This window comes from Ochotona princeps, chromosome 27 (genome assembly GCF_030435755.1).
Source record: "Ochotona princeps isolate mOchPri1 chromosome 27, mOchPri1.hap1, whole genome shotgun sequence".
NCBI lineage: Eukaryota > Metazoa > Chordata > Mammalia > Lagomorpha > Ochotonidae > Ochotona > Ochotona princeps.
Window position 1 is genome coordinate 12,966,670 of NC_080858.1, and position 131,816 is coordinate 13,098,485.

General features: G+C 43.8%; 1 protein-coding gene across 2 annotated transcripts; it reads right to left on the reverse strand.

The window, feature by feature from the left end:
• Positions 1–62,807: 62,807 nt before the first annotated feature.
• AEBP2 (AE binding protein 2) lies at positions 62,808–120,224 on the reverse strand. 2 transcript variants are annotated; one of them, XM_058655662.1, is made up of 9 exons: positions 120,086–120,224; positions 98,782–98,989; positions 87,747–87,854; positions 79,014–79,200; positions 74,998–75,122; positions 69,735–69,802; positions 67,091–67,204; positions 64,886–64,912; positions 62,808–64,336 (listed from the first exon to the last, which is right to left on the reverse strand). In XM_058655662.1, the coding sequence occupies exons 1-9, from the start codon at positions 120,139–120,141 to the stop codon at positions 64,291–64,293; spliced, it is 939 nt and encodes a 312-aa protein (XP_058511645.1). In that variant the 5' UTR covers positions 120,142–120,224; the 3' UTR covers positions 62,808–64,290. The 2 variants fall into 2 exon arrangements, with proteins under 2 accessions (XP_058511645.1, XP_036353226.2); XM_036497333.2 differs by lacking the exon at positions 120,086–120,224 and adding an exon at positions 118,893–119,867.
• Between the last annotated feature and the right edge of the window lie 11,592 nt (positions 120,225–131,816).

The window sequence follows — 131,816 nt, forward strand, 5'->3', positions numbered from 1 at the left end:
GATTGATCCTACTGGTGCAAACTACAATTAGAGTGGATGAGGGTTGTTTGGGCTTAGCCACAGAATCAGCTGGCAGAAGCTGGCACTGGAGGCTAATTCTGTCAAGTCAAACCGCAGAACCACCTGGAGAGTGCATAATCCAGGAGTGTGAGAGGCCTGGGAGGGAAATAGTGGATTCCTCCCTCTTGGTTTACCACTCCCACGAGAGGGCACAAAAACTAGAGGACAGGGGCTGGGGTGCCTAAACAAAGAGGCACCCAACAGCCTCTATGTGGGCAATTGGCATGTACGAGAGCCAAACGGGACGTGGGGCAGACTGGACTACTCTGCTACACATACTGGCAAACCAGGGTAGGGGGCAGGATTGGTGGGGGTTATTGTGGGTCGCCCCAACTAGGCTGCAGCTCCCACTGGTTTATGTGAGGGTCGAACATGTGCTGGACAGAACCAGGCTGGACTGCAACACCCATTGGTTCCAGTGCAACTCGGGACTGAAAACAGAACCAACCCAGCAATTACAACCACCAGTTGATCAGGGCGATGGACTGTGCCGGGCCCTGTACTTGCTAGTACATACAAGAATCTGGTCTGGGAACACCTCAGACGAAGTTTCTTTGGGGATCTCCCCAACTGAAATGTCAGACTCAGAACCCTAGCCAAGAAAAGACAGAAAACAGAACAAGTCAATCAACCACCTCAGCTATATGTTAACAATGAAATACCGGGCAAATGGAGACTCCATGATGGACTATGTCAATCAGTGGGTTCTTCAACGACCTCATTGTGCTTGGAGTGGCGAGATTGGCAGCGATTCATAACTGGTGAACTATCAAAACCACTTGAGCAAGAACCTCGGAGTATGCCCCATATCCGGGACCTGGGGTGGGTGGGAAAGTGGGTGGGGCTTCTCCCTTAATATTCCCCTTTACCTCAGATACATGAAGAAAACAATATGGAAATAATAGTCTTACCCACTTTCCTATAGCCCTTGAACCTTTTTACCCTAATTAACTATGTAAAGAGTGTCAAAATATAATAAAATAATCTAAAAAAAATAAAGTCTATGAAGCGTGGAAGCCGTGAGAACCAGCAGCTGAAGGACATCAGCGAGCCAAAGAAGGGACAGTTCGCAAACAGGACCTGCCACAGACAACATGTAGGAAATCAGAGATCACCAGAGTGCCACATGGGTTGGGAGTGAAACCGTCTAGTTCTAGAAAACCCTCATGCTCTAATGGAAAGAAAACGGCACCTGCAAGTGGGCAAAGCTGGGAAGCAACAGAAGAACCTGGCCTCAGGCTCTGGGATGGCAGGTCTCCTCCCACCTGCTGCAGACGAGGCTAGGGTGCAGACAGAAACTCTGAAGGACCAGCGCTGTTACTCAGAGGAGGTGGATTCTCATCTTGGGATGAAGATGTGAGTATTGATTAATACACTGAGCAAGAGAATTTTAATACTCTATTGGGACAGTGTGTATGCAACCTAAAACAGAACAGTCAGTTTACCAAGAACAAGCAAAAAAGTCGTGGGGCTGTGGGAGTTTTCATCCCAAGGCAAAGGGATTTTTTGCCATGGACTAAATGAGGCCCGGTCAGTAGGGGACAAGAATATCTTTGTGTACATACTTGGCCAATCGGTGTGCAAGATTGGTTCACTTCCTGTATGCCTTCAGCTTTAGAAACATTGTGCCAGAATCCTAACTCTGCACCCAAGCCCTCAGCATCATCGCCACAGCATCTAAATCCCACTCCGCCAACAGATCCCCACTCACCTGAAACCACTTCCACATCAATTTGTAGCCACCCAAACCTCCCTGCTGCCCAACATAGGTCACACATACGTACCTTGTCCTCCTCAACTTATCCATCCCTCTGCAAGTCTTTTCCTCTCCTCTATACCCAACTAAGAATGGCATCGCTTCCCCCCTCCAGTGGTATGCTGGTTATAGTACCATTTTTCCTGCCCTGGATACTGCTGATGTGGCCTAAATAAGCTGTAAGCCACTGTAAGCCAGTTTCGGTGAGTTGGAACTCTCACACCCCTGCAATGTAACAATATATCCTTAACTGCTGCTCTGACATGACTGCCATGCTAGGATGCACCTGTTGCTTCCTACACCAGGGTGTATGTTAAGACTTCACTCTGTTTGTGTATCTAACTGGGTCCTTGCACTATGTGGGAAACCTGGAAGAAGACCAACTAGCTTCAGACTGGCTCAGCTCTAGACACCTAACCAGCAGATGACACACACACACATTCTCATTCTCTTTCTCTCTCTCTTCCTTTCTCTCTCTCTTTCAATGTAACTCTTTCAAGTAAAATAAATAAATATGTTTTTAAAAAATCAATATTCAAGGGGCAGTATTCAGCCTACCAGTTAAGGCACTGGTTAAGACACCCATGTTCCATATCACAGGACCTGGGTTGGATTCCTGGTTCCAGCTCCTAACTTCCTGTGACTGCAGACCCTGGAGGTAATGGTGGTATCCCCGGCTCCTGGATTTGTGTTCGCTTGTAGAATGAGCCAGTGGATGCAGGCTCTCTATTTCTCTTTCTACCTCTCAAATAAAAAATGAAATAGTAAGATTCATATCTGTTATCAACCCAATAATCACGAAGTACAAATTCATCCAGTTGATTGTGTGTGTGTGTAATAGAAAACAAAATTTCCCCAAAAGGAAGATGTTAGAGAAGGGAAATTTAAGAGTAAAGGATCACAGCTCAGAAGACCATGCTAGTGGTTTTTCCCTCGTGGCTGGGGTGGGAGGAACAGAGGTGGCCTTCAGGACAAGAATGGTCCTTTCTACCTATCTGGACTGCAGCACATGCTTCTCCTCCCACTCACAGCCTTGTCCAGAAGTAACAGAGCAGATTGCCTTTGGATGCGGGAAAATGGTTCTGGCTTGCACAGGGGCGCCCAGCACTGCCTTCCCTTTCATCTACCTTCAGAGCATTGTCTTGCCTGCCCCTAAAAATTCCAGGAGATACTTCATAAGACTCAACAGACGGAGACCAGATTGGCACGTTACAAATAGATCGTAGGGAGAGAACACATGATATGCACATTTTTTTTTAGGACCACATGTACCTTTTTCTCTGCAGAAGGGTGACTGATGAGGGGAAGCCAAACCCTTCCATCAACAGAGGATCTCCATGAAGTCTGCTCGCTGTCACCTAATTAACTCCTGCTTGGAAGGGAACTCCAGACACTGCTTCCCACATGACACTGACATTCATCTTGTCGTTGTGGGCAAAACTAATAACCACCAAATACAGCTGTATTGCTGAAATGAATATCATTTCAAAAGGATATTCAATACAACTAAGCAATTTCCATACTCCGAGCATGACTTAACAATGGCTTATGTTTCCAATCTGGTTCTATCAGTTCCATATGAGGCAAATTCTCTCTGCGGCTCATAGTTCAGTCACTAAGTTCACTTGTTTCCCATCTCCAGCATCTTATCATGTTCACTGCTTTCCCATCTGGTCCCAGAGGCAGAGACTTGGGGTTGGGGAGGGGACAAAGACAGACGTTGGAACAAGGAAAAATGACAGTGACAGCTGTTGCTGGTTCTTCATCACATGGTGAGCACTCTGAGGTTTTTGGAATCTATGTTCTGCCTACAGATTCAAGGATATGATAGAGAGTGACATTGATTGTTGCAGAAAACCAAAGTCCAGAAGTTTTATTGCTATTAAACACATCAAAATACCAAGTTACTAGGACTTACTGGTTAGCTCACAAGCCAACCTGAAGGACCAGAGCCAAGGCTCATGAGTCCCCTGGGTAGGTATCTGTCACAGCAGGTAAGATCCTGCTTGCAATGCCCATACCCCATATTGGAGTGCCTGGCACAAGGCCCAAATCCAGCTCATGGCTCCAACTTAAAGCACATCCTGGGAAACAGCAGTTATGTCTCACATACTTGGGTTCCTGCCACCTGTGTAAGAGACCCAGGTTGTATTCCAGGCTCCTGACTTCGGCCTCACCCAGCCTCAGCTTGTACCATTTGGGGAATTAGCTAGCCAACAGAAGATCTCTTCCCTTCAAGTAAGTAAAACTTAAAAAATAAAAATTATTTTTTTTCCAAGAGTACTTATGGATGTCAGCACCATGGCTCAACAGGCTAATCCTCTACCTTGAAGTACCAGCACCAGTTCATCTCCAGGCTGCTCCACTTCTGAACCACTTCCCTACTAATGTGCTGAGAAACGCAGCAGAGGATGGGCCAGGTCCTTGGGACCCTGCATATGCATGGGGGTTTTGGAAGAAGCTCCTGGCTCCTGGTTTCACACTGACCCAACTCCAGCCATTGTAGCCATTTGGGGAGTAAATCAGCAGATGGAAGATCTTTCTCTGTAAATATCCTTCTAAATATGTCTTTTAGATAAAAATAAGTAAATCTAATATATATATATTAGATTATATATCACATTATGTATATTATATATTACATTATATATTATATATTATGTTATTTATTATATATTATATATAATTTGAGACCCTGATTACACAGTCAAAACTGCTACCAGGCGCAGGATCACTGAATGGTGGGACCCCATTTGCTGGTTATCAAAAGAAGACATGACTATAGTCTCCTGAATCAAACTACTGCTCAAAAATCTTTATTTTTTGTTCTGCTTCCCAAGATTCCATAGTGTAACAGGAAGGAGGGTGAAGCAAACTTGTGTGCTGACAGGGTCGCGCAGAGGGACAGTAACCTGAAAGGACCCTGTTGCAGTAAGAAGAGGTTCTCCGTGTATTGTGTGACAGGAGCAGAAGTGACACAACAGGAGGGCAGGTGTGCTCACGATGCCCACTCCCAGCCCCCAGCCAGTTTTTCAAAAGAAGCTCACTTACTGTGCCCTATCCAGAGTTTCCACAAAAGCTCCAGCAACCAAAGAATAAAGATGAAATTAATTTTTTCCTTCTCTCCCTAAAAGGCAGAAAATATGTCATGTAAGTCAGTAATTCTGTAGAGACAAGCACTGCCTGTGTTTCATCTCTGGTCCAAGTCCTTGACAACATGATTTCCACCACAAATTCCATGGGGCAGCTCACTTGCCTGGCACCCAGCTACCTCCACCTTTTCTCCTCATCTTCTGTCTGCCCCGTCAGGAGGCCCTGAGTATCCCCTAGCCTCCCATCTCCAGGGTAGAGCCTCTCCCTCCTTTTGCTAGGGGAATGCCCTCCCGAACAGATGCTTAGCACAGGCAAGGACAAACACGGCACGGAAAGATCTCTGAGATGCTCCCTCAACGTGGTGTTACTGATCTGTGCTAAGGGAGCATACAGAAATCCATGAGAAATACTGGGATTGTATATACTACAGAAAGCACCCAAGAGAGGCTGGAAGGAAAGAGAGGGAAGAAGAGGGGTGATGAGACTAAGACAAGGACCAGAGAGGCAGAGAGCAGGAAGACAGAACACACAGCGGAAGGTGAACTCCACGGCCACAGAGCACCTCACAAAAGCTGAAGGCTTGCTTAGCAAAGGAATAGATATTTAGAAGACGTTCTTCTTTCAATTTTTTTCAAAGATTTATTTATTTTTATTGAAAAGACAGATTTGTAGAGAGAAGAAGAGACAGAAAGATCTTTCACCCACTGGTTCACTCCCCAGATGGCAGCAACAGAAGGAGCTGAGCGGATCCGAAACCAGGAGCCAGGAGCTTCTTCCAGGTCTCTCACAAAGGTGAAGGGTCCCAAAGCTTTGGGCCATTCTCCTCTGCCTTCCCAGACTACAAGCGGGGAGCTGGAAGGGAAGTGGATCAGCCAGATCACACACCAGTGTCCAGATGGGATGGCAGTGCTTGCAGGTGAAGGGTTAGCCAATTAAGCCATCACCTGAAGACTCTTAATAGAACTAAGCAGTAAAGGTTATCTTTGGCATTAACCTATCTTGGCATGGCTTACTCATCTGTGTGACTCTTTGATCTGGGTATTGCTGGTGAGACGCTTTGATTTTCTGAGCCAACTGACAATGCCTCTGTTCAAAGTGGGGTAAGGACACCTATCTATGGTTGCACTGTAGGAGTCCCTTGTTGACAGGTACATATTATCTACTGCTACAATCACTGGTCCTCCAAGCTCTGTGACAGTATCCAGATTATTCTACTTCTGGATATTTCCAGCAAAAGCCTTATTTTTGTTCACCTTCCAAGTTTGCAAGGATCATTTTATATGTTTTTATATACATTCTATTTCTAGGAATGGTTTCTTGCCATTATGTAGCTTGATGGGCAAAGGAGCCTGCAGCAAGTAACCTTCTTCAGTAAATTATTTTTTAAAAATCTCTTTCATTAGCAACCTTGAGATAAATTCCTTATATTACTAAAAGCAGGTACTGTAGAGTTGGGCATCTGGCCTAGCAGTTAAACTTGCCACATCCCACCCTGGAGTGCCTGAATCCAATTCCTGGCTCTATTCCTGATTCTGGCTGCCTGATCATGCAGACACAGGGAAACGTAGCTGGGTCCTTGCCAACCATATGGGAAACCTAGACTGAGCTCTGGACTCACAGCTTTAGCCTGGTCCATTTTTGTACATGGAAAGTATGTGGAGAGTAGGCCACCAGTTGGTGTGTGTATTTGTGTCTCCCTCTGTATCTTAAATACAAAAATTAAACTTAAGAAATGAAGATTTTTGGAATGAAATTGTTCAGTCTAGCACATACTTTTATAAGTTTCTGCAGCACCTTATTTGCAGCTTATGTTGTATATTTAACACAAAAAAAGTTACTCCTATGTTTCTTCTCATGAATTGACATTATGAATTGTACATTTAATCAAATTTCTTTCTTTGCACTGTGACTTGATAAAAAGTATAAACTATTAACACAACACAAGGAATAGACTGGGATAATATACTCACTAAAGATAGATCTGATAATAGTGGGCCTGGTTGGCTTGAACTAGGCTTCAATGCCCATTGACATGTATGAGAGCTGAATGGGATGTGGGACAGAGTGGATAGTCTGCTGTACATATTGGCAAACATGGGAACCAGGGCAGGGGGCAGGTCTGGTGGGGGTTATTGGGAATCACCCCAACTAGGCTGCAGCTCCCACTGGTTTGCAAGAGGGCCAAGTGTGACGTGGGCAGAATCAGACTGGACTGCAACACCCATTGGTTTGTGTGGAAGATAGGGCTGGAAGCAGAATTGACCCAGTAATTGTAACCACCAACATATGCATACGCTGATTGGGGGAACAGGCTGTGCCAGACCCTGTACTGGTATGCTCACACAAGAATCTGGTCTGGGATCACCTCAAACGCAGTTTCCTTGGGGATTCCTCCAACCAAGCTGTTGATCATAGAACCCCAACCACGAAGAGAAGTGCAGGTTCCATGGTCTGACCATGGAGTGCATGTGTCAAGGCTGAGCCTCCTCAGAGGCAAGAGGTAGACAACAAATCCAAGTGTACATGGAGAATACAGCAGTCCACTGGAACATGCAGAGGACACCTGGTACCACAGCAGGGGACGGAGGACAGAACAAATCAATCAACTACCCAGCCACGTGTTGGCAGTGGAAATTTGGACAAACGGAGACTCTAGGGTGGACTATGTCAGCCAGTAAATTCTGGAGAGATTTCATCATGCTTGGAATGGTGAGATTGGCAATAATTCAGAACTGCTGAACTATCAAAACCACGTGAGCAGTGCTCTTAGAGCATGCCTTATGTCTTGGATCCTGGGATGGGGTGGGAGGCTGGGTGGGGCTTCTCCCTTTATCTCCTCCTTTATCTCAGATCTAGAAAAAAAATAATGTGGAAACAATGGTCTTACCCACTTTCCTGTAACCCTTGACCCTTTCTTTCCTAATCAGCAATGTAAAGATTATCAAAATAAAATACTAAATAATTAAAAAAAGATACATCTAATAAGGAACCACCATCCAAAATGTGCAAAGAACTCTTAGAATTCAGCAATAATATGATCCAATCTTTTAACTACATAGTACACCAAACCCTCACCAAAAACAGTATCTAGATGGCAGATACACGTGTAAATATCAGGTAATATAAAGCAAAACCTGTCTGCACCCAACAGAATGGCTGAACTCCAAAAGAGTGACCACACAGACACTGACCGAGGAAGCAACAGGGCCACAGGCACTCCTGTTCTAAAACAGTGACCACACAGACACTGACTGAGGAAGCAACAGGGCCACAGGCACTCTTGTTCTATGGCTGGAAGAAATGCAGAGCTATATAATTAAACATACTTTCACATGATACAATCCCAAAATCATACTCCTTGGCATTTACCAAAGTGGGAGAGAAGTCAGACAACACAAAAGCCTGCATGTGTGTTTATAGTAAGCTTAATCCATTCACAGTCAAACTCATAAGTTACCAAGATGTCATTCAGCAGGTGGACAGCTAAACTGTGCTACTTCCAGAAATGAAATATTCATTTCTTAAAAAATTAGTTATTGGGCCTGGCACGGTAACCTAGTGGATAAAGTCCTTGCCTTGAACGCGCTGGAATCCCATATGGGTACTGGAATACCATATGGGTCCCGGCTGGCCCGCTTCCCATCCAGCTCCCTGCTGTGGCCAGGGAAAGCAGTGGAGAACAGCCCTGAAGCTTGGGACTCTGCACCCACGTGGAAGATCTGGAAGATACTCCTGGCTCCTGGCTTCGGATTGGCTCAGCTTCGGCCATTGCAGCTGCTTGGGGACTGAATCATCGGTCAGAAGATCTTCCTCTCTGTCACTCCTCCTTTTTCTATATCTGACTTTGCAATAAAAACAAGTTTTTTTAAAAAATTATTAAACCGTGAAAAGGCACAGAGGAACCTTAAGTACTTACTAGTAAGTGAAACAAGCTCATCTATAGTGTTACAACTCTACTTTCTAAAAAAGGAAAAACTAGGGAGACAGTAAAAAGATCAGCGGTTGAAAGGAGTTATGAGGATAGAGGAACAACACAAAACTTATTAAACTTAATGATTTATTCATTAAACAAATTATTTTGTTAAGTCAACATGCATTCCCTTTATTATGAAAAGAAAAGGAAGTAACAAAACACATCAAATATCAGCCCTGACCTGGATTCCAAGCAATCAGTTCAAGAATCAGTTGAAAATCAGATGAGAAATAATGCCTCTTTACTCTAGAGTAATTCAAGATGTGCAATATTTACTAATAACAAAGATTCGTGGATCCAACACTGCGGTGCAGTGAGTGAAGCCACCCCTTGCAGCACCAGCATAACATATGAGCAAGCCCCAGCAGCTCTACTTCCGATCCAGCTGCCTGCTACTGTGTCTGGGAAAGCAACAGAGACAACACTAGTGCTTGGGCCTCTGCAACCACGTGGGAGACCCAGAAGAAGCTTCTGGATCCTAGCTTTGATCTGTCAGCCCTGGCTGCTGTGCCTATTTAGGAAATAAACCAGTGAATCAAAGTACTTAATCTCTCTGTGTGTCTTTCTTCTTTCTCTCCAACTCTATCTTTCCAATAAACAAGATTTAAAAAATTTTTTCAAAACCTCACTACAATCATCAAAATTAGGATTTTAATCCTCACAATACTCATATATAGAATTCATATACAAAGAATATTCAGAAAGTTTTCAGAATGGACATTCACTCTGGTGGTAAAGATACCCACATCACACATCAGAGTGCCTACATTCAATATTCATCTATATCTTCCAACTCCAGCTTCCTGTTAATGCAAGCTGTGTAAAGCAGGAGTGATGACTCAAATAACTTGGTTTCAGCTACACACATGGGAAACCTGGATTGAATTTCTGGCTCTCAGCTTTGGTTTTAGTTCAAACCCAACCACTGACAACATTTAAAGAATACAGCCATGTGGGAGACCTGGAAGAGACTCTGGGCTCCTGGCTTCGGATCGAGGCAGCTCCAGCCATTGTGGATGCTTGGGGAGTGAATCAACAGATGGAAGATCTTCTTCTCTATCTCTCCTCCTCTATATATATCTGACTCTTGCTCCCTTGAAACCCATCCCACATGTTTCAAATAATCATCTAGCATAATTCATGGGAAATGGGCATTAATGAAAATCTATACAAGGCTTTCCACTGTTTTTACGATTAAATAAACTTGGGTTTTAATTCTTTTCCAAAAAAATGTTTAACGTACTCTCGTGTTTCTTTGACACAGAGAGAAGAAGCTGGACCAAGGTATACGACAGCCTGCTGGTGAAAGCCAAGGTAAGGTGAGCAATGCCAGCCTGGGCCACAGTACCCAAGAGCATACAGAACACCCAGGATGGGCGCAAATACAGCAGTGGAGCTGCAAGGGTTTCCCTGCTGAGCCACTGCTCCCAGGGGTGAGTGTGAGAGCTGGGATTGGAAACAGACCAGCTGGGCATGGCCACAAAACCTGCTGGCCTGCATGTGAACTGGGTTAGCGGAGACAGCCAGGTTGCACTAAGCAACCATATCCACCGGTGCATGCATGAGCCAGAAAAAGTGCGGACTGCTTGGGTTTTGCCACAGCACTGACTAGCAGATGGCAGGATTGGAGGTGAGTCCTGTTATGACAGACCATAGAGTCACTTGGAAAATGTAACATCTAGGGCTGGGAGTGGGCCTAGTAGGGAAACTGTGGGCACCCCTCTGATGGGTTGCAGGCTCCCACTAGTGAGCATGAGAACAAGAGCTGGAGGTGGGCTTGACTGGACAGGCAGTGGCACCCACCAGTATGAGTATGGTCTGGATAGTAGGACCATGGGCTCAGCTAGACTCTAATGCTCACTGATGTGTACAAGAGCCAAATAGGATAGAGGGCAAACTGGAGTAGTCTGTTGCACAAACCAGCATGTGTAGGAATTGGGCCTGGGCGAGGTCACTGGGAGTCACTCTAATTAGGCTGTAGTTCCACTGCTGCATGTGAGGGGCTAGTGTATGGTGGGCAGGGTTAGGCTGGACCACAGCATCAACTGGGTTGCATATGAGATGATGCTGGGGACAGAACTGACCAGGTAACTGCAGCCACTACTGTGTGTGTAAGCTGATGTGGGTGATAGACTGAGCCGAACTCCACACTGCCTGGCACACACAAGAGCCAAGTTGGGATCACCTCTTACAAAGGTTTCTTTGGGGACCCCCAGCTGGACTCAGAACTCCTACCATGGTGAAAATCACAGGATCTGTGATCTGATCGTGGAATACATGCTGGGTTTCCACAGTGGCTAGCCCTGTACAGTGGACGGTATTCCCAGATGTTTATGGAGGATATGACAACCAGTTCACTGAGGCCTTCAGAGGACATCTTCTGCCATGAAGAGCAGAACAAATTCAACAGCTCTCTCAACCAAGCTTTGACAGCAAGTCTGGGTGAACTAAAACTCTAAGGTGGACTATGTCAGGAAGTACATTCTTAACCTTGACGAAACAAAACTGACAGCATCTCAGCACTATCCAAACCACAATATCCTCAGATCCTACGAAGACATAAGATGGCCATTCCCAATTCCCAGTTACTAAGGCGGTTGGATTGCTGGGAGTGGCCCTCTCTCCTTCTCTCCCCTACTTTCCCTAGATACAGGAAGAAAAAAGGAGATTGGAAACAGTGTTCTCATCCACTTTCCCTCATTCCTTGATCCTCCCCACTCTAATCAATAATCCACATGGGCATGCATCCCTCTCAACTATATAAACATCACCAAAAGTAAAATAAACTACTATTTAAAAAAAAAGTATAGGATCATAACAGTTGTGAACTCCTGTGAGTTTCAAAAATTATTTAATCTGTAATAGTTTTACCATCTTTCCTTATCTTTTGGGACCTTCATATTTTTTGAGGAACAGATGTCACTTATTATGTGGACTGTTTGTCAATTTGTCTGATACTGGGTTGAACATGATGCTTTCTTGTGATCAGAGTTGAGTATTTCTTTCACAAAATCACTAACATCACAGAAATGAGGTTGGTCCATCTAAGAACCTCACAGCTGGAGGCACCTGACCGTTTGTCCCAATATTCATCCATAACCCTGCCTTTCAAATGCATATCTTTAAGAAAAGAAAAAGAACATACTGCATGACTAAGTAAACAGCCAATGCCTCATCAACCCTCCATCATTACATCTAGACTGTCTTACTTGTTATTTTTTAAGATTTATTTATTTTCATTACAAAGTCAGATATACAGAGAGGAAGAGAGACAGAGAGGAAGATCTTTCGTCCAATGACTCACTCCCCAAGTGAGCCGCAGCGGCCGGTGTGCGCCAATCCGAAGCCAGGAACCAGGAACCTCTTCCAGGTCTCCCACACGGGTGCAGGAACCCAAAGCACTGGGCCGTCCTCAACTGCTTTCCCAGGCCACAAGCAGGGAGCTGGATGGGAAGTGGAGCTGCCAGGATTAGAACCGGCGTCCATGTGGGATCCCAGTGCGTTCAAGGCGAGGAATTTAGCCGCTAGGCCACGCCGCTGGGCCCAGCTTTAGTTCTAACATTTGTGTTGCTTTTCACTTCGTTACTATTACAAATCTAAACTATCATTAGGCACAGCAGGCATTTGGTACACTGGTTAAGATACCACTTGGGATGTACATATGCCATACTGAAGTGTCTGTGCCAGAAACCCAGTTCTGATCCCGATTCCAGCTACATACTGATGTGTACGCTGGGGATTTCAGGTGATGGCTCTAGTAGCTAGGTCTCTGTCATCCACATACAAGATCCAGACTGAGTTCCCAGCGCCCTGCTTCATCCAGGCCCAGACCTAGCCCTTACAGGCATTCTGAAAGCACACCAGATGATAGAAGATAATTCATACTCTCTCTCTTGCTTGCTCATTCTTTTTCTCTTTGAGATAAATAAATTAAAATTTAAATATTTATTTTTATTGGAAAAGCAGATTTAAAGAGAGAAAGAGGGATAGAAAGATCTTGCATCTTTTGGTTTACTCCCCAGGTGGCTGCAATGGCTGGTGCTGAGCCAATCTAAGACCAGGAACCAGGAACTTTTTCCAGGTCTCCCACATGGGTGTAGGGTCCCAAGGCTTTGGGCCAACCTCCACTGCTTTCCCAGGCCACAAGCAGGGAGCTGGATGGGAAGTGGAGCAGCTGGGACACGAACCAGCACCCATGTGGGATTCCAGAGCCTGCAAGGCAAGGATTTAGCCACTGAGCTGTTATGCCAGGCCCAAAAATTATTTTAAAAACAAAATAAACCAGTCCTGACAGTCACATTTAGAAATCAAAGCAAAACAGAAATAGAGACTGCTTTCTTCTTTATGCCATGTTTGCTAAGCACTTACATGAAAGTTTAATTCTTTGGGTCTTAAGTTCTAAAAGTAAAACAACCAGCCTATTTGTAAACCAGTGTCACAGTCTTTGTGCCAGACTTGGAGTTTCACCCATATTGGAAATGAAATGGGGAATTTAATTCCTTCCTAGCAGCATCTTCTAGTTTCCACATTCCTCACATCAAAACCGAAAGCTTTCTTTGTGCCCCAGACAGGCTTTGAAATCAGAAAGTTTTCCTCAGTTTTTCCTTGTTTGCCTCCTAAAATATCCTGAAGCATTAACCAACCTGATAATAAGCCAAGGAAGCAAACAGAGAAGTGCCATCCAAACGCGTCCTTCCAGCTATGCAATCAGTACCTTCATTCCACCACATGATGTGCTCACAAATACTGCACCAGATAGTTTGCACATAAACTGGGCATTAAGACCAATGAATTCTCCTTCTATAGAACTTATTGCTTAACAGAAAATCATCATGACAGAATTGGCAAATACACCTTGCTGGCCAGCAAGACCTGCATGGTTCATGTTTTTTTGTTTTGTTTTGTTTTGTTGTTGCTTTGTTTGTTTGTTTTGCTATGTACTAAATCAGAGCCTAAAAAAGCAATAGGTGTGTTGCTCAATTTACCATTCTTATCACTGAAGACAAAGGGTAAAACAGGTGCTGGAACAGAGAATAACACCAGGACTTTGTCACTCTGATTCTCCTAGGATTTAACATTGGGATCACAGTGACCTTAAAATATATCCATGAAAAAGCAGTGGGGAAAAAAAGGAAAGAAAGAAAGGGCTTGCCAATGTTCCTGGAATTCAGGCTTCAGCCATGGAGAGGGGACAAGTATGGGACTCAATCAAATCAGAGAGTGTGAAGATTAATCTTTTCATACAAAATTAACATGTGACTCCAGCACTCTGATGCTTTCTGTTTCTCAAATGGAAACTGTTTTTGCAAGTAAGGTTTTTTTTTGTTTTTTTGTTTTTTGTTTTTAAGGCTGGCTGAACCATCAGCTGGATGGCAAGCCATTATTCGCATCATATACCTGACCAATTTTTTTAAATGCACATTTTGATAGTAGGAGCCAAGAGCAGCTATTCATGAAACAGACCGACAAAACCTTCAGATTCTATTTCACTGTGAAATTCCACTGTGGAATGTAGGCAGAGATCCATTTCCAAAAAGACACTAACCAGTGTGATCCCAGCCTCAGCTTAAAGATTCAACAAGGGTAAAGAAAAGGCCATGGAAAAGAAAGCGGCACTGAATAGGAGAAGGCAGAGAGGCAAAATAAAATAAAATAATTAAAACTTAAATTAGGGCCTGGCAGCGTGACCTAGCAGCTAAAGTCCTCGCCTTGAACGCACTGGGATCCCATATGGGCACCGGTTTTAATTCCAGCAGTTCCACTTTCCATCCAGCTCCCTGCTTGTGGCCTGGAAAAGCAGTCGAGCACAGACCAAAGCCTTGGGACCCTGCACCCGTGTGGGAGACCCGGAAGAGGTTCCTGGCTCCTGGCTTCAGATCGGCATAGCACCAGCTGTTGCACTCACTTGGGGAGTGAATCATTGGACGGAAGATCTTCCTCTCTGTCTCTGCTCACATATGTATATCTGACTTTCCAACAAAAATAAATAAATCTTGAAAAAACAAAAAAATAAATTTAAAAAAAACAGTGACTTGGGGGTCCACTAAATCACTGCTGTGAAATGAACCGAGTTCCATTCTGGTGGAAAGAGCAGAAATACAATAACTGCAACCCGTACAAGCCCCCATCCCCACAGTGATCACTACAAACGTACTGCGTGTGGTATTCAAGTGCAGTTTTCCCTAAATAAGGGAAATAACAAGGGTTTACAAAAATGAACTGATAGCAAATGAAACAAAGAAATCACTTGAGAGTTCAGTCTTCCAGACCATAAAAGTCAAACAGAACACAAGGGAAAACTGAGGCCTGGCATCCCAAGGCTCTCACTTCCAAGGGGCTTCTCTTCCATGGCCTCAGCCAACAGAGTAATGCTCCCTCAAAAGACTAAGCTGGACAAGAATGTTCCAGTCTTCTGACAAAATGCTGGCTGACTCTACCGGCCAGGACCAGCTCAGGGATTCCAAGAAACAGGCCTTAAAGCAACTGGACCGCTGCCCCCGAGTTCCAGGGCAGATGAGAGATGAGGTTATCCAGAAGGAAATCAGGATTTCATTTTCATGACACACTTGGCAGCTGGCTAAGATGAATTATAGAAGAGGAAGAGCTTACCTTCTCGGCCCTGATCCTTTCCTTCCTTTTAACAAAATAAATAGACGCTTGGGTGAGGAAGTGAGTGCTGGATTTAGACAAAGAAATATTCAACTCTGCCACTTTCTTTACTGACTTACTGCATCTCCTTAGTGTGTTATTAATGGGGCTGTAATCTCCTTGCAACAAAACTCATATTTCGAAGTGGAATCTGTGACCAGCAATTTACTAGACACTGAGGTTTAAGAGAAAAATCTTGACTCCTACAGTAGTGATCAGATTTGGGGTAGAGTGTCTATGTGCTTGCCTGAAACAAAAACATGCTTTGCGACAGAGCGAGGAGCAATTCCACAGCACTACAGAAACTAATGTGCACAGCCAACAATATATTCTACAGCAAAATTTAAAGAAATGTAGAGTCCATGAGAGACATGAAGGGTAAGGCTTAGAGCTCCAAGCTTGAAAGTGGGCCCCCCTCCCAACCCAGAAAGCCTTGCAGCCTCAAGACACTGATTTCAAACAGGTTGGACAACAGCAAATGTCTGGGTGAGTGGATGAACTAGGACGCACTCTCTCAGCCAATGAACACTGGAAAGATTTCTTCAAACCTGGAACAGCGAAACCAATAGCATCTAGGAACTCTCAAAACCACTCAAGCAATATCCTCAGAACATTCTTCTCCACATCAGGGTTTCTAAGATGAAGTTTCAAGTGGATTTCCATCCTCAGGTACTGATGTAGTTTGGCAGCTGGGAGCAGCCCTCTCTCCTTCTGTGATCCAGTCCCCAACTCCCCTCTGCCAACTCCTCATACAGGAGAAAAGGGAAGAAAAGGAAAACTGGAAGCATTTGCCCCAGCCACCTTCCCCCACACTTTTTCCCTCCCCACCATATTTGATGGTCCTCATGGCCTTCATTCTTGTCAACTATGTAAACAACATCAAAAATAAAATTTAAAAAGAGATACGTACACTGCTCTCCTCAAATCTTCATCTGTTAAGGATCCTTTAAGAAGTCCCTTCCTTGGTATTCACATGGATGCAGTTAGAATCTTGAATTGCAATAGACAACTCAAGTTCAAAAAGCAATGGCAAGGGTGAGTGTCTGGCTCACCCTTAACCCTGGTTAAGATGCTGCTTGGGACACCTGTATTGATTCACACGTGTACTTCCAACCCGGCTATGCAGTAACAAGAATCATTCAGAACTATCTGTGCAGGGCAATACTTCTGCAGGTTTCCTTGCAACCTACTATGCAACATCAGTATTTGCTGAGCTTGCGACTCTGTCAACACAAAACCATCACATGCACAATATCCACATGGTCTGCTTCAATCACCTCTTAGGGACCTCACGAGGAACTAAGTAAATACAAAACTCATACTGCATGTTGTAACATGATTAATAAAGTCCTTTGTCCATTTTTCTACCAGAACCTGTGAACTACAGTAAGCTGCAAGGAAGGCAAAATATAAGTTTTTCACACTTCTTGACACGGGTGGCTTTCCCATTTGTCATTTCTTCAGAAAAGACAAACTCCAAGACCACTGTTACTCCTCACAGAATGACAAAGCAAATGCAGTTAGGAAACCAAGTGGAATGTGTAACGTGTCCTGGGCTTCAGGTTCAAGATTCTCCCTTTGAAGCCCTGGTTAGTCACTCTAGAGCTCCTCGAGTCACAGTTGGATTGTTTTCTAGAAACTGCCCACAGAAGGGATCTGCTTTACCCAGAGCCATGTCCCTTTCCCAAGTACCACCAGCATCTGAAGATGAGAGCTCAAGGGTAACACAATGGCCTAACCCATGGTACAACTCAGGACATCTCCAACTGTTCACACTAACTCATTGAGGACACTATTAAGTCTGTCTAGTTGAATTCCTTCCTTGGCTCAGTCCTGCCCCAGCACTTCCTCACATGTGATATCTGTCAGATCATCTTCCAACAAGCCTCCTGCATAGAAATAAGTCACAAAGACTGCTCTCTGGAACTTGACCTCAAGTGGAGAAAGCCATTGGTCCTGTGTATCCCCAGGACTCTGAGCAACACTTAGTATCTCAGAATACATTGAGCAATGAGTATCCTCTCCCACTGACAGCTGTCTCCCTTACTTCATTCTCATGCATGATCAAATTCCAGGTTAAATCACTCATAATCAAACACTGACCATTAGGAATTTTTCATGGAAGTCATCAAAGGGCATATTAATAGTTACTTAAGATTAGTCCCTTGAGAGAATCCCAGGCTGAGACAAATCTCTCAGGATATTACACACGCAGTAGATTGAGTAAGGATTCTGTATGACTTTATTCTTCCCAAACTGTGGCATTTTATGAAACAGTGGTCTGTCTCTCTCTAAGGAGGGAAAACTGAAAGTTACCAGGGCATCAACAAAGTTATCAGAGAAATCTTATGTGAACAGCACAGCCAGAATAAACAGCCAAAATCATTAGGTCTTCTTCTCATGCTTATATCCTCTTCTATTAAAGGCTTGCTCTTTGGACAAAAGCAGTGTCTTAGCCTGAAAGATCTGAATGCTGAGACTGTGGTCACTTACCCTAAAATCACCAATTACCAGGGTATTTTTAAAAATTCCAAAAACCATATGCAGGACCCTAACGGCATTTTGAAAGGCGTATACAAAGGCCCGGCTTGGAAGTCTAACAGCTGAAGTCCTTGCCTTGAACACACCGGGATCCCATAGGGTGCTAGTTCTAATCTCGGCTGACCCGTTTACCATCCAGCTCCCTGCTTGTCGCCTGGGAAAGCAGTCGAGGATGGCCCAAAGCCTTGGAACCCTGCACCCACATGAGAGACTTGGAAGATGCTCCTGGCCCCTGGCTTCAGATCAGCTCAGCTCCAGCTGTTGCTGCCACCTGGGGAGTGAATCAACAGATGGAAAATCTTTCTCTTGACTCTCTTCCTCCCTGTATATCCGATTTAACAATAAGGATAAATAAATCTTACCAAAAAAAGGGGTATATAAAACAGTTCTCTGTCAGTGTTCATACACTGAAGAATTTGGCTTTAACGAAAGACACATTGGATTTCTACCTTTCTACTAACAGTTAACAGAACCACAGAATCAAAAGTTACTAGGTTGATAATTTTCATTAAAAATCAAAAATAAAAGCACCAACTCTTTCATCTCAGAGAGAAAAAAAAATTTGCTTACTACCAAAAGTACAAGTTCACCTAAAGTTAAATCAGAATCAGTGGTCGGTCTTTTAGGCCAAAGAAAGAACCAATGCCTCAAGGCACTGGCCCTGTTACAGAATACTGTTTATAAAACATTTAATTCAGTATTCTCTTGCCAATTAAAAGTGAATGTAGGATTTACCTTTCAGTTTTAATATCTTTGCCTGACTCTTGCACTAGTAACATGAGCCAAAGGGATTAAGGAAACCACTGGCTACATGGATCAGCAAACCTGTCTTGCTGCAAATTATCTTCAAGGTAAAAGGAAATGGTTTTAGGGCCCTGAAGGAGGGAAAGTCTGGATTTCCTTTACATATAATTGGTTTGTCTAAATTAAAGCATATCTGTTTTTAAAGACCCAAGTGTGATTAGCTGGCCATCACAGAGATTCTGTGAGCTGTCTAATACCGTTTAATAAAGTCCCTTCTGCTGTAACAATCCAGGGAGGATCCACAATAAGAACAGTAAGCCAATTGGTAACTGATGCCAAAGATTTTGTAGTCAACAGACCCACAAAGATAACAGGAACCTTTGACAGACTTCCTTTCTCAGCTGGATTTGCAGGCAGTGAAGAATTCCAACACCCACAATTCCACTATGAATGGGGCAAAAGTGTTACTCCCCTGATAATCTAAAAGGTATGTGAAATGAAGTGCCTATTTTGGGCAAGACTGAGTGATCCTTAGTCCCAGACAAGAAACCTGAAAGAAAGATAATGCTAAGGTGAATCAGGTTAAGCAACCAACTGTGACAAGAACATCCCATATAAGTTGGTTTGAGTCCTAATTATTACATTTGCAATCCAGCCCCCTCCCAGTGCACCTGGGAAAGCAGCAGAAATTGGCCCAAGGGCTTGGATCCCCGCTGCTGTCACGGGAGTCCCAGATAGAACAGATGGATCCTGGCTTCAACCTAGCACAGTCCCGGTCATTGCAGCAATTTGGGGTGTAAACCAATAGACTCTCTCTCTCGTCTGTTTTAATTTCCACTGGATTATTCATTTTATTTATACATTCTTGTGTACATCTGAAATAGTAAAAATAGCTCAAAAAAAGTTAAAGTATACAAATATTTAAATACAGATCAAAACACTTAAAAAAAAAATCAGGGCCCGGCAGCATGGCCTAGCGGCTAAAGTCCTCCCCTTGAACGCACTGGGATCCCACATGGGCGCCGGTTCTAATCCCAGCAGCTCCACTTCCCATCCAGCTCCCTGCTTATGGCCTGGGAAAGCAGTTGAGGACGGCCCAAAGATTTGGGTTCCTGCACCCTTGTGGGAGACCTGGAAGAGGTTCCTGGTTCCCGGCTTCGGATCGGCATAGCACCGGCCGTTGTGGCTCACTTGGGGAGTGAATCATCAGACAGAAGATCTTCCTCTCTGTCTCTCCCCTCTGTATATCTAACTTTGTAATAAAAATAAATAAATCTTAAAAAAAAAAACAAGGGCCCGGCAGCGTGGCCTAGCGGCTAAAGTCCTCACCTTGAAAGCCCCGGGATCCCATATGGGCGCCGGTTCTAATCCTGGCGGCTCCACTTCCCATCCAGCTCCCTGCTTGTGGCCTGGGAAGCAGTTGAGGACAGCCCAATGCATTGGGACCCTGCACCTGCGTGGGAGACCCAGAAGAGGTTCCTGGTTCCTGGCTTCGGATCGGCGTGCATTGGCCCGTTGCAGCTCACTTGGGGAGTGAATCATTGGACGCAAGATCTTCCTCTCTGTCTCTCCTCCTCTGTGTATATCTGGCTGTAATCAAATGAATAAATCTTTTTAAAAAAATCAAAGAAATTCTGGCAACTCGTGAATAGAGCAATTCATTATGATGGTATTTTGTTTTCTGGTTTGAGACACAGAGGGAAAGAGCTCGCATCTATGGCTCACTCCTCAAACACTCAACAGATGGACTGAGACTGGAACGAGAGCCGAGACAAAGGCAATGCAGTTCCCCTTTGTGGATGGCAGGAACCCGATTTCTTGTGCCATCACTACACCCTCTCATGATGTGAATTAGCAGGAAGCTGGAGTCAGGAGCTAGCATCCTATTAACCCAGGCACTCTAATATGGGAGCAGACATCTAGACCACTGGACCAGATGTCTATCTGATAGCCAAATTGTAACTGATGTTAGCAGAGCGCAGCAACATCAATGCATGTAAAGGAAGAAACAACTGTTCACTGTAACTTAAGACACTTCCAGAAGCTAGCTCATTTCTCTCTCTCCCTTTCTCACACACGCAGTAAATAACACATCCTAAAGAAACATTTGGTTTCTTCTCAACACCCTTTCCTGCTTTCTTTGTGATTGCGCACATTACTACTCACATCAGAGCCACTACAGAGTAAGCAGGACTATCCCAAAATACATTTCAACAGAGCTACCATGAGCATCTCAGAAAAGACTGGTCTACTTTATACAAGCCTGATTCCAGCACTGCAGGAGGTTTGGCATCTCTGGCTCAGCCATGAAATTCCAGAGCACTCCCAAGTCATTACCAACACCAACAAAACATTCAGTTCCAAATGGCCAGTGAGGTTGAGCCACTCTGGCTAAGCATCAGTACAACATACTTCAGATATAGAATCACCATGGTCTGACCATGGAGTGCATGTGTCAAGGCTGAGCCTCCTCACAGGCTCAGATGGAACAGTAGACAGTATATCCAAGTGCACATGGAGGAAATGGCAGTTCTTCGGAGCCTGCAGAGGACACCTGGTACCACAACAGAGGATGGAGGACAGAACAAATGCATCATCTGCCCCAGCCACATGTTGGCAGTGAAAATCTTGGCAAACGGAGACCCTAAGGTGGACTATGTCAGCCAGTAAATTCTGAAGAGATTTCATCATGCTTGGAATGGTGAGATTGGCAGCAATTCAGAACTGTTGAACTATTGAAACCATGTGAGCACTGCCCTTGGAGCGTGCCCCATGTCGGGGACCCTGGGATGTAGTGGCAGGCTGGGTGGGGCTTCTCCCTTTATCTCCCTCCTTACCCCAGATACACACAGATACAAAAAAAATGTGGGAACAATGGTCTTACCCATTTTCTGTAACCTTTGAACCTTTGTGCCCTAATCAACTATGTAAAGATTATCAAAATAAAAGAAAAAAATTTAAAAAAAATATAGAATCAACCGAGGTATCTGTCAACTGATGACTAGATAAAGAAAATGTAATATATATACAAAACAGAATATTACGCAGCCATCGGGAAGAATGAAATCCTATCAGCTGGTACAAAATAGAGCATTATTCTAAATGAAATAAGCCAAACCACAAAAAAAGGACAAACACCATGTTTTCTTTCATCTGTGGTAGTTAATTCAAAGAAAATATAAAAATTATGTGGCTTTTGGACCCAGCGGCGTGGCCTTGCAGCTAAAGTCCTCACCCTAAATGTGCCAGAATCCCATATGGGCGCCGGTTCTAATTCCGGCAGCTCCACTTTCCATCCAGCTCCCAGTGTGTGGCCTGGAAAAGCAGTCGAGCACAGACCAAAGCCTTGGGAGCCTGCACCCACGTGGGAGACCTGGAAGAAGTTCCTGGCTTCTGGCTTTGAATCGGTGCAGCACCAGCCGTTGTGCTCACTTGGGGAGTGGATCATTGGATGGAAGATCTTCCTCTCTGTCTCTCCTCCTCTCTGGATATCTGACTTTCCAATAAAAATAAAATAAATCTTCAAAAAATTATGTGGCTATCATATAATTTAGGAGATAGCTACAAATATTGCTTCACTAAATCATACCAGGTACTAGACAAAAAAAAGGCTTTTTCACACATACAAAACAAATGGGGGGTGGGGAGAATTGAGAATACTTTTGTGGTACAAGTAGTATTTTGTTCTTCATTTATGAGTTGGCTTTGAGTGTGATCAGAGGACAAAAAATAGATATTTATCTGTACACTTTCGTGCATCTTATGGTAAGTGTATATTTCAGTAAAATGTTTTCAGAAAGTATCACTGGGAAAAGTTCCACTGAGAGCTACCTTATACTTGTACCCCAGGAGTCACCTGGGACTCTATTCTCAAGATAACCTAAAACCACCTTGTCTCTTGCCCCTTCATCTTCATCTGCGCCTTACCAGGAACTACAGAGGGACACTCTTCATTTCAGTTCTCTTTGCCTTTCGCATCTGAATATTCTAGATCACCAGGATCCAGGAAAAATAAGTTACCCGGGAATGAGGTCATGTGCACTTCCATACAAAAAATACACAAGAAAGCCACAATGTCCATGTGGTACTTCTAAATAGCTAAGTCATTACTTGATTGTCACACAGTATTATTGGTGGCATGAATGTTACAACAACAGATCTTCCACAGAACCACAAATAACCATCTACCATTACTTGTCAGGTCAAAACATTCATCACACTAGGACCAGTGCTGTGATCTCATAGGTTAAGCTTCTGCTGCTGGCATCCCCTATGGACGCTGGTTCAAGTCCTGTCTGCTCCACCTCTGACCCAGCTGCCTGACAATGTGCCTGGGAAGGCAGCAAAACACTGTCCAAGTCCTTGGGCTTCTGCACTCATGTGGGAGACCAGGAAGAAGCTCCAGACTCCAGGAGTTGGACCAACCCAGCTCTGGCCCCTGGAGCCTTTTGGGAAGTAAACTGGCAGATGGAAGATCGATCGCTCCCCCTCTGTCTCTTCTCTGTAAAGCCACATTTTAAACAAAAATAAAATAAAAATTTTAAAAAATACTCATCACCACTGAAACTCTTTTTCTCCTTTAATGTTCAGTGGCAAACAGTGCAGCCCCGAAGGAAGACAGACATAACTCCACATTCTGCTCCATGCCTTTCTTCACTGTACCCTTGGGCAAGTTCATGAACTCCGCTGACTTTAGTTTTCCTCATAAATAAAAACAAAAGAAACAGTACCTACCTCATAGGATTATTGTGATAATTAAAGGAAATAATGTCTGCAAAATGCTTAGCACAGTGGCTAACATATGCTAGTGCCATGTCCAATATGTTAGCTGTCTTCGTGATGGCTCCAAACACCAACCCAGCATGTACCCCTACAGGCAGATTTTCAAATTAAGCTTTCATTCTATCCAGCTAACCCATTTTAAATGCTCCTTTCTGGGCCTGGCACAGTAGCCTAGCAGCTACAGTTCTGGCCTTGCATTCACTGGGATCCCATGCGGGTGCCAGTACTAATCCCAGCTGTTCCACTTCCTACCAAGCTCCCTGAGTGTGGCCTGCGAAAGCTGTGGAGGATGGCCCAAAGCCTTGGGACCCTGCACCCATGTGGAAGACCTGGAAGAAGCTCCTGGCTCCTGGCTTCAGATTGGCTCAGCTCCAGCCATTGTGGTTACATGGGGAGTGAATCATCAAACGGAAGATCTTCCTCTGTGTCTTTCCTCCTCTTTGTACATCTGACTTCTCAATAAAAACAATAAATAAATCTTTTTTTATAAAGGTTTCTTTCTATACTTTAAGGAACCTGATAACAGTATACTTCAGTAAACTAGATAAGAAATACAAATTAATCATAAATGACTTACAAATAACTAGGGTTCAATGGCTGTGGGTGTTGAGAAGGAACGCCACACTGAATCCAACACCCATTACTTCAGACATTCTATTGCTATTTATTCAATGCTGAACGTCTGAGAAAACGAAACCACCAAATCATTCAGTGCCATGGAAAGATACTCTGCTTGATGCTTTAAATAGAATATTTCTAATAGTTCCAACTACCTGTTGCTGTGGGCATTTGAAGAAAGAATCAACAAATGGGGGCATTCTTCCCAAACTGCCTTTCAAATGCAAAGATAAATAATTTTTTAAAGAGATGACAGTATAGGGAATCTAAAATATATCTTGTTTTAAACAAAACACAGAAAAATAGCATTGGAAATACTGTATATCTACATGCAAAAGAATGAAATTAGATTTCCAGCTCTCACTACACTATCTTACAAGTAAATCTCCCATAATTATTGCAACAATTTTATGAACTAGGTACCATTTTCTTCCTTTCACAGATAATGAAAACTAAGGTCAGAGGGTTAGTATAGCTGTTCAAGGGTATACAGAATAAACAGCAAAGAAGAATCTGGATTAATGTGCATCTTTCCCCAAAGCTGGTGCCACGAACCTTTGGTTATGAATAAAAATCAACTCTGAATGATTTGAAGACTTAAATTTAAGATTTGAAACTGAAACTACTAGAAGAAAAACATGGGAACACGTTCCATGGCACTGGTCTGGGCAACAGCTTTTGGATGTGACCCTAAGGGCAATGCTAATAAAAGCAAAAATAGACAAACAGGACTGCAACAAACTAAAAGCTTCTGTCCACCAAAGAAAATAATCAACTGAGTCAAAAGACAACCTACAGAAGGGGAGAAAATGCCTGTAAACTAGGCATCTGATACGCAGTTAATATTCAAAACACGTGAGGATTTCAAATAACATAACAGCAAGCAAACAACAGGCCAACAAGCTGAAAAAGACATTCCTCAAAAGAAGGCATTCAAATGTCCAACAGGTACATGAAGGAATGTTCAGCATCACTAATCATCAAAGGAAATTAAAACCGCCATGATATATGCCTTCCTTCCTCTTGGAATGGCTGCAATGAAAAAGACCAAACATAAAATGTGTTGCCAAGCATGTGAAAAAAAAGGGGGGGGGGAGACCCTCAGACACTGTTGACGACAATGCAAATTATTATAGTCAGTATGGAAAGCAGCGGGGAGGTCCCTCAAAAGAAAACAAAAGTTGAACGATGTATGATCCAGCAACCCCCCTATTGGCTATACAGCCAAAGGAAATGAAAACGGTGTCAGAGATAGCCACACAGCCACGTCTACCGCAGAACTGGATCCAATAACCAAGACACAAGATCCACACAAGTGTCTGTCAGCAAATGAACACGCACTGGCAGACACTACAGCCACACACACCGGCAAAATGACAGTGACGCTGGAGGAGAACCTGTTGATGGAACTGCACAGCCCCACACCGCACAATCTCACTCCACTGCAGGAGCGGAGCGGCTCTCACACCAGCTGGAGGGGAACGTGGCTGCCAGACACTGGGCCGCCAGGGGAAAACCAAGGGGCCATCAGGAAAGCAGATAACGTGACAGTAAAATAGGAGGGCTGAGGTCCAAACACTGACCGTACGGCCAGCCCGGAGATTAGAATCAGCGACAACACACTGTGTTCTTAGAAACATAAAGAGATTGAAAGTAAGTGTGACGGCCACAAACACAGAAAATTGTGAGGTAACACTCTCATGAATTTGCTAGATATAACCATCCTGCAATGAATATTTACCTCAAAACATTCTCCAAGACACACACACACATACAAATTTATCTGTCAATGTAAAATTAATTCACCAAAAAATGGGGCAGGCACGTGGCACACGCACTTGAGACGCCCCTTCCGGTATTCGAGGGCCTGGATTCAGGTCCTCACGCTGCTCCCGCTCCAGCTCTCTGCCAACACGCACTTGGGGCAAGCGGCTAAAGGGATTTCCTCCCCAGACCCCGGGGAGCCCGGCCAGGCTGAAGAAGGGGCGCCCCGGGGACACGTCTGGGGTCAGTCACGACGGGCCCAAGCCAAAGCAGGGTGCTCCCCCAGGCGCAACAGGGAAAGGGCTCCGAATGGGGGCTGAACAGGGATGGCGGCAAGGAACCCCGGCTGAGGGCTGGTCACTCACCGCGGACGCCCCGGCCTCTTCCAGGCCTCCCTGCCGGACGCTGACAGGAATACCGGAAGCCCTGAGGCGCCTCGACGCTGGGTCCGGTCCACTTCCGCCCCACCGGAACGCTTCCGCGGACCCTGCGGGGGCCGTTTACACAAGTCCCTTCCGCGGAAGCTCCATGAGGGTGAATAGCCACGGCCTAGTCCTTGCTTTCATTCTGTTTCTACCAGTGTTCTAAAAAAAAGCCTATACATAAAATAGGTGCGTAATAAATGTGTGCTTGGAGGTTGAGGAAGTAACGTTAATGGCAATTTAGGCTTTTTCTAGCACACACCTCAGAAACTCTTCCAGCCTCCGCCCCGCGCAGTAGCCTAGCGGCTAAAGTCCTCACCTTGCATTCACCCCGGGATCCCATATGCACACCAGTTCTAATCCCCGCTGACCCGCTTCCCATCCAGCTCCCTGCTTGTGGCCTGGGAAAGCGGTGGAGGACGGCCCTAAGCCTTGAGACCCTGCACCCGAGTGGGAGACCCGGAAAGGGCTCCTGGCTCCTGGCTTCAGCTCAGCTCCAACCGTTGCGGTCACCTGGGGAGTGAATCAACGTACTTAGGATCTTCCTGTCTCTCCTCCTCTGTGTATATCTGACTTTCCAATAAAAATAAATAAATACTTAAAAAAAAAATTCTTCCTGCCTCTCCCTACTCACGCTTTCCAAACCAGTTGTACTTACTGGTGACATCAGCAAACTCCCATTTTAGAATTTCTGTCCTAGCTCATTTGCAGTGCTGTGACACAATGTCATGCATGAAGTAGGAAATAGCTGATGAGTGTCATAGGTGGAGAAGAAAATCACAAAAACAGAGAGAACAGATTTGTTGGACATGCTGCAAGGAAGCATCAGGCAGGCACAACACCCAGACACAGACTGTAATCTAGAGTGTAGACTTGCAACTGCAGCATCATTTACTTAGGATAGACTTTCTCCCAGACCAACTAATTTTGGCCTCCAATCTCTGCCCATGGCTAGGAAGCGCAGACCACCCTTAGAAAGAGAACTTACCGGACCGCAAGGTGATGTAAGTGGGCTAGGCCACAGCATGCAGCACCAGCAACCCATATCGGCAATGGTTCATGTCCCAGCTGCTCTGCCTCCCATCCAGCTCTCTGCTTGGAAAGCAATCGAGGACGGCCCAAAGCCTTGGGCCCCCGCACCCAGGAAGGAGACAAGGAAAAAGCTCTAGGCTCCGGGCTCTGGGCTCCTGGCTTTGTTTTGGCCATTTGGGGAGTGAACAAGTGGATGGAAGCCCTTTCTGTCTTTCCTTCTCTCTGTAAGATCTGACTTTTCAATAAGTAAATCTTTAATAATAATAACAATAAAGCATACTAATCCCCTTCATAAGAGAACTGTTCTTGCAAGACCAAACCCCTCCAAAGACCATGATTCCTCATGTCATCACTTTGGGGATTAGGCTTCAATGTTGAACTTCTGGGAAACATTAGCATTCTGCAGTAATCAACAGTTGTTTAGTTGGTTGATTGCTTGGTTGGTGGGTTGGTTGGTTAGTTTGAAGGGCAGAGAGACGCAAAGAAAGATCTGTCATCGTCTGGTTCATTCCCCAACAACTGCAAGTCCAGGAGCTGGGAATCCAGAGGTACAACGTGGGTAGTGGGAACTCTACCACTTGAGCCATCATCATGGACTCTCAGGGCCCACATGCACAGGATGCTGGTATGGAGAGCAGAGCCAGGACCTGAGCCTAGACACTGCAGTGCACAAGGTGGACACCCCAAGCACTGCCTTAACCACTGCACCAACTGTCCATCTTCCATTGTCAACTGTTGATGTTCAGGCTTGTATGACAGGTTTTTGATACTGCATGTTGAAGCATTTCACAATTATTGGTAAACATCAATAATCATTAATCTTTTCAAGTTACTTCATTGTACCACTTCTCCCTTCAGAATGAAGTATGCCCAGACTCTAATTCTTAACATGTGTACTTGGAAATCAGTGTTTGATTTAGACCAAAGAAATTGAGTCACAAAAACACATGACAAGATTTCATATGTTCTTGATAAACACAAGCTGTTTGGGGTATTTTCTTCATATTTCAGAGCAGCAGTTTCTGATGTGGGTTGCACAGACTTCGTGAAGTAAATCGACTGGACCTGGGGAGACCACAAAGAAAATGGGAGAATTCCTTGGAATTTCTGCTTCTGTGGGGAACACCGGTGCAGTGTGTACTGATCGGGAAAGTTTAGAAACAGTTCATTCGCAAGTCCTACACTTTTGCCTCTTTAGTCATCACATAAAGCTGTCATAACAGTGAACTTACAGGATCAAAGGCATTCCAACTAAAGAACCATTCTACTCATTGGACAGCAACTGTTCTGTAGGACTGAATGCACGAAAGCTCCTGAACTTAAGCAACTCACAAAGCTCTTGCCTTTTAACTTTGGGGGTTAGGGCTGAACTTTAAGATCAAAGAATGACAGTGTAATCCTACAGAACTTGGAAAATGAGACACTGTATTTAAATATGCATACCCAGAGGTGTAGCCCTGGGTGAGGACAGATCCAATACAATGTAGTAAAAGCCAGGGACCCTCAACTCCTATTTTTGACAGCAGTTCTTGTTCTCCTGGCTACCAAGTACATGAGAGTGAACCCCTATTCAAATGAAGCTTGAGATGAATCCTGCCAAAGCATCTAAGAAGGATGTCAAGGAACAATGGATGCCTTTGCCCATTTCCAGTTACAGAAGATGAAATACTGTCTGCTCATAAAATAGGGATGAAAGGTGCTCATCCTCTTAGAGCGGTGGCTGTGTGTACAATTTAAGGACTAGTGTCCCCCTTCCAAAGCCCTCATCTTTTGAGAACATCATGCTGCTTCCTTCCAGCCGGACTCTGAGACTGTTCAGTCTTCTTTGTGGGTGGTTAAAGCAACAAAAACACTATTTAAGGGATATTAAGAGCCATTATTTTTCTTAGGATCATTTAATTCTATAATACACCTGTGGAATTTTTACTTTAATAGCCAGGCAGGGAATATTTAGTACTTTCACATTTTACCATGGCCACTTCTGCAACGTGCAGTTTACTACTCCGAAGAGTGACAAAAAATAGGACTGGCATGCTAGCGGTCACAAAAAAGCATCTTTCTCCATAATTTCTCTGTCACTCACTAGTTTCTGTTTATCTGGATTGGCCTGTAGGGGTTAAGGGCCATAGAATTCACTGGAAACATCTGTTTTGGTAGATAAGTTGCTACCATTGCTGTAGTCAGTGATTTGTTTTTTTACATCACTTGCAAAGCTAAACTGGCACCAGACAGTGAAACACTGTCTTGGGGGATCCCTCTTCAATATTCTTATAAATTAGCAGAAAGTTCAAAAGAGCATTGGGTGCCACTGTTCCATGATGTGGAGAAGGTAAATGATCCAAATGGGGCTCTTAGTGTTTCCACCAGCCCTGTTCAAGTCATTCCTTCCAAGCCTGAGACCACACACCAAGATGGATTCTTTAGTTTGCAGGCTAAAACAAATAATGAAGCAGCCAAGCAAAATAAGAAGAGGTGAACATGATTAGGTCAGCTCCAAGTGCAACAATCATAAAGTTGCTTACTGCTCCCCAGCACGGATCTGGCATTTCTTATGAGAGGAAAACCACTTCAGACTGACAATCACGAGGAAAAGCATATGAAGCCCAAGAAACCAATTGGCAGAAAGGGAAATTCAATGCCAATGGATATAATGACACAGGAAACCAATTAAATTAGAACCCAAATAGAGTGCTCTTTCAAAATGCTATCATTAAGTTCAGTGTGCCTTGAATTGATATGAGGGACACAAATTAAACATTCAGCAACAGTCAAATAAATAAGGTAGAAGTTTTAGCCAATCTGAAGAATTATACAGGGAGTCTTCAACTACAGTCTCCACCCCTTTACCAGGACATAATCAATCCCTCCCCAATCCCACTGCCTGTTAACCTCATTTATGTCCTCTTGAGTAACAATTTCTTTTTTTTTTTTTTAAAGATTTATTTTTACCACGAAGTCAGATATATAGAGAGAAGGAGGGACAGAGAGGAAGATCTTCCATCCGATGATTCACTTCCCAAGTGTGCGCAATGGCCGGTGCTGCAGCTATCCGAAGCCGGGAACCAGGAACCTTCTCCAGGTCTCCCACACGGGTGCACGGTCCCAAGGCTTTGGGCCGTCCTCAACTGCTTTCCCAGGCTACAAGCAGGGAGCTGGATGGGAAGTGGAGCCACCGGGATTAGAACCGGCGCCCATATGGGATTCTGCTGTGTTCAAGGCGAGGGCTTTAGCCGCTAGGCCACGCTGCCGGGCCCTTGAGTAATAACTTCTGACACTGCTTTTAAGGTATTAGATTAAATGAACCCCAGAAGCGTAAATTTTAAGGAAGCAGAATAATAATGTTCTGAGGTCTTTTCAAACACTAACTCATTCAATCCTCACAATCCAAGACATAAAGTAGATTCAGTCATTCACAATTTTACAGGTGATGGAATTAAGTCATAGAGGCAATTTGGAGAGTAAAGCAAGAAATCAAAGATGGCTGTCTCTCTCTTAAATATGTTTTAGAACATATCTAAGTTCAAAGCTGAGTAAGCTTTTGATGAATATATTAAGGTACTTAAAATACTTCTAGAAAAATGGGAATAAAAATAAGTTTACTTTGGTAAAATAAAAAATCCATGCCCAGGTGCTTTCATAATGTATATTTCCTGTGAATTTTTTCTAGAATCCTCATGAGGGGTCAAAACTTTTGGCAGCAAAATAAATGTTAGTTCTATTGTTCTTAAATGTGAAATATCTTTATACTCTCACTCATATTATAATGAAAGAGCTATTTTCTGCTAGCTACTTTCCTATTCTTCCTATTAGCTTCATCCTCAAGTGCTTTTAGTCCTGGGCAAGACAATTTCGAAGAGATTTACAGTCTCTTTCTCATGAACCTCCTGTCTACTTTAAATGATAAATTTTCCAACTCAGGAAACGAGGCTTTGATGTTGCTGGTTTGGTTGGCTCTCTAACAAGCTGATGGTTGTTCCTAACAAGGTGAGACGTAACACCACTGTCTTATATCACCTGTCAATTTCCATAATTAACTTACAGCATTTTTTAATTCTTTTCTCTCCAAAACAAGGAAGACTTCATCATTTGGAAGGCAAACTTAATTTATATTCTACACATTAAGCCTCCAGCCAGGTCTCCACGGTTCTTGGTCCAGAATCATTTTGCACACGTCATTAGCTGCTATGCAAGCTCATGAAAATGGGGCTGCCTCTCCTAATATTACATTCATGCACATGCATGGGCCCATGCGCACAAACAGAACAACTCTGCAAGATGCTTTGTAGCTCTCTGGTCTCCTCCTGAACTTCAAAAAGAACCATAACTTCATTCCCTGCTTGTACATTTTTTCCTTCCCCTTTACAATAGCAACTAGGATTTTTGTCTTCACATCTTTTTAAGGGATTATTATAGACATTTCTGGGATTTATAAAGAATAATTTCCTTCACATTAATGTAAAACTTCTGCTGCTTGCCAACTCGTTAGAAATCAAAGTTATGATTTTAATTTTGTTTTTCTCTCTTCTCTTTCCAACCTTCACCTCATGTTCCTTTTATCTCACCTCTTCAATTTCTAGGAGTCAAGATCAATCTTTTTCCTATACTGCTCCAGGCCACCTTTAACCCTTGCATTAAATGTCAGTTCAATGATATTAAACACATTCGTCAGTGGAGGCCTCCTTTCCTCCTGCGTCCATTCGTCACTGCTACTCACTGAACAACACGATCCCCATGACCCTGACCTGCTCAGGGTTTTACAAGTTTATCCGTCCAGTTATCAGAACAGATTGGGAAGACAAAGGATAAAACTGTGGTTGGGAGATGCATGAGAGGGTCATCACAGTGTCCTTGGAAAATGCGATCCAGGGCAAGCGCAGGCAACAGCAAAGGCAACTCACTGGCACGAGACCAAGTGTGGGACCAGCAGACTAGTCAGCGATTGTGACGCCATGTTGCGGGAGAAGCTGCTCTGGAGGCTAACTCCCAAGCTGAACTTTGGTGGCTGCGCAGTGCTGTCCTCCGTGGGGACAAGAAGAACCAGGACGATGATACGTCTGAATGAACACATGGGCCAGTATCTTTCCTCTGGAAAACAGCACCGCTTCTCTCCCTGCATCTCAAATTTACAAATAAAAATCTAGAGCTCACCCAGATAATCCAAGATCATCTCTCCAGATCACGATCCTTAACCGTATCTTTTGCTTCTATGGGAACATTAGCCCTTTTGCCATAGAAGACAAGTTTTATGAGTTTCAGGACCAAATAGTTGATACCTTTGGGTACCATTATTTTCTTTATAAAGATTTATTTTATTTTTGTTAGAAAGGCAGATTTACAGAGAGAAGGAAAAACAGGACAAAAGATCTTCCATCTGTTGGTTTCACACCCCAAGTGGCCCCAACAGCCAGAGCTGAGCCATTCTGAAGTAAGGAGCCAGAAACCTCTTCCAGGTCTCCCACGTGGGTGCAGGGTCCCAAGATTTGGGGTCATCCTCGACTGCTTTCCCAGACCACAAGCAGGCGGGGCATAAACCAGAGCCCATATGGAATCCTCCTGGCACATGTAAAAGCAAGGATTTAGCCACTGAGCCAGCATGCCAGGCCTGTGGGCATCATTACTTAGGCTACCATGGCGCTCAAAAGAAAGACTGAGAAATAAAGTTGAGAAACTCTTCCATAATAGTGGAAAACCAAGAGAAGAAAAAAAAATTGTGTGCAAAAAGAAAGAGACCCTGAAGGCCTATCCAGGACACTCAACATCCATTAATAACAGTTACAGGAATATAGAACAGAAGTCTGGAATTGTACCCTGCAAAAGGGCACAACAGATGGGAGAGTGAAAGCCAGTAATAAGGATTCTAAGTGATCTCAAACACAGGAGGAAGGGATAGACTCTCAAACCAACAAGTCAAGAAATAGCCACTAATCCATGGTTTGTGGTCTGGAACAATAGCAACAAATTGGTTTTCCCATGAATTTGCAATGTAGACAACAATCGCTGGCTCATCTAGAAGCAGCATCAACTCACAGAGATCAAGTGGGATTTGGAACATTTATTTTCAAAGCAACCAGGCACATTTGTGAAAAGTTGATGCTCATTGTCAGCTGGGAACTCTGCACTGGGGCTGAGGGCCAAGTATCTGAATGACCCTTCAACTGCCCAGCTGTATTTGCTGCTTGGACTTCTATATAGCAGAGTGGACTCTAGGTTCTAAGAGCAAGAATCTCAGAAAAGGAAGTCAGGGACTTGTGCTGTGGCATAGCACGTAAAACCACCACTGGTTGAGCCAGCATCCTTTCTGGATACACGTTGGAGTCCCAGTTGCTCCACTTTGGATCCAGCTCCTTGCTAGTGCACTGGGAAAGCAGTAGAAGATGGTCCAAGTGCCTGGACCCCTTCACCCATGTGGGAGACCCGGAGATTCTCCTGGCTCTGGGCTTTAATCAGGCCCAGGTCCAGCCACTGCTTTGAGGAGTGAACCAGTGGATGAAAGATTTCTATTTTTCCCTCTCTCTCCAGAACTCTGCCTTTCAAATAAATTTTAAAAAAATTTTAATGGAAAAGAAGCTATTCATTTAAAAGAGAGAGAGAAGGCAGGAGCTCATGACATTTTTAGGAGCCGGCCGGTGAGTCTGTAACGTCACTTGCACAATAATCTGCCGGGCAGTATGATCAAACCGGCTGCCTTCAAGACTCAAAGGGAGGAAACACACTCTGCCTTTTATGGGAAAATGGCAAATTTCCAGGGGATTGAAATGGCTCAGGAGATGGGCTCATGATCATCATTAGAAAATGTAATCTGCCACAGTGACCTCATATTGGGGGGTGATACAGCTAAACAGGGAGCCGGTTTAACACAGGGAAACTGTAAAGGATAGCACTGGGACTACAAAACAGCAGAATGAAGACTAAGACTTTTGGGCCCAGCACAATAGCCTAGTGGTTAAAATCCTTGCCTTGCATGCGCCAGGATCTCACATGGGCACTGGTTCATATCCCAGCTGCTCCACTTCCCTTCTAGTTCCCTGCTTGTAGCCTTGGAAAGCACTGGAGGATGGCCCAAGGCTTTGAGACTCTGCATTCATGTGAAAGATCCAGAAGAAGCTCCTGGCCTCTGGCTTCAGATCAGCTCAGCATCAGCCATTTGGCCACTTGGGGAGTGAACCAAAGGATGGAAGATCTTTCTCAATGTCTCTCCTTCCCTCTGTTAGTCTGCCTTTCAATGAAAACAAATAAGTCTTAAAAAAAAAAGGTCTCCATATAAAAAAATTCCCCAGTATACTTTGCATATTTTTATTTTCAGCACACAATTGTTGCCTCTGGCAACAGCTATGGAGAAATGTTTAGCCACTGACAGTATATTTTTTAAGACTTTCCTCAACTAGACCTGTATAGACAGATCAAACATTTACTCTCATGCGGTAGCCAGTTACATAAGCAAGAAGCAGTGTTCTCTAATTTCACAGACTAGACTTGTCTGCCACTAACCAGGCTTAGCCCCAGCTCGTGCCTCAAGCTCAGTTAGGTCAGACCCGTTCGTCCCCAGATGAGAAAGACCATGAGTTAGTTCATCAACATGGCAGCTCGCGCCAGGTGAACTTTGAAGAGGTGCAGGCTGGAGACACCATCAGCCATCTGCAGCCCAGACAAGTACAGGGAGAAAGCAAGGCTCGTAGGCACAGGGCACCTCGGGCCTATTTCTCACCAAGCCCCCAGGATCTGGGCTCTGTTGCCATTATTTCCAGATTTTTTATTTCTGTTTTCCACAAAGATATGTATGGATGTGACCCTGACACCAGTGATCTTAGGCTTACAACTATAAAATTCCTTTTCTCCATGGGGATAAAAATCAACATGCTAACCCACCACGTGTTCTGCATCAGGCTTGTTCCCATGTCTATCTTAGAGGACCTGGCTTGGGGCCTGGCCTCTTGGATCAGTGGCTGGGTACTCGCCTTGCAGGAACTGAAGTCCCATGTGAGTGCTGCTTCGTGTACCAGCTGTTCACTTCCTGTCTGGCTCCCAGCTTGTGGTCTGGGAGGGCAGTGGAGCACAGCCCCAAGCCTTGGGACCCTGAACCCACATGGGGGCCCCAGAAGAGGCTCCTGGCTTCAGATTGTCTCAGCTGTGGTTTTGGCAGCTGCTTGGGAAATAAGCCCACAAACAGAGGTCTTTCTGTCTCCCTTCTTTCCATAGGTCTGGTCTGCTTTTCCAATGAGAATAAATCAATCTTTAAAAAAGGGAGGTGGGGGGAGCTGGCTCTATCTCTGAAATGAGAGGAAAGGGAGGGTGAATTTTTTGTGAATCCGCCTGGACTTGTGACCCAGGGAGACAGACATGTTCCAGACATCCTGAGTTGGACACCGAGATCCTTTTCTCATAGGAATAATCACTGGCTTCCCAAGCAAGAACTAACAAAAAAATCCCCCTTTAACCCACATTCTCGAATATCCCAGAAGCTTCTATGTAAGTCGTCTATTCCATTCTCGTTTTTTCCCTAGCATGATTGTTCTCCTTTAACTCAACTAGCATAGAATATGATCCTGCTTGGCCACATTCTCCAACTCCCTCCACTCAGATTCACAAAGTCCCCTGAGTGCAATCTGCCAGACACTAAATCGTGCCAGGGCTCACCTGATGAGTTTCCCAGTCCCAGCACCACTGGGCCCAGCTCAAGCTGTTGACAGGGTATATGCTTTTAGCACGATCCCCTTTCTTCTCTGCCAACCAGACCATCACAGCTGTCTGGTAAGCTGTGGGAAAGTCCGAGGCCTTGTGTTATAAATGTTGATCTGCCAGAGATAGACCCATTCACATATGGAGATTCTACGTCTGCTATCAACTGATTAAGGGAAAGGGCTTTTTTATTAGACATAATTGAGAAAAATATTCACCATATGAAAGGTAAAAAAAAAAATTTTTTTTTTCTGGATCTCAAGATGGCTGCTGCTGCCTGCTTAGGAATGAATAAGGAAAGTCAAAAAGCCAAGCATGACAACTTCTGGAAATGAACAGACTTGGGAATTTTGATAGAATCTGTCGAGGTTCACACCTGCTCAAGGAACAGGGAAATGACCCTGTTTCCTGAGAAGAGAGGTCATTTTCTGCTATTGAGATGTGGGGCCACAGGAACCCCAGAGGGGCTACCTGGCTGTTAGGGAGGAAAATAACGTCAACAGATGGAGGAGAGAGAGGGAGGGAGAGAGAGGCGCTTGTTGCTCACAGCAACACTTCAGAAGCTGAATCCAGTTTCACCTGTGACCAGGCAAAAGGTGTGACAACAATGTGACTAGTATTCCTGTCAGTGGCGGTGGAAGAGTTGTCTGCGCTAGGAGGCTGGCCAAATGTGAGGCCCTGGAGGCAATGTGTGTGGGTTCATAGTGTCCTCTTCACATGACAGGTGCTGGCAAAGCAGGGAGGGTGCCTGGGGAAGCACCACAGCTCTCCACTGTTTCAGAGTGGTCCTTCCCATGTGCTTTGTGAGCAATTCTGAACCCTCGAAGCACATTTCTCTTCATCATCCTCAGGCTCTTTCTCAAACTTCTGCAAGAGATTACAGTCCACAGAAAATTATTGGCCTGTATATATCTTTCACATGTCAAAGAAGTTAGTTAAGTCACACCCAAAAGGGCCTCTATCCAAAGATTCTAGAGCAGAAACTCCTGCTGATGAGTGACTTATAATATCTGATATGCCTTGACTTTTGCATTTAATAACCACCACCAGACTTCTGAATCTTAAGATGAACATTTAAATAGCACAATTCAATACAGCGTACACTTGAAATAATACAGATTCTGACTATCTTCTTTCTAAAGAGTATACCTAAAAGAATGCATCATGGGTTTGCTGAAACATTTTGCAACTGAAAATACATATAATATGCATTCAGCTGTACACAACCTAAGGGCAAAGATACACATTTGATTTCTCATTAGCTCCTCATCACCCAGTCATCCGAAACGCACACAAACGCTGGCAGAGTAACACCATATGGGTATATTAAATTCTACAATGCCATTTTTATAGGATTTTAAGATGATTTCTAAAAGCTGTGTTTCATTTTCCATTGTCTAGACTGATAGCTAAAAAATTCTTCAACATGGCCCAGCAGGCTAGGCCACCTCCCAGGATGCCTATGTGTGTGTGAATAATGGTTTGTGTTCCAGCTGCTCCACTTTCAATTCATCTCCCTGCTAATGCGCCCCAGATAGCAGCAGCAGATGGTCCAAATACTTTTGTTTCCAAGCTCCTGGCTTTAGTCTGATCAGCCTTGGTCATCGAAGCTACCCGAGGGAGGAACCAGTGAGTACAGTGGATGCAGTGGATAAAAACGTATGTCTCTCCTTCTCTGTAATACATCTTTAACAATAAAAGACCATAAATCCATGAGTTTTGCTTTCAAGGAACAAGAGAGTTATCAAAGACACTAAAAAGGAACAGATGAAGGTCATATTTATAAACCTGTTTGAGAAGTAATCAAAAATCTGGGGGGACAAGAGTGCTTGGTATTTGGGGTGTGAACCAGCAGACGGAAAATCTCTGTCACTGTGCCCTTCAAATAAACAGAGAAATCTTCACTATGGTAACTACTGATGTAGTCGTTCCTCCCTAAAAGGAAAGCAAACTAAGAGTAACTTGGGCAAAAATGAAGCAGTTAACTCACCTTCGGAGAGGCTGGCATGAGCACCTTCTCACGGAGACACCAAAAACTGTATCCTAAAACAGAGATTTGGCAATAATTAGGCACAAACATTTCAGATATTTTCCCAAGGTCATCAGTTCTGAGAGCTTGGTCTGCAGATGTAATTCCAAAGAATAAATCATTAATGTTTGGATAGGTTATCTTAATATTCTACTTATTACAGAAATAAGCCTTTATCAAAAATGGGGGAAAATGAAGCAATTCCTGTTTTGCTAAATAATGAACTATTTTATAATCAGAACTGATTTTTTTAAAGTATACATATTTATTTATTTGTAAGGCAAAGTTGCAGAGTCAGAGGAAAAGACAGAGAGAGAAACAGATCTTATTCCTGTTGGTCTACTCCCTGCAGGGCTGCAAAGCTAGGACTGGGCCAGGCCAAAGTCAGAAGCTTCATTTGGCCCAAGTACTTGGGTCATTTTCTGCTGCCTTTTCAGGCATATTAACACTGAGCTAGATCAGAAGTGGAACAGTCAGGATTCAAACTGGTGCTCACGTGAAATGCTAGTGCCACAACACTAGCCCCAGAAATGACAGTTTTTTAAGAAGGTATCCATATAATGAAATAATTTGATGCAAAAAAAAAGTTTTAAAAAAATCTGTCTTTGGAAGACAGCATAAAAAATGGAAACACTAGGGCTTACAACTACTCAATAATTTCCTTAAGGACATTTTAACAAAATTTAACTGCCACTAAAACAGTTGTCTTGGAGGCCATCCTTGTGGCATAGCCGGCAACACTGTGAGGCAGCAGCTGGAGAGTGAATCAGTAAATATTTTGTGCAACTCTGACTTTCAAACAAATAATTTAAAAGGAAGAGGAAAGGAGAGAAGGAATGGGGGAGAGGAGGGGAGGAGAAGGATGAGGAAGGGAGGGAAAGAAAGTTGAAAAGGAACATAGACCAAAGGCTGCCAGAAAGAGAAGGGGGAAGAGTGACTATTTCACAAGAACAAAACACGGGCCAGTGCAGGGGTTCAGTAAGCTAACTCTCCCCTGTAGCATCAGCATCCCATACGGGCTAAGGTTGTGTCCTGGCTGTCTACTTCCAATCTAGCTTCCTGCTTATGGACTGAGAAAGCAGCAGAGGATGGCTCAAGTCCTTGGGCCCCACATGGGAGACCAGGAAGAAGTTCCTGATTGCTGGCTTTGGGTCAGCTTAGCTCTGGCTGTTGTGGCCATTTGATGGGTGAACCAGTGGATGGAAGCTCTCTCTCTCTCTCTCTCTCTCTCTCTCCTTTTCTTTATAAATCTGCCTTTCAAATAAAAAAATAAATAAAACAAGTTAAATTCTAATGAATACATTTATTTTATTTACTTGAGAGGCAGAGTTACAAAGAGAGAGCTTCCATCCACTGGTTTAGTTGCAATGGCTACAAAAGCCGGGGTTAAACCTGGCTGAAACCAGGAACTAAGAGAGTCTTCCTGGTCTCTCATATGGGTACGGGGCACCCACGGACTTAGTCATCATTCACTGCCTTTGCAGGCACATTAGCATGGACCTGGGTCAGAAATAGGACAGCCAGGATTCAAACCCAATAGTCATACAGGATACTGTCACAGGGAGTGGCTACAATACAATGCCTGCCCCACTAATGAGTACTTTTTTCTTTAGATTTATTTTTATTGGAAAGTCAGATACACAGAGAGACAGAAAGGAAGATACTCGACCTGTTGATTCATTCCCCAAGTGGCCAACAACAGCTGCAGCTGAGTTGATCTGAAGTCAGGAGCCTGGAGTTTCTTCCAGGTCTCCCACGTGGGTGGCAGGGTCCCAAGGCTTTGGGCCATCCTCGACTGCTTGCCCAGGCCACAAGCAGGGAGCTGGATGGGAAGCGGGGCCTCTAGAACAAGAACCAGTGCTCAGATAGGATCCTGGCACATGTAAGGCAAGGACTTAAGCTGCTAGGCTACTGCGCCAGGCCAAAAAACTGAATTCTTATTAAACATATTCCCTGTTTAACCCATTCATATTTCAGAGAAAAGACTATGCAAACATTGGCTTAATCTTCCAATTCATAAGAATGCTGATTTATAAGATATTCTGTGTCCAAATGCCTCATTTACTAGGCATTCAGTGTTCTCATGTTTCGCTGATAGAAAACAGAATTCAACTTCCCATGGTTACAGCCAGAAAAATCATGTCATCCTTTCACGGTGATAAACAATGCTGTGACACACTGTAAAATAACGTCCTACTTTCAGGCTTACAGCCTTTTTATGAAAAAAAAAAAAGAAAAGAGGGTTATATAAGTACATCTCACGTGAAAAAGTGTTTCTGAAACCCATAAACCAAGAAAAATAAAACTTCTGATATGTAACTCACAATGACAGCAAAAGCATCGAGCAGAAGGCCTTTTGGGAAAAAAAGTAATTGCTTCAGGGTGATTCAAATGATCACTAATTGGTTCTTCTGGAGACTTCCATTTTAGGTAGTTTAGGCTAGGCTGCCACGCACAGTAGCAGGATTTTAAGACTTCACCGTGCATGGCCCTTCCTGGACAGTGAACAACCTACACAAAGCCTCTCTGTACAAGGACCTTCAGGCCCTCTGTCACCTGAACGGTGCCTATGACAACAGCCACATCTTTCTCATCTCTAGCAAGTTTCGTAAAGGAACACTTTTGGCTCCTCCATCGGCAATTTTCAGTTCCCGGGTTTTATCTGATGAGCCATCCTTTGCATCATTGACCTTAACAGAGTTATCCAATGACTTTTCATACATACCGGACTCCTAGAAACGTCTTCTTATCAAGTCTCTATGGGCTTCCAAGAAATTAGTACTCTACACTTTTTCAAAAAGAAACATATGGGTTTTACTTACTTTATATGTGAAAATATTAAACTTATTTGAAGCTCAGAATACACTTTTCTTCCTCTTGAGAGCAATTTACGTTTGCATTGCACATAAAGCTATGGACAGTAGTAAGATCTAATCACACTGACTCAACTAGGAAGTGAGATGATGAGCACTTGGAACTTTATTCTTTGTAAGAACTGTTGTATTCTACTAAGTCTCAGTGCTAAGCCCTAATTCCCAACTGGAGGGGCACTCCCCTTAGGAAATCTGTACTCCAAAGTCTGTCCCACTAGCTTCACAAAATTGTCATCACAGCCCCGTCTGGAATCCATTCATGTTTTCATGGAAAAATATACCTTATTTAGGGCTCAACTTTCTCTATTTCCTTCATCTGATCTCCATTCATAACTCCTTGCTGCTTCATTAGCTGCCCACTGCTATCAAACACACCTCATATCCTGCCCAGCTTTTTCATCCCGTGCTCCTAAAAGTGGTACCACCACCTCCTATCCTTATTTCTTCAGTAAATTTTATGTCTGACTTCCTAGCAATTTTCACCCTACAATTTTATGCCCTTCTATTTCCAGGATTAGAGTCACAGGTGAATTTGAGGATTTTTACTAGAAAGGCAAATTGAGACAGATTGATCTCCCACCCACTGGTTCAATCCCCAAATGCCTACCACAGCCAGCTCTCAGACAGGAAGACATCAGGGGACAGAAACTCCATCTGGGTCTCACATGTGGCTGGAAAGGGTGCTTCCTTTGGAGGTGCACTGCCAGGGAGCTGGACAGAGAGCAGAGAAGCCAGGACTCAACCTTGCATTCTGGCAGCATATGTTAGTGTCCCAATCCAGGTCTTCACTCACAGCTCCACATCAACTCAGTAACTAAGAACTTTTCAATTTTTGGGGGGGGGGGGGGGGTCAAGATTCTGTGTTTTCTTCCTACTTCCTTTTGAATGGATTTGACAAGTTCTGTGATTTCAGTTCATAAAGCCACTCTACTTTTGGAGGAAGAGCCTGCCGTTCTAGAGCCTTCTGAGCTGTGAACACTTCTCTGATGAGACACTTGAGTTTGGCTATCCTTGCCTTGGGCTTATCTCCCTGACTCGCTGAGTCACTGTGAGTGGATGTGTTCTGTGATTTGAATCTTGTAAGACAGTTTAATCTTTCTTTCTATTTTTACTGACTCTGGGTTGCCTTTATCTGACTCTTCACTATTTCAGAAATAACATCTCTTGTTAATTCAGTCCTCAAAAAGAGACACAAAAGCCTTCAGTGTGTGCCATACATAATGAGTTTCTGCCCAAAGGTTCAAGACAGGAAAGCAAATAAGCAATGACCAGTGAACAAACCTGGCAGACACACCTCAGCCAGGAAATCAAGGTTAACTACAACCATGACAGGCAAGATTTAACGAGAACAGCACCTTAACCTCTGTGGTCATCCTCCCAAAAACACATATCCCAAACTATGGAAGAAAAAATACTGCCAGAAAACCATTTAAGGAATATTCTACAAAATCTCTGACCATTACTAAGACTGCCACAAAGCTGACAAGGAGGCCTTAGAAAGGCATCACAGGCTGACTACAGCACTCTAGCAGGAGCACAGGAAAGAAGGGAGGGGACTGTTACTTCCACACAGAATCTTCTGAACGCAGGAACATCCAAGGATGGTCCATCACCCAGCTGTTTTTCTGTATAGCTGGAACCAACGTGAATGTCAAGGTGCTGAAACCTAACAAGACAGCTCCTTGGTTCAGCTCCAGATGCTGCGGACATCTCAGGAGTGGACCAGTGGAGGCAAGTTTTCTCTATCACTTCGCCTTCCAAATACATAATAAGCAAGGAAAAAAAACAGAACTAGAATAAACTGTTTCACTGTAAAAGTTCAAGAAATTCTGAGCCCGGCGTGGCCTAGCGGCTAAAGTCCTCGCCTTGAAAGCCCCGGGATCCCATATGGGCGCCGGTTCTAATCCCAGCAGCTCCACTTCCCATCCAGCTCCCTGCTTGTGGCCTGGGAAAGCAGTTGAGGACGGCCCAATGCATTGGGACACTGCACCCGCGTGGGAGACCCGGAAGAGGTTCCAGGTTCCCGGCTTCGGATCGGCGCGCATCGGCCCGTTGCGGCTCACTTGGGGAGTGAATCATCGGACGGAAGATCTTCCTCTCTGTCTCTCCTCTGTATATATCTGGCTGTAATAAAATGAATAAATCTTTAAAAAAAAAAAGTTCAAGAAATTCTGAATCTAGTAAGACATTGCCCTTACACTGGGCATTTTTCAGAGTTACTTATAATAAGGGTGTCCAGTTCAAGAATGTGTATGTTTTTACACTGACATCTTTAACTGTCAAGACAAGGCTCCAATAGACATATTTCTAATGCAAGTATAAATAACTTTCACTTAAAAGAACTTCATTAATCAAACATCTCTCAAATGTAATTTAGTTGTAGCAGGTAGGGTTGATGCTGTTTTTAATTAACCGAATGAGCTTGTTTGAGCAGCATCAGGTCTCCTTATCACTGTGCATATCAGCTGAGGAGGTGTTGGCAATAAGACAGCAACCAAGTTCAGACTCAATATACAAATAACACTGGGTTTGCTCTTGAAATTGTAAAGGAATGTTTGACAGAACATGCTACTAACAAGAGGTTTACAAAGGGCACTCCTGAACAACTATGATACAACACAGCACCAACCAAAGGTAGTGATAATTCAACCTTTTTGGGACTCAAGACATTAGGGTTTTTTTGGGGGGGTGGTACTTATTTGAAGGGTACAAGTAGACACAGAGTAAGGTGAAGATCGGTCTTCCATCCATTAGGTCACACCCCAGATGGCAGTGAACTTTGGCAGAAGCAAGAGCCCAGGAACCTGGAGTAGCAGCCAAATTTCCCACACAGGTGCAGGGCCCCCAGCACTTGGGCCATCTGCTGCTGCTGCTGCTTTTCCAGGCCCACTAGCAGGGAGAAGTTAGATTGGAAATGGAGCAGCCAGGATTTAACTAGCATCAAATGGGATGGTGCCATCACCAACAGTGGCTTTACCCACAATGTCAGCCCCTGCAACCTCTTTTTTAAAAGTGAACACTGGGATTGGGGTTGAGCCAGGTTAAGCTGCCACCTGCAATGTCACCAGCATCCCATAAGGCATGGAGAGAGGTGCAAAGGACAGGGATTGACAATGACCACCACCTCCTTCAAGAACCAGTTACCTCTCCCATCCTGGGGTACAACTTATCAAAACAAGAAAGTAGGGGAAGTGATAACAGATCCTTCATTCCTATCACACTGTGTTGCAGAGAGGTAGATTTGAGGACACTTTTTAGTCCTTAATTCGGGTGGACAGACACCGCAATGTTATGTTTTGGACACTACTTGAAGTTTGATCCAGTCCGATTTCTTGGCAGAGTTCTGGCCTTTTTTTTTTCTTCAGAGGTTAAAGGGGCCTCACATCAATCAGCAGCCATGACTCCGAACCTGGGAAGAATTCAAAGTGGGTGAAGAACATGGACTCCAGTTGTTTCTATGACTCAAGGAGGATAAGGCAGAGATGGAAATGCTAAGTTTCTGTGTTCAATAAAAACACTCACGGGGCAAGAAAATCGACTTTTAACCACCAAGAAGGGTAGCTTTCATGAGGCTCAGGCAGCTGAAAAGGCTGAAAGCTTTGGTGCTCCCAGCAGTGTCAAGCGACTGTAAGAAAAACGCTACTTGTGATGGGGAACCATTGCTTGAGTGCTGTCTGTGTTTGGTCAGACCTAAAAGTTGCCCTAAATCTCAAAGTCATCAGCACCGTCTGGGAGCTGTCTCAGGGCCCCATTTGGCTGCAGGAAAAGAGGTGCTGCACAGCTTGTATGCCTTTTCAGACAGGTTTTGAGGCCAGCCACCATGAACATGGTGTTACAACATTTCCTTCTTCAATCAAATTTTCTGGAAAAGCTCGTGTTCTGGATAGAATGTGTTCTTCAAACTCCACATGTCAGAAGACGTCATCCCATGTTCACATGTTAATGGAATTCAGGGGAGAGGGGACTTCTGGAAGTCAACAGAGTCGGAGAAGGTCTTGAGGGTGTGTCCCCACAATAACATTAGTGGCATTTTAAGAGGAAAGAGATCCAAGCTCTCTCATCATGTGATGCTCTGCAGCATGTCCTGACGCAGTAGGAAGACCCCCTCCTGAGGCTAAGCAGATGCCAGCCTTGGGCCCTTCACCAACCCAGCCTCCAGAACCATGAACCCAATCAACTCCACTTCCTTCAAAATGACCCTGCCAGATGTGAGGGCGATCTGCGACATCTGTCACCCCATTCATCGCCAGGGTTGATTCGGCTGATCTGGCTGGCTAGGCGGGTGTCCCCTTTCTCCCTCACCACTCCACGTGCAACCTTCCCGGAGCTGCGCGCTCGGTCGAAGAGGACGACCATCCCCGCTAGAGGACCGGTCTTCGGTCAAGGGTATACGAGTAGCTGCGCTCCCCTGCTAGAACCTCCAAACAAGCTCTCAAAATGACCCTGCCTCAGGTAAGTTTGTGATAACAACAGAAAAGAAATGGGCACAGCTTGCTAAAAAAAAGATTTATTCACAGAAGGATTCCATCTCCTGTAAGCGACTTCTTGGCACCAGAACATTTTCTTTAATGTTATGTTACAGTGTGTGTGCGTCACGGTTCTTCGAAAGGCAAGTTTTCCTCCTGCAAACAGAAAACACGGAAGCTATGGCATTTGTACAAAGCAGCACGTGGATATCTGTTTCCTAGTCCGAAGACAGCTTGCGGGGCCCAGTCATGGTGAAGCACCGCCCGCGATGCCAGCATCACATATCACAGCACTAGTTCAAGTCCCAGCTGCTCCATTTGCAATCCAGCTCCGTACCCATGCACCTAAAAAAGCTTCTGTAGAAGATGGCCCAAATGCTTTTGCCCCTACCACTCATCCAGGAGACCTGGATGGAGACGGAGTTCCAGGCTCCTGTCTTCGGCACGGTAAGCCATGTGGCCATCGGGATGCGTCAGCAGATGCAACATCTGATTTCTCCGTCTCTTGCTTTCTGTCACTCAGCCTTTCAAATAAATATAATAAATACATTTTAAAAGGAATATAACTTGAACTCTTTTACTCCAGTTATCTTTCTTGCTCTGCTTGAATTGGCAAATATTTTGTAATGCTATTTTTCTCTCTGAGGCTGATATGGAACCAATCTCTTTTTCTTCTGTTAAAATCAGAAATGGTCTTTCTTGTATCTGCATCATTGGAAACTATGACTATGTTCCTGCAAACGATGGTCACTGCCCAGTAAACAGGCGTGCTGCAACACTCTTGAGTAGACATCAAAGGCATTGCACAGCATCAGTTGTCTGGAGCTGGACTCGTCCCTGGCAGGCAATCAAGGAGGTACAGACGTAGAAAACAGGACCCCAGGCAAAATACTGTTGACATGAAGCAGGTTGATTTGTGATGGGCAATAAAAAGCGTCATCTTGCCTCACTTCACAAGAAGCATCCAAAACTTTGTTCTCTAGCTACTCACCACCTACTCAATGATAAGCACGGGATCCAGAGAACTGGGGCCAGGCATCAACCGCACAATCCATCACTCCCTTTACTGCGTTTTACCCCAAATCACCAAGGAGCTTTGGACGTCCAACAACAGATCTGACTCAAAACATGGAAAAATGCAAGCTTCTCCAGGAACTTTTCAGACTTGGTGTTTTGAACTTACTCCTAGTCACTCACAAAAACATTGTGAGGCAAATGAGTATTTCATTCCGCTGAGTCAATCTGGACAGAGAAGTGCTAGAATTTTTGCATAGGAATTTCTGCTTTCTCCCCCCTCCATTTCTTTTCATTCTGGAGTACTCAGTCCATGTTTCACTTGCTCATATGTACACACCCAAATGAGCTTTGTGTTGGCCAGAGATTTCATCATTAAGATATCACATTCTCCATCCTTAGGACAAAATTGGAGACAGATAAATTGTCCATTGGGATCGGGCTCAAATCGTATGTCACAAGCGCTTGTTAGTTATCCAAGGCTCCCTACTTAATCTCCAGTTTCTTCAGAGCTAAAGGGAACCAACCCCACATCATCTTCCCCTCAAGGTTGTGAGAGTAAAAATAATTTGCTGTGTAAAATGCTCAACTCATTTTTCTTGTTACTATCATTACTATTGGGACCAACATTGTTATTGCCCAATGACACAGTTAAAAGGTATTCATGGGGTCAGCAGTGGTACACTGGGTTAAGGCAACATTACTAGGCGCCGTTTCACTTCCTGTTTGTTCTATTTCAAAATCACTTGATGCTCCTGGGCAGTGTGTGGCGGGGAAACAGGAGCTGGTTCAAGTCCTTGGGCCCCATATTCACATCTGAGACCCAAGCGTGACACCAGGCTCTTGGCTTCTGGTGCCAGCCTGGTGCAGCCCCAGTTACTGTGGGCATTTTGGGAGTGAACTAGGAGATAAAGATCTCTCTCTCTTTCTCTCTCTCCATTACTCTACCTGTTACATAAAAACTAATTAGAGCTTTATTAAAAAAAATGGATGCATGCAACAATGTTCACTATAAGCTCTCTTTAAGAACCCATCAAATGCTTGTGAAGTAACTAATGTGCTAAAGCAATACCTCTCAAATGTTCAGGGGGCACACCAGTCACCAGAGAGTCTTGTTAAAACATCCATTCTACTGTGGGTTTTGTTTGTTTGTTTTTAAGATTCTGCATTCCAACAAGGGCCGAATCCATCCTGACTACACTCTGACCAAATTCCCAAATGATCTCATTATCTAGAACAGACCAGGTTCTTTAACCACTCACAAAGTACCAAAATATACCCTATCCAAATAAAATGAACAACAGTTCAACACAACAGGCTTCTCCTAGCCATAGCAACCAACTAATAACAGGTTGTCAACAACAGCATATCTTTGTTCAGGTCATCAAGATTGCGCCATCACCTTTTCAATGAACTTACCACAGGCAAGCAGGCAAGCACCAAATGAAGCCCATGCTTAGTGACAGGACTGGGTCACATCTTCCCTGAGTTTTGTCTACTAAGCCAGCCAACACCTGCTGTTGTCAGTGGTCCCTCAACACTTGAGTTCTGAATGTCCTCATAGCCAAAGGCAAGGACATAGGTGCCAGTTCAAATCCTGGGGACTTCACTTGTGATCCTGGGAAGGTAGCAGAGGATGGGTTCTGCACTGATGTGGGTGCCCCAGAAAGAAGTTCCTGGCTCCCAGCTTTGGACCAGACCAGCTCTCGCTGGTGTAGCCATGTAAGGAATGGAAGATCTGTCTCTCTCCCTGTCTCTCCTTCTCTCTCCATAACTCTGCCTCTCAAGTAACAAATCTTTTTTAAAAATAAAGATTTATTTTTCACTCAAACTACCTGTCCGGTGCATGCCGTGGGGCCCTCTGCTCCGTGTTTCTCCCATGAGAGGCCCAGGCAGACACAGCTCCTCCCTGCTGGCACAGTGTGAGTCACAGCAGCAGGGGTGAGTCGGCCCACTTTCCCCAGCTTGCACCTAAAGTAGCAGCGAGGAGTTCTCTCCACAGGCACTGTGGCCGTTCACAGGCAGCCCAAAAGTCTGGCTGGTGGAGGAAAACTACAGAGCAAGCCAGAAAGCACAAAGAGACAAGGAGCACAAAGCTTTACAACCAAACCTCTCCACGACCTTCACAGGGCTAGCCCACCGTCGGCAAGACCTCTCACTAGAGCCACACTGCGGTGTAGCTGGAGAAGCTGCTGCCTGTAACACAGGCATCCCCTACAGGCAAGAGTTCCAAGTCTCTGCTGTTCCACTTCCAACCCTGCACCTATGTGGGAGACCTGGAAGAAGCTCCTGCTTCCTGGCTTCCTGGCTTCGGATCGGCTCAGATCTGGCTGTTGCAGCCACTTGGCGAGTGGTCCAGGGGATGGAAGACCTTTCATTCCGTATCTCCTTCTCTCTGACTTTCCAATAAAAATAAATACATCTTTTTTAAAAAATATAATTAAATGACGTGGGCAAAATCTCCCAAATAATTGAAAACTAAATGTTTTTAATGTATCGCTTATAGTGGAATTCCCCCCCTCTCTCCCTGCCTCAAAGCATTAAATACTTAGGGGTAAATTTAACCAAATAGGTACATGAACTATCCAAATATACTATAAAATACAGCTAAGAAAAAAATTAAAGAAAATCTAAATCAATGGACAGATCATTCTCACGGACTGAAAATGCTAACAGGGCCCTGATGGTTTATTGGCTAAAAATCCATGCCTTATAAATGCCAGCATCCCATATGGTCACTGGTTTGTGTTCCAGCTGCTCCACTTACTATTCAGTTCCCTGTCTGTGGCCCAGGAAAAGCAACAGAAGACAGCACAAAGCCTTGGGACCTTGCACTCGCGCGGGAAACCCAGAGGGGGCTCCTGATCAGCTTAGCTCCAGTCGTTATGGCCATTCAGGGAGGGAACCAGTGGACGGAAAATCTTTTTGCCCTTCCCTCGGTCAATCTGCCCTTCTAAGAAAAATAAACAGATGTTTTAAAAATAATGCTAATCAACAATTCTCTGAAAATTGACAACTCCACTGAAAAGCCTTGTACTGCGGGAGCTTGGCCTAATGACCAAGACCTGGGTCCACAGGCATGTTCCAGCTCTTCCAGATGCACTCCCAATTCCAGCTTTCTGCTGATGCACATCTTGGGACACAGCAGGAGCAGCTTGGGTCGTGGGGTCCCTGATACCTGCACCAAGTTCCTGGCTCCAAGATACAGGCATTCGGAGTGAACCAGCAGACAGGCAGAAAATGACTCTTTGTATTTGTCTCTGGAAGGATGGAAGGGAAAGGAAGGAAGGAAAAGAAAAAAGAAAATCTCAGCCTCTGGTTACAGGAACTGACAAGCTGATTCTAAGATGTGGAAGGTAGGGCCTGGCACAGTGGCATAGCAAGTTAATCCTCAGCATGCAGCACAAGCATCCCATATGGGCACAGGTTCGTATCTTGGCTGCTCCACTTCTGATTCAACTCCCTACTTAGCACATGGGAAAGCAGTGGAGGATGGGCCATGTTCCTGGGACCCTGTGGTCATATGGGAGACCCTGAAGAAGGTCCCAACTACTGGCTTTGGATCAGCTCAGCTCCAGTCATTGGGGCCATTTGGAGAGTGAATCAGCCAATAGATGATCTTTCTCTGCCTCCTTTTCTCTGTAAATCTGCCTAACAAGTAAAAAAAATAAATAAATATTTTACAGAAGGTATACGAAAATGCAGACACAAAAGAACCAAAAATGGTCCTGAGGAAGAGTAATCAAGTCGCAGGATTTAAACCACCTCATCTCAGAACTTCTTATCAAGTTGGAAACACTGGAATAGAAAGTGGTATGATAATGAGTGAAGTAGAATAATAGTACAGCAATAAGTGCATATGTAAATGAGTACCCGATTCTTAACATTTATTGTTTGAAAGGCAGAGTGTGAGAAATTTCTTCCAATCATTGGCTTACTCTTCCCAATACTCCAAAGCGCCCGAGCTGGGCCATGCTGAAGCCAGGGTCCCTCACAGGGTGTCAGGAGACCAAGAACTGAAGCCATGACCCTCTGTCTTCCAGGAAGAACATCAGTGAGAAGACACATGCAGAGCAGAATAACCAGGACTTGAACTAGGCAACCTGCTGTGATATGAATGCCCCAAGAGGCAGTTTAACTTGCTCTGCCAAAAAGCCCACCCACCAACTGATTTTTGTCACAGATATTAAGGCAATCGAGTAAGGGAAAGAACAGTCTTTTCAACAAGTACTGTTTCAATGCTGCTACACTGTACACACAAATAGAAAAACAAACAAAAAAAAATCCATCAACCCCTTACCTCACACAAAAAAGAACTGAAATGCATCTCAGACCTAAATGAAGAAGTTAAAATTACAAACTGTAAAATGTAGGAAAACAATCACTATGACCCTGAATTAGATAAAATATTTTAAAGCAGAACACAAAGACATGAACCATTAAGAAAAAGTTCGTAAATTGGGCCTCAAATAAAAAAAAAAATACAATATGAATGAATGAAATGGCAAAACACAACATATATATTTGGCCAAAAAGAACACATACCAAGGATATATAATAAACTCTTAAAGTACAGTTTTTTAAAAAGCTTATTTTAAAATGAACATAAAATGTGAACACGGTCAATGAACATACACAAAAAAAGATCATGATCAATTGGGAACATAAAAAATCCTACAAGTACCCACTACTTAGAATGCTTAAACTAAAAACACAAAAACATCAAGTGTTGGTGAAGAGTTGCAGCAACTGGAGCTTCACGTGGTGAAAACAACACAAGCATTGTGGAAAACGCTTTGGCAGTTCTGTATGAAAGTAAGCTTACTTACACTTACCATATGTACCAGAAATTCAACATCCGGGTATTTACCCTAAAACACGTACATGCACACCGACTTGAACGCAGATGTTCATGGCAGCTTAATTCCTTACAGCCCCAAACTGGAAACAATCCAAAAGTCCATTAAGACAGGAACTGCAGTACACCCATACAGTGGGATAGTGGGCAGCAGTAATAAACTGTTAATATAACATAGATGAATATGAAGGCACCTAAATAAAAAAAAGCCCAGTATGAAAGAAACAATATGCACACCAACTGCAAGAGAATCCATAAAGGACTCCGACTTACTCCACAGTGACAGGGGTCAGGTGATGCCTTAGAGCCGGAGTGAGAAAGACAGGAAAGAGACATACTACATGTTTTGGGGTGGTGGAAATGTTCTACACCCAAAGATGACTCTTAACTTTCTTTTCTTTTTTTTATAAAGAATTATCTACGGCCCAGTGTGGTAGCCTAGTGGCTACAGCTCTTGCCTAGCACGTGCCAGGATCCCAAATGGGTGCTGGTTCATATCCCAGCTGCTCCACTTTCCATCCAGCTCCCTGCCTGTGGCCTGGGAAAGCAGTTGAGGATGGCCCAAAGCCTTGGGACCCTGCACCCACATGGGAGACCCAGAAGGAGTTCCTGCCTTCTGGCTTCAGATCAGGTCAGCTCTGGCTGTTCAGCCACTTGGGGAGTGAAACAGTGGATAGAAGATCTCACTCTCTCTCACCTTCTCTCTGTAAATCTGACTTTTCCATAAAAACATAAATAAAGCTTAAAAAAAAAAAAGAAACCAAGATTCATTGGAAAGTAGTTAGGGAAAATACAAGGTAAGCCTGTAACAAACTGTTGCAGGGGGAAGGCTACTGCGGCAGTGTGAAAAAGGAGAGAGAATATGGAAGAATGTTAACAAATAAACACAAAGATGGTAAGACCACTCAATCCAAGAATCATCAAAAACAGGGTATACAGAAGCATGGACAAACGCAGCTTACCAATGCTCAAGCTCTGTATGGCAGTCACTGGACAAGCTGGTCTCCTGTCTCTCCTCATGTACTACACTGAACTGGCCAGATCATCACTGAAGCACCGAGAGCCCTGCTGGACAGACAGGGCTAAATGGAGGGACAGACAGTGAAACAACTCACCTGGGCACTTCAAAACCTATCATGGAAATCAAAAAATGAAGCAGGTAGTTGAGCCTCTGGTCTAGAAGCTAAGCCTTCAGTTAGAATGCTTGTGTCCTACACCAGAGTACCAGGGTTCAACACCAACTCTGGCTCTTGATTCCAGCCTCGTCCTCACCTGGACCTGGACCCTGAGGGTCAGCAACGATAACTTAAGAAGCTGGATCTGGGAGGGCAGCAATGGCTCAGCTGACTCAGCCGTTTGTGTCCTGGCTGTTCACTTCCCACCCAATTCCCTGCTTCTGGCCTGGGAACACAGTGGGGGGTGGCTCAAAGCTTTACAACTGCACCCATGTAGGAGACATGATTGGCTCAGCTTAGGCTGCTGCAGCCATTTGGGGAGCAAACTGGTAGATGCAAGTTCTTTTCTGTCTCTCCTTTTCTCTGTAAATCTGCCTTTCCAAGAAAAATAAATAAACCTTTAAAAAGCAGCAGCAGCAGCTGGATCTTGGGTGCCAGCACTGTGGCAGTGACCACATGGATGCTGGCTCAAGTCCCAGTGGCTCCACTCTCAATCCAGCTCCTTGCTAATGACCAGGGAGCAGCAGGCGAGAATGGTTCAAGCACTTGGGCTCCTGTCACCCACATGGAGACCTGGAAAAGTTCCTGGCTCCTGGTTCAGCATGGCTCATCCCTAGCTGTTTGGGCCATCTGGGGAATGAACCACTAGATGGAAGACTGCTGCCTCTCCCTCTCTTTCAAATAAATAAATATTAAAAAAAAAAAAAGATTGGATCATGTCACACCTATGGCAGACCTGGCCTGAGTTTGTAGCGTGTGCCCCCTCCCTGCCACAAACCACTGTGGGGAGGGAACACTGCACTCTCCTAGGTGTTTCAGAGCAGTTAAGAGACACACTAAGTGTGCACCTTGCTCCCTAATGGATCCCTAGTCTTTCTGCCGCTATTGCAACAGAACACTGGCACCCAGACGGTAACTTAACAAGCGGGGAAGGCTCTGGCATCTGCTCAGCTTCCGTCCAGAGCCTTGTCAACTTCAACTCGTGGCAGCAAGCAGGAGAGCAGGAGGGCATGTGCTTCTGCACGCAATACAGGGCAGAAACGTGCTTTGTAACCATTTGCTCTTGCTCCCAGAATACAGAATCCAGTCCTGCAGCATTCGCTCAGAGGGCTCTGCACTCCAGGCGCAGGGGACTCGCTCACCTCCCGCGCCGGCAGGCAGCACGGCCCTGGCCTCCGCATGAGTGCTAGTGGGGGCACCACTCGCACAGCACGCAGTCCTCGTTCTCCAAATAGCGACAGGGAAGGCAACTACGCTCACCAAGTCTGTGACAATAAAGGAAAAAACAGTGAAAGGCAGGAAGGAAGGAGGTTGGACAGAATGAGGAAGGTACTTGGGATTGTATATATGAAATAACATGGAAATCTATTTTCTTTAGATCGGCAGTAATTTGGCACTACTGAACTAACAAAACCTCTTGAGCGGGACCCTCAGAGCATGCCCCACACCTGGACGTGGGATGGTGAATGGTGGCTGTCCTCCACCCTAGGCTGCAGAGGCATTTGGGAGGCTGAATGAGGCTTCTCTCCTTATCGCTCCCTTCCCCCAGATACAGGAAGAAAAAAAGAGAATGTGGAAATAATGGTCTCATCCACCTTCCTGCAGCTCTTAACCCTTTTCACCCCGATCAACTATGTACAAGTCATCAAAAATAAAAATATTACAAAGAAAAAAGAAGCTATAGGGCAGGGCCCAGGAGGGTAGTTCAGTGGCTAAACTCCTTACCTTCCTCACGACGGCAGCCCATCCAGCTCCCCACTTGTGGCCTAGCAGGGAAGCTGAGGACAGCCCAAAGCCGTGGGACTGTGTACCAACATGTGGGACCCGAAAGAGGCTCCTGGCTTAGGATCGGCTCAGCTCCAGCCACTGTAGCCACTTGGGGAGTGAGTCAGAGGATGGATGATCTTCCTCTCTTTCTCTCCTCTCTGTATATCTGACTTTACAATAAAAATGCATAAATCTTTTTTTTTTAAAAAAAAGAACACACACATTGGTGGCATCAGAACATCCCCAGGGAATTACTGCCCTCAGCAATGACTGAATAAGGCAGCCTCCTAGGATACTCCTTATGCATACCTGAGGTCAGATATTTACTTTAAAAAAGTAAACTTGGGCCCAGTGCAGTAGCCTAGCAGCTAAAGTCCTCACCTTGCATGCACTGGGATCCCATAAGGGCGCCAGTTCTAATCCCGGCATCCAGCTCCCTGCTTGTGGCCTGGGAAAGCAGTCAAGGACTGCCCAAAACCTCGGGACCCTGTACCCACGTGGGAGACCTGGAGGAAGCTCCTGGCTCCCGGTTTCAGATCAGCTCAGATTCAGTCACTGCGGCCACTTGGGTAGTGAATTAGCAGACAGAAAATCACCCTCATGATACTCTGCTGGCTCTGTCATCAGACCAGAGAGGGTATACCTAAGAAGCCGTTGAACTTGACGGGACAATAAGATGCTGGACTCTATGTTTGGTATACGCTTGCAATGGGGAAATCTCAACTGAACTTGAGCTGTGGTTATGCAACAAGGTGGAGGAATCCACCATGGTGGGAGGGTTTGGGGAGGGGTGGGGAGAACCCAAGTATCTATGTTAACTGTGTCACATAATACAATGTAATTACTGAAGTTAAATAATAAATAATTAAAAAAAAATCACCCTCTTTGTCTCTGCTCTCTCTGTATCTTTGTAATAAAAATAAATCTTTAAAAAAATAAAAATGAAAATAAAAACTAATTTCCTCGGTAACTGGAAAATTACTTTGCAGTGACACTTCCATGTTTAGCAAAACAGTTCTATTCCTTAATCTGTCTCCACCGCAGTGGAAAGAGAGGCTGAACAGCAGTGCCTGGCCCAGTCCGCCCTTACCAGCCGTGCGTGGTTCCCACATCAAGCAGAAACTCAAACAGATGCAAAACAAAGCCCCAGCAGCTTACTGGCAGTCCTCCTTCACACCCACCTGGATGCCTGGCTGCTCTGCACGCTGTCTTCTCTATGCCCACTCTAAGCCACAGGTTCTCTGAAACGTAACCCAAGTTCTTCCCAGCGGAGCCTGCCCCAAGGTTCCAGAGGAGACAAGCTCCCTGTGTCCCCATATCACCCTGGACTTAGCCACAGCATGCAGCCAGAAATGAGGGCAGCGGCAGGCACCTACCCCGTGGATGGACAACATGGACACATCTTACTCACCTTTCTGCCCAATACCAAGGACATGCTGAGGACCAAAGACTGACCGATTTGTGTCTCACTTGATTCCCCTTAGCACTGCTGAGCTTCTCTGGCAACTTTCACCTCCTCCTTGCTTTCCGAAGTCATTTCCTCTGGGATTTCTTTCACAAATTCTCCCAAGATACTTGCCCAAACAGGATCTCAAGAATCTACTTACCATAAAACAGAGACAGGCAGAACACCAGTCTTATGGCTTCTGTGAGAATTGAGCCAGTTTTGAGGTGGCTATGGTATTCAGTTTGGCACTTGGTGCTGGACAGACATTCCCTATCCCTGCGATGCCAGGAAGGATTTAAGATGGCCAATTTAAACTGACATTTGGTGCACAAGAAAACAAAGCCTGAAACAGTTGTCTTTCTGTCCTTAAATCTTTTATCCTCAGCAACCTGAAACATGAAACGATCATTCTTCACCACCATGGCAGCTGAAAAGTCTACCCCAAAGTTTGTACCTAACAGGTCAAAGGTTTAATTCTGGCTGTATGCAGCTGATTCTTAAAGTATCAGGGTTCCTTCTCTTAGACACGCTCAGACTTAAAAGTAGTTTACTAACCCTTTAGTAAATATAAGAAGGCATACTTATCTTTAGAAATGTGTACCATTATTATAGGATTAAAAAAACATATGTCAAAACATATTCAAACTTCTACCCGAAATAATTTCCGCTGTTCCTCCCTTGACTTGGTGCATACCAAATACACAACATTCAAAGCTTAATTCCCTAATGGACTCAACCCCAGCCTCTCTCCACACGACAGAGTCACAGTGGTTCTTTCCTACCCAGAGGGCTCAACCTGTCTGCAACTCTTAAGAAAAATCCTATTTTGAAATGAATACTCTTAATTCCAACAACCTTTTTCACACAGACTATCTGCAGAGTAGTTTTGCGCTCATAACAGAACCAATCACTTTTCTCACCACCCAATCTGGCTGAAGTCATTTTCAAAAATATATATATCTTCTGTTCATTGGTTCACAACCAAAATGAAAGCAATTTCTAGCAGAAACCAGGACCCAGAAAGCTGGAACACCATCCGTATCTCCTACATGGATGCAAGGACCCAACAAGGTGGGCCATCCTCCGCTGCCTTTCCAGGTACTTCGGGAATGGAGCAGCCAGGACTCAACCAGCACCGAGATGGCAAGCAGGCATTACAGGCAGCAGCTTAACTCACTGCACCACACACTGGCCCCACAGTTTTTCAATTTTTCGTCCCGCCTTGGTTCCCAGTCCATTCATAGTTGTCAATGTGATCCTTACAACACGTAATTCAGGATTGCTACTTTTCTCTGCTCCAAACATCCCAGCGTTTCCATCTCAAAAGTCTTTCCAGACCAACCTCAGCCTTGCAACCAATAAGAAACAGGTTAGTATTTCTAACCATTTTGCTCTGTGCAGCATCAAAAGCAGCTGGAATCCTGTTGGGTACTATGGGTGATGCTCTCCCGCCTCAGACAACTGCCTGGATCCTCACTTGGTTCCGTCGGGCTTGCTTCAGTGAGTGGTGATCCACATCCTTGGACTGCACCACAGACACGTTGCCCTAGCCCCTGCCATCTCTCACAGGATACACTATTCACTTTGCTCATTTGCTGATTTGGTCATTATTGCTCCACAGAATCTAGCACCTTGCTCTTCGCAGGTGCTGCGTGCTAACCTGGTGAAAGGTGCAGTTTATCATGGCATTCCAGAGCCTTAAGGGATGGATGTCAGGGTCAGAGGGTTGAAGCCACCACTTAGGATGGGATCTCTATTACTCTGCCATTCAAAAACATCAATTTTGGGGTGGGGGGGAAGCTTCATTAAATAGTATCTTTAATGTTGTTCAACCTCAGCCCAAAACAGGAGTCTTTTTGTATTTAAGAAATCTTAAAGCGCAATTGGAAAGCAAAGGAGTCCAGTAATTTTTAGGGTCTATTTCAACTAGCTAAAAGGAACAGAAGAAAATGTTTGACAGCATTAGCCAAGTAGAAAAGGCTAACAATCCTAATCGTTACCAATCCATTTGAAAATTAAGTTTACACAAACCACGCACAGAAACACCATTTTCTATTCAATGTATACCAAAATCTAGGAAATCTATAGGGACAAGGAGGGGTTCAGAGGTTGACAAGCCTGAGGACAGAAGCACAGCCTCCAGACAGGAGACAGACGAGGGAAGTGATGGCAATATTTTCCACCTTGAATGTTTCAATGACATCACAGTTTACCTAAGCTCATTAAATGGATTACAAGATGATTATTAAAATTAATGAGTAAAAATTGAAGCGTCTGTGACTGCAAGTGAAGGGGCAGATGCCATGGCATAGCACGTGAGGCTGTCGCCACCATCACCACCACCAGGTAGACTGCGTAATATGGGCCCCATCCAAGTCCCAGCTGCTCCACTTCCGATCCAGCTCCCTGAAAATCCACTTGGGAAAGAAGAGGAGGACAGTCCCGAGTTCCTGGGAGCCTGCCACCACTCCAGCTGCCTGGCTCTGGACTTGCCCAGCCCTCCGCATCATAGCCATCTGGGGAATGAACCAGCAGGCTGAACTTTCTCCTCTCTCTAACTCTGTCATTCAAATGAAAACGAATAGATCTTGCACAAACAATACTGATCAGAAAAACTAAGAAAGCTTCATTAAGATAGAAATCTTTTCTTAATGCAAACAGGCTGCATTTAAAAAGAATCTAAAATATAAAAAAAATTCATACTTTAAGCCATGTTCACCCAATAAGCACTAGTAACAGGTCACGATATAGTGTACATTTAACAAATTAAAAAAAGGAAAAAACTGTATCAGGAGCTCCAGTAAAAGTTGACAAATTTTTGTTTCAACTTGCAACTCAATCCATGTACTCCTTAACTCAAAACATATTATCACTTTAACACCTTACGCTGAAAAGCACAAGTATATCAGGGTTGATACAGCATGGGAAAATACCACCACAACTCGGCTGGAAGGTTACGCTAGTCTCACCACTCTAGGAAAACACTGTGGCAATAACACACCTTGTAATAGATGCAGGTTTAATCCTATAAAAAAATCCAACTGACATTATACAACTAACTTATTACGTAACATCTTGTCATGGTGGGGGGACTCAAAGTGAGTGCTCTCCTGCATTAATTTCATCATTTGACAAGTAGAACTTTAACAATATACGAAGCGATTTTTGAAGAATACTGATGTTTAGGACATCAAGATTGCAAAAATAAAATCAGTTCACAAGTGTTACACAGACAAAAGAAAAACCTAAGCAAGTTAATTTTCATAAAAACTAACCTTTGCTATGTAAATATGAGTTCATCGACAGCTGCTGGAAGCCTTTCCATCAAAGCCTCAAAGATGTGTATGTTGAACTACCTGCCCTGGGCCAAGCTTTCAGGAGTCACCTTCTTCTCAGAGCCTATGTGGGGTTTTCCAAAGTTCACAGAAAATATTTTTTCAAAGACGTAAGTTGTATTTTTCAAATTTCTTTTTGTTTGAAAGATTCTTATTATTTATTTCAATTGGAAAGTCAGATTTACACAGAAAAGATCTTGCATCCACTGATTGATTCTCCAAGCGGCCGCAAGACCAGAGCTGAGCAGATTCGAAGCCAGGAGCCAGAAGTCTCTTCCAGGTAAAAGACGTAGGTGCAGGGTCCCAGAGTTATCCTTCGCTGCTTCTGCTGCTTTCCCCAGCCAACAAGCAGGGAGTTGGATAGGAACCAGAGCGGCCGGGACCCAAACTGGTGTCCGTAAGGGATGCTGGTGCTTATGGGTGGAGGATTAGTCATCTGAGCTATCATACCAGGCCTGGAATTTCAATTTGCCAAAATACACTTATGGTTAACAATAACTTCTCCTTGTGTGCCATTCCTTAGCCATGACCCCTTCCCTGAAAACTATGCTTTTTCAAACAGTATGCAAAATGTAATAAATTACATACACACAAGAAATGCGAGCCACTTGCACATAAATGTCTGGAACAGTCTAACAAACATAAATCCATGACAAGCTTCATAGCCAACTTTGCAAATGTTTGGTTTTCAGGGTCAGCATTATGCTATAGCAGGTTAAGCCTCTGCCTGCAACACCAGCATTCCATATGGTTTCTGGTTCAAGTCCTAGCTGTTGCACTTTCAATCTAGATTCCTGCTAACGCACATGGGAAAGCAGAAGATGGCTCAAATGCTTGGATCCAGTTACAAAAACAAAACTCCTGGTTCCTGGCTTCAGATGGATCAGCTCTGGCTGTAGCTGTCATTTGAGGAGTGAACAACTGATGAAAGATCTGTGTCTTCCGCCATCTATCTGTAACTCTGCATTCCAAATAAATAGATCATTCTAAACAAAGTTAATTTTTCTGTAACTGGATCATACAAGCATTTGAAGAGGAAGAAAGGTCAGGGTGGGGTTATTGTCTCTGAGATCATTACAAAGTATTCAAAGAAAGCAGACAGCAGGGAACTGGTCCACTGACTTGAGTATGTGAGAGCAACATAGCAGTAATTCTTTACACTGAGGCCATCAAGACAAACCAAAGTCTGTGCCCATTATGAGGGGCACACCAATGCTTCATGTTTTCTAACTACAATTCTTCAAAATAACTTCTCATAACTGTATTTCTCTGAACTACTCTTTCAACAAGTATCTTGGAGATGACTTGAAGCATGTACCAATGCACAGGACCAGCTGGGGCAGTAACAAGGAACACAGTATCTCAACAGCATCACAGGACATACCTAACAATCCAAGAGGAAACTGGGAAAAGAATTCTTCAAACATCTGGATGCCAATCTCTGCCATTTACAAGACCTTTTTGATCTTCAGAAGACCAGAACCATATGCGACATAATTTAGGAAACTGCTCAGAGCAGACTATACAATTTTTATAAATTTTTTAAGAAAAAAAAAGTAGCAACAACTCTTAGCTAAATGAAAAGCTGTAGTGTTAAAATTGCAAATTATTGGCCTGGCACGGTAGCCTAACGGCTGAAGTCCTCGCCTTGCACGTGTCGGTATCCCATATGGGCCCTGCTTCCCATCCAGCTCCCTGCTTGTGGCCTGGGAGCGCAGTCAAAGATGGCCCAAAGCCTTGAGACCCTGCACCTGACTGGGAGACGTGGAAGAGTCTCCAGGCTCCTGGCTTCAGATCAGCGCACCTCCAGCCACTGTGGCTGCTTCTTGGGGAGTGAATCATCAGACAGAAGATCTTCCTTTCTGTCTCTCCTTCACTCTGTATATTGGACTTTCCAATAAAAATAAAATGAATCTTAAATAAAAATTGTAGATTGTCCTATACCAAGTCACAAGATTTTTTTTTAAAGAAATCAAAAGTGGGCCTGGCGCCGTGGCCTAGTGGCTAAAGTCCTCACCTTGAGCATGCTGGGATCCCATATGGGCGCCGGTTCTAATCCCAGCAGCTCCACTTCCCATCCAGCTCCCTGCTTGTGGCCTGGGAAAGCAGTTGAGGACGGCCCATAGCATGGGGACCCTGCACCCTCGTAGGAGACCTGGTAGAAGCTCCTGGCTCCATACTGCACCGGCCGTTGCAGTCACTTGGGGAGTGAACCATCAGACAGGAGATCTTCCTCTCTGTCTCTCCTCCTCTATATATATCTGTCTTTCCAATAAAAATAAATAAATCTTAAAAAAAAAAAAAAACCAAAAATAAAATTATATAACATGGAAAATTTTCTAACAAAATGTTTAGCAATTTATGAAATATGAATCGCTTCTCTCAGAAAAGCTTATATTCAATAATTCTTTTTCTATAAATACGCTGTATACATTTATATAAAAACATAAAAGCACTTGGTAGGGCTGGACTTCAGGCTTTGCTGCACAGTTTTATGCACTAAGAAGGCACACAAACCATCTTCTACTTGCCTTTTGGAAAACTGATGCAGAGGTATTTCTGGGTTTTTTTGGGGGTTTTTTTGGTTTTTTGAGGTTATGACCAGGAAACACATTCATCAAGTATTTTAAATACTTCACCGATATGTTCCCATTTTTATATTTTGATTTAAAAATCTAAGAAGTTAATCACCCCTTTAAAAAATTCTCTTTAAAAGAGCAAATAATAAAAGATGTTTTCAGCAACTGTAGCAAAATCATCTTTTGAGATTTCTGTGAATTTAAAACATTTCGTTTACATGTAAAAGGGAGAAAACACTTCAGTCACTGACAGTTAACCACTGCCAATTTTCACTGCCTTTCACCTAAAATCCAGAAGTAATGTTTGTCCACTTTAGGGAAAATTATATACGAAACATTTATTAGAAAAATAAACAACTTAAAATTCACAATATTTTCCACTTCAACATTCTTTTAGATAAAGCAGATGTGTCTTATGATTCAAACATATCTGGTTTATAAAATCTTAGTCTTATTTTGTAGAACAAAATACAAAAATACAAAAGATGAAAGGGTGAACTATTACAACCATTTAAAATTCCAACATAAAATGTCTTCCAAAAAGGTCATCTGTTGCAGATACATCAAATAGTTTTTCACTGGAAATTTATTGTACTAGCATGTCACCAAGATCGACATTATATTAAACCTAAGTCCATTTTTCCACAAATTTTATCAGCTAGACCAAGGGCCACACAGTGTCTATTTTGGATTTCAGGCCCTGAGGTTAGCACTCAGCTCTGCCTTTCCAGGAAGAAGGCTGTCAGACACCACAAGGAGAGCCCTATGCAAGAGGGCCGTGCACACCTGGTCGTGGACTTGAAGTAAGGGATAGCAGATTACTTCGGGCACACTTTAGAGTAGGCAGAACAACATGGTCGGGTACAGATTCAGGAATACCACAAGTTAAAAATTTCACTTCCTCCCAACATAACAAATAATAAAATGGGTTCATTTTAATTCTTCATTCTTTTTGGTGTGATAAAACTATTAAACCCAAGTCATACAGGCAGCAAAAAATAGAGGGCGAATGACTAAATTTGCAGTAGATCATCAATAACCATTTATACACAACAATAACCACGAACGCATTCACTGTGTCCCTAAAGAATATTTACTGTATCTTTTTGCAGGTCATTTTTAAATTTAATAGAATAGTTACAATTTGAAGCTAAATGCAGTTTGTTTTGTTTTATTAGAAAAAATACTCAAGCAAGGTCTACAATCATCAGTCAATTAAGAATGACTTACAAGAACATGAGGCAATAAAATAAAAATACAGGTACAAACTATATATCCAAAACACTTCTATTTGGCAACTTTATAACAAATCAAAACTTTAAAAAGAACAAAGGAGATTGCAGATTACTTTGAAGATACAGTATAAAGCAACTGATGAAGTGCTTAAGCAAAAACAAAATAGTAACACACTGCTTTTGTTTTAAAAAATAAAATCCCATTTGCTACAGATGGTGTGGATAATACCCTTATTAAACAGTCATTCCAGAATGTCTTATAGCAGTGCTTTTTATTTGCACTTCATTTACTTTTATATGACTCATTTCACATATATAGCTCTCTACCCACTGTTAATTAATAAAGTCTCCTATAATTTTATCATTTTTAAAATTTTTTAAGCAAATGACAAATGACTTAAACATCATGGAAATCTTTCCCATTTTGGAGCCAAAGGCTTACTTCTATATTTTTGTCTATTTTTTTTTTAAATTAGTGTAAAAACTGCTGGTTTTTATATCACGGGAGTAAAGTGAAAACTCCTGAATCAGGAGTATTTTCTGCAGTTTGACTGCATATAACAACAAACTTTACAATATGTCCTTCCAACAGCAAGGAAACAATGGATTTCATGGTCACTATCAGAAATGAGTGCCATAATTCCATTAAGGGTGTAGGTCCTCCCTTATAGACGTTCTGGAAGGATGTTCAATGTGTCATGTTCTCATAGATATTAACAGTAGTACATAGTCCCTTAAGTCTGCAAAAGACATTTATTGTTAAAGAAGGTGCTTTTATTAACAATTCCTCTGGCAGCACTAGTGAATTACAATATCCTTCAATATTATTTCTACCATAATATATACATTTAACTTTCATGCCTCTAGAAAAACATCTACAGTACATTTCATAATATAAAAATATATTACAAATCTGCAGATTTATTTACAAGCAATGTTCTATTATCTCTATGCAACATTTGTTTGATAACAATACTAACAAGTTACACATATTCCATTTCTTTAAGTAAAAAAAAATCCATATGGCTTCTTGCTTTTAGCAAGCAAGAAAATGATTTCCTTTTCAAAACCAACTTTGGTGCATAAAGGATTCAGCTTGAAGATACTTTAAAAAAAATACAATTTTTCTTATATTGATAAAAAAACCAACTACTCTCTCCTCAGGAAAAAAAATTAGAGTCATATAGGTTAAATGAAAATACAAAGATTACTCAAATAATTTGAAATAGAGGTTTTTCAAAAACCGTTAACAGATGAATTATATAGGTAAATATTAACATACTGTACTCCATGAGGAAACCCTAGTCCTGCCAAGGGAGCCACCGTACACACTGCAACACTCTGTAACAGTTATTCTCAGCCCTAATTCGAAAGACGGATTTTTAGTTGATTGCAAATGTCCTTCACTGTTTGCTTAAATACAAATTGAACACTTTTCTTATCAGAGTTCTGCAAAAGAACACAAATGGCAACCAATCACATCTATTTATAATTGAAAAGAGTTAATTATCTCTTGATAATTCTCATGGCCTAAATATTTCCTAATATAATTCTATTCAATAGACACTGTTAAGACAAACATCCTTACAGTGCTTTTGGTATTTTTAAGGGCACATGTTGCGTTGGTTTTTCTTTTCAGTATAACTATTTTAACTACTAGAGGGAAGGAAAAAAAGCAGCTTAAAGCAGCAAGCATGCAAAGCCTTTAAGAAACTGTTCCACTACGTTGCCAGCAGAGTGTTTGCTCAGTCTCCCACAGTACCATTCCATGAAAACGTGGACATACAGTAATATATTAATATATTCCACCAAAGAGCCTACTTCATTCACAGAATGTTTACACTAAGCATAAATATTATTCTAAATACTGGAAATCTTTTAAAGGGGATGGGGAGGGGACGGGGTCGACTCTAATGTGCAACTTTTCCTAAACCCATTGTCAGTGACTAAGACTGCAGGTGTCCCCGCTGTTTGCTTATGTATTTATTTATTTTTTACCTCTTCAACCTCTTCTGCGGCATTGTTCTAGAAAAAGAGAAAAAGGAATCTTCTTTTATTCAACTGAATCAAACACTGTATACTTCAAAAAGACATTAAACCTGTTTATTTTAAATCAAATAACCTTTAATATTTCCCATTTATACTTTAGTTATATAATAAAAAATTTTGGTAAGCTTGTAAGAATTATTCAGCATCTAATACATATTTTAACCAACTACCACAACAGATAAGTTCTAAATAACTCTTATTTGTAATCTCATTTTGAAGTCAAACACATTTTTTGAAGGTTTGCCACATTTTCATGTTAACATACACATAAGCAGAAAATTATTTCTCATAAAAACAAATTAGGATAATGCTTCTTTCCTTTCACACTTCACTCCACGTATTTTTCTAGTCACTCTAAACACCAGGCCATGACGCTATACCATTGCGCAGTTGAGGACAGTCGATACTGATTCCCACAATAGAATACAGAGATTAGAGTTCAAATTAAAATCTACAGGCTTTTAGTAAAGGAAAGCTAATTTACAGAAGCACTTATTATGCCTAAATCATACTAAGTAGCAAGAATGAAAGCAACACATTCTGAGAACACTCTGAATCTCTCTTGGACTGATGTTTAAGTCCTTGAGCACTAAGACAGCCAAGCTGCTTGCAGCACAAACACAACAAGCCAGAGGCAGGGCAGCAACAGAAGGCTGTGAACACTTGCTCCCAGATTAATAACCAGATCTGTAAAGGCAGCGCTGCTCTCAATAAAGCTGTCTTTTAGCATGCTACTGTTGTTACCCCTCTCTGCAAAGAATCAACAGAAATAATTCCTAAATTAAGTACCAATGAGAACAATTATTTTCCCTTAAGAATGAGAGAGGTAGGTTCTGATGTCCCACGTTTCTGCTAGTGAATTTTCCTCACTGCTCTCCTTGTCATGTATCTCATGGTGCAAAGAACAACTCTTGCTGTACAACTGTGCAGTTCCACCAGAGGATGGTAAAGAAATGCTTGCTGAAATAAGGAAAGTCAAGAGTCTCAAAGTCCTTGCTCATTACCTGAGAAGGTCATTCTCAAAAAAAAGTGTTTCAAATTACTGAAATACTGCCTGTTATACTGAGTAACACCTCAAAATGCAGACTCATGAAACAAATGGAACCTTCGAGGTGTGGGATTACCATCAAATTAGCAATTCTTATCACAGCTAAAACTCATCTTTGTGGATTATTGTGTATCATCATCACACTCTTTTTCAACCAATTTCTATGCAAAACAAATCCTAACATTTCATTTGAAAACATAAAAAGTTCATTCAGTTCAGAATTCCTTTTCAAAACTGGTTATGATTTTCCTCAATTTTTTTAATTTACCCTTGCATATGTCACAAACATAGTCAGTTTTGCCACATATCATCAGCATAACTTCAGGCAAATTAAGCTATTTAACATCTTGCATGTTTCAATTTGTAAAACGGAGATGGCAACACCTAATACACAGAGCTGCTAGCAAGATGAAGTTTATGCAGAGGATCTCTGCCAGTGACTGAGCACTCCTCTTGCTCCCCAACCGAGTCAGGTCAGAAAAGCATCAGGGATGTGGACGCTGGGAGCCGGCTCTTACCCAACACAGCAACATTTACACTGCACTCTCAGAAAGTGAGAAGGGGAAAAGGTTTAAAACTCCAACTAGTTACTGTATTCGACATACCTGCAAAATATTCCCAGGTCCACAAAACCCTGTACTACAGAAAAAACTGCATGTTTAAGCAAATGCAACTTATTTTGGAATAATTTCTGGTACAATATAAGCACTTTTAAATGTAAAGGTACTTTTAAAACTGAAATTAAATCCAATATATACTTTCAAAAATTCTTTCTAAATATGTAATTTTTAAATAATTTTGTGATGATTTTCATATATTTAATGTACTAAAATGTATACTGAGCATCCGTAATCCCAAATTCCACAAGCAACAGCGCCAGCAAGCTGAATGGAAAGAGGGCACGCGAGGCACTTCAAGACCCTGCATCCAAGGACGGTCAACCAGAACCTCACAAATTACACAACTGGAAACACTTCTGGTCACAAGTGTTGTGAATAAGGGATGCTCAGTATAAATAAATAAAGAAGTTGTAAGTTCTCCAAAATTTGGGGAGATTCAAGAATGTAATTTTAAAAAACAAAAGCAAACACCAAGAACTGAATTACCTGTATATGTTTGGGTCCAAAAGCAAGGCAGTATCTTTGGGTAGCTTTGATAAATGAACTACTTTCGTTTTTAACTGATGTCGTTCACTTTCATTCACCCACACATCTGGCAGACTATGGTTTAAAAAGAAAAAGAACTTCAGGTTTATCTTCAATATTCCTTCACAATCATCCCCAGTCATTTAGTTACAAAGGCCTTTCACTTAGTGTTACAGAGCTACCCAATTCAACAAGGTTTTCAGAATCCAAGGAAGCAGCTAGTCATGAAGCCCTAGATAAAAAATGCAACACTAAACTGTCAGCATGAATTAAAGATTTTTATTGGCAGAGCCATGATCACAGAAACATCAGAAACAGAAACTGACCTTCATTTGATCAAAGAAATCTGACAAAAAGTTTCTTACAAAAACAAACAAAAAAGGCTGAACTTCATGTTGCTTCTTAAAAGTTATAGCCAAGCAGACCGGTGCAACAGCTGCTTGGCTGAAGTCCTCAACGTGAATGGCCACCAGTTCTAATGCCAACAGCCCGCTTCCCATCCAGCTCCCTGCTTGTGCCCTGGGAAAGCAGTAGAGGAAAGCCAATAGTCTTGGGTTCCTGCACCCGAGGGGAGACCTGGAGGAGGCTCCTGGCTTCTGATCAGATTAGCACCAGCCGTTGCAGCTGCTTGGGGAGTGAATCAACAGATGGAAGATCTTCCACTGTTTCCCTCCTCTCTGTATATCTGCCTTACAGTAATAAACGTATAACCAAAATTCTGATTCAAATCTAATCCTCCAAGGAAATTCAAGTATTCTGATATGCAGATTGATGAACTTTCAAAATACTAGCAGTATAGACACTTTTTAAAAAATATATAATGTTTCAAGCTATAATATAAAAAGAGCTCAGTAGATAACATGAATATTCATTAAGGAAAAAGGAAATGGGAGAGAAAGAACAAATAACATCAAATCTGGGCTCGTGCTATGGTACAGTGGATTAAGCTGTCACTCCCATCACCCCCCCTAATAATTGTAATTTACTTCAAATTACAGGAGGGCCGTGCTTTCCATCCAACTCCTGCTTGTGGCCTGGGAAAGCAGTTGAGGACGGCCCAAGGCTTTGTGACTCTGCACCCGTGTGGCAGATCCAGAGGAGGCTCCTGACTCCTGGCTTCAGACTGGCTATGACTCAGCTCCAGCCACTGTGGCTACTTGGTGAGTGAACTAGCAGTCAGGAGATCTTCCTCTCTGTCTCTCCTCCTCTCTGCACATATGACTTTCCAAAATAAAAATAAATAAAATCTTACAAACAAACAAAAAAAAGTTAAAAGAGTTATAGGAGAGAAGGAAATCATCCATCCTGTGGCTCATGCCGCCAGGCCAAAGCCAGGAGTTCCATGATTGACTCCCTCGGGTGACAGAGATCCACGCACTAGGACCATCCTCTGTCATGTCCGTCAGGGCCCACGCAGGGAGCCTTTCTGATAGGAGCTGCCACAGCATATCAGCAGCACCAATCAGACTGCTTGAAGCCCCCACTTTCCATCCCAGCATCACACAGTTTAAGTCCTGGCTTCTGCACTTACAATCTAGCACCCTGGTAAGTGCCTGGCAAGGCAGCGCAAATGACCGAAGTCTTTGGCCCCTGTCACCGACCCCCAAGGGAGGACCCAGATGGAAATTTCAGGCTCTGGCCTTGGCCAGGCCCAGCATAAAGCCCAGTCATGTCGCCAACAGGGAAGTTAAGTAGTAGATTTATATACAAAGTGAAGTTCTCTCTGTCACTCTCTTTCAAATAAATAAAATATTAACTTCAGAAAAAAAAAACAGGTCACTAAAAATAGAAACAATTAAGATGTATTGTAAACCCAAGATGGAATGATAAGAGCCAGTGTCAATGATAATGCAGAAAAATCACACATCTAACAAGACAGGCAGACAATGGGGTAGAAACTCTCAGAGGCACTTCTCCTTTGGTAGAGAACAATTATTGAGGTTTAGCAAAAAGGAGTGAGTTAATAAAGATGAGCTCTTCCACAAGGGGGGAGGGGACAGGAGCTGGGGGGACAGGCCTGTGTGCGTGTGTTTTTAAGGTGAAGAGGTGAGGAAGTGTGTAGCGAGAGCTAAGGCTAAATAACTTCTTTAATGTGTCAACAGATCGCACATTTTTATATCCAAAACGAATTCTGAATTCTCTCCACACTCACTGGTAGCTAGAAAAACAATATTGTAAGAAAATGCATGTCTGTAAGTACACAGAATGAAATTCCATTCAATTTATTCTATTCTTGGTGTTTATCAATTTGAACCAAAAAATTCCATCACATGTTAATTGTTTTAACAAGAAAATTTTAGCTAAAAAGATAAAGGAAATTTAATATGAAATATCTGAATTGAAGAGTACCTAGGTAAGAAGTACTATCAAATTCAAAGAAAAGCTAACATTAATTAAAAACCATCACAGCCATTCATATTAGAAGCAATTAAAAAAAAACTTAGTTTTTCAGTTTTTAACAGTCTCTTCAATCCTAACAACCTCAAAAGTTACAATTTCATTTCTTTAATACTTTGCACTTGAATTTAGCAACTTAATCATTCTGAAGTATAAGATGCTAATAAAAACAAGGCATGAATCTATTATATGTATTTCCAATACTTACATGTCTTCAGGCATCCAATGCAGCAGAAGTTTTATCTTGCCAGAATCTTCTTTTCTCTTAGCTATTACCTGGTAATGACATGAAAAGAAACCATAAAAACAATCTGTAAAACAGCACCTCTTCATGTTCCTAGAAAGGACTCTGCTCTTGCGCTGGAGGAGTGGCTGCCGCACAACGCCCTGCTCTTCGCAGCTCTGCACTACTCTTTCACACTTCAGTGTCAGGAAACCCAAAGCACCGTTGTGTGAGCAATAAATTTACAAAGCCTGGACACCTAATTAAAAGTAATACCTATCAATTCAGTGAACAGTATGCGCTCAAAGATGTTCATGTTAAAGCAAACACTGCTGATCATTTCCAGTGCAAAACAAGTGAAATATCCAGACACAAAGGTCTACTGGCTACCTTCTGCAGTAAAACAACTGATTCCATCCAAGCTGTGAGAAACACCTGCACAACCACTGCAGCCTCATACTTTCCTGGACCTTCTCTAACCCCCAAAGCCAATCTACCCAGTACCCAAGGTACTTGTTCCAAAATGCAAATTCAACAGCATCTGGTTTTTAACAGATGCTATTTTTAACCCAGAAATGGCATGCTTTTTTCTCCCAAATCTTTGTTTTATGTATTTGAGAGGCAGAAAGATAAAGAAGTACCCATCACAGGTTCACTCCCTCAGATGGCTTCATGGGCCAGGGTGGAGTCAGAGCTAAAGACATCACCTGGACACTTAATTTGCTTCTCCCACGCACGGGTCAGGAACAGAGGCCCAACTAGAGCCCAAGCTGCAGACGTTCAACTAGCGTCTTAACCATTGGCCAAACAAAATCACATCCTAGACTCAGACTATTTGGGAGAAGACAGCTCAAATGCTTGCTTGGATCCCAGTCACCCACAAAGAGAGATCTGCGTTTAATCCCTGGCCATGCCTGTTTGGGGAGTGAACCTGTGCAGGAAGACCAAAATAAATAATTTTAAACATAAAACCTGGGCCTGGCGCAACAGTCTAGTGGCTAAAGTCCTCGCCTTGCATGGTCTAGCATCACATATGGGTGCTATTTCATGTCCTGGAGGCCTAATTTTCCATCCAGCTCCCTGCTTGTGGCCTGGGAAAGCACTCGAGGACGGTCCAAAGCCTTGGGACCATGCATCCACATGGGAGACCTGGAAGAGGATAGCTTCAGATTGGTGCAGTTCCGGCCACTGCGGCTGCTTGCAGAGTGAACCATCGGATGGAAGGAAGATCTTCCTCTCTATCTCTCCTCTTCTCTGTATATCTGATATTCCAATAAAAAATAAAATAAATCTTAAAAAAAAAAAAAAACTTTCTTATCCAAAATCCCTAGTTCTCAATAAATGTGGAAGGCAACAGAACTAATCCAAGGACCCAAGGATAGGTCTAGAGGTACTAAAGCACAGTACCTCCACAGTGAGACACGCTGGAGGAAGGATGCAGGCCAAGCCAGCACAGGAAGCCGCTGCCTAGCTGGATTCTGCTGACCTCTTCTGGAGAAGGCCTGAAACAAAGCCCCAACACAAACTGCACAGCAGCCTGCCTCTCGGTCAAGTGTTTCCTAAAGATAACTTCCTAACAAAGAAGCTAACTTGTGATGAGTTTTGAACATTTCTGATAACTAACAGAAGCGATTCTCTGCATCTCCGGAGTGCTGGCTCACCCAGCATCCACAGAAGAGCATATCCCAACAGGAATGATTCTTCCCCCCACCTTTCACCCCAGCAACAACCATTCTGCAGGCTGCAATTCACCTCTGCCTCCTGCATCATTAACAGGTTGTCAAGGCTCGTGGCTCCGTTTTCAATCAGCACGGGTAAGGACCACTTTCTTAAGCCCTCCCAGATGTTTCTACAGCTAGAGCACTTGCCATCTCACTACTTTGATTCTCAGTAAAAATTTAATTTTCTTTGTGGACTCTTGATACACTATTTCTAGCTCTTCTTCCTTGAATTTGGAAGGAACGGGGGAGGGGGGCACCTATCTCTATTCTTCCCATGATGAATCTACAAATTCCATCAAAATAACTGCTTTATTGAAACACAGGCAAGTTGGGACTTTTTCATATGAAGATTTGTCTATTTGACAAATCAGGGTTACAGAAAAAGACACTAACACAGAGGGAGAAATGGATATGGCTTACACCTGCCGATTCACTCTCCAAATAGCTGCAACAGCCAGAGCTGGCCAAGGTGAACCCAGTAGCTTTCATCTGGGTCTCCCATGTGGGTGGCAAGGGCCCAAACACTTAAGCCATCTTGTGCTGTTTGTCCCAGGCCTTTAGCAGGGAGCTGTATCAAAACTAACACAGTCAAAGCAAGAACCAGCACCAATGCAAGATGCTGGCATTGCATGTAGTTACTTTACCAATACACAATAGCTCCAACACCAGCACTTCACTTTTTATAAACTTTATTCATCATCACCACTACCAATATCTTAAGGGAAAGGTATTTATGCATTACTAGACAGGTATTTCTCCAAATCATTACACGTTTATTTGAGTCCTCCCTTAGTCGTTAACTTTTTTTCTATTCACAACTAATTTGTAAGCAATCTCACCAAGCCCAATACCCATAAACACCACTGATACACGTAAGTTCCTCATAGCCACTTCTCTCTGAACTGTGAAATCCACCTGTGTACGTGACAAGAGCTGTGACAGGATGCCCAAAAGACCTCTAACACACATCCAAATTAGGAGCTCTTCTACACCCTTCTCTCCCAATCTGCACACCCCAAAAGCTTCTGTTAAAACAGCAATTCTATCACTCAAGTCTCTGGCCCTGGCCTTAAACACTTGGAGGCATATTCTCCTCTAATCCCTCATCTGATCATCTGTAAATCTTATCCATACTAACTTTCGCAAAATTTATCTAGAATCTAACTCCTATCACCTCCACCGCAATTATTCAGGTTGATGCCCCTATCATGTTCACCTGAGTCGTTCATTTTAGAACGAGCATGTTACAACTGACCAGAGAGAAACACAACAATAAGTTCTTCAAGTAAATGTGGGGTAGGGAGAAGATGCAAAGCTACACAGAAAACTTTACAGTGAAGGGGACATTCTATAACTAGACTGAAGTAGTGCTTTCATTCAGCATGTACAACTGAAAATGTATAACACTGTATACTTTAAATGGTGTGGCCTATCAAACAAAAATTAGGTCTGAAAGTTATTTTTTAAAAAAAGACATCATGCCCACCCAAATGCCTTCAACAGCTTCCCACCAAACACAAAATACAAGTCAATGTCTTAAGTGCAATGAATTTCTCCAAACACTTTGGGCAATTTCCTCCTCTTCTTACTGATTCTCTCAGTTTCAAATACAACTGGACTATTCCCACTCCAGCATGGTGTCCTACACCTCCCCTCAATCCCCAATAAGAGGGTGTGAACACATCCATCCGCTGGTTTACTCCCCAAAATACACTCAGCCAGGACTGGATAGGTCAAAGCCAAGAGATCCATTCAAGTCTCCCACATGGGTGGCAGGGACTGATGGGTGGCAGGGACTGAATCATTTGAAGCCTCACCAGTCACCCCCCTCCCCAAAGGTGCTCATTAAAATGATTAGAATCAGGGTTGGGATAGGAGCTCATGCAAAACTAGGCACTCTGATGATACCTGATAAGATATATCAGGCATACAAGTGGTGACACTGTGCTTCAACATCCACCCCCTTAACATCTAACTTCTTTGGGAAGGTCAGATTTCAATAATCAATGCGCACAGAACTTCAAGTCTAAGAGCAGAGCGAGCCTCAATGAGAACACTGAAAGCGATAGGAACGTGCTGCATCTTAACTGCAGAGTTGCTTTACGTCCCATCAAGCAGGCCTGCACTTCGGTTTATTCCAAAAGCACAATCCAGCATTGATAATTGTCTTGGTTCATTCAACTAACTGATCCAACTACATTTCCTAGAGTTCAGTCTGACCTAAAACTGAGAACAAAAATGATACTCTAAATGATGCCCTCTCAATCTTTATTAGTAACTGGCTATAATATTTTACCAATCAATTTATATGATGATTATCACAGAAACATACTATTTGAACATTTCATTGTCTTTGAAATGAAAACACACCAGGGACAAACAGCACAGCAGGTTGTTTTACATTTAAAAGGGAGGTGGGGAGAGATAATAGCTGGAGAAAATAGAGCTACATAATGTAAGGCAGACAGAAAACAGAATGAACAAAGTGAACAATGGAAGAGAGTCTATTAAAATAAATAGAAAAGCTAAGTAATTGGGAAATAGGTATTTATAAAGAAAAAGGTGAAAATGCAATAAAATCTCATCACTACTGGAGAGGAGGAAAATCAAATTGAAGCCAAGAAAGACACATGCATCAACAATGACCTTTTCTTTTTAAATGCTAATAAAATTAACTCAATGTATTTATATTACCAACAACCAAAGTGGAGCATTCATTTACAGGGATTCAAGCTTCCAAGAGCTTGGTGCCTGGTTGGTAAAGCTCCAGAGGATGATGCCCTGTGCTCCCACGGGAGACACTGAAGGAGTCCCTAACTCCTGACTTCGGTGTGGCCCAGACCTGACCGTGAGAAGAGTGAACAAACAGACTGAAGAGATCTCTAACTCTTGCAAGTGAATTGAAAAAGAAAAAAAGTAACTGCATTACAAACAGTAAAAGATAGATAGATCAATTCTCTATTAACTTCTAGTATGACAAAAAATTTTTATGCGTAGCTTTTTCCAATCTGATACTTTATTCTTCTATGTTGAAAGCAGTCATTCAATATCGATGCCATGCAGTGACAGGACAGACCAGTGGGACAGAGGAGGAACTCTTCCCCCACAAAGCTGGGAAGCATTGGCTAATACCACCTTATTTTCTACTGAACACAACATCTGGTTGTTTGCAGCAGGTAAGGGAAGTGACAATGCCCACAGTGGAAACGGAGTCCAACGGTGTGATTTCACACAGAAGAATCAAAGGTCAGAAACGACAACTGGTCTACCTAAGGTCAGAGCCCAGTTTAATTCCAACAGCACTCTACTGGTGATGTGCCCCAATAGTCCTAATAAGCTAAAACCAAAGACTTGATAAAACATTCAGTTTAATCATAAACACAGGAACTGCCTGCTTTATAATTAACAAGACAAGTCATTTTGAAATAAGAGTTAAGCGTTTTGTAACTTGAGTTTAGAAATACGATGACAAAAGTCAAAGAACTATATGTATGTATATAAAATTTGAAGTGGAAAAAAATACTTACAGTACTATGAAAAACAACACTGTGGCCCTTCCCTAAACTTTCTATATGAGCTGAGAGGTTAAAGCATATGGCTCGATGTCTTATTGCATCCAGTGTTTGCGCATCGAAGAAATCATGGGGTCGTGCTAAAAGTCAACACAAAAGACATCATTTAGAAAAATATTAACAGTCTTTTCCACAAACATAATTATAAACAAATAATATACAAGTAGTTATCTAAACACAGACAAGTTGAAAGATCCAAAAGCAAAAGCACACCTAAGTGAATGAGGTCACCTGAGCGCTGACCTCAGACCTCCTCACAGGCGTGTTACTATCCGTCTCCTTGCTTCAGGAAGCCATGGAGGGCCATGTCATGAACAACTCCTCCACACAACACCAGGGAGTCCCACCAAGGACAAACGTATTAAATACCAACATTCTGCATTAATATTACTAGCAGTATTATTTTGAGACTTTTTTGATGGTACTTTTCTGAATTGTGACTCAATAACACAATGAAAGAATATGACAAATGTGATAATGTGAACGATAGTGAGAATCAACAAAACTCTGGCTCCAGCTTTGGTGGCCATTTGGGGCATCACTCAAAGAACGGAAGAACTCTCTTCCTGTCTCTTTCAAATAAACAAAAACATTTTTTAAAAAATTAGGAAAATCTCTTAAAAGAATACTAAACAAGAATAGCAATATCCCAAAATGCTGGACTCTATGCTTGGTATATGCTTGCAATGAAAGAATCTCAGCTGAACTTGAACTGTGGCAATGCAGCAAGGTGGAGGAATCCTCCAGGGGGGGGGGGCTTGGGGAGGGAGGGGAGAATCCCAGTACCTATAAAACTGTGTCACACAATGCAATGTAATAAAAAAAAATTTAGGAAAAAACAAGAACAGCAATCTCCCAAAATGTTTTGCCATGAGGCATGATAAGCCAAGTGGCGTCAGCACTGTGGCTCAGCGTTATGCTGCTGCTCCAACACAGCACCGAGATAAGCACCAGCTGCTCCACAGAAAGCAGCAGGAAGCCTCGCCGCCACGTGGGAAGCCAGGATGGAGACCAGGCTCCGGGCTTCCGCCTGGCCCACTTCAAGCTGATGCCGCCACATGGGGAGTGAATCGGCAGATACCTTTTTCATCTTTTCTCAGTATTCCTCCTCAGTAATTAACTAATCATGTATATTAGTACTACAACCTGTACACAATGGGTCAATTATACATTTCCTAAGGCATGTGCAAGTACTTTTACAACTCTGGAAGAGGCTAGCGCAGCAAGGCAGCATCTGAAGCCTCAGTGTGCAGCACCAGCGTTCCTAACGGGCATTGCTCTAAGTCCTGACAGCTCCACTTCTGATCCAACTCCCTGCAACTGGTTCAAGTGCCTAGGCCCCAACATTCATGTAAGTGACGCAGGCGAAGCCGTGCGACAGCCAAGCTCCGGTCACTGCAGCCATTTGGGCAGTGAACCAGTAATGGAAGATCTCTATCTCTCCTTCTCTCTCTATTATGCTTACAAATAAAAACAAAATAAACCTTGAAAAAAAAAAGTATGTTTTGGAAACCACACACACACAAAAAAGACTGTTCTACCATAGTTTAAAAATCATACACACTGGGGCTAGTGCGACAGCTTAATTGGTTAATCCACTACCTGCAAGTGTTGGCAACCCATACAAGCTTTGCCTCCAGCTCCCAGCTTATGTCCTGGGAAAGTCGCAGAAGGGGTAGAGAATGGCCCTAAGTCTTGGGACCCTGTACCTTCACTAGAGACCCAGAGGAGGCTTCTAGCTCTCAGCTTCAAAATAGTTCAGCTCCGGCTACTGTGGCCATTTGGGGCTGAAAACAGTAGATGGAAGACCTTTCTCTCTGTTGCATTTCCAATAATAATAAATCATGGGCCCAGAGCAATAGCCTAGTAGCTAAAGTCCTCGTCATACATGTCCCAGGATGCCATATTGGCGCCAGTTCTAATCCCAGCTACTCCACTTCCCATCCAGCTCCCTGCTTGTGGCCTGGGAAAGCAGTCGAGGACAGCCCAAAGCCTTGGGACTCTGCACCCACATGGGAGACCCAGAAGAAGCTCCTGGCTCCTGGCTTCAGATCGGCGCAGCACTGGCCGTTGATGCCACTTGGGGAGTCAATCATCAGACAGAAGATCTTCCTCTGTTTCTCATCCTCTATATATGATTTTCCATAAATAAATAAGTAAATCTTTCTAAAAATTCCAAAAAATTCTTAATGTTACTAAACCACTTACATTGTAGTCAGATTACCCAATTAAAATGATACTGAACTACAAGAAAGAGATTAGCAAAGCACCATGCAAATTTTAGAGGAAAAATGGTCTACCTAGCTTTAACTGCACCTAATGCAGTCGGAAGCACTGACTTAATAGTGGCTCCACACAGTGGAACCTTGTAAAGTTCCTAATGTAAATCTACTCAGTTATTTCTGTTCTCCCCATAAACAGCCACAAAAAGGTCCTTTTAAACCTATTTCTCTCCGTTCCCATGCACATCCTGTCCTGTTAGCTAACACTGCAGAAAACAACATTATTGAAAGTACAAATACTTCACAAGCACTAGCTTTCCACTTCTAAGCAAGAAATACTTATTCAACTGAATCACCATTTACATGAACACAGAAGCAAATTGTGCAAGTGTTGAAAAAGCAAATAATGTGAATCAAAAAACTAAGGAGGTGAGGTCAAACACTGGAAAAAGTCACCCTGGTTTTGAGTGTCATAATATAGAAGTTCAGCAATTGTTTTTCAATCCTAACGTCTATTTTGTCCTTTACTTGAAAGGCAGTTACACGGGATGAGGAAATTTGATGTGGGAGAGGATAGGGAGAAAAATAGAAATATCCTCCCATCCACTGGTTCACTTCCCTAGTGGCCACAGAAACCAAGAGCCTGGAACCCTATCTGACCTTCAATGTGAATGCAGGGGCCCCAGCACCGTCCTGGGCTGCCTTCCCAGACATGTAAACAGGGAGCTGGAACATTGGTAAAGAACAGACTCAAAACCTCCTGGGATACTGGCATTGTAAGCACCAGCTTTCACCTACTATGCCAAGATGCTACCCCCTTTCTTTAAAAATGCATTTATTTGGAAGAGTGACACAGAGGAAGATACATACAGACAAAAATAATCTTCCACCTGCTGGGTCGAGCCAGATCTCCTGATTTACAATATGAATGGCAGAGATCAAATTGCCTGGGTTATTCTCCACTGTTTTCCCAAGAGCAGCAGCAGAAATAGTAATGAGGACCTGAACCACTGGTCTAAAGATGCTTTGGACACGAGTCAGCTTAATCTACAGAGCTACAATGTCAGCTACTATTTAACAATTTTCTGACACTCAAGTGTAACAGCCAGGATGCCATTTCTTTATATGAAATCAAGTCCCAAGAGTAAGCACAATCCATTTTTTCCTTTCCAGTTCACCCTAGCAGAGGATTCTTTTTCAATGACAGCTTCATTTACTCACTACCAACACCTTCACCGACAGATATCCAGCTCACACAAAGATGGGATCCATCGTCTCTAAGTCAGTTGCTGACTGCCAACACTTACAAAACCTGATCAACTGGTCATTCTCTACTCTAAAATCAGTCATAATCTCCCTGTCATTCTGCCTTTCATATGTTTTAAAAATCTGCTAATTAAGCAAACAACTTGTAAGTAGTAAAACAGAATAAATCAGAACTGTTGCATGTAGACACACCCTGCTTTGAAGTAGGCAACTTTTACTTGATTTTTACTTTCACATGTTCAAACTTACTAAAATCCTTCTACTCACTTTATATGCTAAAGTCATTTGTAATTACATTCCCTCAGCTACTATTAGCATGCCACTGAAATCTCAGTGACTGACAAGCAACCTGCAAGTTAATTACTGTTAACAGAAACGGATAACCAAAACTGAGGAACACTACACACTGATTTTTGCGTGAAAACTCCAAAATATAAACAAAACACAATTAACATCCACAGACTGTGTGGTACGAACACTTACGTAATGAACGTCGTCTTTTGTTCTTTAATTTCCTCCTTTTGTTCATTCCAGCTTTAGAAGGGGATTCTTCTTTGGCCTTTGGCTGGCTAGAAACTTTGGAGGAGTTCTGCTGACTGAAGTGTGTGGGTACATGACGAGCTAGCCCTCCCTGAGAAGCAAAGCTGGCATTGCAGCCACCAACAACACACTGCAGGAATGAGAAGACAAGGAGAAAAGGGTGTTAATGATGCTACGCAGATCATCAGATGTTCAGTAAGACAGTATTTAGTATCTTAGAGGTTTATCAGTAGCCCAGTAAGAACTGATTCGAGAAAATCAGCATGAAATATTAGTTCAGGCCTTTTGTTTTACAATATACTAAGTTGCCCAAGATAGTATCATGAGGCAGTGGCACAAGAAGAAAATCAAACTCGAGTTACACAACTCCCAAGTTTAATGCTCTTCCCCACTGTACAAAAGACAAAGCTAGTGGCATTTTCCCCACCCAAAAACAAAAGACTGGTTTCGAATTGATAAGCTGAATAACAGAATAATTGCTTTTAAATTAAACAGGAATAATAATGATTTCTAGTATCCTCACAATTATCTGAATTACTGGATTTTTCAAGCTAGGGCTGACATTAAAGCAAAGCAAGTTAGGCTACCGCATACTATGTCAGCCTCCCACATGAGCACTGCGTTGAGGCCACTTCCAGTCTAGCTTCCAGCAGATGCCCAAGTATGTGGGCCCTTGTCCATGCTGAAGACACAGAAGGAGTTCCAAGATTCTGGCTTCAACCTGGCTCAATGCCAGCCTCTGCAGTCATTTGGGGCACAAACCAGCACATGGAAAAATCTATCTCCTCATTGTGCGTGTGTATGTGGCGTGTGTGTGTGCGCAATAAAAAATATCATTGCAATTTTTTCGTTTCTCTAAGATACACACATGACATCATACTTCAAAACATTCCCTAGCCCCCTTACCAGTCCATGCTATTGTAACAGGTAAGAAGTCGATGTGACTCTCACAGATTCTTCTTGTACCAATGGGTGTTACAGTGCACTGGTGAAGCTGCCACATGTGATGGCCACATTCTCTATCGAGTGTGCTGATTGATTTTAAGTCCTGGCGGCTCCACTTCTGATAAAGTTTCCTGCTAACACATCTGGGAAGGCAGTGCAGGATGGCCAATATAAATGCATGGGGTCCCAGTCACCCTTATGGGCGACCTGGGTAGATTATTTCAAGCTCCTGACTGCAGCACAGTCCAGGGCGAGCTTTAGCTGGCACTGGCATAAAGTCTCACTCCGAATTTCAAGTAAATAAATCTTTCCAAAAAATGCTTTAGAAACATGTTAAAACTAGGGGTCAGCATTATGGCAAAGCAAGGCATGATCTGTGACATGGGCATCCTGTATAGTCACTAGTGTGTGTTTTGATCTGGCTCCCTACCAATGGCCTGGGAAAAACTGCAGGAAGACAGGCCAGTGCCACAGCATAGCAGGCTATATGCCCTGCAGCACTGGTCTTGCTACAGGATTGATGCTAGCATTTTTGTTTGGGTGTCACTTTGATTCCTCCCTGCCCCAGTTCCAGTATAGTTCCCTGCTAATGCTCCTGGAAAAGCAGCTTAAGATTGTGCTTGCACCCATGTGAAAGATCTGGAACAAGCTCCTGGCTCCTGGACTCGGACCAGCCCAGATCTGGCCATTGCAGCCAGTCAGGGAGTGAACAAAAGATTTCAATTGAAGCCTCTTCCTCCCTCTCTGAAATTCTACCGAAAAGTCCAAACACACACACACACACACAGAGCATAGTCCAAGTGCTTGGTCCCCTGTCCTGCAAAGGGGAACATGGAGGAAAGGGATGGTTCTGGCACCACTATGCCCAGCCCGTCATTGCAGCCATCTGGCAAGTAAACCAGCAGATAAAAATCCTCTCTGTCTCTATCTCTGTAGTGCTTTCAGGCAAAAAAAAAAAAATATTAGGAAATGTCAAAATTATTGAAACCTGCCACAATTCCAGAGAACGCATGTAATATTACCCTCATAAAACCTTCTGTTACGTTCCTTCAAATATTGCCCCTCTAGCCTTTTTTCCTGCAAGACTGAGTAATGAAAGGTTAACAATGTAAATCACATGGCAAATCTGCTACTCAAACAATGAATTGCGACATTCAGGTAAACTGCAAATGGAGACTCTAAGGTGGACTACCTCATCTAGTGGATTCTGGAGAGATTTCATGGTGCTTGGAATGGTGAGATTGGCAGCAATTCAGAACTGTTGAACTAACAAAACCAGTGCCCTCAGAGCCTGCCCCACATCAGGGATCCTGAGATGTCTGGGAGGCTAGGTGGGGCTTCTCCCTTTATCTTCCCCTTTACCCCAGATATAGAAAAATATATATATGGAAACAATGGTCTTCTTACCCACTTTCCTATAGCCCTTGAGCCTCTGTGCCCTAATCAACTATTGTCAAAACAATTATAGCAGAGCCCTAGTGGCTAAATCCTCGCCTTGAAGATGTCAGGATTCCACATGGGTGCACCGATTCATGTCCCAGCTGCTCCACTTCCATTCCAGCTCCCTGCTGGTAACCTGGGAAAGGAGCAGAATACGGTCCAAAGCCTTGGGACCCTGCACCTAAATGGAAGACCCAGAAGAACCTCCTGGGCTCAGTTCTGGTCGTTGCATCCACTCTGTATCTCCTCTTCTCTGTATATCTGCCTTTCCAATAATAACAATAATAAAACAGTGGATGGTGAATCCCTCATCAGAGAATGGAGAGAAAAACAGGTTGGACTACTATTCTGGTAAGCTTTACCAGGTTCCTGTGCCTGCAGGTACATGCACTCAAGTGGACTTAATCAACAGACCTTGGAAAGGTTTTCTTTTCTTTTTTTTTTTTTTAAAGATTTATTCATTTTATTACAGCCAGATATACAGAGAGGAGGAGAGACAGAGAGGAAGATCTTCCGTCCAATGATTCACTCCCCAAGTGAGCCACAACGGGCCAGTGCGCGCCGATCCGATGCCGGGAACCTGGAACCTCTTCCGGGTCTCCCACGCAGGTGCAGGGTCCCAATGCATTGGGCCATCCTCAACTGCTCCCCCAGGCCACAAGCAGGGAGCTGGATGGGAAGTGGAGCCGCCGGGATTAGAACCGGCGCCCATATGGGATCCCGGGGCGTTCAAGGCGAGGACTTTAGCCTCTAGGCCACGTCGCCGGGCCCTGCAAAGGTTTTCTCAACCCCGCTCAACGAAGATGACACCACCTCAGAACCATCAAAACCATTCAAATATCATTCAGAACATTCTTTCAGACATCAAGGTCTCTAAGGCGTCTTCAAATGACTGTCCCAACCCCCCAGGTGCTAATGCAGCTTTAAAGCAAGATCAACCTTTGCCCCATCCACCTTCTTCCATAACTGATACTTCCTACACTAATCAGAGACTTACACAGGTGTGTAAAATGTCTGGATTACCCAAGGAAATTCAAAGATCCAAATTAATCACAAATAACATAATATAAAACATTTTCAACAGATAAATACAAATACAATTCTAAAAACGTATACAAAGCCATATAAAATACCCTGTTAAAACAAAGCTGGAGACATCATAATAAGGCTGGAAAACCATGGCACTTGCATAAAAATAAAGATAAAAAAAAACAGAATAGAGAATTCCAAAAGTAAATCTACATTACGTATGCCTCATTTTCAACAAAAGCGCCACTACATTGGAGGTCAGCTTTTTTTAATAAACTGTACTACCAAAAAAAATCAAACTAGATTTCCAATCACCATACAAAGTGAATTTCTAACGGGCCAAAGACTCACGGGTAACATCTGCAACTATCAAACCAAGAAGAAAACAGACATCCTAAATCATATGAAACTAAAATGCAATGAGACCAACACTGCAATGACAGCCTCACGGGCACAGGATAGTCCTCAGTACTCCACTGCTCATGTCCAGGGGGAAATATGGCAGATGGGCCTCAGTGCTTCCGTGGTTTCGGTATGGATCAGCCTTGGTCATTTGGAGGGTAAATCAGTGGGTAAAAGACTCTCTCTGGCTCTCCTTCTTAGTGTAACTATGCCACAATTCAGATTTTACAGAAAAAAAAAAAAAAGACGGAGATCTTCCATCTGTTGGTTTACTCTCCCAGTGGCCTCACTGCAGGAGCAGAGCTAAAGCCAGAAGCCAGGAGCTTCTTCTGGGTGGTCTCCCACATAGGTGCAGGGTCCCAAGGCTTTCCACCATCCTTGACTGCTTTTCTAGGCCACGAGCAGGGAGCTGGATGGGAAGTGGGGCTGCTGGGATTAGAACCAGCACCCATATGGGATCCTGGTGCGTTCAAGGCGAGGACTTTAGCCACTAGGCCACAGTACCAGGCCCTAAATATATCTTTTAAAATTAGTAAATATACCTTCTCTCTCCACTTTTCCCAAAACACAGGAAGAAAGAAAGAGATTGGAAGCAGTTTTCTCATCTATCTTCCCTTTCCTTGACCATCTCCACCATAATCAGTGTCAACATGGGCATGTATCCCTCTCAACCACGTAAACATCATCAAAAATAAAATGACTGCTTAAAAAATTAAAAATACATAAAATGTTTTTGCATAGCAAGAATCAACAAAGTTAAAAGACATACAACACAATGAGGAAAAAACCACAGAGTATTCATTAAAAAACGGGATTAATATCCAGACTATGAGGAACAACTCAACAGACACGGACACACACACACACGTGCGCACATTTATATTATACATATAATCATCCAATTTTAAACAGAAACATATCTCCAAAACTACACAAATGCCCAGCAAGTACAAGAAAAATACATTAATCCTCAGGACTGCACCCCGAGTTGGGCACAGGAGACGAGAGCAGGGAAGAGCGTGACAACAGTGTGTAGTAACAGGAGGCCTAGCGAGGTTCAAGACAAGATCCTGTGGAACCTCTTTGCTCTGTGCTTTTGTTACACTGGTAACCGCATTTACGAGAGAAATGCTGTTTAAAATCAGCTCTTCTACACTAGGTTAAGCTTAAGAAATCATAGAACAAATATCTTGTACAACAGGGCTAACTCTGCACACAAATGCGAATCACCTTTTCTTAAGTAACATTGACACACAGCCACCCCCAACATTGATGAGATTCACACATCAGCACAGCTCACACAGGAAGAATTAAGCACTGGTTCTTACGAGCTGCTATAAGCTCTCCCGCCCTCCAACATCTATCAGTCAGTTCTTTTTAGGAAGGAAATTACTTTTGGCTGCTTTTCGGTAATATAATGATCACAATTATTCTTTCTCATACTCAAACTATACATTTACAGCAAGTGACAGCATCAAACATCATTAGTTCCTAAGACTACGGAACCCACCAGCTTCTACCACACAGACACACACTCACACATGACATGGAAGAGGCGTTAAAGACAGGTATCAGAACAAAATAGTTAAGGCTTTGCACTACAGAGAATGGCTGCAGAAAAAACTAAAGATCTAAACAGGAAGCCATTTTGTACTCATTTCATCGAATGGTGAGTAGCAATGCTCACGTCATACACAGAAGCCATGAATTACAACCCCCTGCCTAGCAGCACTACAATACGGGATTCAAGGCTCAACAGATACAGTTAACTCTGGTTAAATAAAAATTATTCAAAATTTTTGTTTATTTGAAAGGCAGAGTAACAGAAAATAACAGAGATATTCCATCTGTTAATTTAACCGTCAAATGGCAGCAATGGCCAGGGCTGGGCCAGGCTGAAGCTGTGAGCGGTCCAAGCATTGGCTCATCTCTTATTGCCTTCCCAGGCCCATCAGCAGGGAACTGGACTCTATGTAAGCAGAGGAGCCACAACGTGAACCAGTGTTCTCAAAAGGATGTGGAGGTCATTCAATGGTGGCCTCACCACAACACTGGCTCCTACTCTTTCTTTATTAGCAATTGAAGCAATGTTCTTGATCCCAAAATATAAACAAATTACCTATTTCAGGTTTAAGACTGTAAACCAAGTCTGAGTCTTTTGGGCATGATCATACCCCAAACAGAAGTCATTCAAGCCAGTCAGAATTAAAACAATTACACAGTGAGAAGACTACTTAGCTGCTGAGGGAAACTCACAATCGGCTGATCCAAGACAACTAAATGATCATAAATATCGTATTCAGGATAAACAGAAAACCCAGGGAAGAAAATTATATACAACGCAACAAAGCTACTGAGGTGATCTGAAACGCACAACTATGTGATTTCTAACGTACACAAAAAGATTTTGTTTAAGATTTATTTTACTTTTATTGGAAAGTCAAATATAAAAAAAAAAAAAAGCATAGACAGAGAGGAAGATCTTCTGGCCATGATACACTCCCCAAGCGGGAGAACGGCCAAGCCATGCCAATCCAAAGCCAGGAGCCACGAGCCTCCCATATGGGATCCTGGTCTGTGCGAGGCGAGGACCTCAACAGCTAGGCTACCACACCAGGTCCAAAAAGATTTATTTTTATTGGAAAGTCAGATTAACAGAAAGAAGGAGACAGAGAAAAAGATCTTCCATCCACTGGTTCACTCCCCAAGTGGTCACAATGGCCAGAGCTGAGCCAATCTCAGGCCAAAAGCCAAAAGTTTCTTCTGGGTCCCCCCAACACAAAGACTTGGGCCATCTTCTAATAATTTCCCAGGGCACAAGCAGTGAGCTGAATGGGTAGCACAGCAGCCGGGACATGAACCGACATCCAAATGGGTACCTGGCACTTAGAAGTAGAGGATTAGCCAGCAAGCTATCATGCCAGACCCAAAAAGCAGTATCTTTTGAGAACTGTTATTGTACAATTCTCAGAAAAGTCTTGGCATAGACACTATTTTACATCTTCAAGGGAATTTTTCAAAATTAAATTTTCTGAGAAAACATGTCAAATGATATGTATATAAAATTTACCCACTCATAAGATAAACAAGTTTAGGGATCATAAAATCAGGCTTAAATGTAAATGACAGTCAATGAAGTCTTACTAATTTCCACACTGTGCATCTGCCATCAACAACACAAAGTCCTACATTCAGTTTCCTGCCCTCCCTTAAAGGGAGGCGAGAGGGACCGAGAAGGAGGAAGAACTTCTATCTACTAATCCACGTTAGTCTCAGCTTCTCTACCTCCAGTCTAAAATCCTGCTGAAGCCTACTGGGAGGCCGCATAGGATGGCTCAAATGCATGGACCATGCCAACCACCCACGGAAGACCCACACACAGTCATAGTGGCCCAGCTCTGGTCTGGACCAGCCAGGTTAGTGCGAGAACTTAGAGAGTGATCCAGAAGATATTAGTTCCCTTGCTCTGTTACTCTCTTTCACATGGGTAAAAATTTGTAAATTTATTAAAAATAAATAAATAAATAAAAAGTAACAGCAATGAAAAGGAAGAGGGAAAAAAAAGATGGAGGGGAAAAGACACAGACCTGCCTTCCGTAACACCTAAGACAATGCATTATATTCTCAACAGTACTGTTTTCTTAATCCTATAATTTGCAGAATAATTACCTCACTAAATCATGTCCCTTAACTGTTTTATTTTAGCACTCTCCAATTCAGACAATCTACAGAACAAGATGACAAAAATTGATTCGTATAAGGCTTTGAAGCTAAGCTACAAATCACCATCAACCAGCAACAGAATGGCTAACTTTAAAACACTGTATGGGAATAGGCACAATGAAACTGTCTATCAGTGGACAATCTGTCTTTCTCCTCTCTCTGTAACTCTGCCGTTCAAATTAAATATGGTAAGTCTTTAAAAAACAGGGGGAGGAAGAATGATTCCTCATGTTTATTTGAATGATTTGCTGTACTTCAGTAAAACAATATTGGAAGAAATTACAAAGAAATAGTGACCGCAATTACATATTTTATGAGAAAAAATGCAGGAAGAAACAAAAGGAACAAAACTTTTTAAATTATTCCTTAAATTTAACTTGTTAATTATTACCTTTTCAAAAAATTTTAATTTTTTTTAAGCAACTCCACAAGAATTATCTCATTCTCCAACAACCCTAGGGAAATTTCTGGCACAGTATTTACATTCTAGCAGTTATGGGTTTCACAACTATTAAACATCTTTAAATATAAACTTTTAATCTCTATGGTACACGCTTCCTATAATTAGAAACCAAAATATTTTCAATTCTTAATGAAAATAAATGGAAAAATGATTTTCACAAAAACTTTTTACTGAAGCACATCTATTTGATACATGACTTAAAACTAAGTACAGTCAAAGATACTCAAAACTGAGTGAAAGACATCAACAGTGCTACTTGCCAGTGAGACTGAGCTGGGTCAGGGATGGGGGCAGGCACCAAACCGCAAAAACAGTAACAACAGCCAAGTCAGTCAATAAACAGGGTTTGAAGACACTGGTCTGCTCTCTAAGACACAACTTAATGAGCCACTTAGCTTATGTTTTTCCAACTAAAAACATTATCTTTGTATCATCATCTATTTGAGATTTCACACAAGCAGAAGTTAAGCAATTTTATCATAAATGGTTTAGCACACTTTTAGAAGGCGCCAGAGCACATCTCTTAAGAAGCATGCCCACTTACAAAATTACACATATACACAAAAAGTCAAATGCTTCCTCTAAAAGGTTTTTAGAAGGGCCAAGGCATGCCCCTTAATAAACATGTCCACTTAACTCAAAAAACACCACCTCACATAAACAAACTCACTTACCTTGAAAGGTTTGTCGCCACTGTGCGTCAGCATGTGCCTCTGGAGCCAACTCTGACTGGTTGATGGAGTGTTGTACACTTTACAACCTTTCCATAAGCAAACAAACACCTGTTAAAACAAGAGCCAGAATAATTTTCGTCACTCATCTCAACCAAAAGTTTTATTTCTTTTTAAGTTTAAATGAGTATATCGAGCCTATGAAAGCACTAGAACTTTCCAGACCTAGTAGTATGAGGTGTTGTAACTCTATCCCTTGCAAGCTGCTAACTACTCTCTCAATTACGAACTGACATGCCAAACACAAAGTGCCATTCGGAAGGAAATATTAACAATAGGAATTGGAACTCTAAGCCTTCATTTATTTTATATCTACTATATAAGGGAAAAAAATCATTTTTAAATTTAATTTTTAGTATCAAAAATACGCCTTCATTCATTTTATATCTACTACATAAGGAAAAAATCATTTTTAATTTTATTTTTAGCATCAGAAAAATACGACATAAACAATGAAAATCAAATGGTCAGTAGATGTCAATTAGTGCTCCCAATTTCAAGTAAAAATTAGTGTCAAACTGCAACTTTTCTCATTTCCTCTCACATGCATATTAAAAATATTTATTTATAACATTCTTTACCATCTTAACTACTTGGCAAAATTTAATATAAAGCATTAAATTATTATGTTAGTAAAAAAGCAACGGGAATAACTTATTTACATCCTAAGAGTTACACATTTTCAGGTTAAAGGCAACTAACTGGGTTTGGAAAGCATCAAGATTAACATTCTGACCTTCATTATCTCACAACTAGGGAAACACCAAGTTTCTAATGGATACTATTTCCAACAAACGACACGGGAGGCAGGTGGTCCTCTTCAATCCTACCACATCACTATGAAAAAACCGACTCACGGCCTCCCCTCTTTGCTAAAACCATCACAAATGGAGTGGCACTACATACAGACCAAAACAAACTTACACCTAGGCCTGAGGGCATGGTATCAGAACAACGAATAAACAACACAGGCAAAAGTTAAGCCTTTTATGTCAGTCTACCACAACACCAACAACATCACGGGACACAGCTGGTTAGAAAATGTTATTACACATTCTGATTCCGCAAGACTTGCTAGTTTCTTTTAGGTAAATAGATATAGAAAGTCATAATTGCTCCACCTTCATACTTAAAATTACTGACCCTGGCAAAGATCAATTAAATGCTGCTTAAGATCCCCAAGGTTAAAGCTACTTTCAGAACCCAGTGCGGTAGTCTAGCGGCTAAAGTCCTCACCCTGCACACAATAGGTTCCCATACAGGCACCGCTTCCAACCCAACTCCCTGCTCGTAATCTGGGAAGTAGAGGACGGCCCAAAGTCTTGGAACCCTGCACCCACATGAGAGACTCGGAAGAAACTTTGGACTTTCCTGCCTTGAGATCAGCACAGCTCCAGCCACTGCAGCTGCTTGGGCAGTGAATTATCCAATGGAAGATCTTCCTCTCTATCTCTTCTCCTCTCTGAATATCTGACTTTCCAATTAAAAACATTTTAAAAAGGGGTCCGGCGGCATGGCCTAGTGGCGAAAGTCCTCACCCTGAACGTGCCGGGATCCCATATGGGTGCCGGTTCTAATCCTGGCAGCTCCACTTCCCATCCAGCTCCCTGCTTGTAGCCTGGGAAAGCAGTCGAGGACGGCCAAAGCCTTGGGTTCCTGCATCTGTGTGGGAGACCTGGAGGGGGTTCTTGGCTCCTGGCTTTGGATTGGCACAGCACCGGCCGTGGCGGTCACTTGGGGAGTGAATCATCGGATGGAAGATCTTCCTGTCTCTCCTCTTCTATGTATATCTGCCTTTCCAATAAAAATAAAATAAATCTTTAAAAAAACCTCCTCCAGGTCTCCCACACGGATCCTAAGGCTTTGGGCCATCCTCGACTGCTTTCCCAGGCCACAAGCAGGGAGCTGGATGGGAAGTGGAGCTGCTGGGATTAGATGCCAGCGTGTTCAAGGCCATATGGGATGCCAGCGTGTTCAAGGCAAGGACTTTAGCTGCTAGGCCACCGCACCTAGAAAAACAGCAAAAAGAATCCAAACTTTATGCTGCTATGCTACACAGATTGAGCCAATATTGCTTATTTACGGATTCAAAACTACTAAACTTGGTAGGCCCTAGATGTTCAAGCAATTAACAAGTTACAGAAGCTGCTCTTCTCTCATGAGTCATAAAACAAAATATCTTAGAGCATGTAGGAACGAAATTAATGCTGCTTGTATCCTTACAGAATTATATTAAAGAACTCCTAAGGGATCGCTGCCACCTATTATTTGCAAACTAAAGAAAAGGTAGGTGTTGCGGTGATGTAAGTCAAGCTACTACTTGTGACACCGCATCTATTATCAAATTACTGCTACTCCACTTTCAAGTCAGTCTCCTGAGCGATCCTGGAAGGCAGAGGATTATGGCACAAACGCCTGGCACCCTGGCACCCACCCACGTGGGAGGCCAGGATGCAGCCAGACTCCTGGATTTGCCCTATTCCAGTCCCAGCCACTGAGGCCAATAGGGAAGTGAATGTACAGATTCCCCTCTCATCCTGCTTTTCCAATATATAAAATTAAAAAGGAAAAAAGAAAAAACACATTTTCAAAAAAAGTAGGACTTTCGTTCTTTTCAGATAAACAGTTCCTATCTAACCTTCCTGACATTTAGGATAAACCACAATCTCTGACTTCCAATTTTTTCCCTCTGTTAACAATCTAATTTTTTTCCTGAATAAATTTAACTGTGGTGGGTAGGGGAGACTCTGTACTTCCATCAATTACAGCCATACTTAGCTGATAAGTAGGTATGATCTAGCTCAAGGTGAGGAATCTTTTTCTGTCAAAGGTCATTTGGATAATTTGCAACATCATTCATGAGCCATACAAACTTAAAAACCAGCATGCTGTATACAGATTTACTGATTTTCAAGCCCCATATGCAGTTGCCTTGGCAGGGCCATTAAGGAGCATTTCCCAAGCCTTATTATTATTGCCCACCAGCCAGAAAGCCACACTCCTAGTCTGGACTATAGGTGGAATAAATGTCTGGTGACAAAATGAAGACAAATCCCTCAGATATAAAATACCTGTAAACCTGAATTTCATAATAGATTCAGTCAGTGCAGACAATAGTTAACTATGTTGAGCTACAATTGAGCAAATCACTTGAAAAAAAACTGAGGAAGGGGGTATGGGGAGTGGCGTGGTGACGCTGTGACGTAACACACTCATCCTCTGCCTACAGTGCTGGCTTTCCACAGGGTACCAGTATGCGTCCCAGAGGCACTACTTCGATCCAGCTCCCTGCCCCTGGACAGCGAAAGCAGCAGAGGATAGGTGCTCTGGCCTCCTGGCTTCAGATCAGCTCAGCTAGGCCGATGCGTCCACTTAGGGAGTGAACCAGTAATCGGATCTCTTTCTCTCTGTCTCCTTCTCTCTCTCTGTAACCTGCCTCTCAAATAAACTGAATAAACCTTAAAAAAAAAAAAAAAGACCAATCTAAGTCATATCAGATTGATTAGACATAACGAGTAGAAAGGATAACCTGACTACTATCCACTCCTTTCACTTTAGAGCTACATAATCATGGAAAAATCGCTTAATCTAACAGTATTTCTTTTTCAACACAGGTACTACTGAGCACACACTTGGTAATTCCATGGCACCACAGTAACGCAAGAGGATATCTTGTCAACAGGAAATGCTGGCCTACAGTAGACCCGGATGTCCATTCTCACAATAACTGCCATTGGATTTTCAGCCAGATGGTCCAAGGAAGAAATCCACAACCCACAAATCCACTAAGGTTTTTCAATGATTGAGTGATTACTTGACTAGTTTGCAGGGCAAAGCTATGTGCACAGGGACAGATACTTGCCATGTGCTGGTTCACCCCTTAAGTGGCCACCAGAGCAGAGGCTGGCTCAAGCCACAGGCAGGAGCCTGGAACCTTTCAGTTTTGCGGGGTTATCATCTGCTGCTTTCCCAGGCACAATCAAGAGCAATGGATCAGAAGCTGACAACCAGGACTCACACTGGCACCTGCATACAGGATGCCAGCACAGCAGCAGCAGCTTCCCAAGAGCATTTTGAAGTACTAACCTATCCTCATATCAACAGGCTAACCCAAGATGAAGAGGTCTATAATTACCATATCCACAGGTCTGGGTTTTCTGCAAACAACTCCAAGAAATCTTACTGAATTTTGTTGTGAGCTTTACCTCCTGAAGGTTCAAAATGAGCCACAGTGAGGCAAACCCAGGAAGCAAAGACTGGTATCAATTTCTTCACTTCAGCAAATTTACTATATTTAAGTGAATGTACACAAGACCTATACCAAAAAAACTACATGCCTGTCCAGATAAACACACTTCCATCTCCACATGAGTGCTGAAGTATATATATCCAAACACTATATCCTGCATGGGAGACCCAGAAGAAGCTCCTGGCGCCTGACTTCGGATTGGCTCAGCTCCAGCCATTGCGGCCACTTGGGGAGAGAACCATCGGATGGAAGATCTTCCTCTGTCTCTTCTCTCTATATATCTGACTTTGCAATAAAAATAAATCTTTAAAAAGATTTAAAGTTTAATTACTAAATTCCTTTCACAGCTATTTCACACAAAAAGATCTTACATAAAGCAAGAAATAGTACCATCTTATATCAGGAAAGTAATGATATATGACTTCATGGGATCTTTAAGCTGAAATAATTTTATGAAAACAAAACACTTCACAAGATGTAAACATACCAAAGAGAAGGTAAAGAAAATGTCTGATTTGTCCCAAATCAATTTGCTGTTTCAAGATGCAAAACAACAAATACAATGGTTTAAAAGAATATAAGAATCGGGCCCGGTGGCGTGGCCTAGCGGCTAAAGTCCTCGCCTTGAAAGCCCCAGGATCCCATGTGGGCGCCGGTTCTAATCCCGGCAGCTCCACTTCCCGTCCAGCTCCCTGCTTTTGGCCTGGGAAAGCAGTTGAGGACGGCCCGGTGCATTGGGACACTGCGCCCGCGTGGGAGACCCGGAGGAGGTTCCTGGTTCCCTGCTTTGGATCGGCGCGTATCGGCCCGTTGCGGCTCACTTGGGAAGTGAGTCGTAGGACGGAAGATCTTCTGCTCTGTCTCTCCTCCTCTCTGTATATCTGGCTGTAATAAAAAATGAATAAATCTTTAAAAAATATATAGGTAGATAAATAAATAAATAAATATTTTAAAAAAAAAAAGAATATAAGAATCATGTTACTGGTTGCCATGTTAAATACTAACATTTCCAATATCCTCCATTAAAAAATACTTAGTCGAGCCAACATCATGGCATAGGTTAAGCTCTACCTGTGGTACCAGCATCCCACATGTGTACTGGTTCAAATCCTAACTGCTCCAATTCTTTTGTGTGTGTGTGTGTGTGTTTTTATTGCAAAGTCAGATATACAGAGAGGAGCAGAGACAGAGAGGAAGATCTTCCTTCCAATGATTCACTCCGAGTGACCACAACAGTGATCCAAAACCAGGAGCCAGGAACTTCCTCCAGGTCTCCAACATGGATGCAGGCTCCCAAGGCTTTGGGCCGTCCTCGACTGCTTTCCCAGGCTACAAGCATGGAGCTGAATGGGAAGCAGGGCCGCCGGGATTAGAACTGGCCCCCATATGGGATCCCGGCACGTTCAAGGTAAGGACTTCAGCCGCTAGGCCGTGGTGCCGGGCCCGCTGGTGGACCTCTAATTCAGCTGCCTATACACAGGAAAGCACTGAAAGAACAAGACCATGCGCCCCTGAAAGAAGTTCTAGGCTCCTGGCTCTGGACCAGTCCAGCTGCCACCACAGCAATTAATTGTTCTAGGCTCCTGGCTCTGGACCAGTCCAGCTGCCACCACAGCAGTTAATTAGAAACTGAACCAAGGGAAACAAGATTTCTCTCTCTCCCTCTCTCCATATAAACCTGCATTTTTATAATAAAGTGTTTTGCACTTATGTATGAAAAAAGACACGATCAAATTCATGTTGTTAAGGACTTATCAGACTGTAAAGTGAAACCCAAAAAGAACTCTTAAGGAGCACTCTCATTTACCTAGAAATTTAATACACAAATGTCATTTTTAAAAACATGATTAAAATGGTCACATTCAAAGGTTTTCAAATAATATACTATCATTCTACTCCCAACCTAAAATATTCCTCCCTCCACCCTCCAACAACAAAGAAACAATATAGAAAATTAAAATGATACACAAAATCAAATCAATCCTGTGTTAAAAAAAACTTGATTTCTTTATTGCATTCTTTTATATGAAAAAGAGCAAAGCCAGGAGTAACTGTGCACCCCTGATGTCAGGGTACCTGGCTCTGAATCCCAGCACTCCTGTCTCCAACCTCCTCCTCCCACCGACCGAGGGCAGCGCTGACAGCACTCCAGAGCTGGACTGTTCTTGCCCCCCATGTGCAAACCCTGCCAGGTCTCCCGGCTTCTACTTTGGGCCGAGCCAAGCCCAAGTCACTTCAGACATTAGGGTAGTGAGTCAGCAGGTAGATCTCTTTCAATGTATCTCACGCAAATTTCACTTACCAAAACAAACAAACAAGAAAAACACGCACACCCCTGCCCCCTGCCTCATCTACTGCAGGAATGTACACTCTCCTGCATGTGACTTGTTCACATTCCAGAAGATGTGGACATCAATCTGAGGGGCCAGGGTTATTAAGTGTCCCAGAACCACCCTGTGGAGAAACTACAGTCACATCAATGTAGAACTCAGCCTCCTTGGAAAGAGCAAAAGAAAAAAAAAGAAGAGAGGTCCGGAGTGACAAGTGGCGGGAAACAGCAAGGAGCAGGAAACTGCTTCCACTACCCACAACACCATCAGAGGTTACTCTGAATCTCCACTGTGAGGTCAGGTCTCATACGCTAACCTCCCCATCAACATGGAGTCTCTCATAAAAATCTAACATTTCTTCTGTGAAAAGTATGCAAAGGGTTGATTAGGCCAGCTGCATTGGTTCAGCAGGAAACAGAGAAGTTCTGGACAGTATCTGCGTCTCTGAAAAAGCTGGCTGAAGAATGAAGTCTAAAAAGTTGTCTGCATTACAAAAACAGGGATCTGGAGTATGTCTTACATCTTCATAAGCAATAAAACAATCAATTATGAGATTTCAGCTCAAAGAAAAAACTTCAAAAAAATGAAGACAGAGAACAGAACAAGGGATGGTGCGAGGCTCAGTAGGTTAATTCCCTCCTTGTAGCACCAGAATCCATGTGGGCATCCTTTGTTTCTCACATGTTCCTATCTAGATCCCCCCTTGTGGCCTGGGAGAGCAACGGAGGATGTACCAAAGCTTTGGAAACCTGAACTCATGTAGGAGACCAAAACAGGCTCCTGACTGGCTCAGCTCCAGCCACTGTTGCCATTTAGGGAGTGAACCAGCAGAAAGAAGATCTCTCCTCTCTCCTCTCTGTAAATGTTCTCAAATACAAATAAATTCTAGAAAAAAAGGAATAAAGAAGAACAATAACAAATCTTATTTGAATGGTTGAATTTCTCACCTACAGTTTCTCATCTGCACAAACTTGCTAACCATATGAAATCCAATTAGTAAAACAGTTCCAAATTTACTTTTGGGAACCCAGTAGGTAATATACAAAAGCACTGACCAAGGGCACAATTTTATTAAATTCAAGGTTGATTTTTTTTTTTTGGCATGTTTGTTTCCAAGTTGCAAAAAAAATTCTCATAATCTGCCTATTCATATTTAGTATTTAAATAGCTTAATTTGGGAGCTGGTACCATGACATACAAAGCTAATCTTCTGCCTTCAGTGCCAGCATCCCATATGGACTAAGTTCAAGTCCCACCTGCTCCCCTTCGTTTCTAGCTCCCTGTTAATGTGCCTAGGAAAGCAGTGGAGGCTGGCCCAAGTCCTTGGGCTACACTCACGTTGCCCCTGGCTTTGGACATGCCCACTCTGACCATAGTGGCCAGTTGGGGAGTAAGACAGTCTGGCAAGTCTGTCTCTGTCTCTTGTTCTTTAGAATTCTTTCAAATAAAAAAGAATAAATAAATCTTTTTTTAAAAGACTTAATTTTACTGCAGAATCAAATAGCTCTTGATACAAAAAGATTGGAAAAAAGTAAACCACTTAACTTCAGATCCCAGAGTCCACAGACTCCAAAGCAAGAGAAGTAGCTTATTTAGCTAGTATTTGACTTGTGCTTTTCCTTGTTCTTCAAACTGTTTGAAATTAGCGTAGAAAACACGAGAAAAATAACAAGAATTAACATAATATTTAGATCTCTATTAGTGTACTGAACTAGTAACACTGGCATCTTTCATAATCAGAAACATAAAATCTGTTAGAATTTTTAAAGTTTCTGTTCCAATGACTTAAAAATCACAAAATCTAAAAATAATTACCCACCAAAATCAATATTCTTCACTTATAGAGTCTACAAAAGTTGGGTTAAAACTGTAATACAGAAGGGAGAACCATGACTACCAGGGCCTGAGGCACAAGTAGAGAATGAGGTTCATGGGGACAGAAGGATGGGGAAAGTGGCAGGCTGCAGACTTAATGGGGAGGGATGAAGGCAGAAGGAAGGAAGGAGGAAAGGAGAGAAGGAGTAAGAGCGAGAAAAAGAAACTGTTACCTTCAGGGGCCATTTCCAAAAAAGGGAAATACTGTATTATAACCAAAAATTAATCCTCAAAACACAAAGTCCAGCCTCAAAGTATAAAATCAGATCATAATATCTCTTACGACAGCAACACATTTTCAAATTCTCATTCACATTTTATCATAAAAAGAACTGCAGTGCAGCCCTACATTTATTTGATCCTCACATTGTAGTTTAGCCATTAATATCACTTAAAACCAGTACACTGGGGCCAGCACAGCAGAGTAGGAGGTAAAACCGCCACTACTGGCACCAGCATCAGTACCCAGACGGCTCTACTTCCAATCCAGCTCTCTGGTAATGTGCCCAGGAAAATAGCACAGGACAGCCAGGGTGCTTCTTCTCCTGCACCCAGGTGGGAAACAGAGGAAGCTCTGGACTCCTGACTTCATCGCGACAACCACTCAAGGAATGAACCAGTGGATCAAAGATCTCTTTCTCTCTTCCTTCTTCCCTCCACCCACTGTGATTCTTTCCAAAAAAAAATTGTCAAAAATAAAAATAAAATATTCTTTGGTCTAATAGCATTATTCTTAAAAGTAGCTAGGAAATCTTACAATTTGTGAAGAAGATTATAGGCATTTTCATTTAAGACTCAACTTAATTTCCTTTCTGCCTACTTCTGTAATACCAATAATGTATTACAATAGCAATCATATGATACATGTTTTTAAGGTTTTATTTATTTATTTATTTGAAAGGCAGAGGTACAGAGAGGACAGACAAGGAGACTTCTTACATTGGTTTGTCTGCAGGACCAAAAGTTGAACAGCTGGGATCTGAACCTGGTGTTCATGTGATGATGGTGCCACAGAGGCTTAGCCTACTATCTCATGATGCTGGCCTGACACATTTAAATTTTGGAAATGCAGTCTATATCTTTTTTTCAAATCTGTAAAGAGCTGACAAAATTCTCCTAAAGCTATATGCCAGGTCCACCTGTAGGAACCAAGACTCAAAAATGAGATTCTCCTACACCTACCAAGAGATGCCCACTGACCCTTTATAACTCATGATCCTACATATGGTTGGTGAGTAACAAAAACAAAACCTATCCCATGACGCAAGTAATATCAAGCACTGGTATACAAAAGCACATCTCTAATGAACAAGCAACCAATTTGAGAAAACAATTCATACTAAATATCTAATGTATACCAAGTTAATCACTCAACTGAGCAGAATTTTACAGCATGTCACTGGGTTATTCAGAAACCATCCATATTAAATTTAAATGGAAGATAAACATCTGCTTATCAAGTTTGAATAAACAAACATTGCTGACATATAACATCTTACAGCAGAAGATGGTCTAAGCAGTTGAGGCCCTGTACCCAAGTGGGTGACATGGATAAAGCTCTTGGCTTTGGAATGGCCTAGCCCCAACGGCTGCAGCCATCTAGGGAATGAACCAGTAGATGACAACGATTCTCTATTCCTTCCTCCTCCTCTCCCTCCCTCTTGTAACTCTGCCTTTAAAACAAATTAAATAAATCCTTTGAAAAATTTAGGGATACATACTACAGGGTTGTTTTTCTTAAAAAAAAAAAAAAATTCAATACTATAACCTAAGTATCAACATTACCCTTCAAACTACTAACTCGTGTAGCTCATAGTATGATGATTCAACCCCTTAGAGTTCTACATACATCAGACAGCCAGCTGACAGAAGCATGGCCCCACAAGTTATCTGCACTTTCCGTAAAACACACGCAGTGTAACTATTCAAGACAAGACTAGAGCGAGCTGGAAACTGACTTCTGTAATTTGCTTCACACACTACCCAGTAAGCTCCTTGAAATGCATTCAATCAATACTGATTACTCATAACTTTCTAAGCCTGCTCTGACAAGAATGGGAAATATCGATTATCGCTAAAAAATAATGAGTTCAGCTTGTTGTTTAAGAGGACCACACATACTAATTCTGGTAACAACAGTTGCAGCATCAGAAAATTTAGGATCCTTTAAAAAAAAGGACATCTAGGACACTGTCAACACCTCAATGTTCTCAACTCAAAATATTAAAACCAGGAAATACGTTTTGTTTATTTATAATATTTCTACTGTAATTTAGAAAGCTTAATCTCTTCAAAATAATATTACCTAAGGACAAAATAAAGCCCATCACATAATACATCCTTTCATTTGAAGAATCAAGCATGTAAGACGTAATTAAGGTAAAATGGTTATTTGAAAAAGTAAAGCCTACATAAAAATAATTCCAATTACGTTCACAAAAAAAAAAAAAAAGCCTAACTAGTAACTAAGAGTTAATAACACTAATGACAACAGGTGTTTAATAAAAGAAATGACAAAACCAACCCCTCCTCGCTGACCATCTACATGTATGGAACGGATGTGATCTGCCAGATCTGGACTAGAGTTGAAGCAAGCCTGGCACTGGTCCCAACAACAATTATAGGCAATATTTTTGCTTGAAGAAGTAGTGCTTCCTTGTCCATTCATCATTGCTGGAGTTGAACGCCCACTGGAAATTGTGCTGTCTACATCCATTATAGTACTGCTTATGCTACAAAAGAAGAAAAAAGGCTGTGTTATTCCTAGAAATTCACTAACACCAATATGATCTTATAAATATTTAACTTAGATTACTACTTGACATTCTATTCCATATAAACCGAGCATACCAATCATATTCTGCACTAGAAAACAATAGTTGGTAGCAAAGTACAACTAAAGTCAGAAACACAACATTTCCTCGAAACAGACATGGAATAACAAGCAACTTTTAACATACAAGAACACCCCAATATTCTTTTTAATATTCATTTATTTTTATTGGAAAGGCAGATTCAAAGTGAGGAGACAGAGATTTTCCATCCGTTGGTTCACTCCCCAAATGGCTACAATGGCCAGCACTAAGCTGATCAGAAGCCAGTAGCCAGAAGCTTCTTCTGGGTCTCCCACGTGGGTGCAGGGTCCCAAAGGCTTTGCAGCCACCTTTCCCAGGCTACAAGCCAAGAGAACTGGAAGGGAAGGGCAAGTACAGCAGCCAGGACACATATCGCCACAGACATGGGATCCCAGGGCATCCAAGGTGAGGATTTAGCCACACACACACACACACACACACACACACTCTCTCTCTCTCTCTCTCTCTCTCTCTCTCTCTTTCATCATTACTTAACAGGCCAAGCCCCCACCTCCGGCACCAGCATCCCATAGGGTGCTGGTTTACATCCCAGATGTTCCACTTTCAATTCAGTTCCCTGCTTGTCCTGGGAGAGGTGGTGGCTGACATAAGTGTCAAGTGTACACTAGTGGACAAGATTTTTTATTTGGGTTTTGGTAAAAACTGAAGTTAAGCATACATTATTTTCTCTTTCACAAAACTGCCTGATTGTTTTGACATGGGCATAGATATGATATGGCAGAGATTTTCTCAGTGTAATTAGAGATTAAAAGATTTCAGATCAAGTGATAGAACTGTAAAGGTAATATCTTGGTTCTGAATTTTCTGCTGAAAATCATTGTTTAAAAAAAATTTGTTATTGAACAGGCAGAAATTACAGACAGAAAATGAAAAACAGGAAGAGAGACCTTCCCTCTGCTAGTTCACTCCTCAAAAGGTCACAAAAACCAGAATTAAGCCTATCCAAAGCTAGGACCCAGGAGCCTCTCCGGGATCTCCTGGATGTACGCTCAGGACACCAAGGCTCTGGGTCACCCTCCACTGGCCAGGCCACAATCAAGCAGCTGAATCCAAAGTGTAGCAGCTGAGACATGAAAGAATGAACACCCATATGGGATACCAGCACTTGCAGACAGAGGATTAGCCAACTGAGCCACAATGCAGGTCCCCAACATATGCTTTTAAAATCATGATAGGGCACAGTGTGATAGCTTAGTTTTCCCCTTGCATCTGGACCAGGATCCCATATGGCACTGGTTCTAATCCGGGTTGCTTCAATTCCCCTTCTAGCTCCCTGCTTATGATCTGGGAAAGCAGTAGAGGATGGTCTAAGACCTGGGGACTCCACACTTTCCTGGGGACCTGGAGGAGACTCCTGGCTCCTGGCTTCGGACTGGCTTAGCTCCAGTCATTGTGGCCATTTAGGGAGTTAATCAATGATCTTTCTGTTTTCTCCTCCAATCTGCATCTGTCTTTCCAATAAAAAATAATAAATCAATCTTAAATCAATCTTAAAAAAAAGATGGCAAAAAATTTAATATAGGATGCCTCAGATTTTTCCTTAAAGGATATTTAAGTTCCCCAGGCCAGACTACAGTACCCACCAGCATACACGCGGGTCAGGTCTGGCGACAGGCCAGACTGAGTCAGTCCACAGCACCTGCTGTCACGTCTGAGAGCCACAACAGGGTATAGATCAGGTCAGACTGGGCTGCAAAACCTGCCAGTTCACCTTAGAGCCAGGACTGGTAGGACAAGAGAAGTAGGGCCACTGCATCCACCAGCAAATGCTGAGGCAAGGCACCCACAGCAGAATGGGCTGCAGCACCCACCCACACGTAAGACCCCATGCCAGGAACAAGTTTGGTAGGGAACTCCACTACTGGGCTACTGCTCCCACTGGTATGAGAACCAGGACTGGGGGTGAACTGGCAGGGCAAGGCTTCAACACCCACTGGCCTCCATGCGAACTGAGTTTCAGGGAGGGACAGGCAAGACCAGGCCACTGCATTCACCAGCACACACAAGAGCCAATGTAAGTACAGGCCAGTCAAGCTCTGCTGCAGCATCTGCTGCCAAGTGCCAAGACTAGGTTCAAGTCATGTCAGATGGGACTGAGGTACCTCCTGAAAAGTGCAAGATCTGCAGCTGGGAGCGCAACTAGTAGGGGAACTGTGAGCACTCCTCTACTGGGCTGAGTTTCTCACTGGTGAGCATGAGAGCAAGAGCTGAGGGCAGACCAGGCTCGATAGGCGAAAGCACCCATCAGCGTATCTGTGGGTCAGCCGGTAGAGTGAGATGGGCTGAATTAAGCACAGTACCCATAGGTGTATATACAAGAGCCAGATGGGATGCGGGATGGGTCAAACTAGTCTGCTGCACACACTGGCACGCACAAGAACCAGAGGGAGGATACTGAGAATCGTAATCACCCCAACCAGGCTGCACTTCCTGCTGGTGTGCATAAGGGCCAAGTTCATGGCAGGCGGGGTCAGGCTAGCCACAGCACAGAACATGGGGCTAGGGACAGAACTGACCAGACAACTGTAATCACCAGAGTATGTGTAGGCCAATACAGGAAACAGACTGAACTGGACCCCACACTAGCTGGCACAAACAAGAATCAGGCCTAGAATCACACCAGGCAGGATTTCTTGGGAGATGCCCCCCACCACAGCTGGACCACTGGACTCAAAACTCTGGCCACAGGGGAAAATCATAGGATTTGTGATCCAGTCTTGGAATGCATTTATCAGGATTGTGTCTCCTCATCTGATGATGTCTGTACAGTGGAGGCATGCACAGATGCACATGGGAGACATGACAACCAGCTCGTTAAAGCCTGCAGAACTGACTGAATGCCATGTCACAGGATGGAAATTAGAACAGACTGAACAACTCTCCTGACCAAGCTTTGGCAGCAAATATTCGGATGAGTGCTAGCCAACAGACCTTGGAACTCAAAACCAACACTGTCTTAGAACTATCAGAAACACTAAAGCAAAACCCTTAGAACATTCTTCTCCACACTGGGATTTCTAAGATGACATCAAGCAGCCACCCCCGATCCCCATAGGTTGATGTAGTTAGTTAGTGGTCCCTTCTATTCTTCCCCTGAGACACAGGAGAAAAAGGAAAAAAAAGAAATATGGAAGCATTTGTCCAACCCACCTTGCGCCACATCAACTAATTGGGGGTCCTCATGGGCATACAGCTTTTTCAACTATGTAAGCAATATCAAAAATAAAAAAATTTCAGAAAGGATATTTAAGTTCATTTGGCTTACTCTTCCCATCAGTATTTTCCCTTAAAGGATATTTTAATTTACTCCCGGTTACTACCAACCAGTTTGAACTCCAAAAATTTACTCAACTTTTTCAATCTCTCTAACTATCAAATGTTTTAGCTACTATAACTGAATATTCACATTCTGTGTGCTGTAGGAATAAACTGTGGGTATGCTGGCTTGTCTATGCCGAAAATAAATGCTTATTTAGCTACCATACACTTCGTTTCATGAGACTCTTAACCCTGAAATGGCTGTCTCGTTTCCTTAGCTGCTTTACACAATATGACATACTTCAAAGCACACACTTACATACACCGTTACTTCAACTGTAAAAGCAAACATAACAGCTTTACGTTAACAATCTATCACACTCAATTTTGAACAATCTCAGGACAACTGATGAGCCTCCATGAACTGTTGTGGTATAAATTGAAAACCAGTGGCTCAGTGAGTACAGGAGGCTAATATTACATCTACATAAACAAATGAACAGGGAGATGCAGCTGGTCAACTGTCGGGGGCACAGTCTCTTGAGCAGCATATGTGAAACACAGGCACCTGGGAAGGGAGGGGCGGCAAGGCAGCAGAGAGGCGTGCCTTTACTATCTGTCCTTTCCCGGCACGCACCAAGATTTCATTGTTATTGGAAAGCCGGATATACACAGAGGAGGAGAGACAGAGAGAAAGATCTTCCGTCCGATGATTCACTCCCCAAGTGAGCTGCAACGGGCCGGTGAGTGCTGATCCGAAGTCGGGAACCTGGAACCTCTTCCGGGTCTCCCACGCGGGTGCAGGATCCCAAAGCTTTGGGCCGTCCTCGACTGCTTTCCCAGGCCACAAGCAGGGAGCTGGATGAGAAGTGGGGCTCCCGGGATTAGAACCCGCGCCCATATGGGATCCCGGGGTGTTCAAGGCGATGACTTTAGCCTCTAGGCCACGCCGCCGGGCCCCATGCTTCTTTCACTTTAAAAATCCACAACTGATCGAAAACCAACCAGGTTGGTTCTCTTTCTAATTGCAAAGTGAGGTCAAGCAAGACAAAATGGGGCAGACAAGAGCACGATGGTGCAGATGCCGCTCTGAATGTTGGCATTCCACCTCGGCAGTGCCGGGGCTCTACTTCTGAACACAGCTTCCTGCTACTGTGCACCCTGGAAAGCAGCAGGTGATGGTGGCCCAGGAGCTGGGTCCCGGCCATCCACATGAGACCCAGATGCAGTTCCAAGCTCCCGACTCTGGCCTGGCAAAGCCCAGTAGATGATAGATTTACATCCACTCCCAATTAACTACAATAGTCAAGTCTGTATCAAGCAAAAGGTAGAGAAACTTCTTGATCTTCCACATAGGTGACAAGGAACCAGGTATCTGGGCCAATTTGTGTTGCCTTCCCAAGTGGACTATTAGCAAGAAGATGGACAGGAAGCCGAGCAGCTTTAAAGCAGAGACTTAAATCAGAACCAAAATACAAACGCCACCACTGCAGGCAGAGGCATCACTGCGCAACAATGTCATGTTCTAAATACACTTAATAAACAAAATTTTGAAGTAATTTTGAAAGAGACTAATATACTTTTGATAAGAATATCAATATAGTGCCAATCTGCATGGTGTTAATGTACTCTTTTATTACCTTCAGCACGAAACTGAACCTTCACAAAAAAGTCCATTTATCGATGAACGCCAAGCAACGCTTAGTCTATCTGCAATGTCATTAATTTAGAACAGTAGCTGATGTGCACATAGCTCCTCATAAACTCTGCCAAACATAGGAGATGAGACTGCAAAAGCAATAGCAAATGAGAGGGGCGCAACACTCAAGATAACCCACCCACGTTTGAGGTCAATTATCCTCAGCCTGGCAGGACCAACTCAAGTCCTGCTTCATAGCCCCTCCTGGGTTTCTCTCTAAATTTTAAGTTTTCCATTCAAAGCCTCCAAGCTCATTTTCAGCCCCAGACCCATGTGGAATCAAATTCTTTCCATTCATCAGGCTCATGAGGCCATCGTTCTAATGTAACAAACAACATAGGAGACAAAGTATGGGCCGTTCCTACTTTGGCCAGGCCCTGAGCTAGCTAGACTGTCCAGAAAGTAGCAGCCTTGGCCCTATACTGGTTTAGATAAAACAATGAACTTACATCAAGACTCTAAAACATAACAATATCTCTGTGAGGTTTACTTTTCAATGAAAGTTAGAATCTGTAAAATATAAGTACCTAAAAGTTGGTATTTGTAAGAAAACTTAAGCAAGCCAATGCACACTAGTGATAATCGGGGTTTCACAAACTTTAATATGTACATGAATCACCTGGGATTTTATTCACTGCAGACTTTACAAGGTTTGGGGTAGGCCCTTTACAAGGTTTGGGGTAGGCCCCGAGACAGCATTTCTTTTTAACAAGTGCACATTTGTTAAGCTTGAGTAACAAGGAATTAAAATATCTCCTGTGATGGCATCATTACCGATGACTGTGGTATACGAGGCACCTGTAATGCAAACATCACATATGGACACAGGTTCAAGACCCAGCTGTTCTGCTTCCTCTCCAGCTCCATGCTAATGTGCCCAGGAAAACAGCTGAAGAGAGCCCAATGCCCAGGTCCCTGCAACCATGTGGGAGACTCAGAAGATTTTCCTAGCTCTTGTCTTCATCCTAGTCCAGTTGCAGCCAATATGGCCATTTGGGGAGTGAATGGCAGATGGAAGACCACTCTCCCTCTGACTCTATCTTTTTGTAACTCCACCTTTCAAATAAATTAAAATACATATATATATGTTAAATTCAAGAGGCAAAGAAAAGCCAGTGCCATGACATACTAGGCTAGGTCTCCTCCTGCAGAGCCAGCATCCCATATTTAGCTGTTTATTTTTATTTATCTGAAAGGCTGGCTCATTCTTCAAATGCCTGCAAAGCCAGGAGCCAAAAATTCCAACCACGTCTCCCTGCGGGTGGCAGGGCACCAGGCACTCGAGTCGTCATCTGACTGCCTTCCAGCGTGTACATTAGCAAGAAGATAGACCAGAAGTAGGGGCAAACTCAAATTCAGACATTTGGGCCTGGCACAGTAGCCTAGCGGCTAAAGTCCTCACCTTGCACACGCCAGCATCCCATATGGGCACAGGTTCTAATCCCAGCAACCCTGCTTCCCATCCAGCTTCCGGCTTGTGGCCTGGGAAAGCAGTCGAGGACGGCCCAAAGCCTTAGGATCTTGCACCCATGTGGGACTTGGAAGAGGCTCCTGGCTCCTGGCCTCAAATCGATTTAGCTCCAGCCATTGCAGCCGTTTAGAGAGTGAATTACTGGATGGAAAATCTTCCTCTCTGTCTCTCCTCTCTGTATATCTGCCTTTCCAATAAAAATAAAGTAAACCTTAAAATAAATTTCAGATATTTTCATATGGGATGCAAACATCTCAAACAGTAGCTTAACGCTGCATCTCAATGCTTGTCTTTAATTTTTAATTAATGAATTATTAACCTCCATTTTGTATCCTGTAATAGTGATAAATAACCCACATAAACAAAAGCTTGTTAAAATACTATTGAAGAAACAGGGTCCCAAAGCTTTGGGCCTTCCTCGACTGCCTTCCCAGGCCACAAGCAGGGAGCTGGATGGGAAGTGGAGCTTCAGGAATTAAAACCAGCGCCCACATGGTATCCCGGCGCATTCAAGGCGAGGACTATAGCCGCTAGGCCACGCCGCCGGGCACTCTCAGAGTATATTTATAAAATAGGGGATAAACAGTATTATACTCATACAGGACTTAGAGTATAACAAAATAAACTAAGATGTGGTAAACAACTAGTGCCTGTCTCTTCCACATTTATAATCCAAATTATTAAAGGCTACAATTCAAAAGTGACCAAAGCATTTAAGAATCATGTATATCTTGAACAACTAAGTTACATATCCAATATTATACAAGAATGAAAACTATCCGAGCCACCCATTCCTCTTCTGATGGTCAGAAGTGATCACAACTATCTACCCTATTTGCTCTAAGTTTGCCAAAGCGATTAAAAACTCAAAGTGAACCAGCTGAAAGAAACGAGTACTTCAAAAAAATCTCAACCAGCCTGCCTAGTGCATGCTAAGACTTTAACAGCACTGTGGCACCGGAAGGACAGCATCCCCTTTGAGAGTCATTTTGAGTTCTGGCTATTCTCCTTTTAATCCAGCTCCACGTTAAAGAGCCTGGGAAAGCAGGAGCAGCTGGCCTTAAGTACTTGGGCCCCTGCTACGCCTGTTGGAGACCTAGACAAAGTTCTAGTTCTGGCCTGGACCAGCCCTAGCAACTGTGATCAACTGGAGAATAAATCAGAGGACAAAAGATGTCTCTCTGCTCCGTCACTCTGCTTTTCTTCTAAAAAACATTTTATCACAAGACACTCTAAATCTGACTTCCTATTTCATGTAACAGCTAACACGGCTTTCTTTATGTCCTATACTAACTGCTGGTTACAGGCTGACTCTTCCAATGATGTTCATTACCAACATACTTCAACCCAATCCCCTTCTTACAACTCGGTGTCTACGGCTGGGATCTGAGACAGACAGAAAGACCTTCCTTTGCTGGCTCCCTCACCAAAAGCCTGATTCAAAAACCAGCAGCCAAGAGCTTCTTCCAGATCTCCCACGCAGGTGCAGATCCCAAAGCTTTAGGACAATCTCCATTGCTTTCCTGGGCCATAGGCAGGGAGCTGGATAGGAAGTAGAGCAGCCAGGACACAAACTGGCACCAATATGGATCCCACCATCTGCAAGGGGAGCCAGCTGAACCATTGTACCAGACCCTATTTTCACTCAAAAGACAAATCTTCTACAGAGAGAGACAGTAATGGGTCCCCATCTGCTAGTTCACTCCCCAAATGGCTGCCCTGTCAGAAGTTGAGAGCCAGGAGCTTCTTCCCACATTCCCATGTGCGTACAGAGGTCAAAGGCCTTTGGCCATGTTCCACTGTTTTCCCAAGCCATAAGCAGAAAGCTGGAACAAAAACGAAACAATCAGGACAGGAACCAGAACCCACACAGGATGCCAGTGCTACATAAGGAAGACCGGAGTGCTATGCCACCATGCCGGCATAGCACTCATATATTTGAAAGCAAGCAATACAGAGATTAGGTCTTTCATCTACTAATTCATTCCCCAAATGCCTCAAATAGGCCTGAGCCAGGCCGAAGAAAGAAGCCTGGGACTCCATTCCAGGGTGGTAGTGCACCAAGCGCTCGAGTGCCTGGACGGACACTGGCAGAAAGCTGGATCAGAAGCGGAGCAGTCAGGACTTAGGCTGACACTTGCGTGAAACACAGGTATTGCAACCAGCAACGTGGCCTGCTGCACCAAAAGGCCCACCCTAACGTACATTTGGATTCCACTTCTCCACCAGCCTTTTCAATTATCCAGCTCACAAAGTTAATAGGCTTCTGTCCTCAGCTTGGAAGAGGACTACAAGCTGACTTCCAATAGAACAGAAACCAGTGGACCTAGTGGACTGCCTAGTGTATAGACTCATAAGCGAAATAAATGCCATTTTAAATCACTAGAAGCACAGGCTGTCAGGTGGCCATGATAACTAACACATGTATTAACTCAGTTAGTGCTTCCAAGAGCCCTCTGAGCTACACTCATCTTTGTCTTACAAACAGGCAAGCTGGGGGTTGGCACCATGGTGTAGCAAGCTAAACTTCTGCCAGTAGCACCAGCATACCATATAGGTGCCAGTTCAAGCCTCGGCTGCTCCACTCAACCAAGCTCTCTGATTACAGTATTGAAAAGCAACAGAGGAGGGCTCCATCCCCTGGGCACCAGCACCTATGTGGGAGACCTAGAAGAAATGTCTGGTTCCTGGCTTCAGATTGGCTTAGCTCCAGTCACTGCGGTCAAATCTGGAGTGAACCAACAGATGGAAGCTCTGTTTTCCAGTCTCCCCATCTCTCTCTTTCTCAAATAAATCTCTAAAAAGCTTTAAAGAGAGAGACAGGAAGCTAAGACACAGGATTTAAGTGACATGCCCGAAGTTCAGTGTAAAACAGTAACGCCAAACAATCTAAGTGCCACACTGAGGGCTGGCCTTGCGGCAAAGCAGACTAAGCCACCACCTGCAATGATCACATCCCAGGTGAGTACTCATTCCAGTCCCAACTGCTCCACTTCCAAACCAACTTCCTGATAAAGTGTCTGGGAAAGCAGCAGAAAACAAACAGCACAAGCACTTGGGCCCCTCGAGCCACGTGGGAGACAAGGATGGTATTCCAGGCTGCTGACTTCAGCTCTGGCCGAGCCCTGGCAGTTGCAGCCATTTGGAGAATGAACCAGTGGATGGAAGATATCTACCTTCCTCCTGCTTCCTCTCTCCCTCCCTTCCCACACACCATCTGCCTCTCTCAGTAACTCTTTTTTTTTTTTTTTAAGATTTATTCATTTTATTACAGCCAGATATACAGAGAGGGGGAGAGACAGAGAGTAAGATCTTCCATCCGATGATTCACTCCCCAAGTGAGCCGCAACGGGTCGATGCGCGCCGATCCGAAGCCTGGAACCTGGAACCTCTTCCAGGTCTCCCACGCGGGTGCAGGGTCCCAATGCATTGGGCCATCCTCAACTGCTTTCCCAGGCCACAAGCAGGGAGGTGGATGGGAAGTGGAGCTGCCGGGATTAGAGCCGGCGCCCATATGGGATCCCGGGGCGTTCAAGGCGGGGACTTTAGCCGCTAGGCCACGCCGCCGGGCCCTCAGTAACTCTTTTAAAAAAAGAAACTAATAGGGTAAAAAAGTTCACCAAAATAACTGACACTCAGTTTTATCCAGTGTGCACACAAACAAAACTTCCTTTTGTACGTCGATGGTAAACAGTAAAGAAAAAAAAAGATTTAATATCTACATATAATTAGATTCCTTTGGGCAGTTTTCCTAAAAAGATAACCTATTACATTTAATTCCTAAAAGTCAATTAGCTTCATTAAAAAGTTAACTCAAGGGCATTCACAGAAAGCAATACTGTCCTCAGGTAGAAACTGTCCCAGATTATAAACTTAGAGCCCTAAAACAGATGTGACCCAACATGATATATTCATTCCAGGGACAAGAGGCAATCAATCACTTTATAAAGGACAGAGTTATGAAACTGGTCTTAAACAGGATGAAGACATATAGAGCACATCAGACTCCTGTGAGACCGACTGGCTTTTATTTTGCAAACCACTGTGGTTCAGCAGGATTTCTGGTCTTTCAACTCAGAAACAATTAGGAAAAAAGTACAGACAAGCACCTATTTTGTTGTATGGGTTATACATATGTGGTTATAAATAAGTCAAATTTCCCTTGGGCCCTTCCAACTCACCTCAGGTGGAAGGAATCTGGCTCCCCTATGATCCAATTAACTTGTGCTGTGAACCACCCATAAACCTCTTAGAGTAAGCTCCCAAACCTGGCTAGTCCTGCACACTGTAAAAGCATGTCTTTCAGCGACAAATTTAAGTAGGATTCTTTACACAAGTAAAATCTATGACTTTGTCAACTGAGGTAATCATAAAAAATTAATTAGAAGTACACTAAAAAATCATTAGCCAAAACCAAGATATTATTATTACTGCAATTACAAGCTATTATCGCTATAATTTAAAAAGCTAAAATGGATTTTTCTAATCAAGAAAAACACTACTGTCTATTCCTACAATTATTTCTCAGGGTAAAGACAAAACATTTTTCTCCTCAGTACCCAACAGCATTGGCTAAATTGGCCAAAAGGGACACTACGCAATAATGATGAAACAGTCTATGAAAACAAGTAGATTACATTCTTTTATCACCACTGTGTACCAAGCATCAGTTAACATTTCTTTCTCCTCTCTAGTCTGCAGCCCTTCTGATTACTCCACCCACATTCTTCAAACAGCTTAAGATCAGACAATGTACCCTCGTCTTGTAAGCACCGTTTGGTGTCCCCACTTTCCATCCAGCCCTCTGTGGCCTGGAAAAGCAGTCAGGGCTGGCCCAAGGTCTTCGGACCCTGCACCTGAATGGGAGACCGGAAAGAAGCTCCAGGCTCCTGGCTTTGGATCAGCTCAGCTCCAGTCATTACGGCCACTTGAGAAGTGAAATCAGGAGACAGAAGATCTTTATCTTCTTCTCTCTCTAAATCTGACTTTCCAATAAAAAGAGACCAGAAAACAATTATCTTCAAAAAGATTGTTCCTAGTAGCAGCATTCCACTTGAACCCAGGATTTCCAAGACATATTTAAACACTCATGTTCCTAACAGTAGTTTTCACAAAACTCAAGCATGGAGGCAGCCCAAGTGTCCACTAAGGGAATAATGGATAAGCAAAATGTGCTATATCTGCACAATGGAATTTACTTCAGCCTTAAAATGAAATTTTGCCATGAGGATTAATTCAATTAAGCCAGTCACAAAAAGACAAAAATTGTGCAATCCCACTAATACGAGGTGATAGTAAGAACAGCCCTCTTGGGCCCAGCGGAGCAGCCTAGCGGCTAAAGTCCTCGCCTTGAAATCGCCAGCATCCCATAAGGGCGCCGGTTCTAATCCCAGCAATTCCGCTTCCCATCCAGCTCCCTGCTTGTGGCCTGGGAAAGCAGTCGAGGATGGCCCAGAGTCTTGGGCTGCTGCACCCACGCAGGAGACCTGGAAGAAGTTCCTGGTTCCCAGCTTTGGATCAGCTCAGCTCCAACCATATAGGCCACTTGAGGACTGAATCATCGGACGGAATTTCTTCCTCTGTCTCTCCTCTCTGTATATCTGATTTTCCAATAAAAACAAATAAACCTAAAAAAAAAGAAAAAAAAAGAATGGCCCTCTTCATTTCCTGTAGCCTCAGTAACAACACGGACAAAGGAAGAAGAACCCATCAGGTATCCCATATCCGGCTCAATTCACCAACTCCTGAGTTACTGAATATAGATGGGGCGTGCGACGAGTGTGACAGGACATGCTGAAAATCTGAAGTTAAGACAGAATCTTAAATCTTAAAAATATTACAGCCAAGAAGACAAGAACAAACAAGACTCTCAATACAAGTCCATAAATATGAAAAACAAGGTGATTTTTGATCCCACAAGAACTCATTCTGCAGTATTCCTGCAGTCCTAGATGAAGCAAGGCGGCAGCAAGCAGTCCTCTGACTTTGTCTAAAGGACAGATTGTCCGACTTAGTACTCAGATACCTGCAAAAACTACAGCAACATCTTCACATCAAAACTCCAACTCAAAACTCCCCCCATTTTTAAGAAAAGCAATCAAATTGGGGCCCAGCACTGTGGTCTAGTGGCTAAAGTCATCACCTTGAATGCGCCAGGATCCTATATGGGTGCCTGTTCTAATCCCGGCAGCTCCACTTCCCATCCAGCTCCCTGCCTGTGGCCTGGGAAAGCAGTCGAGAACTGCCCAAAGCCTTGTGACCCTGCACCCATGTGGGAGACCTGGAGGAAGTCCCTGGTTCCCGGCTGTGGATCAGCACAGCACTGGCCATTGTGCTCACTTAGGGAGTGAACCACTGGACAGAAGATCTTCAGATCTTCCTCTCTGTCTCTCCTCCTCTCTGTATATCTGACTTTGTAATATAAAGAAATAAATCTTTTTTTAAAAAAAAGAATCAATTTGAGTCCCAGGAAAATGAAATGGCTTGCCAAAGTTTCTGCAGGCAGTTAGTTTGGCTACATTATTGATCACTTATTCTCATGAGAACACTCTGTGCACCACAACCCCACACTTGAGAAATGTGTAGAGAATGAGAAATGGGAAAATGAGGGGCTCTAGGAACTAAATATAGCCCCCAGCACTACATGGAGACCAGCCACTTAATCCTAAAACCGAACTGCTTCTCTCCAGTGGACAAGAAAGTATGCCTGTGAGAAGGTATGTTACAGCAACCCAAGATTTTCTGTCCCGAAAGCTGCTCTGTCACCACTCCGGGTTATTTAATGTAGGTATCCTAACGATGGACGTGTCTGGGAACGCTGTGGGAGGGAACCAGCTGGCCAGTGGACCTAAGGCCCTTCCAGTAGGGATACTTCCTAAACACTAGATCGAGTCTCTTCCTTCCCAGCGCCACCAACTGACTGAGGGATTAAACATTTGCAGTCGGGGCCTGGCGGCGTGGCCTAGTGGCTAAAATCCTCATCTTGAATGCACAGGATCCCATATGGTCGCTGGTTCTAATCCCGGCAGCTCCACTTCCTCTCTATCTCTCCTCCTCTCTTATATCTGACTTTGTAATAAAAATAAACCTTTAAAAAAAAAAACAAAAAACATTTGAAGTCATGTCCAAACCACAGCACCAAGCATTACCACTTTACCCCACCCTCTGTCCCAGCTCCAATCACTTCAGTTCACACCAGAACACTACTACTACCTATCCACTCTTCCAGCTCCCCAAATCTTCCTCCACTTTAACCACATAGTAATTACCCTGCAATATGAATTTCATCATTCATCTAAAATATAAATTTGTGAGGCATTATGTAAATACTACAACTACAACACCAAAGAGAGAACACAAAACCCAGCAAGACACCAATTCACACAGCAGTAAAAGCAGATCTAGAGTTGGACTGAAGTCGTCCACATGCTAAGCCCATTCCTGCCCATGTATTAGTTACATCAGGTTTTCTGGAATTCTCTCTTGAATGTTCACCTACCACTGAATGAAACGTGGTGCCCTCTCCCATTCAGTCTTCACTCACTGACTATACATAATTCCCTCCGGTTTTAATTTGAATGCACTGTCACAAATTACGGAAGGAAAAAAATTGCAGAAAATAAGGCAATTACTACTTTAGTCTTCTCATTAAAAACTAAATATCTGGGGATGCACCATGACATTTCTTCCTCATCAGTAAATAGGGCACAGTGCTAACCACTATTTTTTTTTTCTTTAACATTTAAGCATCACACCCACCCATGCCTAAAACTGTCCACTTAGTTCTAAGGCCCACATAATTATTTCATAAATGCAAAAGCCTGGTGCTGTGGGGTTCCGGCTCCCACTGCTCCACATCCAGTCCAGTCCCCTGCTGCTGCTCCTGGGAAAGCAGTACAACAGAGACCTGGAGGAAGCTCCCAGCTTTGAATCAGTCCAACTCCACCCATTACGGCCACTTGGGGAGTTAGCCAGCAAATGGAAGATCTCTTTCTCTTGATTTAACTCTGTCTTTCAAATAAATCCTTAAAAAAAAAAAAAAAACTCATAAAAATGAGCATGTAAAAAAGTAAATAAATAAATTTTTTAAATGAGCATGTGGCTAGTTTTTATATTTTGCTTTTTTTATATTTTTATATTTTACTGAGAGTTCCTTTTCATTACTAAAAAATAAATCCCAATGTTTTTTATTAACTGGTAACTAACTTCACATTTTAAAGTGACTATTGAAATGGACATACATTTCAGTCTGGTGATTAAGATGCCTCTGTCCCACTTGAAAGTACAGGGTTCTCTTTGCTGGGAACTCCAGTTCCCACAAAACCTGAGCAGGTGTATTTAGGCTGAAAAGGGCAGACTGGCTTCCTCTTACCTCTTCCTGATCACCTTCTTGGAGGGAAGCTAGATCCATGCCTTAGGACGCACACACAGAGTTGAGGAGCTGAACAAGGCCTCCTGCCCAGGCCTCCACACCTGCACCACCTGCAGCAGCACTCCCTGTCTCAATCAAGCCATCAGGCAACTGTGGCCACAGCCCTCACCTCGCCACCATCACCTCACCAATCCTGAGGCTTACATTTGCTGAATACTGGGAAATTTGTTACCCAGCAAGAAACAACAAAACCTGGGGCCAGCACCCCATATAGATACCAGCTCATGTCTGGGATATTTCACTTCTGATTCAGGTCCCAGCTGATGGCCTGGGAAAAACCATCAGCTTGGCCCTCTCCCATCCCTGTGGGGACCAAATGGATATTGTGGCAGCTGGCTGTGGCCTGACCCAGCAGCCCTGGCCACTGTGGTCATCTGAGTGAAAAAGCAGACGGAATATCAGTTATTTCAGTCTTTTCTGCTCTTTCGATAACTGTGACATTCAAATAAATGAATATTCAAAATTTTAAAAATAATAAAAACAATATAACAGGTAGGAGATGAAATCTCTAATTGTACATATTAGACTTAAAAGACATTTTCTGCTAGGAGTTATGGCAAAAGCCACAACTCAGAACTAGAAATCGTAACAGTAAAATACAGCATTTCCTTACAACATTCAATTCCAGAAGTTTTTTGGGTGGCAACCTAGCTACACACACACAGCTCTACACTTGATACCTGAATTTATGCAGAAACGTGTAAACTGGACAGAAGTAATCTCTGTTTTTTCAAAATAAGTCATGACTTACAGAGAAAAATACAACACAAATAACCACAATATAGAAGCCATCATGAACTCACATACATAGATTAAAAAAAACTAAGGTAGTACTTTCATGTATAATCAGACTGAACAGCTAGGCATCATAAACTTCTAAAACTACATAAAAAATTGGGACCAAGTCACCTATTCTTGCCATCAGTAAAGGAGGGTATTCTGAACTACTGTGGTAATTTGATAAACTTTTAATTTATTATAATTTCTTTTCACTAGCTGGTGCTGTGGCACAGTAAATTAAACCTCCCTCTGCAAAGCCAAAATCCCATTTGTGCACCAGCTGCTCTACTTCCTATGCAACTCCCTGCTAATGTGCCTGGGAACGCAGCAAAAGAACATCCAAGACCTTGAGGCACTGCACCCACGTGGGAGACCCAGGGGAAGCTCCAGGCTCCAGTTTCACACGCCCAGCTGCAGCAGCTATAGCACACTTGGGAGTGAACAGTCAGAGATCACTCCTCACGGTAAGCCTGCCTTTCGAATAAACAAATCTTTTTTTTTAAAGATATATTTATTTTTATTGGAAAGGCAGCTATTCAGAGAGAAGGAGAGACAGAGAAGATCTTCCGGCCAATGGTTCACTCCTCAAGTAGTCACAACTGCTGGAGCTGAGCCAATCTGAAACCAGGTGTCAGGAGCTGCTTCCGGGTCTCACAAGTGGATGCAGGGTTCCAAGGTTTTGGGCCGTGGCTGCGTTGACCAGAGCTGAGCCGATCCGAAGCCAGGAGCCTCTTCTGGGCTTCCCATGCAGGTGCAGGGTCCCAAGGCTTTGGGCTGTCCTCAACTGCTTTCCCAGGCCAACAGGGAGGTGGATGGGAAGCAGGGCCACCAGGATTAGAACCGGCACCCATATGGGATCCTGGTGTGCTTAAGATGAGGTCTTCAGCCGCTAGGGTTAGAATAAATCTTTTCTAAAAAAAAATTTTCCCACTATATTTAAAAGGCAATGAGGCAGAAAGAGGGTGAGAGGAAGCTGGTTCTTCATCCTATGATTCCTTTGTCCAAATTCCCACAAAAAAGCTAGGCTCAAGTGCCCAGGGACCCACTGCACATTAGCATAAAGCTCAGTGGGAAGCCGAACCGGGGACTTGACCCCAGGCATTCCCCTAAACCACAGGGGCCTCCCAGGCAGGGCCAACCACAGCAATCAGATGCTCAAAACTCTTAGGGTATTTTTTTATGACCAAAACGGCTTTGGAAAATGGAAATATTTTTCTACAGATTTTACAATTAATTTAGCCTTGGAATTTAGCCTGAACAGAACTTTTTTTTACATGCATAAAGCTTAAGCTCTAAGAAAAGATAGGTTTTAATGGTCTCACATAGCTAAACTTATTACCTAAAGAAATCCTTAAAAATTAATTAATTAAAATAAATTTCAAAAACAGCAATTTGATCTTTACAACCAAAATAAGAGTAAAACTTTATATCAAACATAAGAGTTTCTAAATTTACTAAAACTAGCTTGTTACGAATCTGCAATTCTGAATAGCTTTCTCCTGCAGACTTTTTGTGTAAAGTGTCACTTAATTTTATAAATTAAGTCACTTTTCACCACCCAATACTTCCAATTCATGTTTGTACATGCCAACTAAAGGTCATAAACTAGCATGTAAACTTTCATATTTATTTTCTAAAAGCGCACTAAAAATTTTTAAAATTAAGATTTAAAAAAATTCTAAACCATATCAGATAAATTCAAAAGTACAGTTTAATTCCAAATGACAGAAAAACTGAATATGTATTATGGCAAAAATAGTTCTGATAAGAGAATCACTAATAAGAATGTTTCAAATCTCTAAAAGCCTCTTAAAACTAAAATATTCCAATCACAAAAATACAGACTTCCTACCATGAAATCAACCTATAAAATGCACAAAAACCATTGCAACCTCAAGCATAGTTTATAAAATGTATGGAGTCTTTTTAAATTTAAAGTAATTAGGGGTGGGGGAGACATGGTAAGGTTTCAAGCCCATTTCCAACCAAATTATTCCAGAATTAAGATTATCAAGGCCACAAAGCAGTTTCCTATCAAGCTTTTTCATACAAAATAACCCTGAACCAACACAATTACAGTTTGTAGTCTCAAGAAAACCTAAAAAAAGAAAAGAAAAAACCTGAAATCTCAAGACCTATTCAGACTTGGGGGACCAGTTTCTTCACTTCTTACTTTCAAAATCCTCATATCATGTTAAAAACTACATGTTCAACTAAGTATGATAAATATCAAATGAAGCAAAAACTCCACATCCTGAGGTATTACTTGATCAATAATTCACGGTCTCCTGAAGAGATGGGGTGGACAGAGTATTAACAAAAGCGAAACAAAACTCTGACACACACCACTTGATATTTGAGGCGAATTATTTAATTCACGTGAGGTGAAGATCCCCAGGGACGTGAGGACCTGTGTGGAGATCCAGCTCCACCATTTCTACTTACTCCTTGGAGTGAGACATCCAACTCGCTCCCACTTCCACTAAAAACAGGTCCAAATTACACCTACCTGCATGAGACAGTGAGAATAAAGGAAGACCCTGAAACCATGCACTGTAAACAGGTGTGTGTGTTTGCACACGCGTGGTGTGCTGAGTCAGATGCTCAAATGTATAATGCTGGACTTTCAAATGAGCATTATTAATGGAAGAGGATATAGAAAAATGACAAATGGCACCTGCCTCACTGTGCAGCTCGCATCAGCTGTTCAATTTTTGATAAAGATGTTCTCCTCCTTTCCCTACCCATGAATTCCTGAGATTTGTACAGTCTGGTTTACCCCCGCCATAGACGGTTTCCTAACTAAATTATCAAAACAGAATTAAAGATTAGATTTTCAAAATACCCCAGCTCTTGTATTCCCAACAGCAAGCATATAAGCATTATCTTTTGCTTTTTTCAGGTAAGAATCACAATTCCTATAACTTCAGAATAAACTTTTAAATTAAAATCACGACAGACTTAAAAATTTTACTTGTCAAAACATTAATAGACACTAACATCATTAACTTTAGAAGCAAATAAATAAGCATAAATGGCATTTCTTAAAGTACAGCAGAAACTAGTTAAAACCTAAAGTTTTCCAAAAATATCAAATGTAAAAGTAGTAATAATGGAAAAGTACACTAAATTCCTGAAATGTCCTGGAAAAAAAAAATGGGGGCTGAGGTCTTGTTAAGTTTCCACTTATTTCTGGGGAGTTTTAAGAAAACTGAACTGATTCCTTCAGAGACCTCCCGATACAAAGCCGAACCGTGCAGGCATTACCATATAATCAAGATTTTTTTAAAGCCACATACTAATGCTATACTGCTAATTCCAACTCTCCTTAATTCCGCGAAGTTATTTTAAAGGAAATCAATTTAACTGCTCTTTCCCACAATGATTTATACATGCTTTAAAACTTCCTCCCCATCTGATAACAAACCGGGAAAAAAAAAAAAAGACGACGAAAACCACGTTGGAGACCACATCCCTAAGAGAAATGAAGGATCCGGGAAAGGAATCATTCCAGATAAAAGAACAGTTTGCAGCTTTCCTCCTTGCCCCCCTCCCCCAAAAAAGTCAAGAAAAAAAAAAGTGGCAGTTGGGGGTCTCCTCGCTGGACAAGGAAGTTGAGCTGAACCCAGGCGAGAGACCAGCCATGTTGGAAAGCGCTTGTCAAGCCGGGGTGACAAGTGCCCGCCCCGCGCGGCCCGAGGACGCTGACCTTGCCGGCCCAGGCACACCTCGGGGCCCTCCTCCGCTCCGCCCGCCGCCCCGGGGCCTGCTTTGGGGGGGTGGGAAGCCGCGGTCCGGTCCCGGTCCCCAAGCCGAGAGCCCCGAGAGCCGCTTGGGGAGAAAGAGGGCGGGGAAAGGTTACAGAGTTGGGAAAGCCGCTCGGGACGCGAGGAGAGAAGAGGGGCGCGGCGTGGGCGGACGCCAGGGATCTCCGAGTTGAAGGGGGCGTGGGGGGAGGAGGGGCCGCGCGAATTCGGGGTGTCCGGAGGTGAAGGAGGGAAAATCACAGCGAAGAAAGTCCCCCCTCGGGGCTTCCCCCCACCACACACACACACACACACACACACACACACACACAGCAGCCTGAGGGGGCCCGGGACTTCCAGCGCGGGGCACTGACCTGTCCTCCGAGTCCATGCGGCTCAGGGGTTCCCCATCCGACGACATCTCCAGGCTACCTCGCCGGCCCCCGGAGGTCGCGCTGCTTCCGCCTCCCCCGGTCCCGTAGCCCTCGTCGCCGCCGCTCGAGACGACGCTGCTACTACTGCTGCCGCCCCCGCCGCCGCCTCCTCCTCCGCCGCCGCCCTGGCTGCCCCGCGGTCCCTTGGGCTCCTCCAGGCCCTCCTTGCCGTCCCCATCCCCGCTACTGCTGCTGGCGGCGCCGGGGCTCAGCGAGCGCGTCTCGTCGCCGCTGCTCCCGCCGCTGCTGCCCACCAGGCTCTCGGCGCTGCTCTCCTCCTCGCCCCCGCCGCTGCTGCTGCTGCTGCTCTCGTCCTCCTCCTCCTCCTCTTCCTCCTCCTCCTCCTCCTCGTCCTCGTCGTCCTCCTCCTCCTCTTCCTCCTCCTCCTCCTCGTCTTCGTCCTCCCCAGCCTGGCTAGCGCTCTCCGGGCTCGGCTCCGACATCGTCTCCGCCTCGCCGCCCCCCACTCCGCCGCCGCCCCCACGGCCCCCGTTCAACAGCAGCGCCGCTACTGCCTCGGCCTCCACCTCTTCCTCCTCTTCCTCCTCCTCCTCAGGGGGCTCAGCCCGGCCCCGCGCCGCCGGCCCTGGACTGCCGGGGGGCAGAGGACTCAGGCGGGAGAGCTCCTCCAGGTCGGCCATGTCGGTGATAGCGGCGGCCATGGCGGAGGCGCCTGCTCCTCCTCCTCCTCCTCCTCCTCCTCCTGCTGCTGCTGCTGCTGCCGCTCCTGCCCGCCGCCGCCTCCCTCGCTCCACGCTCGCTCGTCCGCCCGCCCCCTCCCCAACGCTCCAAACTCCGCGGCCGCCGCTGCAGAGCGGGAGGAGGGCTCGCGGGGCTGCGTCAGCCGCCACACGCGCTACGGAGCCCGCGCGGGGACAGGCGCGCACTCACGCGGAGACGGCTGCGCGCCTGCGCGGCGGCCCGAGCTGGAGCCGCCCCCCCCACCACACACAAGCACCGCCACCACCCCACCACCGGCTCCACTGCCACCCGGGCCGCGAGCACCGCGCCCCCACGCGGGGCCCCGCCGGCCGCCCCGAGTTTACCTCAGGGCCTTCCCACGCCCTCGGCGGCAAGACGGGGGGTCGGGGGGAGAGAGAGGGACACGCGGGACGGAAAGCCCGGACGCTGACCTGGGGGTTTTGAACGTCCTCCGAGTTCTCACGATAGAGATCATCCGTGCTGACATGTTCCGGGAGTGTCCGTGGGTATGAGGGGGGAGGGGAGACACCGAGCGAGAAATCGAACAAGTTCTGGGCGCCGGAGAGCTTCCACTCTGCGCGGGAGAGGCGCTGGAGAGAACCAGAGACGCACAGCGCCGGGCTGCGCCCCGCCACACCGACCAACCTGTGCCTGCAGGGGAGCGGGGTGACAAACTGGCGGCCTCCGAGGTCTCAAGTACCTCAGCACCCCCTCGGAGGTGGATCCCGTGTGTTCCTCCTCGTGCCGCCCGTGGGGACGGTACGTTCCCTTCCAGCTTCTTCACTAGTACTTTCTTTGCTACATTTTACAAAATATGGCCAACGGACTCCAAACACCGGAGGTAGCTGCTACCCACCCCTAGCGAGCCCTCCTGGAAGCCCAGGACTCAAGTTCTTCCTTTACCTTACACACCTCTGCTTTGCCATCCACAATTCTCTCCAGAATTTTATCCCAAGATGTCTTGTGCAGGACATATATTGATCGCCTTATCCCACTGAAACGTGTCATTAAAATGTGGAAGTACATTAAAATTTGCACATTAGTTTTTTTTTTAACATGTTATACAAAAGGGCATCTTCAAGAACGTCTGATTTCAGTGGGTCAAAGCTATTTGAGAATAAGTGTTGAAAACAAAAGGGAAACTACTGAAAATGCATCCTAAAGAATAGATCTGGCCCCGGCAGCGTGGCCTAGCGGCTAAAGTCCTCGCCTTGAAAGCCCCGGGATCCCATATGGGCGCCGGTTCTAATCCCAGCAGCTCCACTTCCCATCCAGCTCCCTGCTTGTGGCCTGGGAAAGCAGTCGAGGATGGCCCAATGCATTGGGACCCTGCACCCGCGTGGGAGACCTGGAAGAGGTTCCTGGCTCCTGGCTTTGGATCAGCGCAGCACCGGCCCTTTGCGGCTCACTTGGGGAGTGAAACATCGGACGGAAGATCTTCCTCTCTGTCTCTCCTCCTCTCTGTATATCTGACTTTGTAATAAAATAAATAAATCTTTAAAAAAAAATGGATCTGTTCTCCACCAGGCTATCAGTGGCTGAATATTACTAGAAGGAGAACAAGCTCAGAAGCTTCTAGTCCAGATTTTCCATGCTGTGGATGGTCAGCATGAGGAGAATCAAAGGAACTGTATTAAAAAAAAACATGTCCCCTCGGTTCTTCCAAATTATATGCTCCCAAACAACCACCAAAAGATCTAAGAAAGACAAAAAGACTTTGAGTGAACTATCCACTGCTGAGGTGGTTTTTCAAGCAAGTAGCTGAGAGCCTCCTTTCCATCCAGCTGTCCCTCTTTCCCATGCCCTGGGGGCAGCTGATATCGAGTAAGGAAAAGTTATGCCCTGGTTTTGTAAAGTAGGAGGAGACAAACACACAACAATAAGGGATGAGGTGCTGCTCAACTGATCCGGGGAAGTTTGGGGATTTTTTGTTTGTTTGTTTGTTTAGTATCTATTTACTTGAACTGCAGAGTGACAGTGAGAAAGGGGTCTGCCATTCCCCGATTCTCTCCCTGTATGGCCACAATGAGCCAGAACTAAGGCAAGCCTGAGCCAGGAGCCTGGGACTCCAACCAGGTTTCCTACATGGGTGACTGGGGCCCAAGTACTTGGACGAGCTCCCATTGCTGGAACTGGATCAATAGCAGAGGAGCCAGGTCTAGGAAGTGGCATTCTGATATGAAATGCCAGCTTAAGCCCCACATGAGTATTACAATATTATATCCTCTATTTTAAACCTTTGGACACCTGTTATGTGGAATGTTGCCTCAGAAAAATAACATGAAAATTAGGACAAGGGTTGGCACTAGGGCTACATAGGTTAATCCTCCTCCACCTTCAAGCATCAGGATACAATATGGGGACCAGTTCCTGTTTGGGAAGCTCCACTTCCCATCCAGTTCCCTGCGTGTGGCCTGGGAAAGCAGTAGGGAATGACCCAAAGGCTTGGGACCCTGCACCCACATGGGAGACCTGGAAGAAGTTCCTGGCTCCTGACTTCAGATCAGCTCAGCTTCAGTAGTTGTGACCATTTAGGGAGTGAACCACTGACTGGAAGATCTTTCTCTCTCGACCTTTCTAATAAAAATAAATAAATCTTTAAAAAAAAAAGGGGGGGAACCTCTAAGAGATGCCCTGAAAACCTAGTGGCAGTGGAGTCTTAAGCACAATTTTGGGGAACAAAGTAGAACAGCTAACAAAGGATCAATTACAGGGTGGAGACAAACTCACCAGCCCAGAATTAAATTCCTGTTGAGCTGGCTCAAGATGAAAAGCCATCAGAAGGGTGTGATTAGGTATCTTTGTTTGCATGATAACTAGAAACTCAGGAGTAGAATTAGTATTTTGTCTTTTTAAGATTTATTGATTTGTATTTGAAATTCAGATTTTACAGAAAAGAAAGAGATCTTCACTCTCCCAATGGCCTCACTGCAGTAGCTGAGCTAAAGCCAGGAGCCAGGAGCTTCTTCCGGGTCTCCCACATGGGTCCAAGGCTTTGGGCTTTCCTAGGCCACAAGCAGGGAGCTGGATGGGAAGTGGAGAAGCTGGGATTAGAACCTGTGCGCATATGGGATCCTGGTGCGTTCAAGGCGAGGACTTTAGACACTAGGGTGCCACACCGAGCCCTGTTGTACACTTTTTTTTAAAAGATTTTATTTTTATTGGAAAGTCAGATATACAGAGAGGAGAAAAGACAGATCCTCTGTCAGCTGATTCACTCCCCAAGTAGCCGCAACGGCCAGAGCTAAGCCGATCCCATGCAACTTTCCACTGTCTTAGGCACGTTAGCTGAGAAGGGGGCCAGTTCAGCAATACAGAACTGTTGAACTACTGAAACCACTTGAGCAGGACCCAGAGCATGCCCCACATCGGGGACCCTGGGATGGTTGGGAGGCTGGGTGTAGCTTCTTCCCTTATCTCTCCCCTTGCCCCAGATACTGGAAGGAAAAAAGAGAATGTCAAAACAATGTTCTCACCCACTTTCCTCTAGACCTTGACCCTTCGCACCCTAATCAAATATGTAAAAAGTTTCAAAAATAAAATTTATACAATAAAAAACAAGAAGGGGGTCAGTGAGTTGAGCAGCTGGTACTCATACTGGGTGAAGTTATTGCAGGTAGGATTTAACCTTGCAACACTGGCCTTGTCATCAGTTTTTCAAATTTTTGCTCCAGTAATGCATTTCACTATATTTTATAAAAGTTATCACTGTATCAATATTTCTTTTTTAAAGCACACTAGCCATTCCAAATAAAATGACTGCTCTACAATTTTCTCCTCCCAGCTTAGAGAATGCTATTCTATATATAATTATAAATTACCAACTAGCACACCATTGCATAAGTGATATTTGATTAGGAATCCTATTCAGACTCATCAACCACAATATTAATGGGGTCCAATTAGCAACAACGACTTGAATACCACTGGTTCTTCTACCTCACCAGCCTACTAAGGTAGTCAGGTCACCAGCTTCCTGGGAGCTCCTGGGGTGAGGGTATTACATTCAAGCCTCCTTCAGTTTGTCCCCCTCATTTGTTCTGTTGTCCCAGGCTATGAAGGGCCCCTACTGGGATTTGTGACATAACCAAAACAAGAGAGCCATGGTGTAGCCGAAAGCAATGGATGTCAATGTACTGACCTCTCCTAGGGAAACTAAGAGAGGCTGACTGCTTGTACCCAAAATTGTATATCACTTTTACTGAAACAGCTCATTATGTTCTTACTCAGGGCTGTTTCTCTTAGGGATCCAGACATGCTTTCATGGGCCCACACTGGCGACAGGTTTGAGTAACAGCTACCCCACGCTGAATTTATGACTCCCCATCCAATGACTAACTCTTTCTTGTAGGGCTTCTCTGAGTCAGTCTTCTACTGAAGTGAGTTCTGTTCTGGGAAGTTGCCCGAGCCCCCACGGGGACAGGTTTCTTTCAGTTCAGCCTCTCCAGACTTGCTTGAACCCCAGCAGGGCACCCCACTGACGTTTTTTACTGGCTGCCAATAAGATGCTTTTGACAAAGTGACAAAGGCCGGCAGCTCTGCACCTTGCGTTTAGATTCTTTCACTTGGTTTCTGTGTATTGGCATTGCCATGGTAAGCAAGATCAATAGCAGTGTACTGACCTCATTCTCTGAATGATTCAGAGTTTAGATAAAGCATGCAGGAAAGGAGAAAACTTCTTATCAGTGTGCTGTAATGGGTTAAGCCTCAGCCTATGACACTGGTACTCGTATGGGCGATTCTAGTCCCGGTTGCTCTACTTCCAGGCAGCTCCCCGAGAGCTTGGCCCCTGAACGCACGTGGGAGATCCAGTGGAAACTCCTGCCTCCTGGTTCCTGCCCCCGGGGGGTTCCTGGCTTCAGGCTTGTCCAATCTAGCCTCTGCAGCCATTTGGGGAGTGAACCAGCAGACGGAAGACGTCCCTCTATCGTCTCTGTAGCAGTGACTGTCAAAGCTAATCATAAAGGAAATGAAAAGATAAAAGCTTAAAGCTGGAATGAACAGGAAATGTAATGCAAGCTTTCCCTTTCTGTAGGCTATCATGCAGCCAAAACACAACCACTAGTCATCATCTTTGTGTTAAAATCTGTCAGTCTATTTTGGGGACAATCCTTCCTACTTTGGCCGACAGTCCTTCCACAACGAAGAGGTCAGGTCAGAGGTGAGTATTTTGTTTGTTCTTAGCATTTTCTCATTTTTTGAATTTAGTAAAACTTTTTTCTATCAATTACAGATTAAAAGTCAAGCAAAATATGAAAGGAAAATAGTATAACCACATTTCTTTTGTGCCTTCATGCATTTTATATCTGATTTGTTACCCACACACACCCAAAAAACTGTATTCAATGCTTACCTGGTTGTTCCACTTGCAATCCCAGTTCCCTGACAATTCCCTGGGAGAGAAGCAAGACAGCAGGCGCCTGTTACTCCTAGGAGAGACCTGGAAGAAGCTCCTTGTTCCTGGCTTAATCCTGGCCATTGCAGCAATCTGGAGAGTGAGCCAACAGACGGAAGATCGCTCCTCTCACATTCCTTCAAGCAAATAAAGAAACAATAAAAATTATCTTTAAATATTTATTTTTATTTGAAAGGCAGAATTTACAGAGAGAAGAGAGAGATCTTCCATCAGCTGGTTCACTTCTCAAAAGGCTAAAATGATCAGAGCCGAGCTGATCCAATGCCCGGAATGTCTTTCCAGGTCTCCTTGTGGGTGCAGAGACCCAAGGACCTGCACCAACCTCTGTTGCCTTCCCAGGCCCTAAGCAGGGAGCTGGATCACAAATGGAGCAGGTGGGACCAGAACCAGCACCCATGAGATGCCAGTGCTATGGATAGAGGATTAATCTGTTATGCTATCACCTTGGCCCCATAAATAAAAATCTTAAAGACCTTATGGTAGCATGCAAGTCAAGAAACTAGTTAGTACTTTTTGAACAAATCCCTGGGAAGATTCTAGCACAGGTAATGTATACAATCACACAAATACAATCTTCATTTCCCAGAAAACTGAAAGTGCTAGGAAGTGTAATTTTTTATTTCCTCTCCATCCATTTCTTTTTTTTTTTTTAAGATTTATTTTCATTACAAAGTCAGATATACAGAGAGGCCGAGAGACATAGAGGAAGATCTTCCGTCCGATGATTCACTCCCCAAGTGAGCCACAACGGGCCGGTGCGCGCCAATCCAATGCCGGGAACCAGGAACCTCTTCCAGGTCTCCCACACGGGTGCAGTGTCCCAATGCATTGGGCCGTCCTCCACTGCTTTCCCAGGCCACAAGCAGGGAGCTGGATGGGAAGAGCTGCCGGGATTAGAACCGGCGCCCATATGGGATCCTGGGGCTTTCAAGGCGAGGACTTTAGCCGCTAGGCCACGCCGCCGGGCCCTCTCCATCCATTTCTAAGCTCAACCTATATCCTCTCCTGTTTCCTTTCTTTATGCAGGCTTTGGCATTCTAAAATGACAGAGTCTTGATCGTCCTAAAAATGAGAGCATCTTCTGGGAGAGGCCCATGCTGTGGTCAATGCAGCTAGATTAGCCTGCCTTTAGGTCGGCCAGCAGAGGCCCCCTAGAGTACAACTGAAGGCATAGCAGGAGGGGAGACAACAGAGATCCGCACAGAAACTAGAAGACATCAAATTGCTGGGTAGTGTCTACCGTATCACATACCGAGTATATACAGCTGTGAATAGACCAGTAAATATCCCTGCTCTCACAAAACTTATGCCCTGTTCAGATTTCCTTTCCTTTCCTTTATTTATTTATGTGAAAGGCACAGTAAGAGAAAGACAAATGTTCCATCTGTAACAACCAAGGCTGGACCAGAGGCCTGGAACTCCATCTGGAACTCCAATGTCAGTGCAGGAGCCCATGATTTACAACTGCGACAGCAGGGACCTGGATCAGAAGTGGAGTGACTGAGACTCAGACTGGTGCCCATATGGAAACCTGTGCTGCAGCAGGAAGCTTAACTAGCTATGCTACAATGCCAGCCCTGGTCAGGTTTTCATGTACTTCATTCACACAAGAATGATATCTAGCCAACCATATATCTGGAACACCATTTATTTTGTCAAGGAAATGTATTTCTAACATCTTTTATGCTAATTAATGAACATTCTAGTGTAAATTTCAATAAAGACCCTTGCAATGCTTAAGTACCCACCTAGGGAGTAGAGATTCCTGATTAGGGCACTTCAAAACTAGCCTCCCCCCCCCAGTATGAATTCCTAATAGGGTAACTAATGATGACTAACCTCCCTAGAGGACAGATTAAAGTTCATTTACACACAAGCACATTACATTGTTTATAAGGAAGTTTTTGAAAGGAAATGATGAGAAAGGCATTGTAATAACTCTGAAGGGTTACATAACATTTTTTTTTTAAACAGTCAGAACTGAGCTGAGCTAAAGTAAGGAGCCAGGAGCTTCTTCCGTGTCTCCCATGTTGGCGCAGGGTCCCAAGGCTTTGGGGCCTCCTCTACTGCTTTCCCAGGCCACACGCAGGGAAGCTGGATGGCAAGTGGAGCAGCCTGGATACCAACTGGCGCCCGTGTGACATACCTGTGCTGCAAGGCAGAGGATTGGCCAGCCAAGCCATTGTGCTATCTCCAAGATTTATTTATTTACTTGGAAGAGTTCAACAGATACAGGGAGACACATACACACACGTACACACACACACACACACACACACACACACACATACACACAGAAAGAGTGCATCTGCTTATTCATTCCACAGTACTTACATGGGATGTGGTGGGAACTCTTCCTACTACACCGCAACAATAGTCCTCTGGCTGCTCCACTTCTGATCCAGCTCCCTGCTAAATGACCTGAGAAACAAACAGAAGGTGACCCTGCACCCCCCATGTATAAAGCCTGAATGAAGTTCAGGGTTATTCACTTCAGTCTGCAATGGTAGAAAATCCATGTCTCTTTACCTCCCTCTCTTTGTAATTCTGCTTTTCAAATAAATAAATGTCAAAAAAAAATTTAACATCCTGAAAGAAATCAGTACTGCAAGTAAACAGCTTTGTTCAAGCTCCCCAAATACCTTGCGGTTCCCTGGGTACCTCTATTAGTTGGCTTTCCGTTCACACCACAAAGTACCCGAGATGAACTTTTCATGAAGGAAAGAGGCTTATTTCAGTTCACACTTCAGGAGATACACAGAATCTGGTGACCACATACTTCCTGTCAGAGCCCCAAGCGGGTGCAGAGTTTCACACAGCAGGAGGGGACGAACACCTGTGGCTGTCTCTGCTTGCAACACCACTACAATTTGGCCAGAGCCATGGCACCTTAACAACCCAATCTAATCTAATCGTTTCCCAAAGTGCCCACAGGTGCATTCAGCTCCCAATAATATCACGAACGCAGGAGTTTGGAGACCCGTCCTGTAGCAGCTAGCTCTTTAGGCGATATTTCATTTCTTAGGGCTCCCAAAGCCTCCCAGGGATCCAGTAACTGCAGGAGCAGCATAGGCATACCAGGAGCCTCCAGCCCCATTGTCCTAAAACATGCTTTGCATCCATTCTGAAAGACCAAAGCCTGTATCTCAAGTGCTGTATCACAAGTGCTCTTGTTCAAAACTTTAAGCACAGCATCCCAGCGCAGTAGCCTAGTGGCTAAAGTCCTCGCCTTGCATGCACCGGGATCCCATATAGTCGCTGGTTAGTATCCCGGCTCCTTCACTTCCCATCCAGCTTCCTGTGCTCCTGGGCTGGAAAAACAGCAGAGGATTATCTAAAGCCTTGGGACTCTGCACCTACATGGGAGACCCAGAAGAAGCTCCTGGTTCCTGGCTTCGGATAGGCTCAGCACCAGCTGTTGCAGCCATTTAGGGAGTAAACCAGTGGATGGAAGATTTTTCTCTGTCACACCTCTCTGTAAATCTGGCTTTCCCATTAAAAATAAATCCACCCCCCTCCAAAAAAAAGTGGTCCTTTGGTGCCAGCACTATGGCCCAGTACATTAAGCCTCCCTATGCAGTGCTGACATCCCATAGAGATGCCACTTTAAATTCTTGCTGCTCCACCTGCCATGCAGCTCTCTGCCCGTGTCCGGGAAAGCAGCAGAGGAGAGCCTATGTCCTTGGGCCACTGTACTCGCATGGGAGAACTGGAAGAAGCTCCCAGCTTCTGGCTTCAAACCAGCCTAACTCCAGCTATTGTGGCCATTTGGGGAATGAACCAGAGAGTAGAAGATCTGTCTCCATCTCACCTTCCATCTCTATAATTTTGCCTTTTAAATAAAAATAAATCTCAAAAAGAGAGAAAGGGAGGAATAGGCACCACATTTTGTATCAAACGGCCTGTATTTTGAATCTTTTCTCTGATGGCTATTCCAGCATCCTACGAATGCACTCCCAAGAGATGGTTGAGGTAGTTGCTGTCCATGTGGGAGACTGGATTGGCCTCCCAGGTTCAGGGCTAACCAGTGAGCATCATAGTCATAATCATAGGTGGGCCTTTCCAAGAAGACTACATTACGAGGGCAGGGCCCGGCGCGATGGCCAAGCGGCTAAAGTCCTCGCCTTGAACACACTGGGATCCCGTATGGGTGCCGGTTCTAATCCCAGCAGCTCCACTTCCCATCCAGCTCTCTGCTTGTGGCCTGAGAAAGTAGTCAAGGACGGCCCAAAACCTTGGGCTCCTGCACCCACGTGGGAGACCTGGAGGAAGTTTCTGGCTCCTGGCTTCCAATGGGCGCAGCACTGGCCAGTGTGGTCACTTGGGGAGTGAATCATCGAATGGAAGATCTTCCTCTATGTCTCTCGGCCTCTCTGTATATTTGACTTTTACAATAAAAATAAAATAAATCTTTAAAAAATGGAATGAATGTCCTTACAGAGGCTTGGGGTGGTATAGCGGTTAAACGTTTCAGGGGCACCGACATCCCATTTGATTCGAGTCTTGACTGCTCTACTTTTTTCCTTTTTTAGAAAGGCAGATACACAGAGACAAAGAGAAAGATCTTCCATCTGCTGGTGTACTCTTCAAGTGGCTGCAACTAGCAGTACCAAGCCGATCTGAAGCCAGGAGTCAGAAGCTTCTTCCAGGTCTCCCTGGTGCAGGGTCCCAAGGCTATGGGCTGTCCTCTACGGGCCACAAGCAGGGAGCTGAGTGGGAACTGGAGCAACCGGGATAGAGATGGGCTCCCATGTGCGATCCTGGCAAAATGTAAGGTGAAGATTTAGCTGTCTACTTTCTTTGTTTTTCTAATTACTATGATTTTTGATGATTTTTACATAGTTGATTAGGGTGATAAGGTTCAAGGGCTGCAGGAGGTTGAGTGAGACCTTATTTCCACATTCTCCTTTTTTCCTTCCTGTATCTGAGGGAAAGAGGGACTTAAAGGGAGAAGTCACATCCCAGGGTCCCCGATTGGCAAATACCCCGAGAGTTTTGCTCAAGAGGTTTCCATAGTTCAACAGTTTGGGATTGGAGCCCATCTCACCACTCCTAGGATGAAGAAAATCCACCTTAGAGTCTCCGTTTGCCCAGATATTCACTGCCAACTCTTGGTTGGGTTAGTTGATCAATTTATCCTTTATCCTCTGTCGTGGTACCGGGTATCCTCTGCAGACTCCAGTGGACTGCCATATGTACCTGGATATGCTGTCTACTGCTCCATTTAAGTCACTGAGGAGGTCCAGCTCCAATGTATGCACTCCATGGTCAGATCTTGGAACCTGCAATTCTCTCCATGATTGGGGTTCTGAGTTCAGCAATTCAGTTGGGGGGGGGGGGGCGGAGTCCTATAGAAACTTCATCTGAAGTGATCCCAGACCTGGTTCTTGTACGTGCTTGCCAGTATAGGGTCCAGCAAAGTCCATCACCAGATTGGCCTACGTGCACACTGTTAGTTGCAATTGCTGGGTCAGTTCTGCCTCCGGTTCAGTCTTCCACACAAACCAATGGGTGTTGCAGCACAGCCTGATCCTGCCCACCACACACTCAGCCTTCATGTACACTAGTGGGAGATACAGCTTCGTCTTGTGCTTGCTGGTAGGTACAGCCGACTGTTCCTGTCTGTCTCACATCCTATTCAGCTCTCATACATGTCAATTGGCATTGCAGCCTAGTTTCAACCCAACCAGCCCCACTATCCAGCTCACACACATGCCAGTGGGTGCTACTCTGTCTGCCCCAATCCTGGTTCCCCTGCTCACCAGTCAGGGTGGCAACCCAAGAGGTAGATACCACTATTTTCCTACTGAGCCCACTCCCATTCCTGGATCCTGCACTCTCCAGGTGGTACTGCAGTTTCAGCTCGAAAGAATTTGCCTCCCGTGCCAGCATCTGCTAGTTGATTCTGTGGCAAAGCCCAACCAACCTAATCCCACTGTGGATTGTGCATGCACCAGTAGGAACAGTTAGCCCAGCCTGGCTTTCCCCTGATCCAGCTCACATGAGGCCAACAGGTGTTGCAGCCCTGCATGGCCTGGTTGGGCCCCATTCCAACTCATGCTCACCAGTGGGAGTGGTGGTCCAGCAGGAGAACCCCACACAGCTCCCCCACCATCTTTTCCCGCTCCACCTCCTGGGTCTCACATGTGCTGGTTGGGTGCTGTGGCCCAGTCTGGCATGGTTTGCCTCACTTCAGCATTTACCAGCGAGTGCTGTAGCCTGGTCGGGACCGACCCACCTCCAATTCCAGCTCATGCTGGTGGGGGCTACAGCCTAGCCCAGCCCAGCTGGCCCCCATTCCTATCCCTCATGTGAACTGGCATGAGTTGCAACCCAATCCAACCTGACCTGCACTCCATTATGGTGCTCAGATTCACCAGCAGGTGATGTGAACTGGCCCAGCCCAATTTGCCCCCAACCTGTGCCAAATGTATGCTCATGGGTACCGTAACCTGGCTTGGTCTGGGCTGCTCCCTATGGTAGTTCTTGCGCTCACCTGCATGCACTGATTCCCAACAGGATTGTTCCCCAAGCTCCTCCATCAGAACCTCTCCAATGCCAGATCTCACATCCATCGGTGGGTCCATGGGTCAGCCCTACTTAGTTCACCTCCTGTCCTGGCAGGAACAGTGGTCTTTCCTGATTGGCCTTCACTCATTCTGCTTTTTACCAGAATTGGGAAAATTCCGGCCCAGCTAAGCCTGGTCCACACCAAGATTCAGCTCACACATGGCTCGGCAGGGGCA

What these genes read in the sequence shown, in the direction of transcription:
- AEBP2 (XM_036497333.2), bottom strand. Translation starts at nt 119,614, where the DNA reads ATGGCCGCCGCTATCACCGACATGGCCGACCTGGAGGAGCTCTCCCGC. An exon ending in TAGATGGTCAGCGAGGAGGG is followed by an intron (nt 87,855 to 98,781) that starts GTTGGTTTTGTC and finishes TTGTTTTAACAG; the next exon opens with GTGTTTGTTTGCTTATGGAA. An exon ending in GTGTTGTTTTTCATAGTACT is followed by an intron (nt 69,803 to 74,997) that starts GTAAGTATTTTT and finishes TGTCATTACCAG; the next exon opens with GTAATAGCTAAGAGAAAAGA.